This window comes from Pungitius pungitius, chromosome 4 (genome assembly GCF_949316345.1).
Source record: "Pungitius pungitius chromosome 4, fPunPun2.1, whole genome shotgun sequence".
Classification (NCBI taxonomy): Eukaryota; Metazoa; Chordata; class Actinopteri; order Perciformes; family Gasterosteidae; genus Pungitius; species Pungitius pungitius.
Genome location: NC_084903.1, coordinates 10,796,338 through 10,940,516, shown reverse-complemented (window position 1 = coordinate 10,940,516; position 144,179 = coordinate 10,796,338). Strand labels below are relative to the sequence as shown.

At 44.3% G+C, this 144,179-nt stretch overlaps 6 protein-coding genes across 7 annotated transcripts; 2 read left to right on the top strand and 4 right to left on the bottom strand.

The window, feature by feature from the left end:
* Nucleotides 1-3,309: 3,309 nt before the first annotated feature.
* sult5a1 (sulfotransferase family 5A, member 1) lies at nt 3,310-6,872 on the bottom strand. Its single transcript, XM_037481290.2, has 6 exons — nt 6,514-6,872; nt 5,896-6,110; nt 5,512-5,638; nt 5,318-5,409; nt 4,834-5,014; nt 3,310-4,338 (listed from the first exon to the last, which is right to left on the bottom strand). Exons 1-6 carry the CDS (start codon nt 6,650-6,652, stop codon nt 4,175-4,177), a joined length of 918 nt encoding a protein of 305 aa, XP_037337187.2. The 5' UTR covers nt 6,653-6,872; the 3' UTR covers nt 3,310-4,174.
* A 1,990-nt stretch (nt 6,873-8,862) lies between these two features.
* dpep1 (dipeptidase 1) lies at nt 8,863-13,179 on the top strand. Its single transcript, XM_037456181.2, has 10 exons — nt 8,863-9,164; nt 9,375-9,501; nt 10,011-10,143; nt 10,241-10,391; nt 10,961-11,030; nt 11,418-11,594; nt 12,145-12,229; nt 12,340-12,415; nt 12,550-12,685; nt 12,895-13,179. Exons 1-10 carry the CDS (start codon nt 9,037-9,039, stop codon nt 13,087-13,089), a joined length of 1,278 nt encoding a protein of 425 aa, XP_037312078.2. The 5' UTR covers nt 8,863-9,036; the 3' UTR covers nt 13,090-13,179.
* Nucleotides 13,180-13,319: 140 nt separating this feature from the next.
* Nucleotides 13,320-21,748, bottom strand: slc22a31 (solute carrier family 22 member 31). The gene is made up of 9 exons (XM_037456170.2): nt 21,212-21,748; nt 18,409-18,512; nt 17,769-17,923; nt 16,842-17,010; nt 16,415-16,560; nt 16,158-16,266; nt 15,809-16,023; nt 15,440-15,551; nt 13,320-15,255 (listed from the first exon to the last, which is right to left on the bottom strand). Exons 1-9 carry the CDS (start codon nt 21,599-21,601, stop codon nt 14,817-14,819), a joined length of 1,839 nt encoding a protein of 612 aa, XP_037312067.1. The 5' UTR covers nt 21,602-21,748; the 3' UTR covers nt 13,320-14,816.
* A 1,661-nt stretch (nt 21,749-23,409) lies between these two features.
* On the bottom strand, nt 23,410-109,337 carry ankrd11 (ankyrin repeat domain 11). Of its 2 annotated transcripts, none has more exons than XM_037486901.2 (14): nt 108,891-109,337; nt 89,532-89,609; nt 45,922-46,067; nt 43,409-43,541; nt 38,060-38,233; nt 36,724-36,924; nt 36,475-36,617; nt 36,116-36,263; nt 31,538-35,984; nt 28,689-31,425; nt 28,373-28,471; nt 27,967-28,110; nt 27,752-27,844; nt 23,410-27,640 (listed from the first exon to the last, which is right to left on the bottom strand). In XM_037486901.2, exons 3-14 carry the CDS (start codon nt 46,006-46,008, stop codon nt 27,455-27,457), a joined length of 8,592 nt encoding a protein of 2,863 aa, XP_037342798.2. In that variant the 5' UTR covers nt 46,009-46,067; nt 89,532-89,609; nt 108,891-109,337; the 3' UTR covers nt 23,410-27,454. The 2 variants fall into 2 exon arrangements, with proteins under 2 accessions (XP_037342798.2, XP_037342805.2); XM_037486908.2 differs by having other exon boundaries at nt 28,689-31,422.
* A 1,646-nt stretch (nt 109,338-110,983) lies between these two features.
* spg7 (SPG7 matrix AAA peptidase subunit, paraplegin) lies at nt 110,984-117,493 on the top strand. Its single transcript, XM_037450429.2, has 17 exons — nt 110,984-111,612; nt 112,228-112,330; nt 112,412-112,501; nt 112,606-112,847; nt 112,956-113,095; nt 113,215-113,317; nt 113,425-113,550; nt 113,674-113,836; nt 114,279-114,452; nt 114,551-114,675; nt 114,972-115,074; nt 115,191-115,301; nt 115,378-115,493; nt 115,583-115,739; nt 116,031-116,194; nt 116,347-116,424; nt 116,527-117,493. Exons 1-17 carry the CDS (start codon nt 111,394-111,396, stop codon nt 116,731-116,733), a joined length of 2,421 nt encoding a protein of 806 aa, XP_037306326.2. The 5' UTR covers nt 110,984-111,393; the 3' UTR covers nt 116,734-117,493.
* A 786-nt stretch (nt 117,494-118,279) lies between these two features.
* On the bottom strand, nt 118,280-129,613 carry cdh15 (cadherin 15, type 1, M-cadherin (myotubule)). Its single transcript, XM_062561730.1, has 14 exons — nt 129,316-129,613; nt 124,766-124,921; nt 123,975-124,130; nt 123,426-123,570; nt 122,991-123,172; nt 122,777-122,905; nt 122,496-122,678; nt 121,445-121,689; nt 121,218-121,354; nt 120,886-121,116; nt 120,543-120,782; nt 119,909-120,057; nt 119,645-119,836; nt 118,280-119,129 (listed from the first exon to the last, which is right to left on the bottom strand). The coding sequence occupies exons 1-14, from the start codon at nt 129,364-129,366 to the stop codon at nt 118,929-118,931; spliced, it is 2,397 nt and encodes a 798-aa protein (XP_062417714.1). The 5' UTR covers nt 129,367-129,613; the 3' UTR covers nt 118,280-118,928.
* Nucleotides 129,614-144,179: the final 14,566 nt, after the last annotated feature.

Below are 144,179 nucleotides of genomic sequence, written 5' to 3'. Positions count from 1 at the left end.
CATATTAACAGTTGAAAGAGATTTTGAGGAAAACTCTCTCTTTCTCTCTTTTGTCGTTTTGAAACAAGAAAAGTGGAGCCGTGTGAGGAAGTACTTAAGGCGGGTCTGCAGTACGGTGCATGAGGTTCTCCTCTATGGCTTCTAAAACATTAATATCCCTGTCAAGGGCCATTACTCTCAACCAGTCTCAGAATGTACCCTCTCTGGCTCCATCACTCCTGCAGACTGAGGTCAGAACAGTCTCTCGCCGCAGTGTCATCCCAGCATCAACACGCAGGTTATTTTATTAGCATGCGTTTCATCTAACACCTCAACTGCTTTTTCCTTTTGCTCAGTTAGCCAAAAAGGGAATATAGGGTTTAAATATAGTACAGTATAGTAGGGCTAACACGGGTCCAACCCCTAAGACGGTAACACAATTAACTTGCAACGTTTTTGGTCAGTGCTCACAAGTGTTTTTTATTGCATTAAATCAATTTCATGTTAAGTGATTAATACCTATAGAATATCGTCAAATCCAAGTCAGTGCAAGCTTTGTAATAACTTTAATAAATGTGCTCTTTAACTCTGAAAAATAAACCATCTCATCTGCATTGTCCATGCAGCATAGTTTCTCCCTAAAATCTTAAGGGAGAGAAAGCAGAAGATAAAAGTCAACCTCATCTGAAAGCGGTGAGCCAGATGGTTCATTTGAGATGCAGTTTAGCACTGTAAGCCAAGTTTTAAATCTGTAATACACACTGTTTTGTTTAGGCATCTATTCATATGTTGAAATTTAAAGTGCTGCACCATAAATTTTATGCAAGATTCTTTTCTGCTCCTGCAAAGCTGCATAATCTGATTTATTATGATGATTGTCGTGTTTTAGTATTATTGCACCCCTTATTAGATACGCAAAGAAAACACGGAGCAGGTTTACAATGTAAAGATTAGCTAAATATGGCACTTTGTGAACACCCATCCCGAGAAATACAACCAATAAACAGAAACTCAGCGTCACAGGCAAATGTTGAATCTGACCATCTGTTATTCAGTCATCAAACATATCAAATGAATGGTACTTAAACCAGTCTGCTGCTGAAGCGTGATGTGTATCCAGCTGCCACATTATGTACTTTGTCCTCATTTGTAACTAGGAAACGGAAGCTGCATGAGCTTCATCACCCACCTTTGTCCTGGCTGTACTATAGACACACAAACTTGAAAAGGCAATAATACAACAGATATGTCGTAATCTTTCACATTTTCCACAGCTTGACTAAGAGGGATTAACTATTTTTTGTTGTAAAAAATAGGCTTTATTCATCCTTATCTGCTTAATTATCAATGATACTTCCCTTCAAATATTAAACTGATGTCGCCAGGAAACAGACCAAAATAAATTCAGTATCGGAGCCACTGTAGAGGTGATGTCTCCCTCCTCCTAGTGGTTCTTCACAATAATCTCCCCTTTTTTTATTGGGATCCTTAAAGGAAGTTGAAATAACAGTTTGGATGTTTTTTCATCATCACAAGATTGTTCTGTTCAGGGCTCAGATCTTACACCTCTGTCACCACTTCAGCCTGATAGAAAACAATTAATTAGACAAATAATTCACAAGTTTAAAGTAGAAGGACCTTCCGTTCATTGTGGATGAAGCTTTTTTATGGGCAACAAAATAGATGTGCTGCAACAAACAAAAAGGGTGTGTGTTTCACTGTAATATATATATATATATATATATATATATATTCAGGGTCAAAACATTTTTTAATTGGTTTTGCTTTTTGCACTGCCTTGATTGGTTAAAACTCTACCAGCTATCACCGATCAGTTAATGTTCTCATGTCATTGTCCTATGGCTGATTATTGCACTTGCATAACGTTGTGTGACCTGCGAGAGACTTATCTAGAGGTCAAAGTTGATCCAAGTTGTAAACGTGTTGTAAAGATCATTTGGAGCCAATCAAACCTATAATTCAGGAGGACATGTTGTAAATGTGTTATGAAGTCAAAGTCACTGTTCTTCAGTGAAGATGGTTCAAACAATTGGAATAATAATAGAATTTCTGTAAGATATATGCATCGTATTAGTGAATCTTTGGCAATCTGTTGGGCGAGGAGCACTTATTTATATTTCAATCATTCTTATTGGTTCATGGTTTACGGAGCCCAATTTAAAGCCCAATTTAAACTGAGCAGAGGTTCAATTATGTGGAAAAGAAACACCCGTGTAAAACGTAAAAAACATTTTACTAATGAATATGACATCCTTCCTGTTGGGTCGCAGTCAGAGACTACGATACCTGCTGATTTCACCAGAGAGCAAAGCACAGCACGAGAAACAAAGACACTCATTCGACTTCAAGTTTGACTTTCTGCAAGGGGAGCAGAGGAGTACAAGACGCTTCACCTGATCACAGCCAACCCCCCACCGGACTCTTCCTTCAGCCTCCAATTATTTAGCAAGCAGGTTTCATGAGCATGACACTTCAGTATTAGTCACATGTGTGTGTGTGTGTGTGTGTGTGTGTGTGAATGTGGCGAGAAATGTTTTGTACATTTCTCCCAGATATGGAGTTATTTTGCAATTCTAGTGTAATTGGAAAAGTGCAGCAGCAGCCGTTGCAAGGACGTTTCATTCTTCAACCTGGTTATCCAAGGTCCCAATCAAAACAGTTACACAATAATGACAATGTAAAACATGATAAACCTTAACATTTCCTCTCAATGATAAATAATCATTTGTTCTGTAAACAAGTAATAACAAAAGTCTTTAAGCTGCAACATCAATAAAGGCTAGCAACAATTACTGTTTTATTTTTTAAAGGTTTTTAAAGGAAAAATGTGTGTGACGTAACTTCTCAATTGAAATGAGTAAGTGTGTGTGCACAGCAATGTCCGAAGGTGAAGGAAAGGGCAGACTCATCACTTTTATCAAAAGAAAGAAATGTGGCACTCGCAACACGTTTTGAAAAGACGAGGTTACAAAAGTTTGAGTTTAAATTTTGTAATTTGCCATTTACGCCAGCTGACATCAAAAAGACATACGTATGTGTGTGTGTGTGTGTGTGTGTGTGTGTACATATACAATTCACACCCTCATTAAACAAATGCACTAGGCTGTCACACAGGTCCTTGCACACAAACTCACAAACCTACCAGAATCGTCTGGGTGTGTATAAGCAGCACAATAATGGGGTATTAAAAGCAATGATGCTGTTTGAACTAAATGTTAGAACAATTCTACCCGACACCAAGTGGACGTCGATATTTGGTAGATTTCTTCTTGCGAGAAGGAACAGAGTTGACTCAGCGACAGGTTGTGCTTCAAGTGAATGGGTTAGAAGAACCGTTTATTTATTTTTCCAAAACAAGATCAATCAAATCATCTGCAGACAGCCGAATGAACGCATTTATTATATTTTTACAACAACTTTTAAAACTATACCCAAAAAAGTCTGAGGTTTGAGTCCACTTTTATCATCTTTAACGCTACCTTTCTCGTCATTGGTGCTAAAAGTAAATCCATCCACAACCAACCCTCATCTCAAACACAACTCAGGTCTTTTTTCTTCTTTTATTGTTTAGCTGAGTTAAGATATGAATGGTCAACTGAATAAATAGTAATTAAATAGGTAATTAACTGTAATTTGGGGGTAATTTCCCATAATAAACTGTCACTTTCATCCAGACAGAGAGATATTCATTCAGCCGGTCCTCCCCACATCAAATGTATTTACAAAGCAGAATTCAGCAACAGACAGAAACGTGTGTGGTGCAAGGACCATGTTTCTTGAGAAAAGGAAATTCCAGTAGATGTTGCACAACAGAAAGGTGCTGTTAGAATAACATGTGTTAATATTGTTTTTTGCTGTCATTTTAGTAAGAAGGGGTTATAACTATTGTTCTCTTCACATAACATAAATAAGTACATTTTCAGTCCAGCTATCTGCCTTTGATGCAGAACATAAGTTATATGATCATTATATGTTCTAGCTAGGAGGATTCAGTCGATGTGAGATTTATTCATGCATAATCTTAATCAAAAGATTGAATACATCATCAAATGTTACATCTATCACTAGTGCATCAATTAAAACAAGCGTACAACATACATAAAAGGCATTAAAGGCTACTGAGCACAATGTGTCCCAAGTGACCCTTCATCCATTTAATCAACGATACCGTGATTTACTGTTTGTCACAGGATGCAACATCAGTGGGATTGGTCTCGTCTGATTGTGGCTCGTCCCACACAAACTCCAGAGGGCAGTCCTCCATCTTGGACTCAAAGACACTTTCGAAATATGTATTCAGCTCCGTTGTGAACATGTTTTTCCAGTCTCCAATCCTACCTGAATGTTATGGAGTCATTAGAGGGGGATAAGGTTGAATTAGAGGCCAATCATGTAATTTAATAACCTTACACACTATAGGTATTCAAACCTTTTAAAGACATGGAAAATGGGATAATTCATATTTTTTTCCATCTAACTTAAAACAAGGGGTTGTTAGTCCTGAGAAACCAGCAGGAGTAAACTCATGTGATACTGAGGACAGGTTTAATACAGGCCTGCGACAGCTTCAGATACTCCATTTTGTCATTTTTATTTTGTCAGAGCCGTTGATTGTTGTCCAAATATAATGACAATATTAATCTCTTTAATTACTGCATGACCCTTCAGGTTGCTCCTGGGCCTCCTTTGTATTAACTGACCCTCAAGTTGGAAAACACAGTTTGACGGCAGCTTTCAAACGATTGATTTGAATTTTTCTCACTTTGGTCACACATATCAACCTAATGAATCAACCAAGTTTGATTGATCAACATTTAACAGAAAAAACCCCACCTTTTCTCATGAAGGAGCCCTTGTTGTGGTCCATTATCTCCTCAGTGACCAGAGTGTAGTTGGCCATCTTGTTGTCTTTCATGCTGCCGAAGCTGCAGTGTTTCACACAGTTGTTGAGCTCGTCCTCCAGCAAGGGGCTCTGCAGATGAGCGCTCAACCTCTCAATGGCCCCTTTAATGTCCTGACAGACGAAACAAAAGACTAATCATAGTTAAAACGTTCAAATGAGAAATAACCATCGGGGGGATATTTTGATTGTGTTTCGCAATATCCGCCTTCAAATACATAATAAATAATGACAACAACTGCGGTAAGATTTGGGAGGGTAAGATTGTGTATTGAAGGCAGTGTTTGTGAATGTGTGAACTTCCACCTAAAGATCACACCCAGTTATTTTGATTAGAGAACAAAGTACAGATGTGTCTTACAACAAAAATGTATTAGAAAATCTGTATGGACAAATGATAAATTGATTGTCCTTTACCATCGACATCTCTTCGTAGGTGATGTGAAGCACATTGTTCTTAGTCTGACTGCTCCAGCCTTTAATGTGGTCAAACCAGGGGCCATAGTGCACTGGGACCAGGAGAAGCACAAAATATTGCATTTTTGGGTGCAGACAGCATAACTCAATAAAAAAAAATATCACACTGTCTTTAAAACTTGATATCAACTCACATGTGCCATCCAGGAACCGGTTTAAAAACTCTGGAAATGAGCCTGCCTCGGGAAGGAAGTTGGCCATGTTGTGGAAGTGGTAAAAGGAAACTACCACATCTTTAGGGTTTCTGCTCACATAGATGACCTGTGAAATGACACAGCGCAACGTACTGTCTGGTACATCTTGAGCAATTTCCAATTTTTGTGTCAAAAGTACTGACAATATTCCTACATTACCTCAAACCTTTGGCATTCCTTTGCTACAACATCTTCATATTTATGGGCCGGCATATAAACCAACACCGATTTGTGTTTTCAATAAATACATGTTGTCCAGGACAATTCATTGGTTTATCTCTATACTCTTTGGTCCAAACAGGAAAATTAGCTTGTAAATCTGACCTTTGCTTTTGAGTCCTTGAGGGTGGGGCCCAGCAGGTGATGGGGCAGGTGTGTGGTGATGACTCGGTTCTTCACGCAGGGTGAAGCCTCCAGTAACGCAGCAAAATAATGTTGCTCCAGCCAAGGAGCCCGGGCCCAGTTTGGGAGAGTTTGGGACATTTGTGGTTCCCCTTTGTTGGATATGAGCGTGACGATTTCCTGCATCCATGTGGTGCCTATTTTAGGAAGCAAGAAAGGCCTATTGTGTGGTGATGCGTCATGTAAATTCAAGTCATTCTATGTAATACGTGCATTTCAACATTGTCTGAGCTCTCTGATGACATCAGTTGTGTAATGTAATCTATGCAATAATTATATGATAATAATAATGTTAAAAATACAGACATACATATACACTACTAATCAAAAGTTTGGACACACATTTTCTCATTCAATTCAATGAGAAAGTGTGTCCTATATATGTATGTATTTGTTATTTACTATTTCTATACATATATTATTTCATTTCATATTCTTTTTATTTTATTTCTGCTATTTATAACTGTTTTGCTTGTTTAGATTTTACGCTTTTGCTTATCTTATCTCATGCATGCTTTTCAGTTGGTCGTCTCTTCTTACCTGATTTTGGATAAGAAACAATGAGGATATCCGAGTCCTTAAATGAAAATTTGAGAGCCTGTTGTAAGGAATCCTCGGTGTGCAGATGTCCAGGAAAAGATAAGCCGTGAAAGGTCTCTACGACGTCCAACCTGGCCATATTTAACCTCGAAGCGGGTCGGTTTGCTAGTCGGTTTCTTTCTTTTCAGCTGCCTCTAGATGTACTTTAGTGTTGAAATTTCTGTAGCTCGGTGGCGGTCTCTCTCTCTCTACTCTTTCTTTGTGCTTCCGCTGTGTCAAAGCAACTGAGTGAGAACACAGACCTTACACAAACCAAAAAGAGGAAACACAAAGACTCCTCAAATGGTTGTCATGGTGAATCTGGCTCTACTTGACCAAGAAAAAAAAATCACATGAGTGTGAGTCTCTCCTGAGAACGCTATGACCTAAACTAGTCCACGGGTGAATAGTGTTTTAACAGCTCTAACCTCTGTTTACTTTGTTACTTGACTACTTGACTGAGTATTATTGACTCATTACCTCTGTCTCTGCAAAATACGGAACTGAAATACTTAAGCAAGATCATTTATCTCATACTACACAAAGGTGTAATGTTTAGAAGATTGAATGTAATTCTGTTTTTCTGTATGCAGCACCATACCATGATGATGCAAATATGCATGAACAACATTGCATTAATTCAAGAATAGTTTTGAAGATATTTAATGACAGTAATCTGTTTGATGGGTAAAGACCGTTGACTACACCACCTCTTATGTCTTCATGTCTGATGCTTGGGCATGTAAAGTAAGAGAGACAACCCATAAATGCTCTTCTCTGCTGCATTTTGCTGACATTTGATGTTTATATCTCCATGTAGAAGATTTTCAGTTCAATAAGTGCACTTTTACTGTGAATCATTTGACTAAACTACTGTGTAGCCAGTTGAAATAAATGTGTTTATTGTTGATGCTGCCCAAAAAGAAAATATATAGTTACTTTCTTTGTCAAATACTAGTAGGATTTAAGTGTAAATTAATAAAGGTGACACACTGATTTTAAAGCAATTTATTTTCTAAATTTAAAAAGAAACATTTCATACAAATGGAACCAGTTACTTTTTTTTAATTCCTCTCAAAAATTCGACTATGTAGACAGTGTAACTATAGCTACAAGATACCTACTGATGCACCTCGTGTGACACGCCAATGATCATCCATCAATAATATTCCATCATTTCACTGATTAGGTGGGAAGTTTGAAACAAAAATTCTTTAGATAAAATATTGCAGTAAAATGAATAAAATAATCATTATTTCACTCTTTGATCCCCTCAAGTGAGCATAATTTACCGGAGATCCTTATCTTTATTGACTTGAGTGGAGTCGATATAAGCAATAAAACCATGAATCTGATGTTACATATGTAGATGTAGAAGCTTTTAGTGCTCATTTTAATCATTACACAAGGCTGTTAGTTATTATCCAATAAGCTCGCCGGGAAATGTCCTGTGTTGTGGAGATTGATTGAGTCAGATTCCCAGATGCAATTTGTCATATCAGGGGCGCATCAGGAATGAGAAAACATAAAAAACACTGTTCAGTACGCTACTCGATTATTTCCAGTTCTAATGTCAGAGCTGCAACACGTCACTCCAAGATCTTTATGAAATTTATTGTATATTTTGTCATTTTTGGGAAGCTGCAACCCTCCAAAATACAATTTTGTAAAAATAAGGTTTAATATTTAATGAATGATCATCATTCATATGATCATGCTAAGAGTCACAACTACAGGAGCAACAGTAATTGTAACAGAAATAAAAGTAGTAGTACGGCATGCGGTAAACGTTATAGAGGCCCGCTTTGGATTAGCAGTGCCTGACAAAACAGTAACACCATGAACATAAAGTAGTGTGTGTTGTGTGTTTGGGCTGCATACATGTGTGTGATTGTCATTATGTGTGTAATGAAGTCCAAAGTATTCAACACATTGTTGTACTGTGCACAAATATGTGGATTTATAAGTTTGAATCAGAGTTATAGTCTGTGTTGTTTTTTTTGTTTTGAATTGTCATGCTGCGACTTGTTAAACTTGTTAAAGGCAGATGTCCTGGATAAAAACAGCTGTGATATACATGTGATTCCAGAGAGGTAAAGACAATGATTCATATACACAGTAGTGTTTGAGCCTATAGCTCACCTCTTATTTGTTGCCAAATAGTTCATATCACAGGGGGAAATGTTGGAGCGGGCGATAGGGAAATTATGTCTTCCAGAGTGCTGAGCTGGTGTTGAGAAAGAACTCTTACTCTACTGGGCTTTTGTTTACGACTGCAGGCCGTGTAATGAGCAACAGGCTCAGGACGTTGAGCACAGTGGAACGTCATATCGCACAGACTATAAACGTGCAGAGAGGAACCGGCAAGAGCTGTTGGTAGCAAGAGGATTACTCAAAGGTTAAAGAAAGGTCAAGGACTTGCAAAAAGGCTGACCGTAGAAGAACGTTTAGAAGAACAGTGCACAGCCCGCCAAAGCTTCAGGAATGCTTTCCACGGTCATCTCCGCTGCATATTTGACTCTATGGATCAGTTCTTCTGTCTTTACCTCAGCGCAGGACCCCTACATGGACAGGGCTCTGAAGCTGATGTCTGAGACCCCTCTCATCGATGGGTAAGTGGAAACATCTCTTCTATAAAGTGAACTGTGCGGCAGTTCTAAAGATGTGCCGCTTGCTTTCTTAAGCAACAACAACAACAGAAGTTAACAATTGTTAATTGTTTTGCAGAAAACAACACCTTCTGTGAGCGTGTAACAGTGCTGGATGATGAACGTTTTAAAAAAGCATCTTTAGGTTTGTGACTAACTTTCTGTTTTTTCCAGCCATAACGACCTGCCGTGGCAGCTCCGACAGCAGTTCAACAACCAGCTGAGCAACGTTGATCTCAACACTTTGAAAACAACACATACCAACATCCCTAAAATCAAGGAGGGACGGCTGGGAGCACAGGTTCGTATGGAACATAATGTTCTGGACAAAGGAACAGGGTTGTTTATCAATTCCTTCATATTTCACTTATTTTCTGGAGTTATTTAATAAATCTGGAGTTATCACTGAGATGTGAAAGGCTTGTTGCTCAAATTATTCTAACATCTAATCCAATTGTATTTTTATCATTCAGGTGAACATTTTTAATGGCACCAGAATGGAATCTGAGACCTTGTCTTATGTGCAAAGCTGGAGCTGAAGAGCTTAATTTTAAAGCACATTTCAAAATGTGTGTAATTGTTTATAAATGCTCTCAGGCATTATTTACAGGATCTCTGTGAAATTGTTGAGAATGAACTGCGTATTTCCATTTGACTTATTTCCATGCAGCCATTGTAACCTATAAAATGTGTCTCACATTACATGTTATGTAATCTAAACATAGCTAATCATTCATCAATCAATGAAAGGGATGAGCTTCTAACGAGTAGCTTCATAAACCTTGGTTACACGTTTTGTTCCTCTTTCAGTTTTGGTCGGCCTACGTTCCCTGTGAGTCTCAGTACAAAGACGCTGTCAGACAAACACTGGAGCAGATAGATGTGGTTCACAGGATGTGTGAAAAATACAATGAAACCTTCATGTTTGCCACGAGTAGTGAAGGTGAGACATGGTGTTTTGGTCATTTTAGAGACATCTGTTGTGTCTCTCAGTACCGTCCCACCCATCTCATCTCTTCTCTCATGTCTACACATCACAGAGATCATGGAGGCTTTCAACACCAATAGGACAGCCAGTCTGATCGGGGTGGAGGGGGGTCACTCCCTGGACAGCAGCCTGGCCACTCTGCGCATCATGTACCAGCTGGGGGTCCGTTACCTCACGCTCACACACTCCTGCAACACACCGTGGTAAGTGCCTCATTAAGCTGCTAGGGACAGGGAGTTAGCCTGAATAACTAAATCTCTCAAATTGACATCATTCTTTTGACATAATAAAAGGAAAGTTACTATTACTGCCGAATAATAAACCTTAAATATAAAACCCATTTGAAAAGTTGTAATGCTTTTATTCAGTTTAATGAGTTGCTGTTTTCACTTGTGTTAGGTGTGTGTGATTTATGAAGTCGTGGTCAGTTCAGATTGTGCTGTGGGGAGTTCAGGGGATTCCTGCAACCCAGTTCAGCTCTCCAAGCAGCGTTATCAGATTTCCTCATTACTTTAGTTGGTTAAAGGTAGTGTAACTGTAGAAGAACATCTTGAAAATGATACACAAAGAACTGGAAATGATCTACTACACTTGTTAAACTGCAACTGTGCATTTTTTTTACCTAACTGCTTACTCATTTGGTCTGCATGTGAATATGTATTTCATATATATTCATAATGGAATAACACATTAAAAAGTGATGTGGCATTCGAATCACCAACTTGACATGGGAATAATAAGGTATTTAAGTATGTTAACTGTTTCTCATCAGGGCTGATAACTGGCTTGTTGACACTGGATCAGAGCCATCGCAACACAGTGGCCTGTCTGCTTTTGGCAAGGTCAGTGTAAAGCAGGGACGGGAAAATGTTCCTTTAAAATCAAAGAAGTACCTCATAAAAAGCCGGACCAGACTTCAAACATACATGTAAAAAAATTGTATTGTCAGCACATATGAATTAATTTATGCCATTTCCAAGCATTACTGGGTTTTGGCAATTAAATATATTATGTAAAAAATACATATTTTTATTTTCTATTTTACACCGTTTTTATCCCACTAGTGTATTAACTTGCCTGTAAATATTAAACTAAATCAGATTTCATTTTTGATGCTTGTCAACAGTTGTGTAAAAAAACCCAGTAAAAACAGATTCCTCACAGAATACTTTTAAATATTTTTGGTTCCATAAACCAAATGTAAGTGAAATGATCACTGCTTACAACAGCAACTGATAGTGGAAATGAACCGCCTGGGGATGCTCATCGACCTGGCCCATGTGACTGAAGCCGTGATGAACCAGGTTCTCAACATGTCTCAAGCTCCGGTCATCTTCAGCCACTCCTCCGCCTACAGCATCTGCCCGCACAAGAGGAACGTCCCCGATGACGTTCTCCTTAAAGTGGTGAGCGGTTCAAGCTAGACACCTTTTTGTCAGGTGCTACGAGCCAAGGGTTTTAGGAACAGTTTTATGCTATATCATAAACTTTTCTTTATGAAAAACTCAAACTGCAAACTGCAGCTGAGAAACAAAGAAACAACATAAAGCATGACGTGACTAATTGTTTCCAGCACTGATATTGAATATTGGCGTATTGTGTCCAGTTCAAGTGTGAGATGATTTTTATTGGTTGAAGACAGTTAGCTATGTACAAGAAGAGGGTTATTGTGAAACAGGGTAATATAACAAAAGCAATAAAAAGCAGCTCAGTTATTTCCAAGAGACATTCACTTTAATGGAGGACATGAGGTCATTACCCTTTTGGCTTTGCATGGAGTTTGATGATCTCTCGGCCCAGGTCCCGTCTCTCACTGTTTGTATTGTACAAGTTTAGTCACTTTAGAGTGTTTCCTGCCTAACAGAGCAGAGCACATTGGCCAGCTCCATCCTGTACATGAGTTTTCTAAGTCAGTAAGCGTGTAACGGTCACGTAACATCCCGTCTATCTCTCCAGAAAGCAAAGGAAGGCATCGTTATGGTGAACTTCTACAATGATTACGTGACCTGCAGCAAAACCGCCAAGATCTCAGACGTTGCCGGTAAATCTGCTGCTGTAAACCCAGTTAAATATTAACATCTATCATTGCTTCGATGAAAAGAATCTGTGTGACCATCCAATTTATCCACATGTTTACTGCTTTCGTTAAAGATCACTTTGACCATATAAAGAAAGTGGCCGGCGCGGGCATCATTGGCTTTGGTGGAGATTACGACGGCGTAACCAGGTGAGTCTAAAACATTCAAACTTTGACATAAACGTCAGAGTCTGTTTGCAACACTGGGAAAGATAAGTTGAAAGAGTAAAAAACAACAAACGCTCAACTGTGAATCTGTATTTCTGTGCATGGCATCCTCTCAGACTGCCAGAGGGTCTGGAGGATGTGTCCAAGGTGCCCAAAGTGGTGGCCGAGCTGCTGAGGAGAGGATGGACTGACGAGGAGGTGAATGCTGCTCTGGGAAAAAACCTGCTCAGAGTCTTAAGCCAAGCGGAGAAGGTAAGACACACATTTGGGACCGAAATTACATTCAAATAAAATGTTTGGATTCATGTTCATAAGCCTGCAGTTTAAATACAGACAGAAACTATTGAAGTATATATCAATGTGTTTCTTTCCATCATGAAGGACGCTGGTGGCAGGTCGACCCCGTGAGTCAGAGTAGAAACAGTCATACTGCCTGACCGTCTTTTCTTTGCATGTCTCAGGTCAGGGACGCTCTCACTTGGAAGAGTCCAGATGACGTCCCTATTCGATATGATGAGGTGAAGAATTCGTGTAGGACGAGCTATGGTTACATCCCTGAAGAGGACCACAGCGCTGCAGCAGACCACTCCCTCAGCGCACTGTCCCTTCTGCTCACACTCGCTACCCAAGCCGTGATCACATTAAGTGTTTCATAGGCTGTTTATCACTGCAGCTAATGGTACGTCGATCCTTTACATGTGCCTACTAATAAAGTCTGATTTTAAGGTCTGGATGCTTTTCTCATGGTCTCACTTTAACTATCAGCTTGGTTTTATTCAGACTTTGAAACTTTTTTTGCAGGTTAGATTTACTGCCAAAAAGAGTTTATCAGTTATCAGGAAAACAAATCAAAGGTGCACAGTGATTATTGTGTTGGACCAAGTTAACTTTATTGATCTCATCGGTCTGTTTTATCTCATCATAAGACTGTCAGATAGATAGTGTGCGATTACAATGACATACAGGTGAAGTTGCACACGCACGCACCTCAACATCTGTACAGTGACACTTTCATATGAGGTAGTACCATAGCTCGATCTAGCGGTCTGAGAGGGTAACAACATCTTAAACATTTACACATTATGTTAAGTATGAACATTTTACTTGATTGTGTTTGGCAGCTTTGAGGTTTAAGGTACAAACAAGGGACGATTTCTTTGTCACTAAAGGTTTTTAATTGGTAAGGACATTGATAGGAGTCTATGAAATTAATTTGAACATAAAAAAAAGGTACTTGACCAACTGTGCAAATTTTAGTCAACACTAATTCATTTATTAGCAGATTTATTCAGCCTTTACACAATTTAGCTTTACTACAGGCCAAAGCACTGATGTGTTTCTCTTTTATTTACGGCAACCTTGACATTTTCATCACCCTCTCAATGACCAACTACTCTAGCAAGAACCAGCCTCTCTTCACAAAATGGTGGGGCATCCTCAGGCAGAATATCACTGTTAAATACAATAAATTAAATACAGAACATGTTTTAAAAAGAACTCAGGTTGTATTGGGCAGTTATTTTGAAAATATCTACCATCTTTTAGTACTAGGTTTTAGTGCTGAATTCTGAGGCATTTTAAACACAGCTGTCATCACCCAACTATATCATTAGACTTTTTGTCTGACAGTTAAAGCGGTCAGTACATTATAAAATGTATTGGCTACCTTGAGTGTTTCATGAGAACCATAATGTGAAAATAGCACCTTTAAATCAAAAAAGTGGTCAGTCAGAGACAGAATTTACTGGCTTAAATCTGGTGTTACTTTCCCACATATCCCATCCAAATTCTTTTAAGTAAAATTTAATTAATGAGGTCTGGTAGTGGCACGAGGACGCATTGAAAATGCCAGAGATAAAGCCCATCATCATATTCTACTGAACAGTGCATCATTCAGCGCCCTCTTGTGTGTGTCACAGGTACAACAACAGGACTCCACAGGGACAGTGTGAGCCCTCGGGATCCTCTCCACACACTAACGCTGCTGGTGAATCAGACGGACAGACCTAATGGAAAGTGCATGAGTAGCAAATAAATGGACAAAGGACTGCAGCTCACATGATCGACAGCAGCCGCACGACAGAGCGAGCTTCTCTGGTTATGCCAGTTACCGCCCTACACAGACGAGCAGTGTCCCCACTAAGCCAAAAAGGAACAGTTCAAAGGGGGACTTCTCCTGAGGTTTAGACAACAACTCATAGCCGCAGAAGGTTGAAATTGACAGACTTAATTGAGAGGCACTCCATCCAAGCCTGGGTCAGTTCTTCACTTGAGTCATGACCATGCCGTAGAAAACTATGAACTATGAAGTGCTAACTGTCTGTGCCGGTATGTCTAGAAGGAGGAGGATGACTAATCCAAGTCTGTGAGGTCGGGTGAGGAGTTAAGATGCGACCTCTCTCACAGAGCCGTTCTCCAGTGTTTCACTGTCTGACAGCAGGGGGGAATCAGTTGGTACAGCGATCCTATAAGGAGATTTGTCTTTAGTCAACATCCTCCTGGTAGCTGAGACCAAACAGGAGTAGTTGTCAGGGTCGTACTCTGAGCGAGCTGGCCGGGCACAGAGTAAGGGCAGGTCGTCTCGGTCAGGCCGGGACAGGAAGAGAGCTGGCCGCCGTTGCTTCTCGCCGTCCTTCAGGGAGTCCGGGAGCGGCTTGCGCTTGCTTTCAGGCAGGAGCATGATGCAGAGAACAGAGAGGACGGCGAAGGAGGCGAAGACGACGTGGTGGAGAAAGTAGCCGCTGTTGTTCTGGAGCTCCATCAAGGAGGAGGCGGCCATGCCAACACAACCGGCGGCCAGCACCAGGCCAATGCAACCACCTCTGGCAGAGAGAGGGGAGAGGAGGACTCTAGTAAGTGTCTATTCAAACGGAACAATTTTAGAAGTTGACTAATACACAAAACAAACCATCAGGCTTCAGAGACACAAGCCAAAGGATACTTACTAGTTAGTTGGATTAATTCATTGTTCATTTTGGTTTTCTCTCTAAACTTTTAGACACTTACCGAACCACGGTCGGCATCACCTCAGAGGCAAAGAACGCACTGAGCATGGCCAGAGCTTGAGAGAACAGCAGACCCACAACAGAGAGCACCAACACGAGGCCTCCACGCAAATCTGACACGTGAAAAGGAAAACACATGAATGGTGTTGAGTCTCGTGATATGCTGCATTAATGTCAAGCAGCATAATGACTTCAGGGATTCCTCTCTAACTGTAAAGTATTCACCCGTCAATCATACAATACATGAATTGGTCAAGCTTGATCAAATAATGTATAAAGTATATGGAACCATAATTCCTTTATTTTAACCTTAGCCTAAATTCATTATGAGGAAAATGTCAAATACAGTTGATGGAAACAAGTAATTTACACTGCGTGAGGGCCAGCAGCAGCAGCGACGACAGCCCAGTGATGATGGCAGAGAGCAGAAGCATACCGCGCCGACCAAAGTGATTGACAGACAAGCAGATGAAGATGCACGCCAGGGCGCCGGTTATCACGCGGAGGAAGTAGCCAAAGTAGAAGTTAGAGGAATAACTGTGAAGGTTTCTGGTGAAACAGTACTGGATCCCTGTCCCGATGAACCTGAAGGAGAGAGAAGAGAAATGCATACATTCACCATGAAGCCCTACACTCAACACACACGTTGCGGTCATCGTTGAGTAGAAGGGCGGCGTCTCATGGACACTCTGGTTACTTCCTTCACACTAAAAACTCACAGCGTGAAGCTCAGGATGAGGCAGTTCTTCCAGATAACACGAGTCCTCCGAAGCTCCAGAACCGAATAGAAAGCTGCCTGGCAGTCTTCTCCGTAAGCCGAGTCTATCTCTAAAAGAGGAAACAACTATTTAACATATCCACACAGGGCCTGGGTGTTAATGTGGACGATTTAAGGGGAAAGACATCTAATTCATCCTTGAGTGATATTTTGTTTAATCTTTAAACATTGTGTATGTGCGTGCGTGTGTGTATCCACCTGACAGCAGGGTTTCACCAGGGTACATATCATCATGCAGACAAACACCATTCCTGGAGGAGAATTCCTGGAGGCTCCTCTTCAGCCGGAGGATCTGAGCTGTGGCGAGCAGCCAGCGCGGAGACTCGGGAAACAACGACGCACAACTGGGGAAAACCTCCCTCTGTTATCACACATATTCTCCGAAACGTCACAACACAAATAGATGAAAACATCATTATTTTGTGTGAACTTGTGGCAACAAAGAAATAATTGTAATAACTGAGTGGTCAAGAGAATGTTCTCAGTAGGATTATATTATATTGTATGTTTATTGTACAAACTGCATTGTGAGGATGATACACGGAGCACCACAGTGGAATAAAACAGCCTCCCTTGATAAACACATGAGTCTCCTATGCATTTTTAAGAGTGAAATCCGACTCACCACCAATAGGAAAGCAGCAGGATCAGAGGCAAAGTGGCCACGGCCTGCAGAACGGGCCAGTAGCGGCACATTGCAGCAAGACCCGGCAACAGCAGCTCTGCAAACATGGCAAAGAAGCCGCCGATCATGGCGACCATGAGACGATGGGGGGGGTCACAAAGCTCCAACCCTGAGAGAGCGATAGGAACGGAGAGGAAGGAGGGATATCAAAACACATCTGAGACTAAATAAATCTGATCAAAACTAATGTGTTTCCTATCAGGACACAAACCCCTTCTCACGTGAAGCTGCTTGGTTGATCGCACTTCAATCTGGTTCTGGTTGGTAAGGAAGCTTTGACTTCTACTGAAGACCCTAAAAAGCTATCAGTTCTTTTTAATTAGAGGGGTTTTCCCAATTGATTTATTTAGATCTCCAAAGGTTTATGAAAATATCTGAAATGATGTAAAGCCATCTTCTGTACTGCAACGCTAGAACAAGCAGCTAGATAACACTCCAATGAGACTGGGACTTCACATCCCCCACAATTTTCTTTCTAGATTCCCTCCCTGTGAGGGGGAGAGAGTGAAAATCCGGAGTGTGCTTCCTGCTCACTTCCTCGCCATTTGTTCTGACTATTGTTTTCTCCTCTGTGGGGAGGAGCAGCACTGGTCGGACATGGCGCAGGAGCGTTTCTCTCAGGCCCTCACCCCGCCCATCCCAACGTCATAATATGGACTCAATCTGGCCCTGACCTCACAGGAATGTGTGTCAAACACAGAAACGTGTGTGTGTGTGTGTACTTGAGATGAGGCCACTAACTAGTTCGACCAAGTCCTACGCAGGAATGTCCTCGGTTTCTAAAAACGACCAATGTTATTACATTTATATGCACCTTAGCTGCCAGATAAGTTGGACAACAACTAAATGCGCCCACGGGATACTCACTGGTAATGTAGGAGGACACGAACACCCCAGCGAGCATGGCGCCCTGACAGAGACGCAGCAGCAGAAATGCCACCACGCTGCTGGATAAACAAACGGCCGCTCCTAACAGACAGGACAGACTGATGGAGAAGAGGAAACACCGCCGACGACCCAGCCTGAAAACACACGTTAGCGTCACATTCATTTATTTCTCAGGCCCAAAACAAGGAGAAAAAAAAGGGAAATCAGGCTCAATTTCACATACTTGAATATGAGGGATTGGATAAAAATGTATCCATAGGTTTTATATTATTGATATTTATGTCATCTGAAAAATTCTAACTTAGAAATGTTAATGTTGATGCTAATCAGCTGGTTAGCTTCTGTAATCAACAACAGTAGAAGTGTTGATGAAAGATCCATTTTATAAAAGTCATGCAGACATCGACAGTCTGAAAAAGTAAACAATTTAAACAGAAAGTGTGTCAATAAATACTGATAAAAGAATACAATAGTGCACAAAAACCGTTCAGTAAAAGTAAAAAAAGTAAAATCTACATCACGTAAATGGTTATACTGTTCAATGTCTACAGTCAAAAAACTCCTTAAGCCATACAATATTGTAAATTTGAGTTTCCATATGAACATAATTATCACTTACCAGTCGCACAATGTACCAAGAAGGATATATCCCCAAATCCATCCAGTCATGAAGCAGATATGCTGCAAAGGGATTTTCCAGTAGTCACTGCAAACCAGGTTCCACTGCAAAGGATTACAATCATTGAAATTGCCACTTTGCATAACGCAGAGCAAAACTTGAACGATGAATTCATTGTTGTTTTTGCATTTTTTGGTAACGACAAATATGGAAAAAGTCATCCTTTAACTATTATTATGCAAACTTCCAAATACAATAATATTATAATGCCTTCAGTAACATTTTAGACATGCCTCAACTCCTCTCCAAAATCTAATTTGTGTATTACGACTGAAAAAGTTACATGAATAAAACAGAGATTTCTGTGAGGAGGCAGAGATGTAGATCATGTTGTTCCTAATTGAGTTAAGAAGTCTGCTGACAGTGTTATTACATTACAACCGAGCAGTCCTCAAAGTAGAGCCTGAGAGCAGCTCCAACCCTTCTTGGTACCAGGCGCGGCTTTGAGGGAGTTCTCCTCCTCCCCCGTGTCTCTGCTCCACTACGCACTCAACTCTGTGTGCAGCCAGGCTCAGCAAGATGGATACAGAGCAGTGATCAGCGGGTCAAAACTAATCAAAACAAACTCCGAATAATCAGAGATCTCCGAGGAGAATATTACTTTGGCAGTTGTCTTGAAAATATTTGGAACGCTAATCTTTTTAACTCCCTTTTAATATGATGCAAAAATAAAAAGTAAGTGTGTGCACATCTACACATCTTTGGTGTGGACACCGCAAAGTATCAAGAACCTTCCAAAGTACCAAAGGACAGTATTAGATAATTTTTTCAAAAAATATTCTGTGGACAGTTTGTTATGTAAATCTCATCAATTTTGGTGTTCTTGAATAATTGTACAGTAGATGCGCATATAATGGTAATCATAATAAGAAGTTGGATTGGTTCAGCTAAATAAAAATATTTGTTCTTGAAGAATACAATAACACAAGAATGTAATAGAAAAGGAACCCTGATTCAGAATGAGATCTAATTTCATTCAGTGATGTAAGTTCTGTCATATAATACAGTTACTTTACAGCGTGAGCAACACCAGAAAAACAAAGTACTGACATCAGAAACTGGAAAATAAAAACCGGGCGGCCGCCTGATCCTGGAAACCATCGGCCCTTCTTCAGTCCTCCCGAACCGCCCCATGGCCACAAGTTCAGGTACAGTACATATAAAGCTACAGCAACACAGGTGAGTCATTGCATAGGACACCCATTAACAATCAATCGCAACGTTAGAAAAGGTGTAATGTAAATGTAAATACAGACATAGCTGGACCAATCACGCAGCGGTCCTGCCACGACATGGCCCACTTCAAGCTGCTGGGGGAAGAGAAACAAGTTTGAAAAAGTGAGGGATTCCCAATGTGAAAAATGTGAATCCACAACACTCTCTGACACCTCAGCGCATACAGTGTTCCCTATGCTGCAATATCACACGCCACCATGTTTGCTGGGGTGCTATTTGAATGAAAGCAGATAACTAAGGACTATATACACAATATGAGCCTTATGCGTATGGGTGTTATTCTACACCTCGTGCGGGGCAGCCTGCTGGTGTACCCATCCAAGAGGTCAGGCCAATTGAGGAATGGTTGGAGTAGAGTCTGTCAAACACGCCACGCTTTGGCATTCTTGCCACAGGCAGACCCGAACATTAAGCCAATAAACAATCCCCTCTCAGAACTAGTTCAGAACCAGTTGGATCATGCAAGATTACTCTATATTAAAAGGTGCTTCAGTTGGCCCTGTATTTGAAGTTGATGAGCATGTCGTACTGCATTATGTTTTTTCCTCTGATAAATTTTTCCTTTGTCCTTTGAGGAAGCTGCTGTTGCAGCCCGTTCAGGGTCTCAGGAAGGAAAGCAGGGGCTTCAGACTTCCCAGCGCCAGAGTACGTCACGGGAGAAAACGAGGAAAAGTCTCCTCACTGCCAGGATCCACTTCCTTGGGACCCTGTCACATCAAGAGAATTACCCACAATGCCTCGGTCCTGCATGTCAGCCCCCACTCAAAACTAAGTCAAATACTCAACTGTTGTGTTATTGTGTTACAGAATACTGCACGAGGCACATGTGTGGTGTTTGTACAGGGTCACATCGGCAAATAGCTTTGCATGAGCTCGTTATCAATACTTGCAGACAGGATGGATCCTTCAATAGCTGAAGTCCAGGAAAAAAGAGTGACGTGAACCAGCAAGACACAACCGCATTGAACCTCATTATCTGTGTTCAGACACTGGTTATATCTAAAGTATGCAGGAGGCAATCCCAGAGGATCCATATCCCGCTGGGATGTCTCAAACTAAAAGGAGATGTTGAAACCAAACACCAACAATTTGCCATTTTTCTTTTCAAAACGCCCTTCTTCAGAGTCAACACTTTTTGTTTAGTTTAAAATCCTAAATCCCGGATATGTGTTTACACTGTGTAAGAAGTAAATGTGAAGTGAAAACCAGCCTGGGCCACGCCGATCAACCCGAGCAAATATCGAGTGAACAACGTTCTTCGTGACCACACGCGAGACAACTCGAAGCGGCCCAGTTGAGCGCCAACACGCAACAATCAGTCGGGAAATGTGACTTTCGGCAATATGGTGCCATTTGTAAGCAACAAACACAACTGTCGTGGTGGGGTAAATCCACGTGGATGAAAACAGTCCAATTGCATCAAGAAAGCGGTTTTTATTAAGCAATGCTCAGGGTAACCATGTTGATAAACTTCATCCTACATTTTCACACCAGAGTGGTCTCTTACCTCAGTCACAAAGTTGCTCTGGAGCCCCGCGACGTGCGCGTACTCCCACCCCACGGTGCAGGACACCCGCTCCCGGGAGAACTTTGCGGAGAAGTCGGAGGCATTGTGCGGGTACTTGAATAACTCACAGTGGCTGAGCCCGGAGCCGTTCACCCAGGGGATGGTGAGGTTCAGGTACCCCTGCCTGGACAGGTTACTGGGGAGGAAGGCGGGCGGCAGCAGCTGAGCGTCGGGCTTGCAGTGATAGAACTCCGGGATTGAGGTGTAAAAAACGTCGCTGAATAGATTCAGCATGACCGCGAAGTCGGGGAACCAGCTGAAAACCACCACGACTCGGTTGTAGCGGCCGTAGCCGCCGGTCCGAGGGAAGATCTTCGTCTCATAATCCATCTGAAGGCGGCTGTTTGACGGGTGGTTCTCTGTGGCGCAGTGGCTGCGCGCGCTGGAGAGCCACGCGACTCAGCAGCAGCAGCAGGTGAGCGGGGCGCGAGGAGGAGGGCGGAGCCTTCGGGGGGATCGACCAATCAGATACCTGCTCGGCTGCCTCAGGGCGAGATTTTGAATTGAGTCGTAGAAAAACCATATTGCTCATCCAAAGCGCTGTTATTATTAACCCAAACACGTCCTGTAAAATCACCAAGGCCAATGAAAATATCAAACAACCGATCTTTATTAACTTAATGTGTGGACTGAAAACCGTATTTTAAATTAATTCCCCTTTCTTTTTCACTCATTTTTATTTCCGATGCTTGACTTAAAATATTTTTGACACCACGAAAAGACACATTTAAATAAGCAAATGCACTTTAAGTTTTTTTTTTCCTATAGAAGTCCCACTAAAAAGACCTTTATCACTGTATGTTTGTGCATTAGTATGCTTAGGACAGTAGCCTCAGGCAGTGTTGCCACAGTTACTTTGAGAAACTAATCTGATTACTGACTACTGATTACTCCTTTAAAAAGTAGCTTAGTTACTTTACAGAATACTCGATTTTAAAAGTAACTAAGTTAGATTACAAGTGTTTCAATGGTAGGGGAAACACTGGCTTGATAGCACTTTGTTGCCACCAGCACAGAGTGTACAATGAACCTTGATATTTCCATCTTTAGCTGACAAATACTCAAAATAGTGATTGTATTTCCAACTCGAAAATGCACATCTCTCTCTCTCTCCTTTGTTGTTTGTGTTGCTGTGTGGTAGGTCTATGTATGTACAGGTGACGTGACCCTCATGCTGAAAACGTGACTTAATTGTCGCATAGGCTACGTGGCTTCACTCCCAGATATATTTTACTATTAATGACAAAATAGTAATGCACAGTGACCTGGACAAGTAACTTTAATCTGATTACTGGTTTGGACATTCTAACGCGTTAGATTACTCGTTACTGAAAAAGGTGGTCAGATTAGAGTACGCTCTACTCAGGCATCACTGGCCTCAGGGAGGTCATAGTCATGCAGGTTTTAGCCCACCTGGAGTTAAACTTAGCTTTGGTCAGGGAATACTGTAAAGTGTTGCTTACTTTGCAGTAATGTGTTTGTTGACATCTGACAGAAAATGACTTGTAGTCTCCTCTGCTTTGTTTAAAACATTAGAATTCCTATTTAATTAATGTCTGGGAACAAATCACAAGCGTTACAGCGTATTCAGGTGATGACTCACAACACAATGTTCGTCCTCCTTGTGACAGGAAATACCATGAAATGGTTTGTTAATAGATTTTGAAGTTTAGGTGAAAGGTTTCCAATGAGCATGTGCTATGTAATGGCAAAGATAAAGGAAACAAATTGAGATGTTTTAATAAATCTTCTCTATCATAGGCCACGAAACAGGGCTTTATACAGAAACCTGATGTTGGGGAGACATGTCCTGCTTGTTTGTTACTCCGACAAGCCGCAGGAAGGCATTTCACACCTTCAGATTGTGAAGCCCTGAGGGAAAAATGACCTGATGCTGCCATAAATAGAAACCACCAGAAACTGCTTATCATATTGATGTAAATCTTATTTTTCTTTGCACACGTATATATTTCAAATACAACATATGAATAAATATATATTCCAAAAGGTATTTTCAGATGATGATGAGGTATTTTCAGATATGTTTTTGTGAGTGAATGTATTTTGGCTAGAGACTTTATGACGTAGTATCAGAAAATACACCATCAACACCAAATCAATGACCAGAGGACAGCTGGTAATATTTCAAAGTTTTATTAACGAACATAATCTCTGAGGAACAACAGCAGTTCTCGCGCTCTCTGTACATGCAACTGTAGAAAATAACAATTTAGAATTTTTACTTTTCCGTTTTAGTCTTTTTTTTCCCCCATCCATCCTCATTTTCGGTTTGTCATGTTTTTATTTTTTTATGTCTTTTTTTCTCTTTATTTTTTTTGCAGGAAATCAACAACAGCTAGAGGTGAAAGTACTGGATTTCGGTTACAGCACTGACAATAGCATCAACAACCCCCCCCCCCCCCCCCCTCTTAGCTGCTCCAACAATATGTACACAAGTAAACTACATTGTACAAATAAAAAAACGTTACATTGTTACATCATAATCACCTGCAGCAAGCGCACGTAGCTCGCTGCTGTTAGAACCCCACATTCTACGCAATTCTTCAGACTAGTACAAAGAGGAGGGTGCAAAACGTCCTGGGAGATTTTATTTACAGAGCTATGTACAGTATGTCTCTTTCACCCATTACAGGGAGGAAAATTTACACAGCGGAGACCAACTTCAACTCTAAACATACCACAGGTGTCAGAAAAAAACAAAAAACAAATAATAAATAGGTTGTTTCTCACCATTTAAAGAGTAGTTCTCCATGCTTTTTATTAGTCATTTTCCACAACGAAAGAAATAGCTACAGTCTGGGTTTTAATTTAAAAAAAGAAAAACAAACTAGGAGGGAAAAAAAGGCTTGAAATCGTGATTCTATAGAATGAAAAAAAACTATTATGTATATTTATGTCCAGTAAGAAAAAACCCACAAACAACGAATTAAAGATAAACATTATGAGTGAATGTGAGGAGAGTAGAGGTAATATGTTGCTGACTGAGGTGGTGTCAGTATGCATCTGTATCACTACGGCCAAGTGCTCTACATGCTTCCCAGGAAATATTTATTTTGTGTCTGTATTTAATTAATCCAGAAATCACGCTTTTTGTGATTTGAATATTCTCAGTGGAGGATCACAATGGGTGGATGCGATGAGTATCGCTCGGGGGAAGAATTGCCTGTCAGTTTTGTCAACCGTCACCATTTCAAGCCTTTATGGTTCAAATAAAAGACTTGATTACATAATGAAATCCAAAGCAGGGCTTAAACCGTTAAAGCAGGGCTTAAACCGTTAAAAAAGGGTGACACGTGAAACGGAAAACACTCAATGTCTTGTAAACAATAGTGAGAGGGCGTGGTCGGCCAGGGCATAATAACGGTGTACATTCTGCTCGATAAGCAACGCGATTGACATGCCACTGGTGTTTATGTTTTATACAGGAACCAAAACCCCAAAGATAATCACAACAACATTCAAACCTACATACACTGAGCTAAAAAAAAAAAAAAACGATTCTGTGGACTAAAGACACCTTTAAACTTCTTCCCATAAAAGTGTGTAGACAAACAAGTGTTTAAAAAACAAATTTCTGGCTATTTGTATCCAAATATGCAAGTTTATACCAACCAGGATGTGTGTATCTGTCAAATATCCAGGACTATACATCTAGCCACCTTGTCTGCACAGCCTCCACAACCATTGCACTTGACTAGACATACCATACACAGCTATGCTGACTGACAGTGTGTAAATAACTTTAACAGTTTCAGATAATATTGCCATCAGGATACGGGAGCAGCTCTCACACACAGACAGGAAGCCTATGTGCTGGGTTGGGAAAGCTTATCAAAGCCTAGACCCACTAAAAAAATAGAGCATCAATACAGGTCATCACAAATCTACATTTAAAATAGGATTTTTTTTAAATCGAAGACCAAAAGAAATCCGATCTATTATCGATTTCCTTAAACTTTTTGTGTTACTCAAAGTCCAACTTTTGGTTCATTTAGAAGATTTAAGTATCGCAACTGTTTTTAAGGAGTAATATGATGAGGAAACCTAAAATGGCAAATCCATGACCGCACTAATCAAACCACTTGCAAATTAGACATTGCTAAAAAGTGTGACATGACTGGAGCTGAAAGCTTGGGCCTGCAGCTCGTGTTGTATAAGAAACTTATAAGGGGATGTTTAAAAACACTCATTCGAGTAAAAAGTTACAGGTCTAATGCAAAGCCAAATAGGAGCTTGGGCTTTCAGACACACTAGTGCCATCCAGTGAGTAAAGCTGGAACTGCAATTTGAAAAGGGAAAACTGAGCTGTCTTGGAAGACAGACTACTAAAGATATTTTAAGTCGGTAAATTCTTGTTGGTTTTGGAGATATTGTTGTTTTGTGATCATCAGAAATGATTTCAGTCCAATTTTTGTTAATGAAAAAGATGGGAAATGAATTTGAAACCATTCTACATTAACACGGTTATCCTCATGAATGACTCTCACTTTCATCCCACCCATATACATCTATGTGACTTTGCCCAACAATGAGTACATTTTTTTTCACTGAACAAGGCATTTTCTTGGTTCGAATTTTCTCAGATAGAATTGTGTAGTAAAGCAATGAATAATAATCCTCTATTCTTTAAATAAATCCTCAACAACTATTCTGCTACATCTGAGGGACTATATGGTGGTTGGCCAGTTTTAATCCAGAGGAGTTCTCTATCAGCTAGTAGCTAGTAGTAATCTAAGATATGGGATCATACCACTGTGCACTGAAGTCTTACAAATTCTGACAGATTCGTGTACACATTTTGGCCCGTGGATATGAGACGCGAGGGAGGGGAGGGGGAAGTGCTGCCCAAAAGTGAACTGTACATAAAAAGATAACTTTTATTTCTTTTGTGTTTTTTTCTTTACACTTAACTGAGTGATATTACAGTACATAGGTTATTTACAACTGTGCAGTAATGTGTGGCAAAATAAATTATCTAGAAGGCAGCAAGAATACATTGGTTAACGAATATAAAAACTGTACATAATTTACGGAATACAACTTTTTTTTGATTTTCTTTTGCTTTTTTTCTCCATTAAACTAATATTGGCTCTGTAGTGTTTCAAGTCACTTCCTCAGAAACAATGAAATGCCCAAGTAAAGAAATAGACAAAAACAATATTTCTCTCCTCCTGCCAAAATCAAAATTTCTCAATAGTCTCTTTGTATCTCAACATTCGTTATGTTTGTTTCTTCAGGTTGTCCTGTGGTGTTTTTGCAGTCCATGGCGGTCTGATGTGTTTGTGTTTGGAGCAAGCATGGTGGCTGAGGAACACTCCGGTCTGTCCTCAGAGAGCCATGCCCGGCCCAGAGGCTGCGGGGGTCAGTCTTCCGCTCGGACACCGGCACCTGACGTGCGCACGCACGCACACGCACACACGCACACACACACACACACGCGCAAATTGGTGTTCTGTGTCTTCTGTGTTCCAACCTTCTGAAGGCTCTGTTGCGCCGTTGTTAAGCTAGGCCAGCCTGCTGCGGCGAGAACAGAGAGGGCGTCCTCCGGGTTCATGGTCTTATAGCCCCAAAACCATCAGCGACCGGTTCCAGCTTCCTGGTCCGCCCATCCCGGATGAATCCCATCAACCGTGAAGATCCACATAATGCACCAGCGCTCGCGTTGACTTCCAGCCAGACACGGTCTAGTTCTCCTGGCCCACCAGGAGCCCTGGGGTCAACGAGGGAGGGTCCTCCTCCGTGCCGCTCGGAGAGCTCTACCTCCTCCCGTCGTTGCCGGTGGTTCTATTGAAGCAGGGACCAAAAAACAAATGCAGAAAATATATCTCTGTCCCCGTTTCACCGAAACGGAGGAGCTTTGTCCCGACGTCAGAGCCCCGAAGCAAAAACGGTTTCTGCTTCTCACACTCTGATCAAACGTAAGCGTAAAAACTTTTGAGGATGAAAGTGCAAGTTGTGTGTTTTCTTTTCCCCAGTAAAAACAGGGTTCCCTCTTCACAGAAGGGAATCCAGAGCAAGTTTTTCATCTTTCTATAGAATATAATTTTTTCCTTTGTAAAGTCTTGTTTCAAACTTGCTAGCCCTTTCGTTCAGTTCAACAAAGTCTCTCTGAGAAGAAGTGATTCTGACAAAGTTTGCTGTTAATTCGTGAGCACCAAAGTGTCATGCAGGCAGCAGGACAAAGTCGTCGTTGACGTCGACCATTGGCACGTAGAAGGACGGCACTTCGTTGACACAGAGGGACTTGTGCCCTGCTGGGTCCAGCTCCTGGACCTTCAGCTGCCATTCCATCCTTTGCACTGCGTTCAGGGCTGCTGCCTCGTGCTGCTGCCGCATCAACAGACATGTCTGTGGGGGGGGGGTGAAAAGCAAAGCTTAAGTCTCCTTGGTCTGTACACAAGAGCTGTGTAACGCCACCTTTAGCTGAAGTGGAATCAGTGCAGATGGCCCGATTCTTACCTTCATGCGGTCGTATTTATCATCCACATCCTGGATCCAGGAAATGAACTGACGAGCGTTGAAGCGATCTCTCACAGATTTGTTCTCATCTCCCTGAGAACAAACACCAAGTTGAGATGTAGATTAAGTAATGGGTTATGTAATAATTCTACGCCTCTAGTAAAATCTGCTTTTATTAAGCCGACATTTGAGTGTACACTGGAATGTTTTCCTACCTGGCTCTCTGATGGCATATTGTACACTTCAGAGTCCAACAGCATGGTGCAGGCACTGAATGGCACAGCCTGGTTGGCTATTGTTCTGGCCGCCCTGCAGTGGACCCTTAAAACCTCCTGCTCACATGATACAATCAGCTTCTCCTGTGAACATAAGCAGAGAAGAAAATTAACATTCCAATTAGTGTTGGATATTAGGCTAACCAACGGGCTGGTTAGTGAGGTTAATAGGAATGGGTCTCGTGTCAGCAAGATTTCACTCAGATTGTCGTCACACAACTAGAGAAATGTAATTGAATTCTTTTTGCGTTTCTCTATAGTAAGAGGGATTTCCCATGTGTCTGCATATATATATTTATTACAAAAGGTGAACTAAGGATAGAGATGGTACAGATGTATTCCTTACCCGTTCTATGCTGTGCTGCAACCGAAGCTTCCCTCTTACTGCCTCCTGTTGTCTGAAAAGCTCCTTCAGAGGTTCAGAAAGCGATGGAGGTGGGGCAATCTGATGAGCCGACACAACATAGAGCATTATATACTTTCTTCATACTACATTAGACGGTATCATAACCTAGCTCAAGTTTGTCAACATTTCTGCATTCGAGCCTAGAAAGAGAAGCTGTTTCCACGTATATTTTTAATGGCAGAATCAGACCGTGAGTCCATACCTACTGACTGCTTTGGCAACAAGGACAGACAGAAAGCATTCAAGCATAACTCACCACAGGGATGTGAAGCTTGCTGAGAGGTTTGCCGTCCAGCAGGTACGAGCCGGTGTACGTCACGTATTCAGCGTAACACTGGGGGGCCTGTGGGGTGATGAAGCAAAGGATCTTTCTCTTTTCTTCAATCTTCTTCCTGATCTGCAGGTACTCAAAGTATGGGTTGGATCGGTCACTGTGGTAGGGCTCAATATCGTCCAGCTTGATGGCGTTGACGATTACGGCCAAAGTCTGTTGGATCATTTCCCTAGTCTGCTGCATGGCTGTGTTTACCAGCTGAACCTGGACCTGCTGCCCGGCAGAACGTGGGAATCTTCTCTTCCGCGGGTGCTGGTTCTGAGACTCCTCCTCCTCCAGAGGGACCGGGCGACCTTTCGTCGTCTTACTCATAACCAGTGGGGTAGGAGTTGTCACGGAAGTAGAGACCGACACCGCCGGGGTTAGGTTAGATGCAGCCGAGGACACCGTAATCACAGACTCGTTCTTCAGAGCTGGAAAGGAAGCCGCCGAGGTGGGTGTCGGCGTTCTCGTGGGAATTGGATTAAGGGTCACTGTCGGACTGGTCGTTACAAGGGTGGCAGTGGAGGACAAGGTTATTATGCTGGAGGTGGATGGGACGGCTAGCACAGAGGGATTGTTCTTGGCGCGGTTGCGAGTGATCCGCTGAGGGATTTCGTCTACCTTCTTGGGGACGTCTACCGTGGTAGAGACAGCGGCCGGCGCTACTGCAGTTACCTTGGACGGCGTCTCCGGAGTGTCCGGTAGCTCCACTGCGCTGGAGAGTGCCACCGCCACTGGGAGCTGAGGAACAGGACTGCATGTGACGGACTCTGTTACAGGCTCAGACATCTCCTTCGGTTTCACCTCTGATTTGACAGCCGACTCCGTTGGTAACGCCAAAGACTCGCTATGGGAGTGGATCTCAAAGGGATGTTGCTTACTGGGATCTGGTTTGACGGATGAAAACAATATGCTGGGTTCCAACTCATCAGGTTCCCCGTAAGCTCCTTTTCGTTCCAACATGCCGCCCTGTTGCTGTATTACACAGCGAGAGCCGTTAATTGGCTCGAGATCCATCGCTGGCTGGAAGTTGTCATGCGGTGACAGTACGACCAAGTCTTGTCCAGTGAGTTCTCCTAAACCCTGCTGTGCAGCGGGGCTTGGCGTCTTAGCCAGGCTCGGTAGGTCCACCTCCATTATGGCCAGGTCACCTCTGTCTTTAATGCTAGGTCCAATGTGGGTGAGCACAGTCCTGATGCGTTCAACTGGCTCTGGCTCTCGAGACTCCGCCTCTTCGGACTTGTCCGGTAGTGGTAGTTCAGGCAAAGAGAACGGCCCCAGGTCATCCAGTTCATCTGGCTCGGCAGAGAATGGGTCGGCCCAGGGCACCACGGGCTCAGAGGCCACAGCTGGAGCCATGTGGCTCTCCGTGGTAGCACCGAAGCTGTGCGTGGGCTGTCTGCTGTCTGGTTCTTCACACGTCAATTCGGTTACCATCTGAGGACTTTCTTCTATGCTAGGCCTGTTGCAGTCGTGGAAGAAAGACTCCAGTCTATTGGAGGATGATGAGGTGTGTAAAAAGTTGGGTTCCTCCTCAATTGCTGTGTCAGGCCTCTCTGGAGAGGGGATGTCAGCCACCGCCTCCTTCTGTTCGTCAAAGTCGTCTGTGTCCTCTTTGTGCCACCTATTCCAGGCAGCATAAGGGGCTGCGACAGAAGGGTGACCCGACAAGTGCTGCATCTCACTGTCTGAATGGTAAGGACTAGTTATTTTGGAGACAGCAGCCTCTATCTCTCCATACGTCCTGTGGGGAGACTTGAGATCCAAGTCAGGGTCCCAACCTATGCTCTGATCAAAACAGTTATCTCCCTGGTTGGGTGCAGAGTGTGTTGGAGTGAGCTCTTGGATCTCCGGTTCCGGTCGGCCTGGAGATTCTGCAGGCCAGCTCTTCCTAAGAGGGTCCTCTACTGGAGGGGAGAAACAACACCGGTCCCTTGTTGGCTCCGGTTCCTCCACTGTACAGTGGTCTCCATCAGCCCTCTCATCCAAATCCACGTCATCCTCAAAGCACTCTTCTGCTTCTTCCGCCTCCTCCTCCTCCTCTTCCTCTTCCTCCTCCTCCTCCTCCTCATCGTCTTCCTCCTCCTCATCTTCATCTTCATCTTCCTCTTCCTGCTCCTCAGTGAGAGAGGGAAGATCTGACAGGACCCGGTTAGGTTCACTGTGGTGAGGCTCAGAGATGTCATCGATGTCCAGGGGGGGCAGAGCAGCAGGAGCCGGGGTAGGTGGGGCAGCGATGTCAAAGCAAGGCTCCTGGGGATCCGGCCTGTGAACCGGAGTAGAAGGTTTGGGCAAGAAATTGTGGTACACACTGTCAGGAAAGTGTTCATTTCCCTCAATGACAGCAAGGGTTGGTGCTAGCACATCTGGCGCTGGAAGGCCTGGCTCCCGCCGAGGGGAGAGCAGCCTTAGTGGGGAGAAATAAGGAGATGGGAGGCACTCCAGGCCATCCACAGTCGCTAATTTGTCCTCTAAAGTTTGGGAGGGTGATGGCGGATCAAATTCAGCAGCAGAATCACTCTGCTGTCGAAGGAACTTGTCAGCCTCAGCCTTGAACTCATCCTCTAGTGGCCTGCGGACGTCAGAAGATGCAGATCGACTGACAAGTGGCAGCTGGAGGTTCTTCGCGGGTGTGGGACATGTACCCTCCTGGAAACTCTGGGAGTTAGAGTACCTGCTGGGTGGATAACAGAGGGACAAAACATTAGACGATATACCCCATTCAATCAAAGTCAAAAGCTAACATTATCCGAACATGAAGCGTGCGGTACGTTTGCTGGTGTAAATACCTCTCAAAGAAGGACGGCGAGCAGGCGTTCATCGACATGGTCATAGCCGACGAGTTCTGGCAGTCCAGCCCGTCCAACATGATGTCGGGGTAATCCTCTGCACTGCAGGACGGGGTACGCGGGGTCTGCATCACTTCCTCAAAGCTGGGGCAGGAGATGACCGATGTCGGCGTGGGTACACCCGTTGGCCTGTTTTTATCCGGCCTGGGAGAAGCAGGAAGGTTCTCCTTCATTTGATGGCTAGCCAGCCAGTCCTTTGAGTTTTGACTGTCTGCAGGCTGGAACTTCCTGCTTGGCGACATCATTTGGGCCGGGAGACCCACATCCTTGAGCTTCTTCTCTTTAAGACCCGACTCCAGACTGTTGGACTTCTTCGATGATAGCTCACTGCGGCTTTTCCGTACCTCCTCCGTGGACTTGGTCTTGAGCTTAGTGTCCCCCGACTTGGGCCTCAGCTTCTCCATTTGCTTCATCCTCTCTTTGTGTTTCTTGTGGCGCTCTTCAATCTCCTGGTCTTTGAGACTCAGCATCTGACCGAAGCTGGTCATTTGATAATCACCATCCACCAGCAGTTTTTCACGTGGACGATTATCCTTCCTTACAGAGTCCTTGGACTGAGGGAGTTTTTCATTGTCCTCCTTGGCTTTAGATTTACTGTGATCCACTCGGTTGTCTTTGTCCAACGTATCCCGACTTCTGTCCTTTTTCACATCAAATTTAGGACTGTCTTCTTTTGACCTTTCCTTCAGAACCGTGACCTGTGGGCTGTCTTTCAACCCTGACTTCACATCCTCTTTGGAGTGTTTAAATGATGCAAAGCCATCAATGTACTTGTTCTTGTCCTCCTTTATTTTTTCCTTATGCTTTTCCTTTTTCTTTTTGTCCTTTGTCCTGTCACTGATGACTCCAGCTGCTTTGTCTTTGTCCTTTTTGGACATTTCTTTTTCAAACTCCAATGTTTTATCAAAGTCGTCTTCGCCGTCTCCCTTACTCCCGTACGGGAATGTGTAAGGGTCCGCCTCAAGAGGCATGGCCTCCTTCTCAAAAGGTAGACTCTCTCTGCGGCTGTAGGACTCTCTGATCTCCTCCGTCTTGTCCCGTTTGTCCCCTTTGTCCTTCTTGACCTTTTCCTTTTCCTTGTCGTGGCTTTTCTTGGACGAGGAAGAGGAGGAATGCCGGTGCCTCTCTTTCTCTCGGAACTTGTCTTGGGGTGTGGATATGGACAGGGAGTCCCTCCTGTCCTCGGTCACATCGGGCAGGTTGAGGGAGTCGTAGTAAGCAGTCAGGACGGGGTCGTGACCTCGGTCGGTGAAACTATCTGAAGAGATTTCGCTGTTCTTGTCATTGGAGTCATCCTTGTAGTCATTCATGGCTTCTTCCTCCAATTTTTCTAACAGGGACTTTTCATTCTCACCACTGCCTTTGGAGGGTTTCCTTTCCTTAGAATGCTCGAGCTTGTCTTTATATTTGCTCTTGGTCTTTTCCTCACTGGTGTCCCTTTTGTCCAACAGCTTCTGCTTATTCTTCTTCTCCTGATTTGATTCCACTGATATTCTGTCTTTTCTTTCTTTGTGTTTTGCCTCTACAGAGTCTTTCTTGTCTTTGTTGTGTTTCTCTAGAGAGCCCTTTCTCTCTTTGCCCATGTCAAATGTGGCCTTTTCTTTCTTCTTCTCTTTGTGTTCTTTGTCCTTTACCTTTTCTGTGTTATATTTGGCCTCTGCAGACGATTTCCTTATTTTTTCTGACGGGAAATGATCCAGCTCATCCGGATCAGGTGATACGTCTTTTCTGATGGTGTCGGGCACAAGTGCAACATTGCCATTGTAGCTGTCCTCATCGTCATCACTTTCATCAGTAAAGATGTCCGCGATCTTGTACCACGTTTTCTCACGGATTTTCTCAGGTTTTCTTTCCTCCTTTTTTACCTCCAGAAAATCCTTCTCCCTATCAGCATGTTTGTCTTGAGAAGCCTTTTCTTTTTTTTCCTTGGTCTGCTCTGAAGACATCTTTCGATCTTTGTCTTTGCCATGACACTCTTTGTGTTTGTCTTTGACTCCCTCCTTCTTGTCTTTGGTGGCCCTGTCCGCGTCCTTTTCCTTGACAGTCTTCTCCGCTGAGATTTTCTCGCTCTTATCTTTCTCTGGATCAGCTCCTCTGTCTTTTGTTTTCTCTTTGTGCTTGTCACCTTTGATCTTTTCTCGTTTTTCAATTCCCTCGCCCTTCTTTTCTTTCTCCTTTCCAGAGTGATTTCTCTCTCTGATATCACATGATTTAGCGACAGCATCAATGTCTTTGAAGAAAGTGTCATTCCCATATTCATCTCTTGATGTTTCCTGCTTGATTTTGACGTCTTTTCGTTCCTTGATGAAGTCATACGAGTCTTTACGGTCTCGACTGTTCTCTAAAGAGTCCTTGTCTTTTTTGTCTTTGACTGTGTCCATGGACTCCTTCCGTTTCTTTTCTTTTTCGACTGAGTGACTGGAGTTTAATTTCTGCTTTTCTGACCAGTCTTTTTTCTTTTCATTTGTCTTTTCAGAGGAGTCTTTTTCCTTTTTCTTAGAAGGAGCATCTTTCTCTGATCTTTTCTCGATGTGATCAGATTTCTTGTCCTTGACTTTGTTATCTTTCCTCCTGGTCTCTTCCTTAACGGTCTCAACAATTAGTTTAACAGCGTTGTTGGCTTTGTATTCCTTGTACTCCTTGACAGGAGCGTCCCAACTGTCGTCATAAAGGGAGGAGTCAGAAGACATCTCCGAGCCCCATCTGTCATGGTGGTCATCTGAGGCACTGAGCTTTGTGTCATCCAAGTTGAGGAAGCGGTTATTTACGTCGAAGCCTTCGTACTCGGCCTCTTCCTTCTGTGCTTTGTCTTTTTTACATTTGTCCTTCTCCTCCTTGGTGTTTTTCTCCTTGTCCACCTTCAGATGTTTCTCCTCTTTCTGCTCACTTTTCCGGTCTGTCTTGGAGGAGGACTTGTCCTTGGACTTTTTCTTTTTCTCCTCCTTGTGAGCTTTTTGTTTATCCTCCTTGGGCTTCTCCTTCTCCTTGACATTTCTCTCCTTGTCAGATTTTAAAGGCTTCTCCCTCTCCTCCTTGGTCGTCTTATCCTTGGTGGAGTCTTTTGTCTTCTTATTTTTCTCTTCTTTTGCTGTTCTGTGCGGCTCTTTTCCAGATGACCAATCCTTATCCTCGGACTTGCTTTTCGAAAGCCTATCCTCTTTTTTTGAATGGTCTTTTTCGTGTTTGGATAACTTGACCTTGCTCTCAGCTGGCGATTCTCCCTCGACGATTAGAGACTTCTGCCTTGAATCATCGAAATCAAAAGAATAGCTCTTGACAAATTTCTCATTCATGTCTTGATTGAGAACTAGACTAGGAGCTTTGTCCTTTTCTTTATTTTTGTGCTTATGCTTGACTTTATGCTTTTTCAGCACTTTGCCATCCACGTCGGTTTTGGAGATCGCACAATCTGCATTGGAGTTTTTGTGGAGGTCAGAATTCTTCTTCTCTACTGTGCTACTGTGCACGTTGTTAATCTTCTTTTTGTTCTCCTGTGCTTTCCTCTTGACTTGTTTTATTGACTCGACACTGGAATCGGCCGAGGAGTAGTCGGACTCACTGGACAGTCGTGTTCTGACCGAATCTGAGAGGGAACTGACGTCGGACCACGTCGGAGACGACACGGTCTTCCAGCCATCGGTCCTCCACTGCTTTGGATGCTGTTCTGCTAATGATGGTACTTGTTTCTGAGAGTTGGAGTTTCCATGGGAGGATGAGGAGGATGCGTTAAAGCCGGGGGAGTCTTTTAAACTTGTCGCAGAAGAGTCCTTTATACTGTTTGAGCCCTTATCATCCTCACTCTCCAAATCTCCACAATCAGAGTCCGATGTACAGAACTTGTCATTGACTTTTCCGAACCTCACTTCTTTACTAACATTGTTTTTACTCTCCTTCTTCCGTTTCTTTTTGACTTTATTCTTGTCTTTTTGTTGTTTAGAGCTCATGCTGCCAGAGTCTCTCGTCTTGGTATTCGTTTGCTGGGCTTGTTGCCTTGGCGTAGGCACCGGCGTGAAACACGTCCTATCATCCTCGTCTGAACTGTTGCTGTCCGAGATGATCCGCCTGACAGTTTTCTTTGGTGTGAGCGAGTTGCTTTTGGAATAGGTTTTGACCTCCATCTTGGGTATTGCGACGAGGCTGTTGGTCTTGGGGACTGGTTCCTTACGGAAGTCTTTTTTCAAGAGGTGTTTATCATCCACAGGAGGAACACGTTCCTCCTCATCATCCTCATCGAATTCATATTCGTCTTTTACAGGTGTGACAGCAGATTTAGGAGGGTCCATGGATTTCCCTTTCAACTTCAACTTCTCAAACTCAGAGTCTGTGTTATTGCCATCGACAGAACTGGAAGGAGCAAATGAAGGTGCATCTTCTTCCTCTGAAGATTCTGAGAGAAAAAAACGGCTGGATTAACACACAGTTTAATTTAAAAAATAACAGCACCATAAACCTTTCTAAGCATTTACTCAACGTATAAAAGTCATATTATTTAGGTGACTAAGATTTCATAATAAATACCTGATGAACTTTCTTCACTTGAGGTGTAAGTGCCTTTCCCCAGCAAAAGATTCAGCATAGTTGGAGAGTTGGCAACCTTCAATGCAGTCTCACCTCTCCTGTTGCTTTGACGTGGGTCCCCTCCATACCGTAAAAGTAGTTTAACCACCTGAAACCAATAATTGTTAGTATAAACCGTAATTGAAGAGGTGATATGGCCTGGTTCAGACTTTAAAGAGGTCACAGAGATTACAAGGTGAATGTACCGATAGCTTCATGAATAAATTCTACAATCAGAGTAATGATCCCTTATGAAGTCTCACAAACACAGGATCTATTGTTTTGCATTGAGGATTTCCTCATTTGGTTCTTCTGGTTACCTTGAAATGTCCGTTGTTGGATGCATCGTGTAGAGGGGTATCATCATCCAGACCCTTGGTGTTGACCTCTGCTCCGGCTGCCAGCAGCTGCTTGGCCACGTCATAATAGCCTCTGTTGCACGCCTCATGCAATGCAGTCCAGCCTAAACAGCGGGGAAATTACTGCGTGAGAGGTGTGTTGAACATATGAATGAATACGCATCGCTACATGCACGCGGTACAGGGCAGTCCAAATAAAAAGCCTCTCACCTGCAAAGTCTTTTACATTCACATCAGCTCCCTCGCTGATGAGCTCCTTGATGCGGCGTACCTCTCCACGGATTGCTGCTCTGTGCAGCCGAGTCTCTCCTCTCTCATTCCGTTTATTCACTTTGTCTTTGGTTTTAGATGCAGAGTTTGGCGTTCCCTTCTGACCCATACTGGACTGTGACTGATGCTTTGGTGTTGTGTCTGTAAGTAGGAGAAGGACACACATTTCAACACTCGAAAGGAGACAGGTGCACATTTTTTAAATAATCATTATTTGTATTTTGTCTACCCTTATAACCACCATGTTATGATAACGTGTGCATTTGAAGTGCTTACGGCCAGAAGGGGGCAATCTTACACTAGCAATTGGCAGCAGATTACTTTCACTTACTTCACTTGAACTCATTTAATCACATTTACAAGATTAAATTCAAGGTGTAATTACATTTGCATTATTGAGTTTGCCCAGCTATTCTCCCAAATGATATTTAAAATGCACTTACTTAATCTATGCCCATGCCTTTGGGCATGCAATAAAGAGATACACAAATAAAAGGGTCCTTGCAGTGGTCCTCACCAATCTAAATGGTGTTTTATAGTCAAGTCAACAAATGATGCAAGGCATCAAGTAAATTACTTTGTAAACCATATAATAAATACACCACTAGACAGGACATTAGAAGGAAGTCAATATCATGAACAATCATCTCACAGCAAAATCAACAAAACCCGATGCTTGCAGGCCTTTTTCATTTGGAAGTCTGTTAAGTTTTGGGTCAGATGCTGAGATTTTAAAATTAGTTCCAGATTACTGCAATACCAACAGGAGAGTTGGTTTCACTTCCTCGACAGCCCTATGCTGTATTTCTATATCTAATTAAACTACTGTAGATGAACTAATACGTGACTGCCTCAAAAACAGAACAACCACTTTCTGACTGACACGGCACTGTTATAATAAATAACGAGGCTTTGCATGTACGACTAGAATCAAATTAAGCACCTGGTCCTTTCCAGGGGCAGAGCACAGCCGAGCTGTGGCAACAACTTCGCAGGCAGCGTGCTCAGCCTCCCAAAATAATAAACAGAAACAATCCATCCATCACCCAACTCAGCCGCTTTCTCTTTACACACACACACACACACACACACACACACACACACACACACACACACACACACACACACACACACACACACACACACACACACACACACACACACACACACACACACACACACACACACACACACACACACACACACACACTCCGATCCCTCTTTTCTTGTCTGCTGGCCGTCCACAGACGACATGGCCTCCATGATAAGCGCGCACCTGGACTGTTGACGGACTCCTCAGCTGTCATTTGCATGAGCAAGGCCACCTGCTGCCGCTCAGAGAGGGGGTAACCGGCCCGGATTCCTGGCATCCCCATTCCAAACGGCAAACCCGCCTTCCGGGTGTTGGTGGGCTCCTTCTTGATGCGCTTCCGCTCTGGACCTGGTTTCTCTGTGACAACAGCAAGAGGAGAGAAGCACCGTTAATTCCATCGGGCGGCACATGTCTGGAGTGTCTGTCCCAGAGACCCGCCTGGGATCCAAAGGGGAACGAGCATTTGGCAGTTAAGACCCCGAGGCTCTGGAACGATCTGCCCGAGGAAATCAGGTTGGCGGAATCAGTGATCTCCTTTAAGTCCTTTCTTAAAACACTTTCTTTAGGCTTTTCTTATTTTACCGGAGTTAAAATCTCCTTTGAAAAAAAAAAAAAAAAGGTTTTCATACTCCTTTAATCCTTTAAGGATTAAAGCTTTTCATCATCAATCACAAAGCAGACACAAACAAATACAATTGACTGAATCTTGTGAAAGATGATTGGTATTATTAGTATGCCAGTAAAGATAATCAGTATTTTTGTGAAATCAGCTCAATTTATTATTGATCTCTTCATATGATTGCTAAATAAAACGGCACATTCCCCAAAATATTACGTTGTTTATTTCTTCAATTTGTCATAGACATCTAGCAATCTTTCACTTTTGTGAACGTTTCAAAAGCACAATGAACAAATGATAATGATAGGACACCCTGCAAAAAGTGTGTTTCCATGTTCAAATATACTCTGTTTTAAAAAAAAATAAAAAAATAAAAAATACTTGTACACGTGTATATATATACCCTGGCATGTGAAACGTTTAGTGGTAGCGGGGCCCGACTTATGTGTCGTTACCCAGCTGCTCCTGAGGAAGGGAGGGACCAACAAGCTGTGTGTTTATGTCTCATAGCCACTCAGTCCAAATCCAGAAGGGAGGAAAAGGGGCGGGACTTGGCAGACCTGTGGTTATTACGAAATAGTTGGTTTACATTTCAATTCAATGTGGCCTTGCCAAGGTCACCGCATGCCCATGTCTGCCTGGCTTACTGGAGATACTGTGCTACTGGACAAAAGCAGCTGCTCCACAAAGACACACCCAGCAATTATTTTCAGTGGCAACATACCTTCGGATGACCCTTATGGAGGGTGAAGCTACACATGACTGTAACACTTCTGCACTGAAGAGGGACAACTCCCAGAGCAAGAACCCGCAACTAACAATAATGACTCTGGCCCAAAAGACAAGCAGGAACAGCGAATGTCAAATGTACAGAGACACCCGTGGATTTGTGGACGTGTCCGAGTCGGATTCCCTGGAGACCTTTCTAGCTCCAAGGCCGGCTGCGTTTCTCAAGGCCACAAACACACAAGTAAACAAGGCAAGCAGGAGGCATGGCAGCTGACACTTCCGATGGTTAAAGGCTTTCCAGGAAAATATATATTTTTTTTTCTCGGTCACAAGTACAGAGCTGAGGAACTTTCACTAACATCTGTGAATACTTACAGCTAATGTGCCCCCACCCCTCTTTGATACGCTCTCACGTTTTCAAAGCATTTGCCATTAAGACACATTCCTTCAGCTAGAACTTTAACAGCTGCGACCACAGAAGCAGTCCAAACATGTTTTTTTGAGCAACGGAACAGAGAAAGTGCTCGGCTAGCGTTTCCAGGCTGTGTTTATAAGGTTGGGAACCCGGAAGGCAGTTATTACCCCGATGCACACATGTAAGAGGACTGCGAACAAACTACCCGAGAGTCAGCATCACCGGCCTGATCATCTCCGACACGGAGCACTTGGAGCAGGCATAATCTACGTTTCAAGTTCACATCTTGTAATGCACACCAGCTAGGTTTTAAAATGACAAATTGTCCAAGCAACAAATGTTGAGAAATGCCTGCACAAATGTGTGTGCTCGCAGCTGCTGTGGAAAATGGGTCACGGCTAGGAACATTTGCTCCACGTTTCATATGGATTGTGGTGGGTTTATCGTGTTGACAATTTAAGGAAAGATGCAAACCAAAATGGGGGGAAAAAACTTGTTAATCAAACACAACTGTGTCAAACTGCACTTGTGTTTGTCATCAAGTGATTCAAAAATACCCGCCCCATGTGAATTACTGTCTTACACAAGTGAATTAACAGTTACACAACACACTGCGCCTGCTCCCAAAGTGTGTATTTCCATCGGATGTCTATTTAGGGAACAATGCCGGCACATTTCTGTGTACTCATAACTTCAGCTTACCGTGAAACCGTACTCTCATACGGCTTGAAACAAGATGACAAAGAAAAACAGGTTAGCCTGATCGGTTGCTGCCTACCTGCCTACCTGAGCCAGGGGGAGGGGTTCACTTCAGACACAATTGCTTCTAAATATGGCAGGAAGACAGACAAGGCCCCAATGTTCGCTAAAAGGCCTGAACAAAGAGATAGTGAGCAAATACAACTCCACGACCAGAAGAACCACCCTAACCAGCCAGACCAGGTATGTTTAACCGTAGCGTGTCAGAGTCAAACGATTTTCTGTCTTGGGACTAGCAAAAACTGCGTGAACAGGAAGTGGAGGGAGAAGAGGTAGGAAGTGGTAGGAACAGGATGTTTGTCAATGCTTTGTATTGAACGTCAAGACTGGCTGATGCTCTGGTGGAGGCATAACATAACTAACTAAACTCATTAGCAACAATTACTGTGTGTTGCAGAGACACCAGAATATTAGCGCTGCATCAACTCTTTATTGTTGATGGGTTGATTAGTGAATTAGTTGTGTGAAACCTCATCAAATTGCTTGTCCAGTCCAATCATTTGGTGTCAACTGGCCAATAGATTCATCTCCTTATTTTCAGATATAAGATTTGTAAACAAAATCACCTGAAGACTGACAGCGTGAAGGGGCAGAACAAAGTGGCAGTGTTTATCTCACTCCTTTCAACACGGTAGCTGGTCATTCTTTAGTTATTTCCCAACTAAATCAGACATACAGAACAGGAAGAAAAGACTTGGTTGTTTGTCCTTTTGCTACTTCAGTGAGGCTAAAGCTCTTTACAAAACACTAGTTGCTTTCCCAAGTGACCCACCTCTTGAGACCTCTCAGCGCCGGTGCAGTCTTAATCTAACAACACTCTACTATTTTTGTTGAGGGGAGGAGGAAGATCACAACGAGGATGACCTCGAGAAAGAGGAATGCTTATGTCTAGCCTCTTCATGAGGAGGTCATGACAGGCTTGGTAATTCTGTGTTTCTTAGAGCCTTAGTCAACATCCACTTAAAAGGATGTACATATTCCTGTCCGTCCCCCAGGAATCAGGAAACATTTATTACCAAAATATGTCAGACATAAAAGGAATTTGACTTGGCGGTTGGTGCATGACAGCAGACAGTTTGACAATGGACAAGACAACGTAGTGCAAGGAATAAGATAAAATATCTCTGAAAACGCTTTCTAACACTACATCTTGACACACTTTCAAACAGCTACGACACGTTTCATAAGAAAAGCAAAGAAACCCAGATACGCAGGAAATTGATTGGACACTATAGCGAATCCTTAAAATATTGTATGTCAGCTTTCAACTTGAGTACGTATTCAAGATTGTTATTTTGAGCAGTCCACAGTAGAATATATTAGCATATAAAAGACAATACTAGCACACATACATCAACATGCACTTTTTAGCAAACTTAAGGATTTTACAGGGACTTTCATAGTACTACTTTTTGGTTGCACTACTTCAGTGATGTTTATGTCTTGTAGAGTTAAATTGTACATTGAACATGGCTTTGTTGTTTAGTTATTTGTCATTTGTCTTGTTGAACATATTTTGGCAATTAATGTTCCTTATTGTGTGCACGCCATCCTTTCTGAAACAGCGCCGAAACGCTCGTCTAGATGAACATTGTTGAGTATTTAAATGCTGCTTCTAAATAAAACTTGTGGTTGAAGCCTTAGTTTTAGCCAAGAACAGAGCTGCAAAATATTTGGGTATTTGAAGCTATTACCCAAGGTCCATCAGCGCCATCAGCTCCAGCCATAGAGGAATGGGGAGTTGTTAATGGGGTGTGGTTGAATGCAGGTGAAGAGCTGTTAAGTGTTTAAGGCGTTACATTTTGCAAAGGGTCTAGACACTGACCCAGCAGGGTGAGAGCTTAAATGTGGCAGACTGTAAAACATAGACATGCAGAGACAACTCAATGTATAGAGGAGAAAACAATGCTGACACACATTACTATCCAAACAATAGAAAGAGATAGTACTGCTCTCAAAACCCTGAATTATTAGCTTAGCCACCGCTAGACAAAACAATATTGTCGATGTGATGAAATACATCCTTGATGCAAGAAGATAAAACTTCTACAGTTTGTAAACATAAAGAGAGTCAAGGGCTGAATGACCAATTTGCGCAACCCAGTTAGATCTCAGGCTATCAACATACCAATAGACAGTCCACCTTTTGTTCCCCAGGCAAGAGTTTAATGGGGGGAGGGGTGTGTAAAAACAGTTCATACAGTCTAAAACAGCAAACAGGTGATAAATATTAAACCAGCAAGTGAATAGTAATATCATTCACAACAAGCTTATATTAAATCCCAAAGGAACGGGACATAATGTTGTAGCGTTAGAGTAATCAAACTAGTGATCTAGTGTAGTAATGACAAAAACAAAAAGGTCAAGCTTCTCAATCAAACATTCCACTTAGTCATAGTTCCCTTTAGCTACACGGCAATTACACACAATCCCATGTGTCTCCATAACACATGTCCGATCTTACTAAAACCCAAACCACAATAGTCATCTGTTGCAACAGGCATGCTTTTAGCCCTGCCGTCCTTCTTCAAGAATAATCAAAGAACATAAACCCATACTGCAACTCAGCCCCTGGGATGATGAAGGCGGTTTCCAAATCCTCTGTGATGGACCACTATCAACAAACTAAATCCTAAACCCATAAAGCCCAGAGCCAAACAAGCATGAGCAGTAGTCTTCCTCTCCCTAATTAAAGAAAACACAAAGCCGGAGCCTTACCAGAAGCCAGACCTGGTCAGTCCACTGCGTTAAACAAATTCCCACTTAATTGGATCAGGATTTTGTGTGGTCTTCCCTTCCTTCCAGAATGCAACTGTAGTAAAAATCTACTTGGTTCATGCACAGCTGACTGGAGGTAAGAGCCCACTCACCTGACAAAGCTCAGCCCCTCTTTCCCCACAGCACGCCCAACTACTTCCTGCAAGCTTGAGTGGAAGTGATGTAACAACTCACTAATTATCACTTCAAAGTGCCATGTGGCAGAAGCAAACAAATCCCAACTTGCTCTTACCTGAGTCAGAATATTTCTGGTCTCCATTAGCTCCAGCAGTAAACGGCAGCTTCCTTTTAGGGGCCTTTTCTTTCATCTCTTTGACCCCATCACTGCGATCCAATTTGGGAGTCTTATTTGACAAAACTTTATCCTGCGAAAGAGACACAACAGAACACAAAGGGAAATTATGTCACATGCTTTGGACTTGACAAGACTTTCATCAGAATGAAGGAATAAACATGTCCATTTTTTATGAGCACAGTGAAAGAGCGGTTGAAAGGAGACGTAGGCCGATACAGACAGCCATATATGAGCTAGCTGTGGATCCTGCAGCTGTAATCCAATAGCCATTATGGACTTCACAAAGCAAAACTCTTACATTTAGATTCCTCCTAGATTCCAGAGCAAAGAGCTTGGAGCCCAGGGAGAGGAGGTTGAGCTGCTGTGGTCTACAGCGGCCCGAGACAATCAGAAACCCAAGCGTATCTGCCCATCAACAGGAATGAATACTAGTGGGTTTGTTTCACGGGTTTCTTGTATCGGGATCTGATACTGATAGCGACCTGCTTATCCTTACTAGAGAAGTTAGAGCAGTCAATAGCTGAAAAGATGCAGCAAACATTCTAGAAATATCATTACTCAAGTTTTTTTTTTTTCAAACTTATTGGACTTCCTCCGCAATCAGAAGGCATCACAGGCAATCGTTCATTATTTTTAACTGAATCATTGTTCATGTGGGGAGAAGTGATTGAAGGGTTTCAGTGATTTACACTGTATCCCAGCAGCAGAGCCACAGAAAACACACAAGAACAACATATACCCATACATAAAGCACACAACATCCAGAGCTACACTGTAATACAGACTACATTCTCTCAAATCAAGGCCACCAAGAAACAGCTTTCAAAAGGAGTCACTCATTTCATGTAAATGTTTATCCAAATCAAGTAGCAATCCAATTTATTCTAGTATTCCTATTATAAGGCATCGTAAATGGACCCCCCTCGTCCTGAAGTGTTAAATGCTTTGCTGCTAGAATAGAGTTGACACCATTTTTGGAAATTACAGGATTAAGCCCTAAGTGCCTGTTGTGAATTCCTGATATATTCTGTTCCAAAGTACATTTTGATGATATGAATGTCAAGTATGCTTCATGTAAGAAGGGTGTAAGGTCTCATAACGGAGATGCAGCAGGTAGGTCAGATGTGATGTTCAGTACAAACGCTCATTTATTGTCCTTCTTTCGGTCCCCTGCGCGTCCCTCTCTACCCTCAGGGCAGGTTTTCCATTATGTGTCGAGTCTTTGAACTCCTCCCCCTGCCCTAGTCATAAGACTATGATGTCATGGTACAGTAAAGACAAACAGTGTCAGCCCCAGTTAGCTGATCACGCCGACTCTCTCTCTCTCTCTCTCTCTGCGTGCATCCGCTCGGCGACACAAAGGCTTTCAACAAGAGAACACACAATTCATGGCGAAGCATGATGTTTACATCAGCTAAAGCAACTGTGCTTTTATAAGTGAGGAAAATCGCATGCAACGGAGTGATTTCTGTAGGAGAATTAAAAAAATACAACAGCAAACTAAATTGACAAAATCAACAACGTCCATCTCTTCCTCGACCTAAATTCACACAACATTCCGTTTGAGGGTCTCTTAGCAATGCCTACTCTTCTTTGCCCCACTGATTTCCACCCACCAGTTTGCTCCCTCCCTCCCTCCCCCCCTCCCTCCCTCCATGCCAGAGTCTGATGCAATCCTTTGCAGAGGGTTGTAAATCCATGCCTGCATAAGCTGCGGCTCTTTCCCCTCCGCCTCTTGTCGCTGCTCGTCCTAGCTGAACAGTTGGCACACACCATGACATCATCAAGCTGCGTCCGACATTCAAGTCCTCTGCAAACAACACGGCTGTACTCGTGTCTATTCCTGTGCCTTCATAGCCTGCATTTCAACAATGCACATTTCTTAAGAGGCCGAGAATTCCAGAAGTACCCTGTGAATCTGGCCCAAGAGATTCAGATTTCAGCCTTACATTGCCTGTTTGTGTTTCAAAGACACAAACAGGGCACACTTTACAGCAGTCTCCACAGATATATTTTACGCAAGACTCAATCGTTTTTCCAGCATCACTGTAATTCTGGTTAAATTATGAAATAGTAACTGTAGTTACCACACTTAATTACCAACGCGGAGGCATGTTTGTTGATGCCTCGACCATTGCACCAAGGGGAAAATCCAAGCCATCCCCTCATTGACATGAACAACACTACAGAAACTAGGAGACTTTGTTAAAGTGGAACGGGGCCATATTGGGCCCTTTTGCGGTGTTGCATGTGCAGATTAATAAAGTTTTCCACCACAAAGAGGTTAGAAGAGTGGAATCAACCACAGAACTGCACCATTGAAATGGGTATATATTCACAAATCTGACGAAATTTAGGAGGGACAGCAGGTTCCCAGGCCTTGTTCAAAAAGCTATGTTTACAGCTTGTATACAAACATTTGGCTGTTGTGGATAGTGTTTTTTTCTTACCTTCTTCCCACCCTGCTTTTCCACCATGTCGGTGTTGAGTGGGAAGTGGTCCAGCTGGGGGGTTTTAGATCCCCCACCTTTGGGCATCGTTCAGCTCTCCCCACGCCAAGCTTCATTCACGCTGCCATTGCATCGTCATCAACGGTCTGGAACAAAGGGAAAGAGAACAAAAAGAAAAGGGTTGGTGGGGGAGGTTAGCAACTGACCACTACGTTTCTTTGAAAACACATTTTCACACGGCCAGACGACGCAGCCATTAGCGGCACATCAAGCACTCTAATTTCAACTTTTAGGCCGTGGTCCGAGGAAGCAGTTGAGAGGGAGGACAGCCGGCCGGGTTGCAGCTGTGGGAGGCAAAAAGCTGAACCCGGAAGAGCGAGCCAGGTCTGCCCAAACATCAGGAAATGTGCTCAATGGTATCTGCCTATTTCCAAGTAGGAGAAACTATGATCCTTTTTAAAACCAGCAAAGGCACACTATTCATATCAACATGCTACAACTAGAGCGGGCGCATCCTGGGGGTTTAACACCAAAACGGACCGGGGACAATATTGCACAACCCCAACGCTGTGGTATTCTGACAGAACTGGGACCAGTTGAGGAATTTCTTCAGGAACGTGACCAGCACGTCTCAACCAAAACCCAAACAGCGCCATGACAAGCCACCCCTTGTAATTGTGGCCGATGCCCTGTTCTAATTCATGGCATCCCTGCAGAACGCTAAGAAGGGGGAATACAAATCTACCAGTTAAGGGTGATTGATTTTATCATGAACAAATTGAATAAAGACTTCTGCTCAGTTCTCTGTGAAAGTATACAAAAACAATCCCCGGTCCTCTGCTCCACAGGACCATGAATTAATCATACATTCCATCCCTCGATTCTCTGCTCAATTATGCACTTTTTTTTTTCTTCTTCAGAGTGCGCCCAAGTGTGATCATCCTTGTGACTGAGTGAGTGACCAGATGAGACGACGGCTGAATAATTTCTCCCCCCACTCTACTTTGTGTACGATGGCAATCCTATCTTCCCTGGCGCCACTTCCATCTCCCCTCCCCCAGCCTCCTTCCCTTCCCTCTGCAGTTATCCTATTCAAAGACTGCTATTTATATCCCTCCAGTCAAGCCAGCCAGCCAGCCAGCCAACCAGAGAGGCACAGAGCTACAGAGGATGCAGTTCTCCCTCTTTAACTGGTGTATGGAAAGAGCCACGAGCAAACACAGCGAACCACAGCCCCTTCCTCTCGCTCTCGCTCTCCTCTCCCTCATTGTTACAGCTAGAAAGTCACTCCAACCCCCCACAGCACACAAAAGACCGCGACAGGAAGGTTGACTAATAAACAAACTAAGCAGTAAAACCCAAACACACGCAAACAGCAAACTGGGTCAGCTGGAATTCTAGGACAATAACCTATGCACTTCTCTCGGGTGGGACGTTGAGCTGTTTCAGTTACAGAACATTCAGCAGACAAGAAAGCCTTCACACAAGAAGCAAAAGAGACGAAACCCTGTTCAGGACCCCACACACTTTGAAATTTTATCCCAACCAAAATATACATAACATCTGCTAACATTGAGACGCAATCACACAGACTTCCATTCAGTCAAGTTTTGTTGACACTTAACAGCTGATTGACTCCATGTGTGTATTCTTATATGTCTATAGAACAATAACAGGCAGTATACCAAAACTAGAAAACCTACTAATAAGATTATCTACATCAGAAATGGACATCTTGTGTTTAACAATATTCTACTAAAAATACTTTTTGTCGTTACAAGGTTATGTGTAACGAGATAAAGGCTGGGAAATCTTTTTTATTTTCATATTGCCTGATCAGTTAGTCCACATCGCTGGTAGGCGATCCAATCACCAGGGACTCATCATCCAACTGATTTTTGCAACCACTACACTGCAAGTTATGTGACTAAGCATTTAAAAGGGTGTGAACGGTCTCTAAAGTATTTAAAAGTTTAATAGGGTTAGGGTCAACAGCTCCCTTTTAAGGTCGGTGGTTTTTTTCACGACTTCTTATCAGAGCATCAGGATCGGTGTGTCACAAGCTTATACCTGGTTGTAGGTAGATGTTCATGCAGCATTCAGCCTTAGCCATCATATAAAACACAAAAACCTCTCAGACTGTTGTGAGGCTTAAGACCTAGGAAGGAATTTAACACACTTGAGTTTTTCCTGAAATTGATACATAGAATAAGTTCCATAAATGTGGTCAAAATAAACTGTCAATACAAATATTAATTTCAGAGAACTTATCTAAGATTATTTTTATTATTAATTATCATTTGAGCAACCTATGGATTATTGTCTGCCAAAATTCCTGCCAACAGTGATCCCTCGGCACCAGAAAACCTGATGCTAAATACACAACGTCATCTCTGACTTGGCCGCGGAGATGATGACTGCAGTGGACTGAAGTGTGGAGAGGTGAGCCAGAGAAGCAAAGTCTTCCACACGAAGGAGAGGACCTGCCGGTACCATCCCCCATATCGTCTCCCTACCTTGCATCCACACACAGCTTTCCTTCCCCTCTCCATCCCTCTGCGGTCAGATAGAGGCCAACACACCGCATATTGCAGCATACTCTACTCTCACTCATCGATAAAATGACACACACCACAAGCACACTTGCATTGGGATGTTTTTGTTGCAGCTTACTCGATTTAGGGAACGTAATAGCAAGGTTAGAGTTCAAAACAGACAATGCGTGGGGATTTAAAAACCTACTGACTGTAAGCGAGACAGTCTCTCGACTGCTCCACAGTTTCACAGCTGCTGAGGGTGTGGTGTGAAATGAGCGCTGCATTGGCAATAAATGGGAATTCTTCAGTCAAAACAATCAATGGTAATAGAAGGAGCTTGTTGCGTATTAGAAGTTAACGAGCAGTTGCCTCCACAGTGATTAAATGATGCCATTGCAGTCTTTGCTTTTTGGTGCAGTGCACATAGTTTACCATTAGAATATTTAAAGATATGGTTATTGTACGGTGTAACAAGCATAACAAACCAATACATTCGAGAAATTGCTAGTATTGCTCCAGACGTCTACTGCATTTAAAATGTAAGAATAAAAACTAGCATCTCGAGCCTGAAGAGCTCACGGACCAATCTTTACCATCCACGATTTCAGCACGGCAAGCACTTTTGCTAGAACATCAAGTCCTGATTAAATACAGGGGAAACGGAATCCGGCAATGGCCGAACACAAAGCGGTGATTGAGGTGAAGGTCCACGTAAAGAGATGAAAATAAGTTGTTTACTCAACTCCAGGCTTGCATTGTCCACAAGGAAACACACCTCCAGCGTTCCATAAGGACAGCTGAGCACCACAGCAGCTGCAGACAGCGATGGACATCATGCTCTGCGCCTGCACCCATGTTTGTGGGTGCATTTATGTTGTGCGCAGCAACCCTAACGTTGGTTTCACAATCTGATATCAACCATCCAGCTCACTACCTGGCTGTCAATCAACTGGTGTTGGTGAACAGATATGGGCGGACAGCCAGCAAAAGGCAATGGGGAGCAGATGTTAGGGGTCAAAGTGTTTGTACAGAGGCGATTTTACCTCATTTGAAAGAAATCACTTAACTATTTAGTTTTGTATACGTGTGGGATTTCCTTAAATCCCTGTTTCACAAGGTCTACAAAAAACATTTGTTGATGCACAATGCACTTTTGTTTTAACTAAACAACATTCAAAAAGGTAAACGGTTGTTGCTTGCTATTTCTTCCACATTCTTTGCATAACAGTATTCTGTTAATACTCTATTAACAGTACCTATCCCCTGGAAGCTACAGAGAAGGACGCATCTTTTTGTTGTTTTGATTCAGCATCACCATTGGTTGTGCACTAGAATAGCTTTTAGGGAAGATGGTAGCAACCACAACTCAGCTTCGTCAGAGAACTCACATTTCCTCTTCAAAGAGACGCATTTGTTGTCTGCCAGCGATTACACATCTAGGTCAACTCTGAAGTCAATGCATTGCAGGTTTCTGAGTGACGTGGGTAAAAGTTGGATTTAAATGGATTTACTACTATGATGAATTTAGTTATGGTGGCTGAACAGGGCTACTTCCAATTTCTTCCCTCCAGCGTTATTTCAAAACAATCGTACGAGTGCACAAAGGACTGACCGCTCTCCCTGCAAACACAGATTTCACGCCATCACACAGACAACCAAGTTATCCACATCTAACCTGCAAGCCTGCACGTTTGTGATGAAATGTATATCATTTAGAAAATCAAAACCTTTGAACACTGGTCATTACTGGTCATAAGACTAAAGGGGTACCATGTCCTCCAGCTTGTGCATGTGTTTACTCTGCAGCGCCTGTAGCAGCAGCAGGGAAAATAAGCTTTAGGACAGCTGCTGCTAGCTAGCTAGCATGTTTGGTGTGCAAATAAAGCCGGCCGGGCTCAACTGCTGTATCCTGGCAACCAGAGCCCAGCCTAGCTGCTCAGTCCCTGACCTGTGCATTCATTTCATTATAAACCCTGTAGGGAAAGAAGAGGCTGACACACACACACACACACACACACACACACACACACACACACAACAGAATTGTGAGCTTTTAAAATAATGAGTGTAGAGAGAGCATTGTATCAAAGAACGGTGGTTGTCTGCACTTCTTGAGGTTGGAGATCAAGCTTTTAGATTAGCTTTTTTGAAATGTAAAAACACATGCATTCAGTACGCCTGCCTACATACACACTTTAAGCAAACAAGTATAACATCTCAAGCTATCGTTTCCTTACTACTTAAAAAAAGTGATCATGGTTAACTGAATAGAAGCAGCAGGCGAACACACAAGGGCATCTGGAAATGACACACATATATTTGAAATGTGAGCGAGTGGGAGTGGTTCCATTATCCAAAAGGCTCTAGTAGCAGAGAGACGGGAGAGATGTGGGGAGGAATCCAATCACTCGGTGGGATTTTCTATTCTGAGCACGTTCTCTCTCCCATACACCTCTCTGTTCCACCCAATAACAGCTCAGCGCTTGCTGCCTGCCTGCCTGCCAGTCTGGTAAATCATGCTGTCTTTGCCAGTGACCTCGCACAGATAGTGGCAGGCCTGTATATTTATATGCAGCTAGGCTGCAGGAAAGGCCAGAGACAATCTAGTGTGTTTTGGCTCTCTCCTCTCAATCCCTCAGCTTCATCAGTGCTCTGACTCATTCTCATTTCTTCCCCCTCTCCTCTCTGACTACGTCTCTCTCATCTGCCTTTTCCCTCTATTCTCAACATCTCTCTCACAAAAACAGGCAAAGGCCTGACATTGCCACAGCAACGTGTGAGCGCGGGCGCACACTCACACACATGGAAAGCCTGTTGCTTAGCAACTCAGGGATGAGACAGATACAGGCCTATCAGAGAAGCTAGTTAAAAAAAACGGAACAGAGAGAGAGGACCTACTGATAGAAGAGCGCTTAAGCAATGTGGACTCAACCACTTTCTGACCTTTGGATTGCTGTCTGACCACAAAAAGGGGATTCACTCATTCACCGACTTTATGTGCAGACAGCTCTTTGGTCACGTTGCACATGTAAACACTGCAAACAGAAAAACGTTACTATTCCTGAAAATATTAATACCAGTCTGTGGTAATATCACAGCAAGCAATTTGTGCTGTACTTTGATCCAAGTCAACCCAACCTTTGCTCAATAGCTGTTGCGTAATAGTCCATGTTTCGAGCCTCACAATATAATTGACACACACACACACACACGTTAGCAGAACTGCCACCACTACGCCAAACAACAACAAAAAAGACCGTACCCAATGAATCAGCGAAGCCACATTATCTGCTTCAATTCTTTGGTTTGCTCATCCATATTTTCACATATGTGAAAATACACATGAGTGAGTTTTTGAGCAGGACGGATGGAACAGCGTTTGGTGGACCCGTCTTCCCACGCAGGGGATACACACGGGTCATAATCGAATCAGCACCGAACAAAAACAAATGCACTCGAGCATCTACAAAATGCACCAAAATAACAACAATGCATCCTGAAGGTGTCCTACTTGTCAGCATATATTCTAACCCGGCTCATTCAAAGTGATACGCTGCTATTCTAAATACATGATTGGCGTTTCTATTGCTGTAGGTGTTGCAGTTAGAAATTGTTGACCCAGGCTAGGTCTGTGTGGCAGCACCCAGCTTCACCCTGAAGCTACACCCACAATAAGCTGCTGGAGGAATTTAGAGTTCAGGACAGAGACAGTTCTGTGCAGATGACTTTTCATAAGCAACCTTGAGTGCTGAATATTTTGCAGTGATGCAGGCCATGTGTCTAGTATACTCAATAAATACAGAAGAGAGTTCCTCAGCGGAGTGGATGAAGGCTCTGAACACATTAAGTCAGGATGCCGCTGATTCACTGGCCATTTTAAACCCTATAAAACATTATTGCTCCATTTTTGCAAGAATGTTAAATAACAAAGCATTTGTTGTGGTGCACACATCTGGAGTAGCTCCTCTCACTGCTGTGCCAGTATTTCGCCTTTCTGTCGAATGAAAAAGGTACGGAGGTGGAAATGGTGGGTGGTGGTTGGGGGTGGGGGGCATGGTTCCGGGCATTTGGCCGGCTGCATTGCAGTCACAGAGGCGAGGCCCGTGTGTGTGTGTGTGTGTGTGTGTGTGTGTGAAGAGGGACGGTTGAAACAGCAGAACGGGGTGTGATGTATTGGGACTTTCTAACAAAGGAGAAGCAAACTGTAGCAGCTGACCTACAGCAACTTCGAATGGAGAGACAACAGAGAGCTTCGGGCCCTCCGAGGAGAGGACGGGATCAGCCGGCGTCTGACAGGGACGTTTATGCTGTGTTTAACGTCCCGCCTCTTGTGGTCTTGTGATGTCACCACGCCATCTGAAGTAACCCACTTGCTGCTGTTGTTTGCGCTAGTGTGTAAAGGCAAATCTTATTTGTAGAATATAATTGCGACAGATCTGTAGTTGCGAGTGAAAACCTCTTTTTAATGGGAATGGAAGACATTTGCATTCTAGGTTAATGCGTGACTATAAAATAGTGATAATGCAGGGGTACTGGCAGAATATTTCAGAGAGGTTCCTCCCACATTAAACAAATGGCAGTGTAGCACAATAATACAACAAGTTAATGGAAACAAAATCAAAGATAAAAACTGAAAATATCTCTGGCAAAGAATAATGTTTTTCCCCACGTTACATTAAAAACTAAATTTAAATTAATAACTTTGCAAGAAAAATTATTCTTCACGAAAGATGTCTATCTGACAAATATCCGTGACAAATGTTAAGATTGCAGAAATAGATAGTTATAGTTATCTGAGAGCATACTACCAATGCCTTGAATAAAAGTTTCATCCGCTTATTCCTGAACATGAAACGCTGGGTTATGTCCTGTTGTGTTACGAATACGTAACACAACAGGACATGACTCAAAGTTGGCCCATGACTGAATAACAGAGGTAAGGAAATCATACAATCTGGACTGCGAGGAACGAATTCTTCCATGTGAAGCTTTCTTAAAAAATACAATGAAAACCATCTTTAATCAGAATGACTTAACATGGTCTTGGTAGTTCTGATGGTTGATGTACACATTCTGTAAAAAACAGAAATTATCTTTTCTAAATCTGAATTGGCACATTTATTCTCCTTCCCCTTAAAAAAGGGGTCCCGGTCTAGGTTTGAACCCGGGACATGATGGTTATGTGCTATGAGGCAGCCCCATCTGCCTGTTATTGTACAGTGTGCACCGCGCATCAACGTGTACGTGTGTGTGATCTGGATAGTTATGCTTCGGCAAGAAGCCGAGGGAGAAGACAAATGACTGAACGTGTGTGTCCGCCTGCTTGAGAGAACATGAATGAGTGAGTGTGGATGTACGAGTGAGCAGGGTGGTAGAATGTGAGGCGCGGCGACAGGCTCTTCATTAATTAAGGATTACGTGAGGAGGTAAAAATAAATGCAGAGCAGGGGGAGAAAGCCTGGATGGATAATAAACGTAGGGAGAGAGGCGCAGAGGGTGGACGTGACCTTTCCACAGATGAGCACCATAACGTCTCACAAACACACATACCCGTGTAAAAACGGGCGCCATCAAAAGAGCGGCCCACGTTTGAAGCCGACTGAACGGCGTGATGAAATTCTGATTAAAGTTTTGTTGGAAAAAGGAAACAATCCACCAGAAAGCTCAGACGTCGGTCACTTGATCTCCTGCAGCAGACCTCCTTCTCGGTAAGCGTTGGGGTGATCAGGCTCTCAGCAGGTCACAGAAGTTCTGTTTTGCATGCGGCCTCTTATTGTTCACCAAGTCCCTCTTGCACACACCTACTTGAGCCGGCTTCATTCAAACTGTGTTATCCCACATTGTAGCCATTCATGGTTTACTCTGCACTCTCCTCTGCCTACTGCAAATTTCAGCCTGGTGATGTGCAGCTAACCCTGCATTTGAAATGGCTATTTAATTGGTTCCATTATAGCCTGGCGGGAAAAGGAGCCCATTGTTTTTCGGAAACTTGAAGTACTGATGAAGGCCCCGCTGCGATACACCGGCCAACACATGGCAACATTCTGCCGCACTGCTTTTCTGTTTTTATACAGGGATCAAAAAGGTGGGACGGGCAGCTGACTCGGCACATATGGAGAGAGAGAAGAAGAAGAAGAAAAAGAAAAACAAACAAAAAAACGACCAATAGCACAGACAGCCAGACGAGCAACCCGATTCCTACCACAACAGAGGGACACGGGCAGAGCCTCAACAGAAACAACACATACAGCTACAGCGACTGAGCCTCGCTGGCGAGGAATCGTTCTTCAGACGCGCACAAAACACACACACACACACACACAAACACGTGGGTGCAGCGTAGCTGGGGACCAAACAGAATGTTAATGCTGTCCTGGTGCAGAGGGAAGGCAGGATCCCAGATGAATTATAAATCACTGGGCAGGGCCGGATGGAGGGATGGAAGGATGAAAGACCTGCCACTGCAGAGCACAGCCAGCTGAGGGCTGGGGCGGTGCCTGCTTAAGGAGGGGGGCAGGGAAAGCAAGGCAGACTGAGCCCCCCCGTCGAGGGACGGTGCACATTTGCTACAAGCACATGCCAATTCCAGGGGTACATGTGCGTACACACAGACACACAGAGAAAGAGAGAAAGTATCCGGTGTATATATCGGTGCATACCACAAATGTTTACACCGACTTTATTTCAGCTTTGATGTCCCCGTTTTAGCCCTACTTCTATTCCTGTCCATTGAGAGCGGCGGACTACCGGTTAAATTCCTTGCATGTGTTGCCACTTACTCGGCCATCCAAGCGGATTATGGCGATGACCTCGGCAATGATTCTGACAACCATGTCTCCATCAAGCGGAGCAGAGGAATATCCCAACTCAGTGTGGGTTGCAGTTAAGTTACAAACGACAAAAGGGAAAAAAAGGCATTCAATTAAAATGGATCTGAAATGTTGCACACTCAACATTAATATAAAGTCTGACGCAGAGTCTGCACTACATTGCTTCACTAGGGCCAGTAATCCTTGGATAATGCAAAAGTTCCCTAGATTTCACCAATGCCATTCAAACACACACAATAAACAAGTCATCAGAGAAGGGGGAGCAGGCACTTATACCCTCGATCATTATAAATTGTTACACAAGTGCAAAAATAACAAGGCTGTGTTGACAGAAGGAATAAAAGACACTCAACCTGCAAGAGTGGAGAGCAGCACAACAGGACAACGTGCATTCTCCTGGAAACAGGAGAGTATTTGAGTGCATTTGGGATTTAGGATCCTCATCCCTCACTTTGTAAGACCAAAGTATTTTTTTTGTTACCACTTTGTACCCGAATTGCCCAGAGACCAGCTAAAGCAAGTGTAGTGCAGCTCCAAATGGTTTTGGGGTAATAACTGGATCCACAGTGCGTTTCAGTTTAAATAGCCTGTGCCTATCCAGCCTGTGGATAACAAGGGGCGGCTTTCCCCACCACTGGATAGTACGACCATTTGATTCCACTCATATAACTGTAATACAAAAATCATAATAATAAGCATCGGACTTGAACCGTAACAATGCATCCTACGCACATCCGACTACACCGCTGTCAGTACCTTGTCTCGCCTTCGCCAAATACACCGGAGAGAGAGGCAAGACACGGCCACTCATAGTGGAACAACAAATGTACTCATCTGGTCCATTTAGTGGATTGAGCCAGTGCTATTCAGGAAAGTGTCAGGAAGAATAAAGACTTAAGGAACCTCGGAAATCTCCATCGACACATAGTTACCTAAATTGCTCAGTTGAGACTTTGTGCTACTTTCTTTTCTGCTGACACACGCTTAGCCTGAACGAACACATGCATGCTCTGTCCGGTCAGATAAGTTCTCCACCGTACGCCCTTTCCCTGTAAGTTTGCTCATATCACTCAACCTGGAATATAAAAATTCCCAGAGCAGCAACTTGATAAACAGACTATAAAGAGTCCACTACAGCTCGTATAGGTAACCTGGCCCCATGCTGAAGCCAAGCAGTTTGGAGTTAGTAGAAGATTGTGTGCTTGTGTGTTCTCTGGTCCAAAATGGAAACTGCAATGAGGGGGGTCTAGGAAAGAGGCACCACCCCGAGGGACTTGTTCTTCCGTTGTTCCCCGTTCACAAGGCATCATAAAACACACAAACACATTTCTAGACAACAGCTATCAACATATGTATGCAATTTAGCCCATTAAAGCTGTAACCTATAACCCAGGGCCACCCTACCACAGAGGTAAACACACTGTTTTCATGTGATGAGAGAAATGAAGGATTAAAAAAAAGGGTTGATAGTGGAAGGAAAGCAGGAAAGGGGTGAATTGCATATTAATAGAAGACAACAATGTTTTTTCAGGACTTTGGCCACTTCCCTTTTCAATTCCCCACTACATTGATCCTTTAATGTGAATGTCATACACATCTGAGGTTTGCTAGCTAGCAAGCTGTGCTGTCTTCTTAAACAAAACACATGATATTCCATTTGAGAAATAAAATCCAAACAACATAATTGCTGGAACACTATCCTGAAACTGAAGGCTGACCGGTGTGCTCGCTCCACGTTTGTTTTACTACTCTTGTGTGAATTTCTTATGTAGTGCCCTGCAGGGTGGATGACTGTTGCACAGCAAAGTAACACCAAGGAAATCCCAGCTGAGCTGCATTCTGTTGGCTCCTGCAGTTAGCTAGCTGTCCTAAGGTGCATGCTAACGCTGAACTACAAGCTCCGGGTTTCGCACAGCAGACATCACAACAGGCCACGTCGCCGTCCCGCTGCAGCTGTGATACAGACACTAGTTTTTGGGGAGCATCACACAAGCTTCAGACACAGTGTAAAACTAAGTTGAACAACATCCTATCGATCGTCTGGTGGAAAAGGAAAGGTCAGAGTGTATCAGAAGAGGGTAGCCAAGAGATCCGTTTAGCCCATTTTATTGTTCCTCTTGATAACGCTCACTTGCTGCTGGCAGCGCACGGTTCTCTTCATCGGTACAACAATGTTTGGGTTTCAAGCACTACGTCTGCCCTGCATGGGCAATCACTTACAATTCAACAAAGCCAGGAAAAATTGCAAAATTGAATTGAATGAAATATTTTGCATGGCAATTTGATCATGAGTAATTTTGAATGAGAGCGTTATATGAGGTCTATCAGTTCATAGTTCAATCTCAAATAATTATTGTTGTGTATTATGCTCAAAGATCGTACATGCATGTTAGACAATGGACTTGCTGTGAATTGACGGGTCTGCTTAAACCTGCATCTCCAATAACAACATAAACCTGGTTAAAGTCAGTAAACACAATATAGAGGAGTTGGTAAATATTACAAAGCAGCTACATATTTTAAATAAGATGATTGAGCAGTGTAAAGAATGTCAGCATGATCCATGGAAGATAAAGGGAGAAAGGGGTAATAAAGCTACAGAAGAGAGCTGCGGATAAAATGAAACAAAATGCAAAATAAGGTTAAGTAGATAGGTGATGCAATACTAGCAGTGAAGTGGTCAGTTGTTTTTGTCTCTTATTGAGGCCAAACCAGCCGGAGACCTTAGGGTGCTCTTGAATTGTTGCCAAAGGAACTCCTGATCCTCCTCCCTACGCTCTCTCAGCCATCCCCCACCCCCACACTCCATGGCTGGAATTTCCTGTTGATGGCCGAGTACAGACGCCCACTCTCTTACAGAAAACTAGCTTTAAAGATGAGCACGAGAGACAGAAGGTGGAGGACAAACCACTGAACAGAAATGCGTGTCATGACGGGGCCTGCTGGCAAAATCAAAAAAAGGTGTTTACAGCTGGCACACTTTTCCATTTGCGAATGCCAGAGAGAGTTACACAGAAAAACACCAGCAAAAAAAAAAAAGGAGTGTAGTGGAGGGAATCAGAGTTGTTTACTGCGCTACGAAAATGAGTCAAAGACCGAGAGAAGGTTGAACTGGACATGATCACACGGCAGTCCGTCTTAAGGACAGAGGTTTCTGGTCTCACTAGTGCACGATTGGCTGCTGGAGTGCCCAATGTGTCGGGGCAGCTGTGAGGACAAGGGGTGCATTGAGGCGAGGGTAAAAGGGACAGATGATACAGGCGTGTGAATGTACAGACAGCCTGCTCAGGTTACGTCCACATAGCGTTTGTTTTACCCCTGGCGGACTCTTCTCGTGCCCAGATGAACTTCGAGGAGCGCTGTCTTCAATATCCTCTCAGCGGGTCCTTTTATGCTCTGCCCTCAGTTTGCAAGTAACGGTTCACCGCCATTACTCCTGGATGCATTCTTCTAACGGGCGGCCGTGTGCGTGTGTGATGTAATAGCGTAGTGTTTCCAGGAAGCCCTGGAGGAGAAGGGGGGTGGGGAGTTGCAAGGCTTTGTTTTTTTCCTTCACCCCTCCTTCTGTTTTTGTTCGGTTGAATGACTCATCAAAAAAAAAACAAAAAAACTGTGCTCGTCAACCCCCTGCATCCCCAGGCCTGGCCAATATGAAAGCAGGCCCGGAGAGGGGAGGACAAAAGGACACACACAAGACACGCTAGGGCCATTTTGGATCTGGGTCAGGATGTTTAAATCCTGGCTTTCAAAAGGTTGGCGGTTTCGATCCCTGACTGCTACATGGCCTGTGCGTCCTTGAGCAAGATACACAGCAGCACAAGTATAACACGTCCCATGATTGTAGTACTGATTGTAATACAAGTTGAAGCTCATCATCTCAATGCAGAAAGCTGTGTTTTATCACAGCGGCCCCCTAAAGAAATGCTCTTGAAATTGCCAAAATACCTCTACTTTGACAATTCAGGTATGTAAAAAGGCACATGCGAGGACGGGTCTCTACAGTGAGCGGAGAGGCGGAAGCCTGCATTCATATGCAGATACTTGGCAATGTGTGGAAAGAGCACAGATGAAAGGGCTTCTCTCCACGCTAGAACATGCCTTAACTATCGCTCACAACGAGGAGAGACGTGTAATCTCACGCAGAAGCCGAGAGCCAACAGGTAGCGGGGTTCAGGTCCAGCGGAAGCAAGCGCCACCAACAGATGTGAAGTGTGCAATGGCCTGGAATTGACCCTTGTGGATTGTTAACATGGTCACGCAATGGCTCTGGGCTTAAAAACAACGGAGCGTATGTATTATTCATTGAAAAAATGGTACGCCTTGGTGAATAATGATGACTTTGAATCAAATTATTTTGTAAAGGTGAGAACCTCCCTTAAGCAGAAGGAGGAAGTCAAAGAGGTGGCAAACTCCAACCTTAAGAAAAAGCTGGATACAGGCTTTTCATTTCTGACGCAATAATAAATCTGCTTGCCGCAGCTGACGGATTCAGCATCTAGGTCAGAGGGAAGGCGCTGAACAGGGAGGACGAGGCCGAGCTCGACTGGTTGTTACAATGCAAAAACACAGAGTTGGTTCTCCAGAAACCATGTTCTGCACAGCGAAAAAAAACGACAGCACATTGGAATGAACCGTGCAAGCATTGCGGAATGCAAATTCAGCAGAAAAGCAATGTTCACTCGTAAAATGGTTGTCTGTTGCCACCTTGCCTGCAAACTCAAAAACACTTCTTACACAACGCTGAACGTGAGAGGGCTCAAGATAGAGCAACTGAGCAGGGAGCGGGCTTTTGAAGCATAAAGGAGTGAGTCATGATGACCTACATAGGCGGTGGGGGGAGAGAGAGAGAGAGAGGGAGGGAGGGAGCGAGCGAGCTAGGAGGAGGGTGGGAGAGATTCCTTCCGCATATCAAAGTGTTTACTTGGCTCTGCATGCGCGGGAAAAAAAAAAAAGAATTAAGTGGGGGGTCTAGATAATGTTAGCACGGGTAAGAAAATGAGGACAGGAAAGGGGGAGTTCAATAATACAATGGCCGTCAATGTTGCCTCCTCGATCTCTGCACTTCAGCGCGTACTGAAAGCACCATCGGCAACAGACGGAATCCGTCCTTTCAAGCAAAATGCACACCGACTGGGCTCGTGATGGGCTACAACCACGTCATCTTTGTGGTTGAAGCATGGCCGCTGCTAACGCCAGCAATTAGCCAGCCTCCTGTAATGTAAATGCACAATCCACCAGCTGGGATTCAGGAGCATAGTGCCAGAGAACGGCCGCATTCCTGGCTGATCAATAAGCACTGCAGAGATCCAGTTTCCTTTGAAGCCAAGCCGTGGATCTGGTTTCCTAATCACCTCCACCACTGCACCCTGCTCCCCATCCTTTTTTGTTCCTCCCACAGATTTTCCAATACAATGGAGCCGTTTTCACACTACATGTGGGCCCTGTGCTGGGTTGGCCTGTTTGGGAGAAGAGAGGGGGAGTAGTGGCTTCAGAGAGAGGGAGAGAGGCACAGAAAGAAGGCAGAGGAGAACAAGGAAAAGTGGTAACCGAGGGGAAAGCTATCATTTGAGGAAATGGGACAGCATAACGGCACGGCGTTCACACTCTGCGCCACATCATTTGCAGCTGAATTAGTTTCCAGATCAAAGTGTATGGAATGGTAGCAGTGCTGCGTGTCGAGGCCTTTTTACTTCAGATGGGACCTTACATTGGAATGAAAGCAGTTAAGTATCTTTGGCGGCGAAATCTTTGCAGTCAGGATCTAACAGGCTCACACTAAACCAAGGCCAGAGTACTTGGCATTTACAAGTATGTGTGTATAATGTATGTGTGTGTATATATAATATATATATACACACTCACCGGCCACTTTATTAGGTACCCCATGCTAGTAACGGGTTGGACCCCCTTTTGCCTTCAGAACTGCCTCAATTCTTCGTGGCATAGATTCAACAAGGTGCTGGAAGCATTCCTCAGGGAGTTTGGTCCATATTGACATGATGGCATCACACAGTTGCCGCAGATTTCTCGGCTGCACATCCATGATGCGAATCTCCCGTTCCACCACATCCCAAAGATGCTCTATTGGATTGAGATCTGGTGATTGTGGAGGCCATTTGAGTACAGCGAACTCATTGTCATGTTCAAGAAACCAGTCTGAGATGATTCCAGCTTTATGACATGGCGCATTATCCTGCTGAAAGTAGCCATCAGAAGTTGGGTACATTGTGGTCATAAAGGGATGGACATGGTCAGCAACAATACTCAGGTAGGCTGTGGCGTTGCAACGATGCTCAATTGGTACCAAGGGGCCCAAAGAGTGCCAAGAAAATATTCCCCACACCATGACACCACCACCACCAGCCTGAACCGTTGATACAAGGCAGGATGGATCCATGCTTTCATGTTGTAGACGCCAAATTCTGACCCTACCATCCGAATGTCGCAGCAGAAATCGAGACTCATCAGACCAGGCAACGTTTTTCCAATCTTCTATTGTCCAATTTCGATGAGCTTGTGCAAATTGTAGCCTCAGTTTCCTGTTCTTAGCTGAAAGGAGTGGCACCCGGTGTGGTCTTCTGTTGCTGTAGCCCATCTGCCTCAAAGTTCGACGTACTGTGCGTTCAGAGATGCTCTTATGCCCACCTTGGTTGTAACGGGTGGTTATTTGAGTCACTGTTGCCCTTCTATCAGCTCGAACCAGTCTGGCCATTCTCCTCTGACCTCTGGCATCAACAAGGCATTTCCGCCCACAGAACTGCCGCTCACTGGATGTTTTTTCTTTTTCGGACCATTCTCTGTAAACCCTAGAGATGGTTGTGCGTGAAAATCCCAGTAGATTAGCAGTTTCTGAAATACTCAGACCAGCCCTTCTGGCACCAACAATCATGCCACGTTCAAAGTCACTCAAATCACCTTTCTTCCCCATACTGATGCTCGGTTTGAACTGCAGGAGATTGTCTTGACAATGTCTACATGCCTAAATGCACTGAGTTGCCGCCATGTGATTGGCTGCTTAGAAATTAAGTGTTAACGAGCAGTTGGACAGGTGTACCTAATAAAGTGGCCGGTGAGTGTATATATGTGTATATATAATATATATATATATATATATATATATATATATATATATATATATATATATATAAAAGTAGCTCACTATAGTATATGAACACTATTCTGAAATGGCAAAGAAAGTGAACATAGATTGAAAATAATTTATAATATACGTTTGGACGATTACAGTAACAACATCTTTATGCAAAAGACAATTAAAACAAGGACTTCCCGGTCCCTGCAGTTTTCTCTGCTTCGTGCTGCATCATCTTTATATGCAGCATCGGGAGCTCAGCCAAAGAGCTGTAAACTACCCCACACACAAACAAATACAATCCTGAGTTACTTTGAATCCCAGACCATAAACCTCATCATTCAAACCACACAAACCAGGAAGGGACTGCACGCACTGCTGGGAATATGCTCTAAAGTCAAAAGAGACCTACTGTGAGGGGAGGGGGTGGGGGAAGGACTTACACAGTGCTGTACTGACTGTGGTGGTCAATGGGTTAATGAGACTATTGCATGTAATAAAGATTGGTGTCTGGATGGGTGTTGGTTTTCAAGTGGAATTTGGGAAATTGGAAAAGGTGGGGGGGAGGCATCTGGGGGAAGGGATGTAAGGAGGAGGGGAGACTCACTAAAAGGAACGGTGAATTATTGATGAGAGGCAGCAAGCTGGCCCTCAGTGCTAATGCACAGAACACACACACGCAAGCACACACGCACACAAAGCGTGGATATTGTTACACATTACATCATTCGCACCTCCTCCCCAGCCACCTCCCACAACCTCAGCCAGGATTTAGCCCGTCTGCCCTGAGAGATGATTTTCAGCCTTTCAGCCTCCCCAGCAGACGCGCCAATACCACACCCAGCTGTAGGAGAACAACTGGGGCTGTGCGGTATGCCGAGAATTCATATCACGGTATCTTAGATTCTGACAGTACCCCTGTATACCACAGTATTTGTTTTTTTGAGTACTCATTCATTCATTGACCCCGAAAAGTACCACCAACCACCTGAACAGCTGTTGACCGCTTGCAACTTGGACATACATGACATTCAGGCATGCATTAGTTTAAGAAGAATATTTTATTCCTCTGCCAACATTGTGAGGAGTGTGTATCAGTGCCAAGTTCCAGGTACACCTTTTCACACTTTTCTTTCTTCCTTCTCCTTCCTTACTTCTCTCGTACTTCTCCAAGCGCGCAAAAGCCTCTACGCTTGACTCTTAAAACAAGGACCCCTTAGGTCAGTGGTTCTCAACTGGTGGGTCGCGGGCCGCTGCATGGGAAAAAAAATAAAATAATAATTGATTTTATTTTGAAGGGACTTTTTCTAATGCAGCGGAGTGTCTGTTGTTTTGCCGGCTCGTCCGTCCATGTTTTGAGTCGGGCCGCAAAGACAACCGCACCCTGAGGGCTGATGACTAACCGCTAGCATCCCCCCCCCCCCCCCGTCGACGTCGACACCGCTAGCACCCCCCCCCCCCCGTAGACAGATCGATGACTCGTTCTCACTTACCTACACATGTACATAATATATCGTAGCACAAGAACATATGCCAGTTTAATACACAAGTAATTAGAAAATCAAATAAATAGATAATGCAATATAGGGGGTGTCCATTTGCTATAGCATCTAAATCTTGTTGACCCCACAGCGTGTTAACTTCTAGTGCTGCCATCAAAGGCAATACGAGTGGCTTGACCAACTTAGTAATAACTGGTTTTCTTATCTAACATATTGGATTTTTCAAAACCAAAAACCCTCTCTTGGGGACAAGTTGTGTTGTTGCATCTCTGCTCTCTCGTTAAACCTCCTGCATCTCCGTGTTTTCATTGAGTAACAGAGTTTCTTCTTGTTGTGATTGTGGGCCAACAGTACCCAGTGGGGTAATTTTATAAATGTTGATATCGGATTGTACAAATTGTTTTTAGGTCACAAACTGTTGTGTTGTTTTACTCTGTTAAATGGTGTTTGTAAAGGGTTCTTAATTGTTGTATGTTATAACCATGACCTAATTTCTGTACACATAAGTATATCGTAAAAGTGAAGAGTAAAACTCATTCCGTATGGAAAACCTTTACCGGCATACCAGTTGAACCAGAAAACTGCACATCCATATTAACAATCTCCTGGATCTAATAATCATGCCACAAAAAAAGCCATCTTAGAATTTGAAGAACAAAAGAAAAAAAGAAAAGTCTTTACAGTTAAAGTGCACAATTTTGAGCATGACAACTTGGGAGTCCATGCAGAGGCAACAAAGTATCCGTGCGCGACACACGGTGGAGGGCACATCTTTTCCATCAAAAACACAAAGGGGGGACTGAACCAATCGGACTGCCACCCCTATATGGAATGCCGTTTTAGTCAAAATTAAATAAATGAACAAATACACGGTAATGCATAATGACACTGCATTTCATAATAAATAAATGAATAAAAACACGGTAATGCATAATGACACTGCATTTCATAATAAATAAATGAATAAAAACACGGTAATGCATAATGACACTGCATTTCATAATAAATAAATGAATAAAAACACGGTAATGCATAATGGCACCGTAATGCATAATGACCCAGTATTTCATTTCACGTTCTTATATGCAAATCAGGGGGCGTGGCTATCTATCACATTCAGAACAGACGACAGAGCCGTGTGCCGTCGACACCGCTAGCGAACGCGGAAGCACCCCCCCCCCCCCCCCCCCCCCGATCGAATTGGGTCGCCGCTTGTCATTAAGGGGTAAAGGTGGGTCCCGGAGCCAGACAAGTTGAGAACTACTGGGCTAAGGGACGTGAGAGTGTTGACATAATGGAAGACATCGGTGGGCTCCGAGATAGCATGCTAGTATTAGCGGATCAAATCGATCAACATGGGTTATCTGCAGATACTATTTTGACACATATTGAGGGTTTTCTGGAAGTACTAGGGCTTGCGGTTCCGACTTCGGCAGCTCTAGACAAACGGCCCACCAGTTGAGAAACACTGCCTTAGCCAGCCCTTTTTGCACACGTCTCCGTTGTCTGTTCTGAATGTGATAGATAGCCACGCCCCCTGATTTGCATATAAGAACATGAAATGAAATACTGGGTCATTATGCATTACGGTGCCATTATGCATTACCGTGTTTTTATTCATTTATTTATTATGAAATGCAGTGTCATTATGCATTACCGTGTTTTTATTCATTTATTTATTATGAAATGCAGTGTCATTATGCATTACCGTGTATTTGTTCATTTATTTAATTTTGACTAAAACGGCATTCCGTACCCCTACACTATACTCTGTGTTTACGCGTGAGAACCGACAGAGTGAGTGCATGTGTGCGTGTGTGTATGAGGCCTGCAGGATGTTGTGTCTGAGACTGGAGACCAAGAGAATGCACAAAGCTGAAGCCGGATGAAGAGGTAAGGACATATTAGGGGAAACATAAGACGTGGGAAAGAGTTTGGTCGGCTCTGGTTCAGTCCATGTAGAGTTTTTTTTTTTTTTTTTTACAGCATGAGGGTATTGGAATACTGAACTAGATCCCATAAGGGCCTTAGCAATCTCCTCAGTGGTCCTACAGACGTGTCCACACAGCCAGTAAGAAAAAGGACTAACTCATTTATTATTTATCTAGAAGGATGCAATTTCCCGCATATACTACCTTGACCTAGACAGGAATTGTTTTTCTATTACAGCATCTCCTGCCAAGTCAGAATAAGCGATGTGTCGGCGATGGTCACTCGCATTTCCAGATATCGAAAACACAACAGCCAGCTTTTGAAGAACCCAATTTGTAAACACATCCCTACACGCAAATGTAGATATCAAACCCTCGTATTATTCGGAGAAAGGCATGTATCATCACTATTACTGCATTTGGTGGCCAGGATAAGCTTCTCCGTTTTACAGGGCTGTTGACTATCTGAACACATTTGCTGCCACATACTTGGGGGGTTTCCGTCGGTGCGTATTCAAGCAGAGCACCGCATGCTGAACAGAGCAGAGCGAAGCTGACCTGCATTCAGAGTGGCCTCGCTCGGTCTCAACGTTGTTGTTGTTGCCGCCCGTACAGCTCTGGCCCCCTCCCCCGCTCCTGTCTCTGTCTCTGTCCCCGCCCCCTGACTGCGGCAGGCAGGCGGGCATGCAGGGCAGATGGCATCCTAGCGAGCAGAAGGACCCTGGTGCTCCTGCCCCTTGTTTTGATCCTGTGGCCCTGATTGTCCAGACCTAATCCCACACTAGCCAGAACTGCTGGACCGCTGCCAGCCTTCTTATTAAGCACACAAAGGCTTTTCACTACAGCTAGGATGCTAGCTAGCTCGTCAGGACTGCGCGCACACAAGTTTATTTTAGATTTAAAATGAATTTATATGGTATATTGCGACAGACTACAAAAATAGATCACATGACACGTCTTGCTATAGCCAGTCTATTCATTTTATAAAATAAGGGCTAAAATATACAAACAACATGTATGTGAGAGGTACAGCATGAGTTTGTTCTATTCCTCCCTTTTGTCGGTTCATTTTAGAAGCAGTTAGAGCTCAAAGCAAAAAAGTCCTAATAAATATTTTTTTTAAAATAAAGGATTAGGTTTTATCAGCATTCATAAGCAGCTGTTAAACCGGCAAACTATACATAGCTTGACACAACCAGTCTTAACCATAGCACTGATATGACAGGCTGCCAAATAATAAATATAAATGAAATTGGTGAAAAGATCAGCACGGTGAAAGAAAGGAACAAAGCCCTGCAAAGCATTGCGCGTGTTTTTCCAAGGCGCTTAGCCATGCTCTGTGAAATACTCGCTCATTCTGGCTTCCTCCTCCTCCTCCTCCTCTGAGTGAAAATCAAAGATTATAACTGAGAATTCTACAGCATGTTGCCTAGCAACCCGCACACGAAAGCCACACTACATCAGATCACATGAGGGACATGTGAATGCACACACAATTAATAATAACATGGGGGGGGGGGGTTATGCTTCTCCTGAGCCGAATCCAGAATGACTGAATATAAACGCTTCATTGATAACGGGGTAAAAATGATAATATGAAATAATAATTCACGAGACCCAGGTCAAGGGCAAGAGCAGCATATTTATTCGGAACAAGTCACCATTGACTATTTCCAAACTGTAGTCTTCCCATGATGAGCGACCGCTGCGGTTTCCAAGGCGAGGGAGGCGTTACAATCCTTGTACACCTTCAACACCGCCATTACTTGGCTTGGACTGCTGCAATAGATCACGTTGCCTGGTGAGGAGCGATCCACTAAGATAATGCACTGAAACCACCAGAGCAACAGCGGAGGGAGGCTGGAAAAACAATGGCATGGCAGAAGCTCCACAGTCTGAAGACGGCTCGTAAAGAGGGTCGGCGCTCACACTTTTTACGGTCGTCATGTTTACCATCACAAAAGGTTCGGAGCAAAGTCCGGATCAACGCCTCTCATCTCAACCGCGGGTCATTCCCTTTGAGTGCTCGTTTATAAATGAACACTTTAGTTGCCAGGACATTACGTGGCCACATCCTGCTGCCAGACTTGGGGATTCTTAAAGGCCGTCAGCTTATCAGTGTAAGCAGGTTGAGTCGATGCAGATGATGTAAGACAGCTCCAACCAGACTGGCCATCCCTATGTACTTAAGAATCCATCAGGCTTAGCGATCAATGAGAATAGGCCCTGGCTTTGTGCTGCAGCTGCCGCAGTGCAATAAAAGTTTTGCTGGGCCGGACCTGGCAAAAGATAACACTGAGAGGGGGAAAAATATGTTGGATTACCCAGCAAACCCTGCCCGTTGCTACTTCCACTGGAACCCACGCCTTAAAAGTGAATGACTGTTACAGCATCATGCACTTCACTGGAGCAGTCAACATCTGTAGTCTCCTTTGCTACAGTGCTAGAGTGCTACAGTGCTACAGTGTTGATTGCGATTAGTTTACGTGAAAAACAAAATCCGGCTTGCTTTCTTAACTGAATTACGTAGATATGAGAATTACTGAATTGATATTAATTCAAATAATGTTATCAGCAACTCAATCAGCCTACTGTCGCTGTTTGGCTATCCGCTATCAGCATCTGGCATATCTAGTCGAAAGGCAGACTTCCACATTGTTTCAGTGATAGCTAAAGCTTTTTTGAGTACGGATATATGTGAAACCGAGAGGGCTGTGCTGCCACCAACTATTGATCTGCAAAAGTGGCCACTGAGCCATGCAGTTTTTCTTTTTCTATGGTTTGCCTCTCGTCTGCGGCCTGTGACATCATCACCGCTCCAAAGAGGCGCTCTATATTTAGCTGCTCACACCCCTGCTGGGTTTCACTACTCTGTCAATGCCTCGACCGAGCACAACCCCCCTTCACCCCTCTCCCTTCGATGGTTCATCTCTCCCAGGTGGCTGGGGAGGTTGGATGCTTTGTAAAAAAAGAAAGGGGAAAGAGGGGAAAGGGACATAGCTACAGAGACTGTACTTGAAAGGGACCAAGAGGAGATAAAGAGGAAGATGCTCATTGAGGAAGGCGGAGGAGAGGGTTCAAAGGAATGAGCAGGCCTGTGTGAATAGCGGTGCTGTAAATCAGCCCCTCCATATAGTCTTCCTGTAAAAGGGGCTCGCGTGTTGCCTCGTTACGCCACATCGTCACAATGTGGGCTATCGTGCTCAGAACACAAAAAGGAAAAAAGAAACTAGCCCCAGAAAGCTGTGCAATAGTACACTGCACTCTCCCATTGCTATTCAGCGGTGCATTATAAAAGACGCGTGTGTGTGCGTGTGTGTGTGTGTGTGTGTGTGTGTGAAAAGGGTGGGGAGGGGTGCATGGCGTCTGTGACTGGCATTTCAAACATCCTCACTGCACAAAATAACATCCTGGGAAGATAATCTGTGAGCGTGTGACAATTTATTCAGGCTCACGTTTCTGCAGAGCGCGAAAGCCACCGAGCGATGGAGGGGAAGTGCCGGAGACCAAAGAGTGTGTGCCGGTTACTTCTGCCTAGAGACACCCGGCAAACTGCTTGAGCAGCCACACAGAAAGGAACAGGACATGCAGCGCTTCCTTTCATTTGCTGCTATAGTTTCACCACCCGTTGCCTGTGCTTCTTAAAAATGGTTCTTCCTAATGTGTTTCTTTTTAAATCCACGTCACTGCCCACTCTGGAGGCCGTAAACCGATACAGTGGGACGCAAAGAAAGAGGGTTTATCGCAGGGTTTATCGCACGAGTGAAAGAGAATGAACGGGAGACGAGTCAGCGGGGTCGCCATCAACCCAGTGCACCGGATCTCACTAGTTGCTGAGCCATGAGAGCTGGCGTTAGCCAATCGCTGATTGCGTTTCGCAATACCGCTCCCATGCAACACAGACGGCACTGATTTAGAACAGCAAGTTGACGTGTATAGTTTCGGTGTGGGTGAGCTTTGTGCAAAAACAACTTCCAGTCACAGTAGGTTATAATAAGAGACGCTTTGTGACCAGTGGTCCAGGCAGATACGAGGCGTCCTGAACAGAAAACACAGAGAGATAGCAGCTGGTCAGCAACCATGTTCTACACTCAACAGCTGTCGGCCATCCTTGCCGACTACCATGATGATTAATTTATACAACTCAGCTGCTGGATTTTACAACCACGCCACCAAGGATAAGACCTGCATGGAGTGATCGGCGGCTCTCGTATTAAGCTGGTAGCTGCCCTTCCAAAAGGAATTATTTTGACATGCCAAAGTTTCTATTTGGATTGTGAATATTCTCACTGACCCCTTCTCAGTGCTGCTCCTTCACATCAGTGCACACAGCGACCGACTCCAATTGGCCTCGGAAAGTCTTGCGGTTTCACCAGGATCCGTTAGCGTGGCATGACGTGACTGCGCTCCCTTTGCCCGCCGCTACCGCTAACTTGGCATAGTGTTCTTAGTGAGAGTTTGGGGCGGTCCAGGCCCCCCACCAGACCAGCCTTAAAACACAGTCCATTTAGCCTACTTTTTTTTGCCATGTAGCCACCATTCATATTCATGCCACAAATATGTTTATGATCAAATGATTGATTTCAGCATAGTACAAAATACTTTTGAACACACAAAGTTTAACAGGAACATACCACTAATCTGGATCTAGACTATTAAATTTGATACCAAATGAAGAAAATCTATTGCGTTTAACTTTAAAATTTACTTTACACTCAAATAACAAAATCCATGAGGTGTAATCAGCAATGCACACACTGTACACTGTTCCCCTATATACACACGCGACACCCTCAACAGTCAACTGGCTTTACATTCCTAGTGCAACACTTACACACTATTAGCCCCCTCAGTAATGCTGGTGATTAAAGTGGGAACTAGGGGCCGTACTAACAGGTGGGCACACATGCTGCTAGAGAGATTCATCCGATTATCCCACCAGCACTTAGGGCAGGCTAGCTATGATACATTCTGTGTGTGTACCCCTCTCTACGGGACAGGTGAGGAGCAGATCTGCCTCATCGCATTCCTGATCACGTACAGAACCAGCTCCATTAGGACATGCCCCCCATAGCTTAGCAACCCCCCCACACACATCTATGAAAGTGGGCTGGGCACAAGGCAGTTGCTATCCACATGATGCAACAACAAAAGCGCTCAAGTGCAATGTTTTGTCTTTTTTTTTAATTTTATTTTTTTAAGTCCTGTGTTTTAAAAAGTTGTTAATATGGTTAGTAACAAAGTATCAAAAGACAGAATGCATTACGCACCCAATCATTTAATAAGAGTAAAAGTATTGTTACAGATAAAACAATGCACCATTATTATAGAAGGAGCCGTGTGACAGCACAAGAAGTTATGACAGTAAAGCTGGGTTGCTGTTCTTAAATTGCTAGCGGCTATTGATTAGAAAGTACCAGATGAAAAGCTCCAGGGAGATTAACACTGCCATTGGTATATAAATGTTATCCTCGTCTTCTTGTATCAACTCCCACCTTCCAAGTTTCACATCCTCCCTTAAATTGGAGGTGTTACGTCATTGAACAACTACATCTCTGTGCCTGGATTCAATTACAAAACCACACCGTCATTCTTTAAACTTCCCACTGAAAACATTTAAGAGGAGCATTCAAGATCACTTTGCCTGTCAGAGAAGCACAATAAAAAGGAGCTATAAATTCTGGTACTAATGCCTGTAAAAGCAAATGTTGCTATAAGCTGTAGCCAGTTCGTATTAGCGTTTACTTCAGTTTGATAATATGAAAGCAGCAACAGAACCATCAGACATGAATTTACTTATTACTTCAACCAGGAGTCAACCTGAAGTATTTATTTTCTCTTGCTTGTTTCTCTGGTGTCGGCTCAGTAAGAGGTGCTAAAAGCTCGGCAAGCTTCTGGCTTCAGAAATGCCACCTGTCTGGATTGGATTATAAATGTGGATTACAGAATTTCATAACCAGAAACCTCCCACATAGTGCAGTCTTTGTGTGAAGAGGGTATTTATAAACAAGAATAGAGCATTGCTGATATAGCTCTGTCCTGTGTGCAAGGACATAAGGCCTCTGTGACAGGTGCTGGGCCCCTTTCCACCGCCATGCAGGGCCTCAGCTCTCTGCAGTTGGCTACGTGAGGCACAATGCTGGGAAGTTGTAGAATACAATGCCAACTGGGGCACAGGTGAAGTGAGCACGAGGTCACCGTCAACATTTCTCCAAGGAAAGAAAAAAAAAAGTGCTCGAAAGATTTAAACAGTGAGCTGGTGTAAACATTGGATACCTACACTATAGCTGAACTCAATAACCCGTCGGCGTGGGAGGAGGCACACAAACGGGATTTTAAGAAACTGACTCGCGGCTTTGGCCTTCTAATTCCTCATGGGGCGGCAACCATTTGTGGATGCCAGATTGTAGCATTTCTGTCTGCACTGGGCCAAAACCGGGACTGTGTAACTCAGGGGAGCAATTATGGCTTCTTATTGTTTGCATCCTCTTATCCCGGGTCCGGTGAGCGACATCACACCGATACTAGAGGGACAGCCGAGAACAAGCTCATGAGCGACGCAGCAGCAAAACATCAGGGGGAAGAAGGCCACAAGTCCGTACGAGCCAATGTAAGACAGTATTTTCATTTACAAGAACATGGTGCAAATTTTATGCTTTTAAAAAATAAATTCTGCCTTCATTGAGTCTTGGATGGAGCTTAGATCCATCTATTTTCATGTTTGTTACTGCTTTTTTAAATTCGAGAGCAAAAATTCCTTCCCCTGAGGCAGGCATAAGCAGGATTATTTACCGGTCTTTCAACTGCAACACAGTGACACTTTCTGCAGCATCTAAAGCACGGAATAGCAGCGAATGTCATGCAATTTATACTTCAAAATGAAATCTCCACATCAAAGAAAAACAGCATAGAATTAAAGCTGCAAGCAGCGATGAACGGGCCTTCGCCCCCTTGCACGTCGGGGTGGGGCGGCGGTCGGCCGGGCGCGCGGGTCAAAAAAGACTAAAGAGACTAAACAAATCATTCTCGGGGCTGCCATTCAAACCTGAATCTGCGGCCTCGCGAACGGAATCCACCGACGCCGGGCTGTTGCCCCGCTGCAAAAGACCTGCAGAGTAATCGTTACGGGTCTCGGGCACGATGACCACGATAACAAAAAGATGCATTCCTGTAAAATAAAGGTAGAGTCTGAAGCGCAAGAATCACAGCAAACGCTCGTCTCGTTCTCCAGTTTGCGTCCGTATAATTGATTCAACACACGTACAGTTTACATCCAGTGCATTTTTCTTGTCCTGTAAATCTTATAGACGCAGTCTCAATCAAGGTTAATTCACACCTTGGTTTAGTCGAGGTACAAGGACGACAGCTAACCCCACCTCTTTTGCTCCATCAAGATATGTTAACTTTTTAACCAAACCCGCTGGATGACGAAGTGGCTGTCTTCCTGAAGAGAGCTTTGCTGAATGAAATAATTAATAATACATTGACTAAGATACGCTCTTCCTCCAGGGCTTAATATATTGGTAAGTTCAGTTTGAATCAGTTAAGCCATGTAGAAACTTTGCATTGACCCAAGTCATTAAAATTAAAAAAGTTCCAAGCCATCCAGGCCTATATGTCGTCAAGACAATTGAGTAGTTGTCCAACAGAGTTATCCTTTTTTGTTTTAAGATAAAAACCATAGCTGTTATTACTGCCTAATATAGTTCCAATTGACCAACTACATGAAACATTTCCACACCATATTGACTATCATAAAACGTATACAACTCTTATTCACATATGAACATTGCACTTTAGAATGTATATTCATTAACTCAGCATGTACCGAAGCATATTCTCATGTAAAAAAACAAAATATGTACAACATGACTAATGAAAGATACTGCCCCTGCATACTGAACAAATATTACATCCTGTATTCATTAAAGACATGTAAAGTTACATGAGGAGTGTTATTAAAGTCCATAACCTGAATAGAGCTTACTTTGAACAGAAATACATTAAGTTAAAGCTTTAACAGGGGCACACCGGTCCTGCTCAATTGAGAGTTATTCTAACTCATTAACCAGAACACAACAGATAAATCCCCCGTAACAACATCCATGCATTCCAATGTGTGTGACAGTCATTAGCAACATAGAGCCATGGATGCGGCAAACGACAGGCCAAGCTTAACACTGTTGCTCTTAACTGAATGCAGGAAAACATGAACTAACATCATTCAAGACTACCCATAACGAAGAGATCCTTGTATACAATAATGTCCAATGTTGTTCACACTGCGTCCTCAGTATTATGTCCACTCGCAGCTCACGGTTCTGCCCGTTCTGTTAAAAAAAAAAGGAGTCACACTTGCTGGCCCCGTTGCTGTGGGTGGACAAGGTGGCGTCACTTGTGGCACTTGTGGCCAATACTCACAAACGTCTGTTAGTGGCGTGGGAGAGAGAGGGGGGAGAAAGCCGTTGAGCTCCGGGCACATCACTGGCTGTAGAGGCAAGGCGGCTGGCTGCCGTTTGCGTTCGCGGTGAAGCCTTCGGCGTTGGTGACGAGCTAATAACGTTTCTAAAGTTAGCTAAACACTTCACTAGCTAGCGAGGAGACCCCGCCTAGCACTCCACGAGCTATACTTTGCTAAACTAGCACAGTCCGCTGTAATGCTACCCCCGGGGTCTGCCGCGCGCTGCTCTGCGCATGTCCTTCAACACAGACTAGGGGACGCTGGGTGATGGAGTTCTTTTATCCCCGTGAAGCTACCGTAGTTAGCTTAGCTAAAAGACGTATGCTGGTTGTTATTGTTCAGTGCTAAATAAAAACCCTCTTGAATGTAGAACACAACTCACGTCTGGCCTCATACCATGACAGGCACATTAATGTTGACAATTAACCTCGTTAGCCTTGTGTTCACCTTTCCTGCCGGTCCGTCTCTGACCGTAGTCGGAGTTTGCAGGGGGAGGCGTTGCTGTCTGCTCCAGGGCCAAAGTACTGTCGGCTAAGTAAACTTTGGGGTTAATTCCCTTCGTCCCGGGGTTGGTGAATAAAAGTCCGCTTTACTTTCTTTGAGGATTTATTAATCTAACACTGAGTAACACAATTACAGTACAGACAATTCTCCGGCCGCTACATCCACTCCGTCATCACAACAACAACACAACTTCCTCATGCGCTCTCCCTCTCCGTAGCCCGTGCGTGTAGCTCTTAAAGGGGCCGCACCATTTTCTCTAGTAACATCACCATGACGTATGTTGCAGAATACGTCTATTTAAATCCAGATGTAAATATATTGAACTGTCCGTGTTATTTGTCCAGGTTAGATGTGTCGTTACTCGCAACCAGCTGCCCGGTCCGCCAGCTGAGTGCCTCAGTCTGCTGTTTCATTCTGTTCATGTGCCACGGAGCAGCTTCTGTCCTTAAACTGAAACGATTTTCACAAACCTGCTCTTAAGTGTAGTTATTTAAGTCAAACACATCAGCAAGGAGCGTAAACTGAATCATTTTGTTCGTTAGATCAGACGACACGCGTTTAAAAAGAGGAGGAAAATAAAATGATTTCGTCGGGAGTCGATCCCACGACCATGGCATCGGGGGGCCAACACCTTACTCACTGAGCTATTCTTTCAGATGGATTTGAGAATTCGAAAACTCAATGAAATAGGATTGGTCACTCTCCGCCAAAAATACAGGTAATATTCACACTAAAAAAATTATAACTGCCTTCCTGTTTGTTTTAGAGAAAATTCCTCAGAGACTTTTTTAAGTCTCCCTTTGATACATTTGGTAAAAAATCAGCGGACTTGTCGGTCAAACAGGGTGCGGGCGGGGCTTCGTCAAAATCTTCCAGGGGGCGCAATGGAGGCAATTTTTCACTTTTGATCCAAAACTGCACATCAGGTCTGTAAAGGTCATCACGTAGGATACTCACAGAGGTTTTCAAGAGTTTTGGAGTCTGCCGAGGCTCAGAAGATGTGCTTGAACTTTCATGCGAATATGTCGTCGCCACAGCAACAAAGTTGGTCCAAAACTCCCAATTCTCACTGTGAGCCATCGTCACAGTCTAACGTCTTATATTCCCAGATTTGAAGTTGATCAGATTAAAGGGCTAGGAAATGGACATGTAAATGTAGAAACTTTGCATTGACCTAAGCCAATAGGTGGCGCTATACTTTTTCGAAAATCACTGCATGGCATTACTTAAAGGCCTACACAAGCATCATGAATATACATTTATAGCCAGAAATATCAATGTTCCTTGGAGTTATACCATTTTCCGTTCTGGAAAAAAATCGTCCAAAATTGTCCAAACTGCACGCACGCTCACGCCCAGGTAGTTTTATGAAAACTCTTGATTTTAATAACTTTTGACCCCAAGGGTGTCAGGAACCAGTTGCCAAATTTTGAAATGGATCGGATTTAAACTCTCGGAGGAGTTCGTTCGTTTGTAAATGCAAAAATTGAAGGAAATTGCCAAAAATACACAGAATCACCACAGCGCCCCCTAATGTTCAAATATTCTGGGAAAATTTGGGGATGTTCTAGGACTCAATGTGAACATGTCCTCAAAATTTGGTGAAAATGGGGGTTGGAAAAAAAAAAGTTATAGGCCTTTGAACTTTCAGGACACAAACCTACAAACTTCATTGGTCCATAACTTTATTGAAAAATGAGATATCAACATTCTTTCAATAACTTTTGATCGCATCGAGCCAACGATCATTTTGCCGAAGATTTCGTAAGAATCGGACCAAGCGTCTGGGAGGAGTTCGCAAAAACGTGTTTTTCACAAAATTCAAAATGGCGGCCATAAAACGGTAGGCGCATTTGCATACCATAATTTTTTTTGTGTACAGCACATCCAAGAGAACCTGTGTGAAAAGGTTCCAAGTCGATCGGTAAAAGTAAAAAAAAAAATTAACATTGCGGCCACTTTGGGGGGCGCTAGAGAGTTCTTTTTTCTCTCCTCTAATTGCGGGACCCGAATCATACGTCAATTTTGCGCACTTCTGATGCGCGTGCAAAAATTCAAGAGTTTTTGAACATGATGAAGTCCCCAAAAGTGCGTTCGAAGTGGCGAAATAATAAGAAAAAGAAAAAGAAAAATTCTTGCAATTTCAATAGGGCTTTCGCCCGACTTGCAGTCGGCTCAGGCCCTAATTATATATTGGTCAAAATGCAATAAATAAAGAGAAAAAAAAACATAAGGAATCAGGGGAGGGGGGGTCCTATAGGAGGGGTGGTGACCAATGCCTAAAGTCCGCCAGTTTTACATGTATTCTGACGAAAAGTAATACTACCCCGCTCCCCCTCCTCACTGCTGGGCGCAGATTGGACACTCGCTCAGCCTGTGCACTTGACTTGAATGACGTTGCTCTTCTCTAACAGTGTACATTGAGTTTATTGCTGACCGAGGGAGGAAAAGAAGCAACCCCACCTAATGTATCCAGTCGGTGAGCTGGACGCTATGCGGTGTGTCTGGGAGAAGCAGCCAGTAAAGATGCAGGACAGAAAATAGACAGTCGCCACACCTTGGACGTCTTCTCTGAACACATAGCGGTCACACAAACAAGCCGCTCGCTTCTCTCACTTACACGGGCACACACGAGCACTCTGAATGTGAAGGCGGATGAGAGTGAGTCACTCAGCCTTCTGGCCAGGAAAAAAAAAAACCCTGCAATCTCTGGCAGAGAGACTGGGCCTTGACCATTTTGATTAAAAAAAACTTGAATGTTATCAAATAATTGTGCACCCATTGGTTGATGAGGACTGTTTGTAATGTATTAATATAAATATTTGTCTGGTTACCCATTTGAAGTAGTTCAATAGTAGCGAGTAGGTGGGAACTGCTATTAATAACAGCCAATGCTCACAAATCAGAGTAGACCGGAAACCACCAACTATGGCCACAGGGACGTAAAAAAACAAACAAAAAAACGATGTCGGCATGATGAGGCCTATGACTGCCATTTGAGGCCATTTCAAAGCCAAGCTTGCTCAATTTAAAATATTGTACCTGGTCTTCAACCTGCCTAAAGCTTTCACACCTATCGGAAGGCTTTTCAACAACACTTTCCAGTGGACAAATACGATCATACACTCGACGGGTCGCTCTGTATCAATAATATGAAGAAACTCCACAATCTCCCCCTTTGCACTCTGAAAAAGCCAATCAAATAACCCATATTCTTAATCTACATTTAAGTTTTTGGGAAAATGAAATATTGTGATTCCATCCATACTGGAAGCGCAGGGTGCATTTTTTAAAAGATAAGTGAAAAACCAACAGGAAGAATGATATACCACTGTGACCAAGTGTGGTCTAACTCGGCCTAACGAGGCCTCTGCCTGAAGCCACCCAAGTGCACCTTAACAGAAGCAGAGATAGGAAGGAACAATGATAATACACCGGATTTAAGCAATCACAGTGGTACTATACCAAGACGGCAATAAGGGAAACATGTGACATTTCAAACACCGTAGATGACATTTCAAGGGAGTGGATTATAAATTGGTCGTTTTAATGGACATGTAGGTAGATGTGGCAAAGAGAGGGAAAAAAATAGATGCTGGATGAGATGGAGGAAGTGACGCGAACGACTGAGATTTATGGACGATAACTTTTGAACTGCAATAATAAAAGCAGGGGAATAACCCGCTGAAAGTCTCCAGCATACATTGCGTGATGGTTTCCCCAACAACACTTCTAAATATAACCCTCCACAACTGGAGCAAATGTTGAATAATGAAGTGTGGGAGGTTCAAGAGAAGGAAGGCATTTAGATGAAAATTTAGCCAACACATTTTAAAAATGAGTCACATTTTCTCCAGTAAACCTTGGATCCAAATTTGTTATATATATTCAATCTGACCAAGCTTGCATTGGCTTTATTATCCCCGCCGCCATTTTGCCCACAAACCCAGAGGTTCATTATCAGCTAGTGATTTGTTTGTCCTCTCAAAGAGAGCTGGGTTATGGAATGGAACCTTTTGATACCAATGCAAATGTTAGTTACAGCTTAACGACCTTTTTTGATATTATACAATGCTGAATTTGGAAACGGGTTAAACCAAAAATTCTTAATTATCTGACTAAGGAACTGTCTTAACCCAAATATTGTCAGTAAATCACAGTTGAATATTGGCATGATTTCTATTTAAAACACTAGCTTCCTATAGTCGGGAAACAAGACAATTCGGTCAGTACTTCAATGGGACTGGTTCTTCTTTTCCAAACCAAGATAATTCAAAGAATGTGAGGCTGTTTATGCAGTGCCATTAAGTTCTGCCCAATGATTACATAATAGGCGAACTCTGTCCCGACAGCAAAGATTACAGCACATGAAGTGTGAGCAGGACACCCTTCTGATGATAATTCTGTATCTACATTACAATTACGCTGACTCCCAACTCTCCCTGACTGCCAGCATCACAGCACAACACGATCCTGTAGATACACGCTCTACAACATCAGGAGAATACGACCCCTCTCACTCAGAAGGCGGCGCAGGTACTGATTCAGGCTCTTGTCATCTCCCGCCTTGACTATTGTAACTCTCTCCTGGCAGGTCTCCCTGCTACCGCCATACGACCACTGCAGCTTATCCAGAATGCAGCAGCTCCACTGGTCTTCAACCTTCCGAAATACTCCCACACCACACCACTTCTCCGTTCTCTTCACTGGTTACCAGTGGCTGCCCGCATCCAGTTCAAAACATTGGTTCTCACGTACCATGCTGTGAATGGATCAGGTCCAGTCTACATCCAGGACATGGTGAAACCCTACATCCCAACCCGCACACTCCGCTCTGCATCTGCCAATCGGCTTGTTCCTCCCTCACTGAGAGAAAAGCACTCGGCGAGATCACAACTCTTTGCTGTCCTGACTCCCAGATGGTGGAATGAGCTCTCTGATGACATCAGGACTGCAGAGAGCCTCTACACCTTCCGCCGAAAACTAAAGGCACACCTCTTCAGACTCTACCTTGACTAAAACACTAGCAAACCGTAGCACTAACAAATCGTAGCACTTGTACTTATGATGGCACTTTCCTATAACATGTTTTGAAACTGCTTATTTGATGAAAATTGTACTTTCTTGTTACTTGTTCTTCTGACTTTGTATCTCTATGTGGAAATGCACTTATTGTAAGTCGCTTTGGATAAAAGCGTCAGCTAAATGACATGTAATGTAATGTAATGTAACAGATGCTGTTGTTCAACAACACGATCCAAAGCCAAACTAGAGGACGGTAAACCAAGCTAGATGATGAAAAATCTTGAATATGTCTCTCAGATCTCAAGTCAGCACCACAAAAACCTTTTCTTCACATCCCCCCACAAACTACTCTCATAAAACACACGCACTAAAGACCTGACACTTTTTTTTCTTCGAACAAAGGCTGCCCTCGAGGCTCCTCCCCTCTGGGCCTTTCTTTACTTGACTGTGGCTCTCCTGCCTTCCTTCTGTTATGGTTATCCACATCTGTGGGAACAATAAGGCCGAGGCAGCAGAGCCCAGAGAGGGCCACAGATGTCAGTCTCTGTCAGCCCCACCCACCACCAAACTCGGCTCTCATTTTGGTTGGGAGACAGCCTCCCTGGGGTGGTGGTGGTCATGGGTAGAGTGGTAGGAACGGGAACTAAACCCATTGTTACCATGAAGAAATAGATGACATCATGTTACTGACCCCCAGCTGCTCTTTTTTCCCCCAAAGTGGAGAGGAGGAGAGCAGCTAGTATGTTATGCAGAGTCAGTATATTCTTCTCCAAGCCTAGAGGGATAACACAGAAGACCAAAAATACAAAAGCAGAACACAGAGGAGGTTTTTGGGTGCCACGTGAGGAACTCTAAACTAGGAAGCAAGTTGATCATTGCTACTACATTTATTCACAGTGTGCTTCCCTTGTCATCCACAGGAATTTCTTTTCAGTCTGCTGGTTAGCACAGAGGTTGTCTTCCAGAAACTTTACTCAGCAGCCATTGATTTTAAATTAAAACCAAGACCCTGCCGTCCCCCACTGACCCTGACTTGCAAGTACTGCAAAACAGAATGTGCATACACATTAAATTTTGCCCTAAAAAGCACTGAGACAGGGAGCCAAACCAAATGGGGCGGCCATTGTTAGGGAGAGCTACGACACTAAAACGCCTCATGAAGACATTTGGTTTTCCTTGTAGCTAGTTGAATGCCTCAGTACAACCTGTCCACACAAGATCTGGCAACATTTAGGTTCCACAAACTACCGATTGACATGTAGAGACATTTATGAACACTGAACTAACCAAATATGTGTCTGGTCTTAAAAATGCTTGTTTAGTCATCACTTAACAGCTCTTAGAAAGCTTTACTGTGGTGGTTCATGGAAAATACTTTTTACAATTAGACCAGTTTGTGTGCTGTCGTTTTTTGTTTAAAAGCAGGACTTAAATGCTACTGTGGCCAATTCTGCGTATGATAACACCACTTGCAAATCAAATATTGAGCCTATACGTTTAGACAAAATTGACCAGGTCATGCAATTGGCTAAGCAACATGTTCACACTCACAACACCCCCCAGATACTAATGTGGTTGTTTTTTTTAAATGCACTCTCTATATTGATGGGATTCTGGCTGTGGCTAAACTGATTCACAACGGAACCAACAGCGATCACGTGTCAGCAGGTAATATCTCTTCCACTGAAAGACAGCCAAAGTGAGAAAGTAGGAGGATAAGTGGCTCCAGCAGTCGGCACACAGCCAGTGGAGCTCAACATCCTAATAATGTCAAAGCAGGCAAGACATTCCCGGGACCAACAAGCAAAGGGCTGGTTGGAGTGAGAGAGCAGACAGAGGGCGAAAGACTGAGCAGAAACGGCAGAGGAACTGGGCTGAAGGGAACCATATGTGAGCACGGCTACATGCACGATGAGCCTTCAACGAAAGCCTCTCTCACGCTCCCTGCTTGGTACAGGTAGCGTTCCATTTACCACCCATCCCGTCCAAAACACACACTCGGCTCCCTTCCTGGGACGCTGCAGAGAGAAGTGCAGGTTGGAGAAGGAGGGCCAGCAGGATGAAATGGCGTGGGAAGGGTTAAGTCCAAACAGATCCATCTGCTTCCTCGTCTGTCCTCCTGGCTGGCTGCTGGCCCCGGGCCAGATTTTACTCAGCCTGCAGCAACATACACACAACTGGACTGCACATGCATATGAAAATAGAAAAACAATGCTAACAGCTCGCAGTGTTTTTTTGCGGTCCTTATTTTTCTCCACGTATAAAAGAGGGAAAGGATTCCCAGATGGCGAGATGCTCATGCGGTGGGGCCAAAGACCTGGCTTCAAACACCAATGTGATCATTAGTATTTCACTGCAACGATACTAAAAGAAACTATGAACATAAAGCCCCAATTGTGCTAGTATTTCAAGAGGGAGGGAATCACAACAAGAATTATTTTTTCAATATTTTATGCAAACTGGCTGAACCAGCAGTATGGCGCAAATTAGAAAAAGAAGAGCCGACATCAGCATCCATTGCCGACTGTGTCAAAATGCTAAATCCAGCGTGTATTGCACTAGGATAACCAAAAGAACTACGCAATTTGTATACAGGGCCCATAATATCGAACAGAAAGGATGGCAAAAAGAAGTAGACTTAATATATTACCTTTGCAGCAACCTAAACTTAGAGTAACGCTCAATGGAAAGACATTTATGTTGTCTTGTTGTCCATTGTCAAACTATCTGCTGTCATGCACCAATCGCAAAGTCAAATTCCTTGTATGTCTGACGTTTTGTTTTTCACTGATAAAGGATAAGAATATCACAATTAAGTTATCTGTTAGGGTTACAAAAAATTTGAAATCACTGTGGGAAAAATTGTTAAATTGTCTCCTATTATAATCACAACGAGGTTGGATGTCAACACAGCTTTTCCCAGTGAAAGCTAGAAGTCAAAACCCATCTACTGCCTTATTGTAGCACGTGTGATACCAGAACAAACCAAAAAAGTACAAAAAAAGGAGGATACAATATGAGATACAAGCTTAGTAGCGCTGTCAATGAAATAGATAAGACGTGCCTTGACAGATCCATGCGCTGTGCTTAACTGGACAGCTGCAGAGAATCAGACGCCACAGAATAAAAAGCAAGGGGACAACTGTGTGTCCTGCTGCACACACACCCCTATTAAAAGAGCATGCTGTCCCTGAGTGATGAGGTTGTCTGATGAAAGAACACCTGGGGAAGGGAGAAGCCCAAACCTGCCAAATCCTCAAGGTTATTCTGCCTTTTGTACTTAACAAAACAAAATACTATACTGGGTTTACAGTGGTGAAGCCAACACAGAGGGATTTGTTTTGTCTGCTGATTTCGAAGTGTGTGTGAGTGAAAGAGAGGTACAGAAAGGGTTCTACCGATTTACAGTTTGTCAGACAAGGTCAGCCGATCCCAGGAGAGGTGTTGGCTTTCTAACAGAGTACAGCTACTTGAAACCAAGGTCATTGCTCCGTGGCCATGAGAACATGAGAGGGACGCCACATGGCCTACGTAGAAGTTCGACGTGCTGTGCAAGCTGAAGGGTGCATAACTGGTGGTGCGTGCCTACAAATAGATGCGATTCAGATCACCAGCAGAAAATAAACAAACAATGAATGAATGACACATCCATGCCCATTCAGGAATTTTCTGAAACCAGATAACTTTCTGACAGGAACAAATCAGTCCATTATTGTTGCTGGTCGGGCTAGAAACCGTAGTGCAGCAATGGCCTCCCACGTCATTGGGTCTTTAATAGCGCGTTTCATGGTGCCAACTGCCTTGCTACAAAAAAAAGGGGGAAAAAAAAAGAAAAAAGGAGGCCTGTTGAGTTGTATTCAAGTTTCTTGCAGCTTATGCTTAGAGCAGAGTTTCCTGTAGAAAGATCGACATGGGCAAACATATGGTTTGGTTTAGCAATTCAGACTAGTCCTGCTAATCCAGGCTCTCTAACTCTTACACATAAGACATAAGACGATATAGGGCAGTGTGTGTATTTTCCCACTTTTGTTTTGATAATGGGTGGATAGGGGCATTAGCAGGACAAAGACTTCTACATTGGATTCTATTCTATGCATTATATACCAAAAACCAACGTCTATTCTGGTAAACGATGTTCTCAGATCTGTAAGCACGTGTCCTTACTTGCTTGGGTCACTCTCACAGACTGAGAGGTCGCGGGATTTGTGTTTGCACACCGCACCAAAAACAGCCAACATTGGAATGAGCCCAATGCAATGCATCCCAAAAGAGGTGGGTAAGGGTTACTGAGCGAACACACAAAACACAAAACTGAGTAAAGGAGGGAGTTGCTTCTTCAATGTTATCTTATCCTCCCCCCACCACGGACAAGGGCCTAGCAGCTCTAAAATTAGCAGTCACATTTAAAACAATCTTTGGTGTAGCAGCTCCTCTTTGATTGGAACTTGGCTCACGCAAATGCACTGAAAGCAATTTTCTTCAAATCAATAGGATGTGAATGGTTACAAATAAATGTAGTAAAAGTAACTAGATGAGGCACATAGGATTATCTAGTATAGGCCTCCCACCACTAACCTGACAGTGATCTATTATTACAATTCATGTCTATGAATACAATCCACACACTTTACTGAGTGATTTGCATGCTATTTTAAGTTACTGTATCTGAAAAAAAATCTGAAAACAACAGTACTGTTGAGATAGAGCAACCATAAGTGAGCCAAAGCAAAGTTGAGCTTCTGTACATGTATAGAGATGTTTCAGATGAGTTCAAATGATTTCACATCTGACCCAACTGCAAGCAAATTTAATAATACAGGGTTACAGATGACTGAGTAAGTAGAATACATAGCAATCCATAGACCACCAACATCACAAAGCGCCAGCCAGTCTAAATGAGTAACCATCAGGTGCAGATCCAGTTGGAACGTGCGTGTACCAACGTGTACTTAAACTTGAGGATCATGGGGCCTTGGAAGCAACCATGACCTCCCAAGAAGAGCAGGGAGACAAATACAAATTCTGTGCTCCTGGCTGTGCAGAGATATTACATTATTCATCAATATTTGTTCAGTATTCCGCAGACACTAGTTCTGTAGAGATATAGCCACGCCCCCTTTCAAAACACATGTTTGCAGCTGACTTTTAAGGGATGAATCATTGCACTGGACACCCCGCTAACTGTGTCCTGCTGGCACCCAAGACATGACATGGGGTGCAACGGCGTGGCCATTGCTGCATTTATATTCAGATAGCAGCTTTTATGACCCATATACATAGAAAAGTTCCATGCCATAAATAACAAATACCATAAACAAGATATTTATATTTACAGTATACTTTAAACAGTGAATATTTCGTAGTATTATTTAGTATCGGTTCAGGCCCCGGTTTCGGAAAAAAAAACAACGATACCCGTCCCTACCCTGGACTAGAAGCCAGTCAATTGCAGGGCTGACAGAGACAAACAACCATTCACTCTCACATTCTAAAAAATGGAAACATTTATATTGCTTAAATGCTGCTACTGTGCATAGTTGCTCACAGGGAAAATGCAGAATAAAAGAGCAAACCATGGACTCAATGCTGCAATATGTCGTACATAAAGCTGCCATTTAGCTTTTTCCCCTCTCACAAATTACTTCTACTCACTGAAGAGTGCTAACTGGTCTCAACCTCCATTACAGGGAGCACACTGGCCTCCCACTCCAACCCCACTAACAGTGGCATGCTACTAGGGTGGGAAGTGTGTGTGTGTGTGTGTGCGTGTGTGTGTGTGTGGTCGCTCTGCACTGGACGATGGCCCCAAAACACCAAACTAGGTAATACTCACAAACCCTCTCAAAGGAAATGTGACACAGACCTCCAATACTTCCCACATGAACTCAAACAACATTGGAAAAAACAGACTCGTAATATACATGGCAAAATAAAGAAAAATCCAAGAATAATCATCGCAAATTCTAGAACAAATTGAATGACAATAATGGTAAAAATGGATTTGAGCATTTAAGTACTTTACTTTAAGCACTAGTCATTCACTCATACACAGACATCATGCAAGGTGCCAAGAACGGGATCAAAAAGCCAATCTAGCGATTGAAGGATGACCCACACTCCCGCTTAGCCTCAGTCTCGCCATAATAGGCTATATAAACAATGTTGTGGTCCAGTACGCAATTTAAACTCAATAATTGAAGTTGAAACACTGTCAAAAGAACCTCAGAGATGGTCTCGGAAGGGTCCAACAAGTAGCGCTCAGAGCCCCGCTCCTCCTCTTAGCCAGAGGGCATCGAGTGCACAGACCGGGAAGCGGCGAGGTCTCTGCCAGGGGACCCGGTGACGCTCACAGCCGGAGCCCCGGGCCCCTTACCAGCCAGCAAACGAGGGCCCCGATTCATATATCATTTCTCCTTCAAAAGTAGTATTTAAGATTATAAATCTCCTGAATACAGGATAAATAATGGATTTAGGTGCTATTCTTGTTTTGATGCAATTGATGTGGTAGCACTGTTTTCCAATGTTGTCCAGCCTCAGTTAGAGTTTATTTAAGGAGAACTTAAGGAGTAAAAAGGTATGAGTCATATTTCTCCCAAAGTTAACTCTTTGGGAGACGTTTGTGAGTATTGACGATTTTGTCCTTTGGCTTGTGCAGAACCTGGGGCTGATCCCTTGTTGCGTCCAAGAATACACATGGTTCAGTAGTAATTGTGGCAAGTCCACCTACACTGCAGGTCATTGATGGGAAACACTGGATTAGTCAGAGAATCAGAGCCGTGACCGTTGTCTTTTCGAATGAGCTGCAACGTTCTGTTTATCTGCATGTCGTGTTATAGTCCATTCGCACTCCGCAATGTTGGTGCTCAAACGGCCAAATGCCAGCCCTCTGTGTCACCTCTGGACATGGCCATGTGGAGCCCCTGGGCCGGCAGGAATTCGCCGTTGTGCTTCCCGTCTCCCTGAGAGCGCACGACCTGTGGCAGACCTCACATTCCTGTGCCGGAGATGTGAGCCTCCGACCATTCAGCGTCGCTCCCTGCACTCCGGGCCACAGTGCCTCGCCTGTTCCCCGCAAACAGACTCCTTCTATACGGCATCAGTGTGAAGCTAGCCTGAGGGGGAGGAGGAGGAGCATCAGAGGGGAGGAAGAAGGGAAGGCCGGGAAAACAAAGCCTCTATAGTCGTCTCTCCAGCCGGGCCAGGCCGAGCCGAGCCGCACTAGCGGGGGCGAGTTATGTAACGTAACTGGCAGGGCCCACTTCCCTCTTCAGAGCCGCTGCACACACTAATCCCCACTGAGGAACAAGCCCCGCTTTGGAGGATGAGGAGGAGATACAAGGGGAGCTGTGAGGGGAACCAGCAGAGAGAGGGTGTGATTACAAGAATTTCCGCCTTTCATCCTCACCAAATTGAAGACACAGACGACCCCGTCCCTCAACGAGATATATATTAAACTATCTTTTAAAACTCTTTACAATAATTTATTTATATATGGTCGGCACATTCGAGTGCACGCTCTTGCTTCTATATTAAGTCATAAAGCATCAAGTAACTGCTATACAATCGTGTACAAACATATCAGACATTGTATGAGTCAAAAGGGCCTCTAATCACCAATTGCGTATGTGTTCAACATCAGCACGTTGTAGAAGCTCTGCACTCACCCCAGAGCAGGGCATTGTCGAACCCATATGACCCCCAGATAGGGAGCAGGTCGACCGCTACGAGGCACAGGCTTAATGACGCCAAGAGGAAGTCACCAAAAGACTATTCTCATCCCCTTAAGACAAACGCGAAAAAAAAGGTAGAGTGATTACCAACCGCGGTGGCCAGGTGGGGGATTTAAAGGGGTTGAAAATAAAAGCTTGATTCTGATTTACTTAGCTGCTTGCCTAGAAACCATGTGACTGGCATCACATGAGGTGAGGGAGGGGGGGAGCGGTAGTGTGTGTGTGTGTGTGTACAAAGCCCCCATAGGAACACGCACACACAACATGTTCTCCACTCCTGGCACCATAATAAGCCTGGTGATCGGTTTCCTTGGTTTCCACTGACAGTAAGCAGATATAGGCAGCTCGGAGAGGTAAACAGTAGCGGCTCTTTCTGGTGCACAGCCACAGGCACACAGACTAGGTAGGTGGGAGGAGGTGAGAGAGACAGAGGGAGAGAGGAGCCAGTGCCACCACTGCGTAATTTGTGAATTTTATTCTTACTACAGCATTAGATTCATCTGAGATTCATGTGTTGGCAATAGTGTAAGTGGTTGAGTTAGGGCTACATGATATATAAACGCATCTTGATTTATAAAGAACTCTTTCCCGGTTTGTGTTATTCAGATGATAGCTGGCCACATCAGCCAATTAGAATCACGATAGTCCTCATGCTCTGCAACGTTAAGATTTACCATCTCGGTCGGTTTATATCGAGACGCAACATGCCCATATACGTGCATAATGACGCCCTCACACCTAGTGCAGACTTTGGGCAACAGAAATACAGACGTGGTGTGTTTTAGTCCTTAAAAAAAATTATAATCCATGGCCTCAATTTTATAACTGTGAAATGGTTTTACAAGTTGTCATTTTATGCATGTATTACACAATGTCACACTGAAGGAAACAACAGTCGTACTAAATCGTTGAAGGTGGAAGACATTAAAGCTGTATCCCCACATTAGGATAGCCACATATCCTGTCTGGTGTAGAGGCAGTCCAGACACTGATCTTTTCTTTTGTGTATCAAAATATGCTCCACTTAATGTTCCGAAATGATGCCTAAACTCGTAGGACTTTGCAGTGGCACCAATGGAATGCATGATTACACCCTGCTAGTAAAAGTTAGGCAGCGTGTCGACAGAAATCGGAACAACCATGTCCTTCATCAAGGTGTGCTTTGTGTACAATGGCAGGAGTGTGATTGCTGTACATTTCTTCTTGTGTGTAAACATTTTTTTGACATTAAGATGTCCATTAAAAGTATCCACAGGCTGTACAGGCAAAAGCTATTCATGCATTTCTGAAGGGATTCCTTTTCTTTTTTTTTTTTTAAACATCACCTTTTTTAGATTCATGTTTAGAACATGACTAAATACTTGGCCAAGGAAACAGGAAATGATTTACATATTTATTCCTGGGATTAAATCCTGCACTACAGAAGCGGTGACCTACTTTTTACTGTCTCTGACACACACACACACACACACACACACGGGAAAGCAGAGGTTAGGCATGCACTAAGACCCATTCTTAATACGTGCATTCCAGTGCATAGAGTTCATTGCTGCAGTGCTTTCTCCCTGCCTGTTGGTACAAGCATCTCCAGCAAACACAACCTCCTGCATGACTGGCTGCGTATAATATGTAAAAAAGTACACAAATGTACACTTAAAAGCAGACCGTCTAAGCATAACCATTATCCAACACGAAATATGTATTGTAAAAAACTAACTTTTCCACAAAAGGACTTAAAGCCACCAATATATAAAATCAAGTAAAATCATATATGAATAAAAATGTAAAGAATTGAAGGAGAATAAAAAGATTCAAGTTCTCCAGTTGCTTTGTTTAAAACAATATCCACAGACAAACAAACACCAAAATGTACTGTTGAGCATAGAAGTACATGTGCGCCAGCACAAACTGTAAAGCCCAGAGCTACCTTTCAAGAAACAAGTGCTATTTAATAGTCATTTGAGTTTATCATTTAAAAAATATAGCGTTTTTTAACATACCGATTCCATGGCTGTGGAAGAATGTCAGTGGGCTAAAATCCAACGAGAAAAACACCTGTCGTCCGAGTCCACACAATCCTGAAAAACAAGATGAAAACAAACTTGCATTAAAGAATGAATTACTAGAAGAGAACAAAACAGTTACACATTCCGTACGATGGCCGGGTATCCGAGTGGATGCTAGGGGTCATGTTTCTCCACCAAGGATCGCTTCATGGATGCTTCCTGGCAAGCAGAGGAAGGCCTCAGGACAAACCAAATCCAGGGACATTGACATGAACTTGGTCCTTTTTGTTTTTCGTTGACCCAACATGGAACACACCGACCCTGGTCTTTATCCAAAATAAGTAGAGCAGTGAATCTCCAGTGGCCTGAGGATTCCATTACCATTCACCTGCCAATTGTCGATGCCTCTCGATGTGCGCATGAACAATTTTCTTTACTATACACTTATTCAAAGAGTAATACAAGCAGTCAGAAAAATCGCCACTGCCTTTTTATCTAAAAAAGTGCTTTACAAAAATCGGATTAGTCAATGTAAAAAAACAGTACATTTACATTACAATTCTTGTGTGACCCACGTCAATACATAAATATAAAGTCCTTCTATAATCCAAGTATGCAAAGTAGACAAATATGAGTTTCACATAGCAGCTCTAAGGCATAAATAGCCTAGAAGCTAGCAGAGTTTAGGTAGTTAGCTACATTTCCTTTTTTATTACAGACTTTGTTGTAGTCCCAACAACACCATGGTAGAAATCCAGCCAAGATGCAACATTGTTGACAACAGCACAGCAAATATCGACAGTGTGAACAGCAAGCTAGCAGAGACGCTCTGCCCTCGGTGAAACAGATCAGACAGAGAGAAAGGAAACCGGAACAAGGGTGAGAGAGTGTCAAGGACAGAAAAATGCAATTGAGACTTACACAGAACTGAAATTAATCAAACTCCAGTAAAATGTTGTCACTGCATCGATGCATTCATTAACGTTTCGACCCTAGACATAACTCGGCTCCTGAGCTCTAATAAGATTATGATGGATGAAAAACCCAAAGCATGGACATCAGTGTTTCCCCCACCATTATATTCGGTTTGTCAGAAGCGGACAGAGATCGCACGTCCCCAACAATTCACCCCCAAGAAAAACTGAAGACAACCACCAAATACAACATCGTCACCAATTCACCATCCTGTCATGTCACAAGATCATAGAAACAAAAACCATAAAGAAATATTTGAGATGTCGCTGCATGGCCATGATGGCAACAAGCAAGAACTTCCTACGATTGAGTTTCCCACAGCTTTGATGCAAGTAACGGTTTGCTACTGAATAATTGTTTAAATGTAGGGATGACCCAATCAGTCCGTCCTCAATGCAAATAAAGCCTGAACTTTGGGCTTTGACTGACACAGTGAAAATCAGACTTGGATACAGCTACACTCTGACATGTCCACCATATTACAATAGTCAGACACCATTTGACTGAAAGGTAATCTTACAGGTAATCCGTGTGTATGGACGCAGAGACAAAGAGGTTTGTAACTGGTTTGGTCTCTCCGCCTCCGTCCCTCCCTACGCCCAAACAAAGAATCCATGTCTGGGCCTCTCCCTGATATATATAAAGACTGCAATAAAATGTGGCTGGGTTAATTTGAAGAGAGAACGTCAAGTTGGTGAATAGGTCAAATTTGAAAGATGTATTGTCGTGGGGTATTTAACAGTTGCTTTGAGTATTATCTGGAATTAATCACGTACACGCACATATTTTTTCACCAAAGGAGTAGAGTGTCTCTCTGTAAAACGGGGATATATCTTCCAGCTTGACGGCCGCCACCTGAGCCCAGTTGAGCCAATGAGAATATTTTGAAAGGTGCCGATTCATTTGTAAAACCCAATTTATGGGACAAGTACTTCCACACAAGCGTCAACCCTGTCGGTTGTTGGCAATCGTCTGCGCATCTAGTGTGTCCAGTGGATTAAGAGGGCTGATTGTGCTCCTTTCAAACATGCTCGTCCAGAGGTCTTGCTGCAGAACGTACAAAGAACTTGAGCAATACACCGTACAAAGTTGAGTCCCACACCAAAGTCCCAGCTACTCAAAGTCAGACACACCAGTGAGATACACTTCAACAAGAAAGCAGAAGAAAAAAAAAAACACACACGGGGGGGTGGTGGGGGGGACTTAACCGTTTAGCAGATTCATTACTTGTTAATGTAACTTTTAGCCACTCTTGTCCATAGTTTCACCAAGTTGCCTCCCAACTATGATGTGAGGATAAGAGTTTAGCAGGCAGAACATCAGGGGATATCAACAACAAGGAGGGATCAGGTTCTACCTTTTAAAGGCTGGCAAGAGTCATTTAAAAAGACAGTACTTTAGTAAAGTGCCTGGGATATGCATTTTACCCCAGAAAACGTGCTTGTTTATTATTTGCTAATGTTCATTAATAGCTCTGCTACAGGATAATGTCAAATAGGACGTCAATGGAGGGTTTTACAGGATAAAGAAGGACGTCGGAGAGCACAGACAGGGTGGCAGGTGGGCATTGAGAGGATTAAGGCCAGCACTCAATGGGATGGCCTAAGTGGTAAGGAGGATGGCATGTTAGATGTGTATTTGTCTTTGCACTGGAGTGGAACCTTTGGGGCTTTCCCAGCGGGAAGCACAGGATTGACGGATTGTAATAATCCAGACAGGAAGTAGAACATTAACCTCCCAGTAGAGTTGTGGATACAGAATACATACAATCACCCTCGATGATCACCTCCCACCTGCAGAGTAATACACTTTTAAACAACCACTAACTACAGAAAGCGTGTCCACACAGACACACACTAAACTTAAAGCACATCCAGAAAGTTCAACCGAGGTTAGTCTCTAAACACGCACACACAGACACGCACACTAGTTGGCAAGCAAACCACAGGAGTTGAAGGAAGAAAAATAACGTAGAGCGTCCGTAGAGCAATAGAATGGAAACTTTAGCATTGACAACAAATGTCTGGGAGTGGAATAAAACTAGCTGTTGTTCTTGTTCTGTTGTTAATTTCAGTCATAATTCTAAAGCTTTAACAAGCTTTCAATAGTTAACTTCACTTGATGTCTTGCTTTTTTCCACTCAACAAACTTACAGGCATCTTTAACTGGGCAAAGCGCTGACATGTCTGTGCCTGACCATTCCTGCAACCATGTGAATCAGACAACAACATCTAACCCACCGTGACTGTCCGGCATGGTGCACTGTAAAGAACTTATATATATTATGTACACTCACCGGCCACTTTATTAGGTACACCTGTCCAACTGCTCGTTAACACTTAATTTCTAAGCAGCCAATCACATGGCGGCAACTCAGTGCATTCAGGCATGTAGACATTGTCAAGACAATCTCCTGCAGTTCAAACCGAGCATCAGTATGGGGAAGAAAGGTGATTTGAGTGACTTTGAACGTGGCATGATTGTTGGTGCCAGAAGGGCTGGTCTGAGTATTTCAGAAACTGCTAATCTACTGGGATTTTCACGCACAACCATCTCTAGAGTTTACAGAGAATGGTCCGAAAAAGAAAAAACATCCAGTGAGCGGCAGTTCTGTGGGCGGAAATGCCTTGTTGATGCCAGAGGTCAGAGGAGAATGGCCAGACTGGTTCGAGCTGATAGAATGGCAACAGTGACTCAAATAACCACCCGTTACAACCAAGGTGGGCATAAGAGCATCTCTGAACGCACAGTACGTCAAACTTTGAGGCAGATGGGCTACAGCAGCAGAAGACCACACCGGGTGCCACTCCTTTCAGCTAAGAACAGGAAACTGAGGCTACAATTTGCACAAGCTCATCGAAATTGGACAATAGAAGATTGGAAAAACGTTGCCTGGTCTGATGAGTCTCGATTTGTGCTGCGACATTCGGATGGTAGGGTCAGAATTTGGCGTCTACAACATGAAAGCATGGATCCATCCTGCCTTGTATCAACGGTTCAGGCTGGTGGTGGTGGTGTCATGGTGTGGGGAATATTTTCTTGGCACTCTTTGGTACCAATTGAGCATCGTTGCAACGCCACAGCCTACCTGAGTATTGTTGCTGACCATGTCCATCCCTTTATGACCACAATGTACCCAACTTCTGATGGCTACTTTCAGCAGGATAAAGCGCCATGTCATAAAGCTGGAATCATCTCAGACTGGTTTCTTGAACATGACAATGAGTTCGCTGTACTCAAATGGCCTCCACAATCACCAGATCTCAATCCAATAGAGCATCTTTGGGATGTGGTGGAACGGGAGATTCGCATCATGGATGTGCAGCCGACAAATCTGCGGCAACTGTGTGATGCCATCATGTCAATATGGACCAAACTCCCTGAGGAATGCTTCCAGCACCTTGTTGAATCTATGCCACGAAGAATTGAGGCAGTTCTGAAGGCAAAAGGGGGTCCAACCCGTTACTAGCATGGGGTACCTAATAAAGTGGCCGGTGAGTGTATATTATAATTTATTAGAAAAATCCACCAGGAACTACAGTGATTACAATTCAGCAGAAACGGAAGGAATTCCACTATTGTCTAACCCCAAATCTAGATACCAATGGTCCGTAGAGCATGTCAACAACAAGCGGTGAATACAACCGGTTGGCTCAAAGCTGTCCCTTAAACCCTGTCCTACAATCTCGCTATGAAAAAAGGGTATTAGCCATATGCTAAATTGCTTCCTAGCATATTGTAGTTGACTGAGCTACACCAGAAGAGAATGGGAAGGAGTCACATGTTTGTAGCATACAAGCAGTGTTGAGTAGAGTTGGGCAGCATCATGTTTCAGCTCCATCACCGGTGTCACATCTGCCACAACATGGGTCCTGCGATCCGCACCTCACCAGGATAAACACACACACGCTGTTCTGGTTTGGACCAGGTAGATAGCTGAGGAATTACGTTACTCAATTTTGTCATGGAACCGTTTGCTTTCTTTTTGCTGGTCATTTTAGAAATTGAAACCAGCAGTGGCGATGGACGACTGCCTCTTGTGCGCAAGTTATTTTAAGTGTGATACGATTCACATTTCGGCTATGGTAAAAGGAATTATTATTAAAACAGAAAATATTATATTGCTGCGATTTTTGTTTCTCTGCAATACAGTTCACTCCCAGCTCAGCACAGCCACAGCATGGCTTTAAATAGGCCACTGACAAAAAAGGAAAATAGCAAAGCAATTACATTTTGGGGCTGGCTACAACTTCCAAAAATTACATAGCTATATTTCTTATTTGGAGCCACATGCAACTCTAATATTTTACTCATTCTGAGTTGATCTTTTGATTGAGTAACACTGCGAATGAATACCACCACAACCCCCCCCCCTAAATACTGTGGCATAAAATCAGGAAGTAAAAAAAAAAAAAAAAAAACACCAATTAGCTCTCATCCTGAATCCAACCAAGTCACTAAAAAATACAAACAGAACGCATGCACTTATACTTACAATGACGTATACGTATGTGCTCAGGACTAGTGAAGACTTCGATTAACCAAGCAGAGTCAAAAGAGTGCCCCTATCTGGAGCTGAGGCCAGACATTCAACATTATCCTGCAGCAAATTTATAGTTCAGCATCACCATGACAACATGCCTACATATTCATTTCATCTGCATCTTTACCGAAGAAGCTCCTGTTATCTAACAGAGCAATTTACAGCGCTTAGATGAGCTTAAAACAATGGAACGGAGAGACCGTCGGCCCAATTTGCATGACTAGTGGGGACACAAGACATTTATATTAGTGCGTGCCTGCAAAATAAAGACAAATTCCCTGGACACTGTGGGATTAAGGAGGAGACAGACTTCAGGACAATGGCTTCTTTTGTCCTGCTTTTTGTCATTTGGCCCGTGTTTACTCCTGCTTCCATTTCTACAAACTGCCAACCCTGCTACTAGTACACGGGAGATCTGGAACACAACAACACTCACGTCCCCCAGGGCAATAACGGCACCTCTGCAGTCAGTCCTGTGTCTGGCTGTCCTATCAGACACCAGATCAGACTCGGCTGAAAGGAGACCTGGAACAACCGCGCTGACCTCTGTCTGATTTAATAAAGCGTGCCACGAGCCGCCTACATTTAATGCGGGGAGAATCATCCACGCTGCCACTGCACTCTTCGCGGCACGGTAGATCATTTCTAGCAGAATATTGTTCATCTGCAGGACACCGTGAGCATAGGATTAGGAAAGTTGGCACGCAATCTCAGCAAGATAAAACCAACATGCCGTGCTGCTCCTACGGTTACAATTGTAGGGGCAACGCTGCAATGTGGTAAAAGCCAGTAAGGTCACATTGATCAAAATTAGACCAGCGTTTGGACCAACTCCTTATTGATTTAAATGAGGCATCTCTTTCCACATAGAAGTGGGGTCAGACATTTCCAACAGCAAAATGTAGGGTCACCCTGCATCATGATGTAAGATTCAAATTAACAAGAGTGAAATATTTGAAAGGAAGGAGGGGGGGGGCGGCGGCTGTCACTGGAGGGCTCTGCTATCAATGACGCACCTTCCTTTATATTTAGAAGAAATGACAATACGAAGCAACAGCAGCTCAATACAACCGTCTGGGCCCGGCCGGCAGAATGTCAGAGCATCAGGTATCAGGGCTTATTGTAATATCTTCACTAATTAGATTCAGTCATCTACCCTTCCATGCTCATACACTGGAGAGGATATCTGACACTGTAGGGTGTGGGGACTAAGCTGGGGGAAGGAGACATGGGACTAGGAGGGGGAGGGAGAGAGAAAACGCCACACTACACCTCCCCTCTTCAAGTAAAGACATGTCCATTACTGATAAAGCGCAGCCTCTATAGCGGCACAGTGATCCCAGCGCGACAGTCCATACGCGCTGATCTGCGGACCGTACACACTGGGGCCAGATTAAGCGCCGCCATAGAAGACGGCGATGACACATCATATGATGGCGAATGCCGAGAGCAGGATGATCAGGTGTGAGAGAGAGGGAGTTTGGGAAACAAGATGAAAAGGTGAGTCTGTGGGATTGGGTGGATACGAGCTGAACAAGAAAGCAGCGACATAAAAGCCCGACATCAAATGGAGGCGGAGGAGGGGACGGGATGAGGGCTGAGATGAGAAGGCAGCAGTGCTCGTGACACAGTTAGCGACAGTGCTTGTTTGTTTGGCACAGCCACGCCGCGGCATGCTGCGCTCACTCGCTCAGCTCCTCTAGCTAGGAATCTTCTACTGTTGTCAAGGTAACAAGCTCTCGGGACCTGGGAGATGGAAAAAATCAAATAAATAAAAAAAAATCTCATCACATTCAAAATAAATGCCAGCCTCAACTTGAGACTTGTAAGGCCTGTGTCCCCAATAACAGCACAGTGTGTGTGTGTGGGGTGGATAAACAAAAAAGGCAAAGAAAATATCTGACAAAGTACAATTTACTGATTACACACAAATACATTTCCACTCTTAGGATAATGTAACATTATTAGGGCTTAACCATCATACAGTTGTGTTAACATGCGTGCAAGTTTTCCAAACTTCAGAGCTATTCTATAAAACCTTTGAGATCATGTTTATTGAGCTTCTTTTACACCTTATTTTAACCTAATATTAAAATGATTACATGGGTACATTATATCTATCAAGACAATCCAGACGGCGCAGATATGTCCCAAACAAGTCCGCATGCGAGATGTCAGAACAGCCCCTCGTATACAACTGTACAAAGAGCCTCTGCAGCAGAATATTCCACTGCCCTGTTTCACAGCACGGACACTTGTTGATGCGTCAGAAAAGCAGCAGATCTTTTCAGACTCGCTCGCCCTCTTCCATCGGCACAACCCAGCTGCTCTTTGAGGTTCCTTCTGGGTGGGTGTTATGAATGACATACCATGAAAGAGGAGCATTATTATGTTCCAACACAGGCAGTGTGTTTTTGAGTAAATAAGCACTGCAGAAGACCATGAAGTAAAAACAAAATGGTTTTCTCGGATTCAGTTGTTAAAATGATTGAACACAAGTTTGCCTGGATCCTTGAGGTTACCTGCACTTTTAAGAAAGTGAATCAGAATTAAGACATCTGAATCAGCGGGTCTGATTTTTAAAAATATTTAAAGGGAGCGGCCCAAACCGTCTGTGATTTTAACAATGTCTTCATACAGTATTTGAAGGCCTGTCAGCCTATTCACTCACACGGATTTCATTTTCTATCAAGAACGCTAGTCATTTACACACGCACACCATTTGTCATTTTCTGTTGCCATGGTAGCAGTGAAGGATGGAGCCTTTAGAATATTGGAAATGGAGGAGTAGCACCACATGGTACATTATCGACATAAACACCTGCTCATGCTGAACACTGAACACGTCGACTGTGTTGCTTCTGAATGCCCGTGGCCGTCCGTTCACCCACGCCATCCTCGGCCCGTTTCAAAAGAAGCCGTATAATAAACATCTGGAGTCGACACACGTCCTCTTCGCACATACTAAATCCTTTATGCAGCTAAACAGCCGGCGATCAAGCACATGAGGATGTGGAACTCAAATTTTAAATCAATGCAAATGTTCCTCAAAATGTTCCTAAAACTCATTTTCCAGTGCCTCCCCTCCCAGTGGAACATGGGGGCTGTTAAAATGGGAGGGGAAACACTGTCTTTTTATTCTGTATAGCCCAAAATGACAAATAAGCCTCTGGCTTTACAAGCAAAGCATCCTATGTCCCAGGACCCAGCTCCCAAAAAAGAAGGGAAAGACCCTTGGAGAGCAACATAGGAACAATTCCTCTGTCAGGATGAAACATGACATGCCTTAAATGTACAGAATGAACAATGCATTCGACGACCACAAAATATTAACGGGTGGTGTGGATCAACGGCAGAGTTGGGATAGTTTGCTGCATGAGCAAGTGTCCTCACTTCACACTCTTCCTGTGTGCTGCTGGGCTTCACCATCAGTGTTTTGACAGGCTAGAGCCCCCCCCACACCCACACACACACTTTCTAGCTCCTCTGAGATGTATCATTACAACATCATTGGAAATCATGACAATCAGTGCAAAACACAAAGAGTGGGGAAAAGCCATCAACAGTCTGTGGTTGTGCATGTGTAATAACAATACAAATAATAATAAAAAACACTACTGTTAACACCGCCTACCAATGAGGGCTGTGTACCATAAACATGCCCACGCAGTAGGAGTAGTTTTTCTTCGCTCTCCAAGGCCTACTGCAGAGAGATCACGTCTCTCCACCTTTTTCGACGGAGGCATGACTGAGTCTGCCATGTGCACAAAAGGGCAGAATGATATACGACTCTGCAGGGGGCCATTCAAAACAAATGCCTAGATATTTTAAATACAATGTACACAAGCAGATCCGAACAGCAGTGCCAGCATTATGGGACAACATGAGGTTGTGAGTACACATTAAGAAATCATGCATGTTTTGTCCGGCACAATTCTAGTTTCTGCACTCCCATGACAAAACACGTAGACATCTACCTTTTTGCTTCAGAGTTCAATGGGAAAGCTTTTTTTACGGTTTACAGCATTACACATGTGGGCCTGTACGGCACAATTTGAAGGTCAGTACGGTAGGGCTGCACGGTATACTGGTTCAAACGCTACAAAACCTCCTCACAGTATGAAATTCTCACATACCATTCATACCGAGCTAGTTGTCTTACGCGTGTTGAGATTGAGTCATGGTTATAACAACAATGAATAACCCACAACAAACTATTTAACAGGGTAAACCAACACAACAGCTTGTGACACATACACATTTCGTAATACTAATAATTGTACATTTATAAAAAATAAAAAAAACTCCCGCCGAACTGCATGCAGCTCACAACAAATAACTCTGGACAACAAGAGACCAGAAATGCACCAACACCATTTGTGCCCAAGAGAGGAGCTGTATCTGTTTGGAGGGTTTTTGGTTTTGGTAAATCCGCCGCAAGTTACGTTAGATCAGAAAACGATTTATTGCAAAGTCTGTCGAGCCTCTGGTGGCCACACTAGCAGCCAAAACAAGCTAACACGCTAACGAGCTAACACACTGGTCGGTTGCGAGCAAGTTGGCCAGCAGCAGCGAGCAGCTGTTCAGGCAGTCGTTTTCGGGGTCACAAATGAATGTGTTTACTTGGAAAAGCAATACCGTGATACATTCAGAATGTTTCTCAATACCGTAATATGGATTTTTGGCCATAAGGTGCAGCCCTACTGTACGGCACCATTTGAGGAATGATCTAATATGGACAGTTGGAGATACATGGGACCTAACTGCACCATCCTTTGATTTTTGTCAAAAGGAGGAAACGAGGGAACCGGTTACGTATACGCCCTTAGCTTCCTGCAAGCAGTGCTTCCTGAGGAACCGGGGCTACTGCATAGGTTGAGATGGGGGAGGAGACTTGTCAGAGAGGGGAGACAAGCCTGCCAGGATGCAATTTGCAAGTGTACTGCTGGGCTGTACGATGGGTGTGATGGGAGGGCAAATGTAGCAGAGAGAAAGTGGAAGCAGGAGTGGAGAGAAAGCAGAGGTGTTGGGGGGGAGGAAAGAAGCAACGAGGGGAGAGAGAAGCCAAGTGTGTGAGAGAGGAGCATAACTGTGCACCGCAGGGCTCTCTGCGGACTGTCTAAGAATATCAAGGGGTGATATGAAAAAATGGAATGGAAATATTGCAATTCAGTAAAGTGTGTGTGTGTGTGTGTGTGGAAAACAGATGTGTATATCGCATCAAGCACATCTGTCTAATCGCAACACAGCTGAGCAGAGGAAAAGTGCCAGAACAGTTGCCCTTACTCATATTTAAGACCAAAGACCCTTTGCGCTATCAATCAACCACTCCAAGTATAGCCGCTTATTATTAAATAATTAAATGAGGAAAACATTCATAATAGAACAGCTGTAGCTTTAAATAGATTTCAATTTTGGACCCTTCAGCAAGAGAACATTTCCTCTTTAAAAACAGACATTATCGGCAGATTTAAACCTTCGAGTACTTCGACCAAAGAACAAAATATAGTTTGGAACAAATATGTTGCAACGTGAAATGCTTAGAGACATTTAAAGTAGAGAAACACGCATTAAAGAAACCGATATTGGTGCGACACGGACTCAAAAGCTGGATCGGGGAATGGGGACAATGGGCCAATCTGGTATTAAATACGGCGAATAACGTTTTAATAAATAGTTAGTCGGTACATTTATATTTAAATTGTCAGACTGTTTTACAGTTAGGCAAACAATGTTTATGTCAAGCATAACGTTGCCCTGCAAATTAAGAACCCCAGTCACTAAGAATGTGAGAAGTGCAGCTTACTCAGTAAACAACGGTATCAGGCGTTAGCCAAAGCCCCGCCGTCGCTAAAAGACCGAGCATGACGGGACTAATTTAAAGCTCCTAGGGTCTCCGGCTTTCCCAGACAATTTAATGGGGGGACGAGAGAGATCCTGATCCTCATGTTTTGTGACTGCATCTAGCACAGATACAATACACAACAAACACCTGGCAAAACTATTCAAACCACCTCTGTGCTGGCTCCTGCTTCTGTGATGAAAGTACATGGTATATAAAAAAACAAAAATAAACTGTGCTAACAGGTAAACACAATGTATATCACATGTGGTCATTAAAACATGCAAAAGCGGTGCTGGGAACCTTTAACTGCCATCCCTTTTCAAAGAAAACAGTACATTCAAACAGGCTACGCAGCGATTGTGGGTGAGAATTGGCTTTGCATAAGTAATGAGGAGGAATAAAAGACTGTCCTACATCCATGCCAGAGATTACACTGCTGGCATCTGTTTCTATAAAAAGGTTCACTGCAGGGAGTATGAGTGGCACAGTACACGGACACGCATACACGGGCAAAAAAAACAAGCCAGTGTATTTATAGGAAAGAAGGTTCTGGTATCAAAAGAACTTCTAAACATCAGCGTCTGGTTCTCCAGTCAACCAATCAAAGATCTGCAACTATTCTGAGCATTTGGCAGACAAACACAGCAAAACACTGGACAGATTATCAGCAGCTTGTGGCCAACTTAATGGCCTCTGTGTCGTCTATGCTTCCTGTTCTCCTAGTTTCCACTTCTCATTTAGACGGCTTCCGTTCTGGGCAAAACAAATAACTCTGTGAAGTGTTTTCACGACATGAATCCAGAGGCTCTCGATATCGGGGCCAAACACATCGGGCCTGTAGCTTTAAGAAGCACTGCCACATATTCAGGAGGGAAAGTCCCCGAGCAGGCCGACTGAAGATGATGTGATTTTCCACTCTCTGCTGACTGCTTTGGTTAAACACGCTCGCTAATTCCTCACCCTGCACCAAGAGCTACGACCTCTTTTTTTACCGTCTCTGTGACAGTCTAGACAACATTAGATCAGAAGATAGTCGGGGCAGCATTCAGCAACTATTCTATCGTTTGATTAACGGTTTGTCCGAAAAGTTGAAACAAAGTTGCACAAGTGAATCCTATTAGTTGGAAAAAATACAGCAAAACAAGAAGAATTGGTTATCTATAATTGTCAGGCACATATGTATTGACCTTTTGACTAATATAATTCCTTTTGATTATCTACAAGCTTCAAGTGCAGGGATGATCCCAAAGTACAGAGCCTTTTTGGTGAGAAACCAACAAACTTTTATGCTGTCAAGTTACCATAGTAATTAAATATGTTTCAATGCAACCGCCCAGAAAGAAATTGCAGCCTTGGTTGAAGGATAGCATAGCTGCAGTCAAAACACGTCTTATATCAATGCTGGCACGCATATAAAACAAAAGATATTGCCATTCTTTAAGTGGGTGTTTAAGAGGAAAGAGTCCAAGAACTATCCAGCATTTCTGCACCCCTCAATTTAATGTCAATAAGAGATTTTGAATGGATTTTTGGTTCAATACTTGAAATTAAGATTTTGCCGTTCTACGATAGTAAATATTCCTCTTTGAACCAGTGAGAATCAGGTCCTGTTGGCCTATAATAATACTAGCAGTGGGGGTTTACATTTTTTTTGTTATTTTCCCCGTGCGCGGCAGTTCCACACTTCCGTGCGGCGCTTGCAGCAGCGGGCTGACTCCTCGCCTGCTCGGCCGAACCGTTTGCCCGACTACTGCCCCCCCCCACTCCACTCTCACATTTGTGACTCTACGCGTGGTACTAGGACGTTACTAACTTTACAATCATCACCATCATCATGCAATGTCTCTCCATGGGACAACAACTAACGTCGAGAGGCTCACAACACACAGCGGATATCCTCGCAGCAAAGCGTCTTCCCGTGTCCTAGTCAATGTATTTAACATGTTGGCTGGCAACTCTCTCGGGCGGTCAGCCGGGGGACGTGTTGCATGTACATTGCAGCTGGCAATAAATGATTTAACCCGTTTGTTAAGACATTCAAACAACACCGTCAAACAAATGGTCGGTCTGAAGGCAATCACCCTGCAAACTATGACGGTGGTTGCGTACAAAAAGAAGCATGAACAATCAGTCTAACAGCAGAGCGCCGTTAAAACAGACAGTGGGGTGAATCACAACCTCTTTAGAGCCACCAGCCGAGCTGTAAAGACAGAAAAGAGCTGAGTGGGGGGAAACGCATGTACCGGTCATAAAGGGTGCTTAGATCCTTTGTGTCGAGTACACTGCCCCACAGCATGCTGGGAGTAAAACAAAGTATGGCTGCATGTGTTGGTGAGCAGGGGCATGGCCCCCGATGGATCTCGTCTCTTTGGTATTTAGGTATGCCTCTGCTTTTTCATTCACATCCCACCCGCACAGGCGCAAAGGCCCATCTCCCCACCCTCCCCTTCCTGTTGCATTTCAATGTAAATGGGGGTGGGGGGGTGGGGGAGGATGAATGGCTGCAGCTGGCCCATCAAAAGACTACCTCTGCTGAAGGGCCTTGAGGATATTGAGATTCAGGCAGGACACACCACCTCTACCCTCCCCCACCCAACAACACTTTGTCCTCACACCCTTACCAACCCCACCCCTTGGTCTCAGTTTATAGTTTGCTCCCAACATGAAGGAGGGCGCCTGAGCCCAACCTGGGCCTAGAGAGAGCGCCGCCAAGCAAAAGCAGTCAATGTGTCAAAGAAGCAATCATCAGAGAGAAAAGGGTATGGTGAGCAAACAGGTTGTCGTTTCATCTCTACAGCGAAAGGGAACCAAAAGTTATTTTGCTTATATTGCATTTACCATGGCTGAGATGCGCAGAAGGGAGAAGGGGGGAGAAACTGCAGCGCGACAGAAGAATCAGCTCTGTGAGTGACAGCATTTAACAATAATGCTGTGTGCAATGCTGACAGACTAACACGTCGGATTTTCAGTCAAACCACTTTAACGGCCACTTCAAAAAGAAAGGGACGATTCTGGTTATAGCTATAAAAACAGGTTCACAAAGTGATGAGCCTCTACAAAGATCTAACCATCTCATTTGCTCCCAGAGAAATCAATGTGATGTGAGCACTAGGTTCTGTTTTAGAACGGCCTTCTTATCTGTGGATTGGCATGGAAACCCCTGTAAAAGTATAAGAGCCTGAAGGGGAAAACAAAAACGGTAAGTGAATCGAAGCAAGCAAGCCTACTTGGTCCTTTACCCTGTGCAACAGGCTGAACAGAGCAGAAGAGACGAGCCCAGAAGGACCGATCACATGGAGCGTCTCTGCTATCGGCTCCTAGACCTGGCCGACTAACCTCACCAAATTTCCAATGCCACGTATGGGTAATACATCATCCCATGCAGCCTCCTGCGCAGCAGCACATTCTATCAAAACACCAACTGTTGTTTTCAGATATGCAGCCGCCCTGTTTCACACACATCCACACAGACAAAGGCACAATGCAATGGGGCTTTTTAAAGCAAAGACTTTCAGCTATTCTTATTCACACGTATCATCATTTGTTATGATAATCCCTGCATTCCTCATCTGGAATTGCATTTCTAGCAGGTCTATGACCAATATGTGAACTAATAAATCCGCTTAGATTGTTTTCAGTCAGTAAGTAGTATGATGGTTGAGTTCACAGTGTGTGACAACAAATGACTTTTGATGAGTAATCATCGGTAATGTGGCAAATAATGGAACTCTTAGGAGACAGAAAAGTACAGAAAATTACATAACTTCGCTAATGCAATCTTTAACAGCAGATAAGATGCATGCCATATTATGATATCATTATAATATCAACATATCACACGGCCCACTTTGGCATAATTCAGAGTATGAAAGGTTTATTATAAAATGCTACGTTGTAGACCAACAAAATATTTCAGTAAAATTCTAAAGTCAGACCAAGCTAAACCAACAAACTACCAAGCTAGCAGTCATGTTTTTTTGCATATACTCTTCAAATAAACAAAAGAATCTAAAATCGGATTTTGGAATAAGAGAAACCAGATTAGCTCATATTGCGATGCATGCTCTTTTATTCCATAATGGGGAAACAAATCAAAATCTAGGAGCGTCCTTCTGTGGGATATTGTTAAACGTCCTCCAAAGCACATCAGTGAGATTCCCGTAAAAACAAGACAACAAACTATCCCTTTCCCAAGCTTCGATCACAAAGATTAACGCCAAGGCTGTGAATAGCACATTTCTGAAGAGGCAACATGCCGGAATAGACATGCTTTCCCTTTGACGTGCAAGGGACTCCGATAGGAGAAAATATTATCAAGAGCAGTGCAGCGAACGGCTCAGAAATAAGTACAACCAAACCAGAGTTACAGACGCCATCAACTGCCAGGACCTCCGAAACTCCAAAATGAGGCTCCCCAGTCCCCCAGGGAAACAGCAGGGTAGGGCCCCGCCATTTTGTTCCATTTTGCTATGAGGATGGAGGAGGGGGGCAAAAGACTAGGCTGAATTTCAAAGGGCTTCAGACGCCATGCGAGTATTCGAGGGGATTGTGCTGGTAGAACAGGAGCTATAAAAGATTTACTCAAATCAAACTGGGAGGAAGAGAGACGGAAAGAGAAAGGGAGACAAAGAGAGGCAGGAATCAGGGGTAGCCATGCGTGTTTACCTAAAAAGGACCACACTCAGCACAATAGGGGGGAGGGGAGAGCCTTCATGGAAAGAGTGGGTGCTGGAGTTACAGTTGAAAGGGTTCTTCTCCCACTGACACAGAGCGGTTTCTACATTAGACCTCCAGAAGAAGGGTTCGCAGTTAATACTCCTGGGATGACATTTCTAACTATACTGGAAACTGTGTCAGCCACCGACGCATCCGACAATGTGGGCTGAGAATCTGTTCTGCTCACTAAAAACAGGACCAAAAGCAAACCACATACTATGCCAGGCAATGGAACAAATGTATATGGACATCGGAGGGAGGGGGGGGGGGGGGCATGGTGGTAATACTGGACAAATGGCATATACTAGAGCATTTGAGCCATTTGTATACAGCCGTTTCGTTTTACATGGAGGTAACCCACCAGTCATGCTCTTGGTTTATCTCCGTTTCTTTCCGAAGAAAAATAATAACTAGATACCACCAATTTGGAAAATGAACAGGTAAATTTGAAGAACATCCTCTAAGGGTTCCGTTCGAGGGCAGAGTTTGGTGTGCTGGCAGAATGATGCACTGATCGATGAATGGATTGCAGAAATGTTAACAAGAACTACTTAATAACATGGACACGAATATGAATTTGTTTTTACATGAATGCCTTTTCAATTAACTGATTAACCAAGGATCAGAAACTCCTGGCTAATAAAGGCCTGTGACACATCACTGTCACTGACAGTTTCAGGTTCACAAAGGTAAACTATTTACAATGAATCCTGATAGCGACAGAATTATTTTATTTACCCTGAAACTAAACTGAACAACTAAAAATCTCAAATTCCTATTCAAAACCGTTATTTGAAAAATGATGTCAGGTAATAATCAATAGAGGAAAAAAAGGTGCAATCACACAGTGGGACCAACTCGAACGACCACCTTCATCGGGCATCGGTATAAAGCAGTATCCGCATAAATGAATACCCAGCCTGGCCTGCCAAGAATTAAAAATGTATATACCCAAAAAGGTCATTTTCCATGTTATTTTGTAAATATCTAAAGACAAGAAAAAACAAAACCGTAAGTAAATTTGTAGTTTGCCAGTAAACGAATGAGGATGTGAAACGCCGTTCAGCTGAAAAGGTAAAATGCACAGTCATATTGGAAGAACACTATCTGCTGTGCAGCTACTGCAGTGCTCCTTGCATCAGATTGTTATTCATCTGCCCTCCCATCCCATATGACACGTTTTTTATGTTTCGATGCCATTTGTACCTCAATATGGGTCTAAGGACGAGTGCACAACGTTATTAAAAGGTTGTGACATGCTACCATTGGACATAACGATCCTGCGGTTATCCTGTGCAAATGGTACTATCGAGCCCAACTAGCCAAAGATTCGAGAATAACTAAGAATGAGACTTTCAAAAGAGGGACCGCAGAGGACAAGCAGAACAATCGGACGGGATCTACCAGAACTCTGTCTGAGCACATTTCCTACACCGGGACAAAACGGCCATTAACGGAGTCTCTTGTGAACCACAAAAGCCAGCGTAAAGCAGGCAAGGAGCAGGAACGCTTCCTACCTATTGAGAAAGAAAAAATGTGCAACCCAGAATGACAATCACAGCTCATGATCCGCTGACCTCAGCTCAACTCCATTTCCTGTTGCAAGCAGGGGGCATGGTTCAATTATCTGGCACTACTTATAGGAATGGGGGCAAAATCCAGCCATCACTAATGTGAACCTGCTGGGACGCACAGATCAGGAGGTCCAAGCAGCTTACCAATTATCAACAGGTTTAGCCATTTTGCTATTGTTGCTTTTTATTAGTGAGTGGAATACATATGCTGCCATAACGGTTAACATCCACATGACAATCATTTCAGAATTAGACAAAACACACCACTGTGGGCCCTATTGTCTTATATTGTTATTAAATGTGCTTTTCCCATGTGTTTTTCAGTGAAGCACTTTGAAGTGACCTGTTGGAATGTGCTATACAAATAAACTTGGCATGCCTTAGAAGGAAACCCACAAAATTGCAATCCAACATTAACAATGTGAACACACCAGCAACATCTGTCATGTATTTGTGACCAAGTTTGCAACGAATTCTGAAAAAACGTCTTTCCTTGCATTTAAATCCTGCACGTCCTTATCTGCCTGTGTGCAGATTAAGGCCCCTCTTACCATGTGAGGCGTTAACTATAGCGCTAATAAATAAGACCTACGCAAGCTCATGGGAGACAGAGATATGCATCACTGCCTCTGCAGTGTAGTCAACACGAACGCCCCAACAAGCTGAAACACTGTCAGTATCTTGGTGGAAAACACCACCAGCGGCACTGCAGTGTTTTCCTCAGCATTGGTACTGCACCAAAGTAGAGAGCTTCTCCTCCATATTCATTTCTGTCTACATGTCGTGCCCCTCCTTCACATAGCATTTGGCAAAGAAAACAAAAAGGCACTCCACGCAGAGGACGTAGGTATTTGTGGCAGTTATCCACCCAAACAACCCAGTGTTGGTCCAATAACCATCGACGACGCTTCCTGATCAACCAAACCGGTCCGTGGGATTTGCCACACACTGCTCTTTAAAAATAGTCCCACGGTGTCTTCATGGGTTGGAGTTCGGAGACCCTTAATTCACCGCTTTTCCTCATAGATGTGCTGGAACAGGTCCTGGGCTTTTGTGCTTCATGACTAGAATGTGTGAGGCTGTGGGCTGCACACCTCACTGGGAAAAGCAGCTAGACGAGGATTTCTGCAGCTCAACTGCCAAATAACTACACTGGTTATGACACAAGCAACAACAGGTAAACATGTGGGTGTCAAATGTAGCACAGGCCAGAGAGCTGTAAGGAGAATCCAGTGTGCCCTTTTGTCTTAACACTGAGAGAATGCCACACATTTAAGACGAGCCTTTACACGACGGATGAAGAGTTTAAGTAACGTCAACGTGAAATGCTCTTCTGCCTCTCCAAGGCTTGTTTGGAGGCAAAGGTGTGCATACGTGGTATTAATGTATGCAGCACTAGCAGTTTTCTTAAAACATGAAATGCAATTATAAGGTATCGCACACATCTGACATAATATATAAATTATAAAAGTGCAGCTGAATTAAACGTATATACGTTTAAAAACTGAAGAGCATAAAAGCGATACATTCAAGAAGTGGAGTAGGGCACAACAAAAAAATGGTTTTATATTTCAAGTAAATAAATGAAAAATCGATTTTACAGGAGTATTGTCGCAACACGAGTTAACCACGGGGCCAGCCAGTCGGGTGTGTTGTTGTTATCGCGTTAGCCATGCAGGAGCAGTACAAATGCGACTTACCTGGGTCTGAATTTTCCACAAATTCAAGCAGATATGTTTATCTGTAACGTTTAGTCAACGCCGCGATGTTTCCGGCCGATGCTTGATGATCCCATTTGTTGCCGTAGGTTTAGTACAGACTGGACGGGAGACATCCGCATAAAGTAGCGACGACCATCGCAGCCCGAAAGCAGCTCCGTGGAATCGAGGCTAGCGCTAGCTTGTTGAAACCATGTAGACCAAACAACACAAGTCCAAAGGAGAAAAAGACTAAAATATCCTCGAAAAGTCGTTAACAGCGTTGCTACTGCATCGTCACCACAAACTGCGAACCTTCAACACTCTTTCCGTGCAACGGTGTGCTCGCTTAGGTAAAAGTAAACCATCAAAAGATCATATTTTGTCACGGTTTAATCCTCTCCGCCGACCCATTCGAGCGGTTTTCGAGCGGCCTTTGACTTCAGTGTTTGGACGCTAGGGACGGAAACGGTTAGGTCATGAAACGAGCATCCTGATTGGCCGGGGAACGGTAGGCGGGTACCATATGCCATGAAACAGACGCCATTTTGGATCTGCTTGCCACCCTTCTTTCGCATCCCATCGTATGCAAGCGGGTCTCCATTGAAGCTGACCAAGGTTCACAGTTTCAAACACAATAGACAACACTCCATTATATCGTTGGAGAACGAGAAAAGGAAATGGAGTACAGGCATTGGATGCGCTCGTTTTCTACACTTCTGGAAACCGGACGGTGTTTTTTTCCAACTCACCATATGGATATTAAACGTTTGTTTCGTCTCGGTTTTTTTAATGCAACGGCTGATGTGTACTGCGACAGCAACACTTAGCATTTCAGAGTATAGTACAAATGATGACTCAGACAGTCAGACATGCCAGTCGTGGTTAAGTCACTTCTCATCAACACATTTTCACGGATATTAATATCTACACATTTTTATCAACGATGTTGATAGAATGCACGTTTATTTTTCGATGTTTTGACCAGCGCTATACACACGATATGGTTTGAACCAAAATGCAGGTTTTGACCTGAAAGAAAACAGTTGGCATTAAAACGGTGTGCACTGGTGAACAAACTTGACGTACCTACTGTGGAATTGTAACGCAAATGGATGAAACGATGGTTCCCATTGGCTCAGAAAAAGATCCAAACTCTTATTGGTTGATTTAATATGTCACTCATTTGACTGGGCCGTATACGTCGCTCTAAAAGACGGCTGTGGTACTTTACTAAAGCGATAAGGACGAGGGAAAAGGCTCACTCCGACTACTAAATAGTCCAACAGCCTTCCATTGACCAGAGGAAATATAAAGTCAACATTAAGGTTACTGCCGTGATTCTTTTTAAAAGAATACCAACACCATTGGTCGTGTACGGCACATCGTCCTACGGTCTCAAAACACAAGATATAGGTTTACATAAGTTGTATCTTATCGCTGTCAAGAAAAGTGTTCAAATTAATGCATTTATTACTAAACTTAACTGGACCAAAGTCTACTAACCCTAGACCGATACTCAATGGACCTCTTGCGCCCTCTGCTGGATATTGTGGGGCCAATATACTTTAGGGAAAATACTTCAGAAATACGCTGAGATCAGTCACTTGAGGAGTTGAATCACTATGCTTTTCATACTTTCGAGCGATGGTTTTGAAAAAATAAATAAAACGTCCTATAATTGATCATCTATCTGCTAAACACACATACACACATGTATAGTTATAAAATACATGTATTATTTTGTGTTCATATTGTTACTTGTTGTTCAATTTGGGAACTGTTTCAAACATTAATAATGGCCTCCAAAAAACTAATTCAGCACAATAATGGTGCAGTATAAAGCGCAACTATTAACGGAAGTTATATTTATATCGTGAGTGTGCATCACCTAATGTGGAATTCTCCGGGCTGCATTGTACGCAATCAATATTAGGTTAAAACATAAACAATGCAGTATTTTGCAGCTAAATTTATATTAATATATATATTTAAAAAAAATGATATACCATTAAGTGAGACTAGATAGTGCATCTCTGACATTGCTTGTATAATCCTTGCGCAAATCCCGGCGCAGCGTGTAGGCCCTTGAAGACAAACAGGAAAGGGTTGAAGTTCAAAGTTCGAAGCAAAGATGTTTGCAAAACCAATGAGATGTGTAAAGCAGCACTGTTCAATACTCAGCACCGATGAAACATAACTTCTACAGTGTTGAGTATTAGAGACATACAGACTAATTTTAATTCACCGTAAAAAAAGTGTAGTTTTTGTCCGTTTCTTCCCCGTGTGCAGGCAGCTCGGGAGTGGACAGTTTGCGGCGTTGATCTCGCGCTGACATCTCTGCGCAGCTGCAAAGTTGAATAACGCAGCTAGCAAACATTAGCCCTGAACGGATTTGAGGGGGTAAACAAACGTGTCAAAAACACGGTTTTAGCGCAATAGAAAGCTATGGGATTACAATTGCTCAGTTAACGTAACGTTACAGCGTTTGACGACAACAGGGGCCATGTCGGCGTTGCTGCGGCAGCATCGCACGGGACTCTGTAGAAAATACAGCGGTGGTTTGTTGTGGACGCGGTCGAGGCAGAGCTCTCGTGTAACACCAAACAACTCAAAACCCAACGACGGTGTTAAAAATGCGCCGCTCACAGGGGGATATTTCAGAAAGATGCTCCTTTCGGAATCCGAGCGGGCACTTCACAGTCAGCCGCAGAGAGTCATCCAGGTGAGTCCGAGTACACCGTGAACGTGGTGCCGTGTGGTCGTGGCTGATAGTGGGAGCAGTCATCTGATCGGGGGATGTTTCAGTAAAATGTTACCGTAGAGGCACGTGACGAACAGTCTGTAAAGAGCCACCCGTTTACCGGTGGCCTCTCCTAGAGACCCTTCACCCTGGAATACACACGATGAAGGATAATCAATGGCATTGTGCTTTCTCTAGCGGGATTTGAAACATAAATCTCAATGAGTTACATTCGTATTATCTGTTTACACATCAATTCAGCGGTCTCCATGGGCTTGAAATGACATAATCAGCCTAAATACTCAGTGTCATCAAGTGACAGTTTAAAAAAATAAATAAACTGACGGTGACAATAATTGGAACCCAATACAAGACTTTAACAGCATCCCCCTGCGTTTAGATATGTCTCAGCCTTTGGAGCGGATGATTTTAGTGTGATTAAACCATTATTCTTTGTTAGGGATGTCCTTTAATTTGAAATTGCATCATGCTTACTGCTTCTACTTGGTGTGGCTTCACTAAAATTGTTTTTACCTCCACTCTGACAAGGTTTCTCTGATATTTTATCCCACCAAAAACACCATGTTCCCATTTTAGAGTCTCCTCCACAGACCGTTGGGTCCTGGCATGCTGGGAATTAGCAAAGACTTAATCAGGAACAACCTGCTGCGGAACCCCGTTGGTTTAATAAATCTATTGGGTAAGCACAGCTTTTTCATCCCTAGTACTTTAACTTATAATCCTTTTATTTTACTTACACATGGCTACTTCTGATTTTTAGGATCAACAAACTTCTTCAGTACATCTCGATCCAAACAAGAGGAAAATAAAAGTGATGGAGCAAAGGGAAAACCTCCAGAGGAAGACGAAGGTAAGCGATGACTTCTGATTAATAACGCCACCGTGATGACTGACCTTTATTCATTTCTTTGACCGTTTTTATTGTCCTCCTCTACAATCTGCCGCCCCTTCCAGAGGAGAAGAAACGACGCGAGCAGCAGGACCAGATGTATCGGGAGCGCCTGCGGACCCTGTTCATCATAGCGCTCGTCATGAGCCTGCTGAACTCCATCAACACCAGCGGAGGAAACATCTCGTGGAATGACTTTGTCAATGAGATGCTGGCCAAGGGAGAGGTGTCGCGTGTGCAGGTTGTTCCTGAGAGTGACATTGTCGAAATCTACCTTCATCCTGGAGCAGTGATATTCGGAAGGCCTGTATGTGGAGCAGTACATGATGGATACACTCAGTCAGCATCAGAACGGGTCTGAACAGCAGACCTGCATCCTAACCTCTCATTTCCTGCCGTGTTTCCTCCTCTGCAGAGGCTGGCGCTCACGTACAGAATGCAGGTCGCCAACATTGACAAATTTGAGGAGAAGCTGAGAGCCGCCGAAGAGGAGCTGAATATCGACGCTAAAGACAGGATACCGGTGTCCTACAAGCGCACTGGATTTTTTGGGAAGTAAGAACACGAGCTTTGTCAGTGCACACGTTTTGAAAGAAAGCAATTGGAAGGAACCTTGTCTTCATTCTCAGTAAAAGGTTTCTTTAACCACCATTTTTCATCTGTTCACCTTGCAGTGCAGTCTATGCCCTGGGGATGGCTGCTATTGGCGTGGCTATACTCTGGTACATCTTCCGACTGGCAGGCATGGGTGGGAGAGAAGGCGGCTTTAGTGCTTTTGTGAGTGAAACCACATCAGAAATGTGGCCTGTGCCCATTTAGGGTTTCTTTATTTATTTCTATGGTTTATTTATTGCGGTAATCCCATGTCACAATGGACCTTACAGAACCAGCTGAAGATGGCCAAGTTCACCATTGTGGACGGCAAGTCTGGTAAAGGTGTGAGTTTCAAAGATGTGGCAGGCATGCATGAGGCCAAGATGGAAATAAAGGAATTTGTGGACTACCTCAAGGTAAGAAACCGGACTCTCAATAACTACCAAATGCGCTCAAGTTCTTAGTTTTTTTCTGACACGGGTACAACGTTATATTCCCCGTTGTCCATCACTTACTTTGCCTGTGCTTTGTAATGTCAGAATCCAGAACGGTACCTGCAGCTGGGAGCCAAGGTTCCCAAGGGCTCACTGCTGCTAGGACCTCCAGGCTGTGGGAAGACGCTGCTGGCGAAGGCTGTGGCCACTGAGGCCCAAGTGCCCTTTCTGGCTATGGCCGGCTCTGAGTTTGTGGAGGTCATTGGAGGTATGTAAAGACAGCACCGCCAATTAATATGGCTTTAAAACAGCTGTACTATGTTTAGAATTATGGTTTAGATATGGTTATTTATGCTAATATTGTGATATACATTGAAAGTGCAGGAATATCCTGTAGTTTACTAATGAAATCAGACTTTCGTCAATTCTTAGCCAATCCAATCTATTCATTAGCTAGGCGTATGGGTAAAAAGCATGCCCCAGGTCTGATTTAGATCTGTGCTTCCTTTCTGTATTTTACTGATTATTGTTCTTTCCTAAACCCGTTTTAAAAAAAGTGTTCTTCTCAATTATTGACTCTTGTATGGTGACATTGTGTTATCCACTCACAATACACTAGTCCATCAGACTAAAAATGTCTATACTTATCTTGATTCCAGGCGTCATGGCTCATCTGCTTATACTTTCCTCCTGGTTGTGTTTGTGCGCAGGCCTGGGTGCTGCCAGGGTAAGGAGTCTGTTCAAGGAGGCTCGAAGCAGAGCCCCCTGCATCGTGTACATCGATGAGATCGACGCCGTGGGAAAGAAGCGCTCCACCAACACGTCGGGTTTCTCCAACACGGAAGAGGAGCAGACACTCAACCAGCTGCTGGTGGAGATGGACGGTGAGTGAACCCGTGGGGCGCATGAAGCGGTTTGCTGTCATCACTTTTCGTCGGACTATTTTCGACCAAATAACCAAACATTCCTCCGTCTTTTGCAGGAATGGGAACAACGGACCACGTCATCGTCCTCGCCTCCACTAACCGAGCCGACATCTTAGACAATGCTCTCATGAGACCTGGCCGACTGGACAGGCACATCTTCATCGATCTGCCCACGCTGCAGGTAGTCCGGAGAGCATTCGACTGCTGCTTCGTTAGAATTTACTTAACCTAGTTGGGTAATAAACATTCACCTCGCAACAAAAACGTCGAGGGACGATTTCTCAAACAGTTTCTCATATTGACTGTTTTGAAAATATATAGACATTTTTTGCAGCAGCATGCTTGCCACAAATTGGTCCTATTAAGCTGTTTTATAAAGTATTAGACAAAAAAAAGACATGTGACCTCTGTGGGAGGTCTAGACTGACTTGGTCAGTAGAAATATATATATTTTTTACTTGAATCACTGTCCCTCAGGAGAGAAAAGAGATCTACGAGCAGCATCTGAAGATCTTGAAACTCACCCAACCAGCAAATTTCTACTCTCTGCGTCTGGCTGAGCTCACCCCGGGCTTCAGTGGTATGGACATATTTATTGATTGACATACGCTCTCAATCCACGGACATAAAGTCCCGACACAGCACTCTTTGTGTTTATTAAGAGGCCGTGTCCATACATCCCTTTTGTCTCTTTAGGTGCAGACATAGCTAACATCTGTAACGAAGCCGCCCTGCACGCTGCCAGAGAAGGGCACAAGTCCATCGATACCTTCAACTTTGAGTATGCAGTTGAGAGAATAATAGCAGGTACGATGCAAATACTCTATTGTGAGAAAATATGCCACTCTGGGAACATTTGACATGTGTGTCTCTCTTTCTTCAGGGAGTGTAAAGAAGAGTAAGATCCTGTCCAAAGAGGAGCAGAGGGTAGTGGCCTTTCATGAGTCCGGGCATGCCTTAGTGGGATGGCTCCTCGAGCACACTGATGCAGTCTTGAAGGTAAAATCTGAGTTGAGTGGCTCTGGTCATTTGTATGGACGCAGCAGGACCTTTTGTTAGAATCATTCATTGTGTGGCGTGTCTTTCAGGTGTCCATCGCCCCACGGACTAACGCTGCCCTGGGATTTGCCCAGATTTTACCTCGTAACCAGTTTCTGTTCAACAAGGAGCAGCTGTTTGAGCGGATGTGTATGGCCCTGGGAGGGAGAGCTGCTGAGGCGATCACCTTTAACAAGGTCACAACAGGTACAGTCTATTGTATACACGCTGTGTTCACAGCTCATTTCTATTCTTGCATAACTTCTGTTGTTTACTTCAGTGCATTTCCCCGATCATTATTATCTTCATGAATACATTTTGAAATGATTTTTCCACTGATCATAATGACGTCGGATTTACTGTGACTAGGAATTTCTGCCACGTAACAAAGAAGTGAACTACACAGCATCCATGTATAAATAGTCTTGTATCCTGTGCTCCATATCTTGGCACCCAGTCAAAAACAGCAATTGAAGTGTGCCCACTCTGTGTTCCCAGGAGCGCAGGATGACTTGCGTAAGGTGACACGCGTGGCCTACTCTATGGTGAAGCAGTACGGCATGTGTGACAGCGTCGGCCAAGTCTCCTTCCCGGACACGGAGCAGCAAAGTGGCGCCGGGCGCCGCCCTTTCAGCCAGGGTCTGCAGCAGCAGATGGACCACGTGCGTTCTCCCCGATCCAGAGTGTTGACAAAAGCTTTGCTCTTCACATTGAAGTCTCCCCTTTTTAACCGTACAACAAACACAACCCAATGTGGTTTTGTGTCACAATTAATTATAGATTTGATGGCACGTGTTCTTTTTTCTCCTTTTAGGAGGCGAAGATGTTGATAGCGCGGGCTTACCGGCACACAGAGAAGCTGCTGCTGGACAACAGAGACAAACTGATACTGGTGAGCTGCTCTTCTCTTCGATCACACAATCAAAGTCGTGTTGCGACTTTGCCCGCACACAGCACCTCTGGCTCACCTTTCTGGCTCACCCATCCTCCCCAGATGGCCAATGCGCTGTTGGAACGAGAGGTGGTCAACTACGATGACATTGAAGCCCTGCTGGGGCCCCCCCCCCACGGGCCCAAGAAGTTGATTCACCCACAGAGCTGGTTGGAGGCCGAGAGGGACAAACAAGACACAGGAGAAGAAGAACCTCGACCACCTCCCAGTAAACAGGGAGAAGAGGACGTGAATCCACAGCTGGGCTGATTGTTAAAGCAATTCTCCTCTGACCTCTGCATCTCGTGGAGGGTGTCAGTCGCTGGATGCCGTTCATTGAACCAGGCTTTTATTGCTCACTTTGAAGCTTTTTTATGGCTGAGAGTGGAATCTGCAATGTTTCCATGAAGGTATTTGCCAGTTCGCTAAATAACCCAGTGCAACTTTTGAAAATGATTATTGTGGGAGCATCGCATCATTTCTCTTGTGCGTTTGCTGCACTGCTAAATCCTCGGTTCAAACGGGAAGTCTCCAACTATTTAACGAACGTTTCCATGCTCAGTCTGCAAATTACCCAAAGTGCACTAATACCTTAAAAGGACATGAGATCGTTTTAATGCAAACTGCAGCATATGTAGGTTTTAATAGGTTTGCTTATATAGAATTGATCTGACATCTATGAATGACTGTCATTTATAAGTTATGTTGTTTGATATCGAAAAGTTGACTTAAGCTTTTTTCTTTTTCTTCTTTGTCAGAGATGGCAAGCACCAAATATATTAGCAATAATTGAGGGTAAATAGAGACAATGAGGTCTGCATTATTGTCATGTTGAATCGAAGCTGCAGATATTACCCCACACACGGTGGTCATCCTTTGACCACCACACATACAAATTGAAGTTGATAGGTCAAAGTACTGTTTTCTTAGTCTTTTGGGCTAGGTATTGTTTGATTGCCACGAGTGATTATTAAGTTCCAATGGATTGTATTGCTTAATATTAAAAGCTGAATAAAAATTTGGAATTCTATGTGTTGCTCTTAATGTCTCGTTTACTGTAACTCTGTAAGAATCAACTACAACAGCGTCATGCTGCTTTGTTTTCTTTCAAAAGCAAGACACACAAAAAAAAAAAAAAAAAGAGTAGCAGGCCTTTTGCGGAGCTTGTGTGGCCCCTCTGATATGAAACCCAGATCAGCAGATTGTTGCAGCGATGGCTGTCCTCCTGAAAGAAATCTCTGAGCCAGAGGGACCTTAGGTGACTTTTGGTCACTTCTCTTATCATAGTTTGGAGAGAGTTTGCAAGAGTCGTGGTTGTTAAACCTATTCTAGAGATCGTGGAGGCCACTGTGCTCCTGGGAACCTTCATTGCTGGAGAAAGTGTGTTTCCACAAAACAAGCTGTTCCTTCAACCTGCGGACTTGTTTTCTGCTCCGATGCCGTCTCTGCTGTGAGACCTCGGAGAGACAGGTGTGTGCTTCTTTCAAATCCGGTCCAATCAGGTAAATCCCCCACAGGTGGACTTTAATCGAGCTGTGGAAACGTCTCAAAGATGATCAGGCACCTGACTACACCGACGGGATATTTCCCCACTTTCTCTTTCCCAACATGTCCTGCTTTTGCTTTATTGCTATGCATTATTTATTTACCTTTATTTTGAAGGTTGTTGACCAATGAAGGTTAAATGTTTTTTGTAAAACTGCAACATGACCAAATGTGGAAGATTTTGAAGACTTTCTGATTGCACTGAATCTATTTCTAGGAATGAATTATGTTTTAAACCCGGTGCAGGGTCACAACACACACACACACAAAATAAAAGATTTACATTTATTCTTTGGACATACTTAAACTTTAAACTAAAAAACATCATTCAAAGTCTACACCTCAAATCAATTTGATAAAGAATATTGTTTGGTACAATTTGTTTGGTTGAGAAATACTTTTCTTTCCACAAAAGATTAACAGATGCAGGAATGGAGGAAAATAAAAATCAAACAAAAAAATATCAAATTAAATTTATCATATAAAATAAGCAGTAAAGTAAAAAAGAAATGCATTATTTTGATATCCTAGGCTTGTGCATCATTACTTTGCGTGAGTAAGTGTGAGGATAAAAACAACCACACACCGTTTCAACACACTTTGTGCCTCCCATCGTGCACAGCTTCCTTCCTCATGACGGGTCATCTCATCTCACAACATCACTGTCTCATTTGCTTTTCTCGAGCTACAAAACTTTCCCACGCGCCTTTTGTCAGTTTTGTCCAAAGGATCCTCATTTTAACCTATGGCGCATTAAACCGAAGGCCCATGGCTTCACATCGCAATTTACCGTTCTTTGGCACACTTCAAATCTCACCCGGGTCTTTTTCAAAATGTGTGCAGAAAAACCAGCTGAGGCATGACCTGTGTCCCTCTCTGCTGGTGAGGGACACAGGTCTCTCTGTGGGCTGCTGTCCACCTTATCGTGGGTCGAACATGTTGGCCAGTTTCTGGAAGCGGGGTCCCCAGTCGTTGAGGTAGTTGTAGTCCTGGTCTTCATCAGAGCTGCCTGAGGCGATGGAGCTGAAGCTGCCTGCCAGGGAGCCCTCTCCTTCATAGTCGTAGATCAGGGCCGTGTCGTACGGAGGCACGTTAGGATCGTGGTCTGCAGCCTCCAGGCCCTGAAGGAAGAAGGAGGACAAGCTTTCTAAGTTGATACAATCAAACAGCTCCCTCTAGAGTGAAAACGGTGTATTACAACTTCATATTTACAGTTTTCTCTCCCCCAACACCTGAAAACACATTTTGTTGTGTAAAATCAGATGTGGAGAGTTTGACCTGTAGATGGAAAAATCACTTTGCTTTGCTGTTACCCAAAGCTGCTATTAAACCTAAATCCTGGAAAGTTGCACTCCCCTAAAGATGCTCCAAGATGATACAAATAAAATAAAATGGTATATACCTCCTGTCTCCTAATTTGGAAACCGCAACCACATTTAATTTCGAGTTTGATGGAGCGTTTGCAAACGTAGACGTCACAACACTGTTTCTGTCCGTCAAGCCTCTGAATTGCTTTTAGGGATTTTGATAGTGAATTCATGATTTTCACTTTGCCTTTAGGGATACCCTAATTTAACATCAGTGCATTTGTGTCCTAAAATGAGGGTACAACAGGTTGACGGTAGAAGCGGCTCACGTCATTGATGTAGTCCTCGATGTCAGTGGGATCCGCTGGAGGCCTGCGCGGGTAGATGGGGGAGGGCAGGTTATGCGGAGCATCCCTCCTGAGCGGCTGCTTGCCTCCAGGGACGCCACGCCCAGTGTAGTAGGACCCCGGGGTCGAAGGAGCATCATGGGGATTCCACAGAAGGTCGATGCTGAAGGCATTCTGCAGGGTGAGAGGGAGGAGCTACAGGCCGTGTACTTATAACGCGCATGAGCTCGACTAGCGGCGCCTTACCTCGTCCTCCTCGCCCCCGCCTTGCTCATCATAGTTGAAGACATTGTCACGAATGTCGTCTTCCGATTCCCCAACCAGCAGACCTGTTCCTTTCTTGATATGCTGGCGTTTCCCACAGTGAGTCACCGCCACAGCCAGGAGGAGCAGTACTGCGATCCAACAGAGGGGAACCATTAGGTGCTGTTAGTCATTGTGGAAATGATTAAGGAGCTTCAACTAAGCGTTGCATTCATCAGGAATTAATCTGTCATTTTATCATTTAGTCTTTAAAATCCCCCCAAAAATGGGGGAAATGTCAATCCGGAGTCCAGAGTCACATCAAAATGTTCTTTTTTTCGAGAAAAGAGTAAGTAAATAACCTCGAAAAGCTATTGTCATATTTGACGGGGATCTTTGTGATTTCTACTTTCACAACGGAAATTTGTTTCTGATGCTTTTTCCGACAAATAACATTATTTTTCATTCCATAATATAATCTAGAAATCAAAACGAGCGTCCAAAGGGTATTTTGTCGTTCAAATTGCAGACAACATAACAACTACTGTTTGTGTGATTATTTGTAAAATTTTCAACTGAAAGTATCCGAGGTCACGTTTCTGTTCTTTTAGACGAGACGATTCAAAGCGAGACTTACACAGCAGGAGCGCAATGCTGGCCATGATGATGATCAGAGCGATGAAGTTGATTCCCACACTGGAGCCCAGGACGGCCCCCACCTCGGACTTACAATCTCCAAAGTAGTTACAGGCGCACAAGGTGACGTTGACCTGAGCGTAGGCGCTCAGAGCCGGGCTGCCAGAGTCCGACACAGACACGGTGACCACGTACTCCCCTGCCTGCAGCTCCACCAGCGGCTGAAGCACCGCATGAGTATCTGAAGAGGGAGAGCTCTAGTGAGTCACGCAGGCCCTTCACCCCCCTGCCCCCCCCCCCCCCCCTCCACTCCACTCCATCCCCACGCCTTGTTCTTTCCTCACCGTTGACTTGATTGAGGGTCCAGTTGATCGACAGGTCATCAGGAATCCCGAAGGTGAAGGGTGCGGCGTGGGGGGGGAGGTCTTCGTCCACAGCCGTCACAAGCATACCAGGACTGGTGCGGCCCGCGGCCCGACACACAGTGCCGCTCAGAGGGAGGAGCTGAGGGGGGAAGTCGTTGGTCTCCTTCAGTGTGATGGCCACTGTCGCAGTGCTCGACACACCGCCGGCATCTACACAGGAGGAGGGAAATGCCACGTCTTATTTAATACGATTTAACCTCACAACACTTGACTTTGTTATTTTTTTTTAAACTTTATCATAGTAAACTGACCTGTAACCTTGACAACAGCATTGTAGATATTGTTTCTAACATTTGGAGATCGCATGTTAAAGCTCCTCCTGGCAGAAATGTCTCCTGTGACCCTGTTGATCTCCAGCCACCTCTCGGGATCTCTGCTAAACTCATACCTGCCGCAGAGAGACGAGTTACAGTTACGGACACATTCAAATGTCCTTCTAGTTTAGTCTCAAATTCATTGAAGCACAAAAATCGTATACCTCAGGTCCAAATGATCAGGGTCGAAGGCGATATTGCTTTTCAGTAACGTCCCAGGAAGCACGGACTCAGGGACCACGATCTTTATGGGGTCCTCCCTGAAAATTGGAGCTTCATTCTCGTTCAACACAGTCACAGCCACTGTAGCAATGCTCGGTGGGAGGTTGGGAGACTTGTCGCTCAGGCGATTTACGTTTTCCACTGATAGAGTCAAGACGTGCTCAACCTGGGCTTCATAATCCAAAGGCTGCAGGAAAAAACAGAGGGCAGAAGGCTTTTTGTGTATATTATGGATATGTATGTACAACAAAAAGCTGGAATTTCAGGTTATTTTGTAAATAACTGAAAGAGAAATAAGCAGTGATTTGTAGTTTAAAACTCAACCACCAGAGCGCGCTGTTCAGTTACAGTACATCAGAGGGCCCTCCAAGCGTGTTCTGACCTTTCTATTTGGAATTTTTTTTATTTTTCAGAATAGACAGTAGAAACTCTACGGATGGAAAAAGAGATCTTATTTGGTGTTAATGGCGGACAGCCTTAAAAATTGATTTAACACTTCCTGAATACAACTTGCCCAAAAAACCTGGGTGTCCATTCATTCATGGAAATTCCTTTGCTTACAACTAAATTAACTTTGTGCATAGTACTAATCCAGAAACCTGAAATGATTAGGAAATGATAATGGATCTGTAAAATGTAGCATTTGCACAACCATTACAGAACTCATTAAAAACTTCATTAAACAGTTAAACTCAAGTTAAAGGAAAAGAGTATTGACGTTGCAAAATGTCATTTGTGTTTATTGCTGTATTGTGTGCCAACCTTTAGCCAAACCCTCAGTTTGTCAGACCTGTTTTGCATGTCTGCGGTATAAAACATGGAAAAATGACAAAACAAAGATAAAATAGGGAATCCCGAGGTCAGGGTGAAGAACAAAGCTGATAGAAATGTCATGTTTTCTTATCCACAATACTTTGTTAGTGTGACTTCAGCAAATGTGTGATGTACATTAAACTGAAGATTCCCAACCGCCCCTCAAACGGCAGACTGTACCTTCACCACCGCCAGAACGCCCTCGTTGGTGCCAGGATCCGTACTAATGGCAAAGTGTCCTCCGGGGTCGTTGGAAATGAAGTACTTGGCCTCCCAGTTACCTTCTCCTCGATCATCTCTGTCCATCACGTTCACCCTGCCAATCTCATAGTCCTTCCTGTTCTCCACCGCTCTCATCTCGTACTAGACGGACCGGGCCCCAAAACACACATCAAATGATTCAACACCCAACTCAACACGGGAGTATTTAGAAATCTCCCCGTCACACATCCTGTACCCACCATGGCGCGGCAGAACTGTGGGGCGTGGTTGTTGATGTCAGAAACGTGTATGATTGCCACACCTTCACCCGTCAGTCCCATGCCCCCCATATCAGCAATCTGCAGTTTTAACCTGAAACTTTTCACCACCTGGGCCACAGCACGCCGCATATCAGTTAAATGAACCACACGATAATGATCTGCCAAAGAATCAGAGTGTTAATCTGAGCTTCACCTCTCGGTCCAGGCCCACGTCCCTTGTGTGGATGGCTCCCGTCTCGTTGTTGATACCGAACATGGTCTTGGTAACCGCGTTGGCAGGAATGCTCTCTTGGCCAATGATGGAGTAGCTCAGAAAAGCATTTTCTGTCATTGGGTCATCTGCATCAGTGGCTGACACTGACATCACGGAGGTACCTGTCAAAAATGATGGATGTAAGGCCTTTGGGGAAAGGTTGTTATCTGCTGTTGTAATATAAGTGATGTCATAATCTGCATTCAATAACAGGATTACTTTGCAGCCACTTAAACACATCATCTGGAATTTGAAAATTTGACCTAATCCTGAAATCTACTCTAAAAAAACGTATTTAATGTCAATTAAGTCAATTTGCAAAACAGCTGCTTATTTAAATAACTTTTCATTGCAGTCATTTGTAAAGGAATGTACCTGGGACCGAGAACTCAGGGACAGAGCCGACAAATTGTCTCTGGGTGAAGCTGGGTCTGTTGTCGTTTTGATCCAGCACCACAATCTCTATGATGGTTGGATTCTCTAGTCTCTCTCCACTGGGGGACAGGGCAAACGCTTTCAGCTGCACACACACACACACACACACACATACACACACACACACAGAACAGACAGACAAAAGTCAAAGCTAAAGAATTGCATTGATGAGATTATTGTTTCTTTCTGTTAACATGCATTCCACTTAGGAGTGGCTGTGGGTATTTGTAGGGTCTGTAATGGACATGGGCGGGATATAGCGTAAAGAAATGGGGAGTATATTGGGACAACATAACAGGTTGCATCACAGTCATCTGGTCGGAAACTCTCTGAAGTCTCTCCCAAGATGCCCATAAAGACCCTTAAAAACTGACCCCTGTGTTTATATGCCAGCGCTTTAAAACAGAACACATGGACCTAAGCTCTGACACACGTGGTGTACGGTCCTACTGATTGCACGGTGGCGTGTGCAGGAACGCTCTCTCTCACCGTGAAGCTGTTGTGTCTCTCTCGGTCCAGCGGCCGCTTGCTCCTGATGACTCCGGTTTTATCATCAATCTCAAAGAGATTCTTGGGGTCCTGGTCCACCCCCGGCCCCTCTAACTTGTAGATCACCTCACCTGTAAATATTTTGTCCGATTTGATCTGGACAGAGAAAGGAGATGAGGTGGAGGCGGGGGGAGGATTGTAAAGCGTATGTCGTAACACCAGATGTGTGCTGACAGTTGAGACAAGCACGTTTAAACTTACAGTCTATGTTTCACACATTTAGTTTTCACTATGTTCACATATGGCCTACATAACATTTCCCTCATCAGGCTCTATATTTCTCCTTCTACGGTAGGATGTATATATTAACTGCTCTACTGTGACAGCCTCAAAAAGACATGACATTCCACATGTCTTTTAACCACTGGTCTCTGACTTACGGGATCATCTGTGATTAAGAATTATAAACAGCATCGTATGGCTGTCCAGTGCTGTGTTCATCTGGATCCAGTATTGTGTGTCTCATTATATTTGCGTGATGAGGATTCATTCTTCAGAAGTAAACAGTGTCTAATTTTCATCAGTCTATGTATAACTTTAAATTAAATTATTATGTTTACTGTACAGGATTAATAGAAACATGATGTGTGTTGGGAAAAATATTCTAGACAGTCTTGCCAAACTATGAATGTTTTTAGTAACCATTTATTCCAGAAGAAGACAGTATCCAGAAGTGTTGTATCATATCTGTATAGGGTATCTGTCATACCTCATACTTCTACATGTTTTACCTGGACAAGGTCTTCAGGAACCTGCTTGCTATTCTCCAGCACCCTGATTGGAGGGATGATCCAGTCCCTCTTCACCCTGACCACTCCTGTGCCTTGATGCTTCCATGGGTAAAGGACGCCTTCTTCTTTGTCATGTGATTCTGCAGCAATCCACACCTGAATCATACAAGAACAGCATTAAACTCACAACCGAACAGGAGTTTATTCACAGGAGCAGACATGAAGTTTATGTTTGGAGTCCAGTAAGTCTCCTTCATGGAAGGCAAATTAGGTCATTATAGATATTTACAGCTGTTCCGAACCACGTCGAGTCTCCCTCAGCGCTTTAACGTTCCCAATGGTCGGCTGGAATGGCTGTATGCAAGCTGGAGCGCCGCGGCAGTCTGTGATGTGGAATGAATGTGACTGTGCAGGCAATAAGGGATGCAGGGCCACGGCCTCCCGTTTCATTCACTAATAAACGTCTCTGTCAGCTTCCTTTGAAGCGTGTGCAAAATCAGCTCAGGTCGAGGAAACACAAACACGCACGCTCCTTTTACAAGCCCTCATCCACCGCATTGCTGTCTTGACCACGTTCCCGCAAACACACACACACACACACACACTCACACATAAACAGCTGTCGACTATGGATTTAGATCCTGTGCTTTCCCACCCGCATTCCCACTCCCACTCACAAATTCCCCTTTATGCTCAGCTCTGCACCTGACTGGGAGTTTGGGATCAACTTACGGATCTGCTCCCCTGTAGGAATTCAACAGACACACTCATATGGGCGCTTTCTCACGCACACACACACACACACACACACACACAGGTGCTGATATAGTACATGTGCATCAACAAAACACCCACTCATGCGTGTACATTATTGTAAGTTGCTTCCTCCTTCTCCGTGGGAATTCACCAGATTCAGCACAGCCCCCCATATGTTTAACAGCTCAAAGGCATACTCCATAGAAAAAAAAAAGATGTAGGCTACTAACTTCCCAAAAAGCTTTGCCTGTGAAAAAGCATGTAATACAACCACATCTTGAAGGATGACTTGTTTCAGTAAGTTAAATAAGCCGAATAATGGACAGAGGATAAATATGTTAGTATTTGGTTCTCAGGCCATTTTGAATGTCCTGTGATCCCTGTCTTGTCTCGGGGGCCGGGGATGTGATAAGCTGATCCTTTGGCATGCTGCTGGGCTGTGCAGGGAGGAATGGCAGCCATGGCTGGCATCTGATGGCCAAGTCATGTTGGAGGGCAAGCTAATTTTGGACTGTTTTATATTCCGGACCCCTCCCAGTTGAACTCTTTATAGACATCGTCATCTCCGCTCTCACAGTGATGTTTACACTCACATTCTAGCAGTGCATGTCAGACGCACAAAATCATCCTCATAGCCATCTACCTCCACACTTAATGCATTCTGCATTGTCACTTAACCTCAACATTTATAACAGCTGCATCTCAGTTGTAATTCCAAGTATAGCACTTTCTAAGTTTGCCCGATTTGTCGCCATTTGGCCTACATGAGCTACATGAGCACCTGTTTGTGACTCACTCAGCGAGGTGCAGACTGCACACCCGGGTGAGCTTCAATGCAGGTTCATGAAACTTAAAATCGTCTCCGGGTCACCAAGCTTCAGACGCCAAATAGAACATTTAGGATGAATGTGATTGACTTTAACATTGGGCTAATCCATTCGTTTGAAGGGATGGAAGAGACTTGAGGATACTGTCTAAAAATGCATTTGACAAAGTTTATTTGAGTTCAGAATTTACTACTTTGTATTTCACTCAAAACTACAAACTACTACACAGAGTTTGGGCACCATACGCATCTTTAATTGAATAGCAATCCATCACATTAATTACAGTAAAAGACATAAATGACAACCTATTGATGAAACTCGGGTCAGGGTACGAATAATGGTACCAAATAAAAAAATAACTTCAATAGGAGCTAAAAATGACTCCAACAAGCATCCATCACGGTAATAAGGTTTAAACCAGACCAGGATGTATTAACACCAGGGTATCAAGTTGCCAATTAGACCAATGAGTGGTCTGAACCTTTTTCTGACAGGCTGAGCAATGACACCACACACAAAGGAAGTGTTTTAGAAGCTTTTCCCAGATGCTTTTACAGCTTGGCCTTTCACCCCGAGCCCTCACGGAAGTATGGACAGCTTGTTTGGGGACGCTATGCCCTCTCAGGAGGACCGTTAAGCACCGTTTGAGTGTTTTTGGAACTGGATTCTGGATTCTCTCTCTGATGTCGGCTTTGGAGAACAAAAGCATATTCTGATGTTCCCCAACAGTATTCTGGTTTATTTGAAGTACACAATCTTAAGAGATGTCCACCAAATGGCCTTTTGTACCAGTTTACCTGCCATTTTTATTTATTCTTATAATTACAGAAGCCGATGGGTAATGATGAGCCTGAAATTTAACAACCTATACCAGTTTGTGAGGCGTGAGTGTCTGACTCCCTTTAATGACCTGCAAGTTGTGTCTCTGAAGCTCTTCTACTGTAAATCAGGACCTGTGATTCAGAGTCCAAATCCTGTGACCGATTGTTTCCGACGAGGAAGACCTCACGGCAGCTGGCCGCTGCTTCAGACTCTTGATTTGTTCTCGATTTCATGGTTCAGGAACGGCCCCACTCCTCTTTCCACGGGGGGGGGGGATTACAGAGCGGGACAAATGGCATCGCGTATGCATCTGGGAACAGCTGTGGCTAATGCTCCCTCCTCAAGCCAACATGCACGCAGCAGGCCACTTGGACATAACACCAGCTCGCTGAAAATAAAAAGAGGACAACTGAAAGCTATCAGGTTGCACTCATCAAAGTCTTCGGGTTGGATGGACAGCTGTTTATCGTTAAAATTAATGGGGAAAAAAATTGGCCACCTACAACCTACAAAGAAAATGTGTGCATTCCACCTTTACCTCACTCAGCAGGTAAAGGTGGAATTGATCTGTTTTTGGTTAGTTTCAAACAAATAAGACAACAACATCCTTTTTTTTACTCACAACTCTTTTTGTGGCACGTAGCACGTTGTCCTCTTTCAGCATTAAGAAAAATAGCAAGTCAAGATTCTGGGAAGGGAAACTATCAATAACAGAAGATTCACTCATCAAAGGAAATCTCCACCAACGAGTGGCGAGACGCGAGTGAAAGATCGAATCAAAAAGGGCCCCAGATCCATGTAGGAGAAATGTTTAAGGCACGTGGGGCAGCCTGTATGGCACTGCTTACCCTTTTCTCCATTCAGGGGCAACAATTAGCGCACTTCATCATGCTTTCTCCACTGTAAGGACACTTTGGAGACCACCATCATTTTATATTTACAATAGGGGCCTAACAGGGGAAACTGTTGCTATTTCTTTTGAAACTCAAAAGATAAGTGTGAAGGAGTGCACCAGAGTTAACAAACTGAAAGAGATACTTTGGTTTGTAACTTCTTTGGCATTTGAATTTGCAATTAAAGCCATTGCCCACCTCAGCAGTAAGTAGTTCTCTAATATCTGCATCCTTCCTGTGGACTTCTGGACCTTAAAAGTCATCCTTCAGGGTTTACAGGTATCTGAATTCACTTATGTGTGTATGAAAAGTCATATATTACATTATTAATGAATGGAAAATTTGACCAAAATTTGTTTTGAATTATGCTATGAGGGGCTCAGGCCTCCTGGTGACAAACTGGTTTTCTCTGTGTTCAAAAGATAAAACAGTTTTTGGGGATTTTCCACATTCAATCAGCCATTGAAAATAAACATGAAAGACAAAACCCGAATAAATGAAACACTGACAATTTGCTGTAAACGTTGTCGATCGACAAGTCCAACAACTTCCCTGATAGAGAAGATCTGAATTGTCAACATCTGCAACTGAAAAACATCTGCAAATATACAATGACTTATAGAGCACGTCACAGCGAGACGTTGCTCACAATTCAATGGAGCAAACTCACTCACTCGCCCTCCCAACCTGCGCTCCATTACTTCTCCAAACAGAGAGAGGACCGATGGTGGTTGGAAGTGCTGTGGATAATATGTCAGTTTACACTGTCATCCATTTCAGATCTCACATCGCCGCCCGCTGACAGCGGCTACTAACGATGCCCTGAGTCCTGCGTACACATCTGGAGTCTAGTCCTCATCCAAACACTTCACCACCCTCGTTCCTACCGGGAGGAAATGTTTATGTCATCCGCAGCCTCTGATTGCAGAGCCAGTTTCGTGCCTCTAGCGCTGAGGTGATGTTTTGTTGAAAGCGTCACTCAGCTAAAAACATAAACTGTACATTTGAGGAGAGGAGCAGCTAAAGGTTATAATCCAACCAACGTGACACTCTGAAGGACAAGAGGTCCTGGGGAGGAGGGGGCATGCTACAGCTCAAGTGCAAATGGAATACCTTTTCAGCAGCATGGCCAATGTTCATCACTTGTGGCCATTTTTCCATAGCATTATTGTGAGCGAAACACAGACATCGCACAAAATCAGCACATTTCGTTCATTGTAGTCAACAGCATCTATGAAGAGATGGTTCTTACCTGACAAAGCAGAGGCACCAGCATACACACCATCAACATCCCTTCCGCCATCCTCAGAAGCTCCGTGGAAACACACCTGCGACGGCAGGACGTCCCGAGGCTCCTCTACTGCGCGCTGGGCTCCCGAGTGGCTCTACTGGCCGAAAAAAGGCCAAACTCTCCAAATCCCTGAAACCTGCCCCCCTTCTTTCCTTCTCTCCTCTACCCTCTTGCAGTCTCTCTCGCCCTCTCGTCTCTCACAGCGCCTCCCTGTCCATAGCCGGGGTGTGTATCACAGCCGTGGGGTAAGGGGCTAGAGTTTCAGCATTAGCCCTCCCATGTACCCCAGCACATGTGCTGTCACTCACGGGCCGCCGAGAGAAAGAAAGAGAGAGAGAGAGGGGGGGGGGGCAGATGAAGAGAAAAGCAGGGCAGCTGTTAGTGGTGTAGACAGAAACACTGTCTACACCATTTAAAACACTTTACAAAACGATTGTGCTCTTGTGCAAGAGAGAAAGCAAAGAAAATATATTAAACACAAACACATACAAAGTAGAACTTGTATAAATAATAAATCGTAAACAGGCTCACAATGATGTCAAACCAGAAAAGCCAAAAGGGGAACAAAAGAGTAGCGACTTCAAACAATGAGTGGATTTAAAAGGTAACTGTTTATCGACTCATCGATCGCTGCTGCCACACTGAGAGCAAAATAGAAATTGAAACGTTTTGTTTACAACCCCCACACGACCAATGTCGGTTAAAGACTTAAGCTCAGCGGTTTCTTTCTTTTTGAATCCTTCTTGTGGGGATCAACCTCCATGTCGTGACCTCGCCGTCAGGTCCCCTCACACATCCAGAACATTCAGACACAACGCTTTCATCTCCTGCTATTTTGAACACTTGTGTCAAAGCAGATGATAAAGATCTACCGGGCTCAGCGGGTGATGTCGGAGCAGAGATCGACGTGGATGTTGGGCTTGAAATTGACGAGTCATTGGTTTTAGTGGAACTACAGGTAGGCGTTGACCAGAAACAGAGTGAGACCGTTGGTTTTCTCTTTATGTTCTCAGGTGAAAAAGCAAGCGGCGTTTGGCATTACGAGACGGTCGGATCTCTGAAGCGCTACTTTTGACGCCCCATCCGCATGTCTTGCCCTGAGGTCAAAGGTCGATACCGACCTTTAGAAAGTAAACAATTTCGAACCACACTTGGCGAGCCTCTCACCGCGGCGACAGTGTGCTGAGTGTGCTCAGTGTGCTGAGTGGGTGTCGGCATGTGTCTCCATGAGTGTGTGTGTGTTCTGGTATAAAGGGGTGATTTTACAGCACCTGTCTATGTCATTTGAGGCAGAGCCAGTTGGCAGGAAAGGCCCTGATGTTTCTCTTCCTTCACCACGCATGCACGCACACACACACACACGCACGCACGCACACACGCACGAAAGGGTGTAACATGCCCCATAGGTGAGTCTCTTTCTATAAAATGGATTTATGTATTATGAATAAAACTAGTTAGTTAAAAATGAGTAATACACCTTCCACAAGACTGTGTGTAGAGGCAGAGACGCAGACAGCTCTCTGCTGCCCACTGCTGGCAGAAACAACAGCTCACACCAACTCAGAAAGATCTGCTCATCAGATACAGAGGCAGACGTAGCCTGTTAGGACTAAAGGAGTACCTTTGATGGAAACTAACAGTCCAATCACTTCGTACTTGAATCAAATACAAGTTAACTGCTTTTCATCCACTTGGGAGGAGCAGATCAAGTTGTACATGTAAACAAAACTTCAGTGGTGGAATGTTACTCAAGTACTGTACTTACGTACATTTTGGATCGACTTGTACTTAATCAATACAAAGACATTCTGCATTATTATGCAGTGTCTGAAGCACTCTACAGGTAAACAGGAAAAGAGGAGATTCACATGAAATGTTCTTGTAAAGACAAAACATAGCTTATTCAAATAAAAGACATGAACAATGACTAGTTACAACTTGCTGTTATGCATATACTATGCATGTCAACAATTCAAAGTATTTTACGATTCGGGCAATATGATTGCATATTAATGGGAAATTACACATAAACTTCAGAAAACTCCTTGTTCGTTACACACAAAGGAAGATGACAATCAAAATGTGAACGTATGAACTTCACCATATTGCCAACTACAGAGGACAATCAGAACCTGCCACGGTGAAATGAGTTCACAAGTTTCAAAGGCTTGTTGGCTCCCACTGAGGCGATAAGAGCTGCGGTGCTCCCTAAGCCCTCGTTGGATCACTAGACACAATATCACTGTGACCGTACAGGTGGCTCGAATCCCCACTGGTTGGGAAATAGGGAACCCAAGCTGGCTGTGCGGCTCACAAGGGAGAGAGTAAGAGAATTAATAAAGTTCGAGGGGGGCAGAGGAAACCTGTACTTGGTTTTCACACTAAATCACTGCTACCAATTACAGGTAGAGTTGGGAACCATCTGGAATTTGACCATTTTCAGACATTGTGTCAGAAGCTAATCTGCTTGAATACCTAAATATTATATGATTAATTTAACAGCGCTTAATGTGGAAAACATTGTGTAGTACAAATCTCTTTACGGTTGCTTCACTTTGAAGTGCGTTCTCAAGCACTAATACAATTTCTGCATGTATAATATAGAAACGGCCATCATTAGAGTGACTCATCAATTGGCGGCCAAAACATTTGCCTAAGTTGCAAAACGTTGCAAATTTCTTGAACAGCTTCTACAAGGAGTATCACAAGCTAAAATAAAGTTGTTGTTTAGATTCGGTCAGCTCATTTAAGATAAAGCTTAAAACTTTCCTCTTTGATATTGCTTATAGTTAGGGCCGGCTCAGGTTAGCCCGGACCAGCCCTTAGTTAAGCTGCTCTAGGCACAGACTGCCGGGGGTCTTCTTAGGACACACCGAGCCCCTCTCTCACTCTCACTCCTTCTACAATAATCCACATTTTATTAATGCACATCACTAATTCAGCTTCTTTCCGGGAGTTTTTTCTGTTTTCTCGCCTAGCAGGTCTCCGTAGATCATAGTTCCGTCTGGACCCTGGTCCTGACTCCTGCCATTTCCCTCCTGACACCTGCTGCTCCCATCATCATCATCATCATCATTATTTTAAATATGATTCATATTTGGATGGTGGATCTATCTGATGGTGGTTGTCCCTGCGTTGGTCCTGCTGTACACTTGGCCTGCTACTTGCAATTATTTGTATAATTTCTAATATAGGAATTGAATGTATTGTACATCTTTTACATTGTTCATTCTATACACATTGCAGTCTATCCATCCCGGGAAAGGGATCCCTCCTCTGACGTTCTCCCCAAGGTTTCTTCCCTTTTTTTCCCATTCTCTTCTCCCGAACTAGTTTTATTGAAAAATTCCACAACACAGTCAACTTGCTCTCTGTGGTAGGTTCTCCACTGTGGTGGTGGGGTGTGATTAGCTCAGCTGCAGGGGGGGGGAGAGCTGGGAGGAGGGGTGCAGGGAACGGTGCCGGCAGGTAATGAGCGCAGCTGGGAGGCACTTAACTGATTGTCTCCCTGTGCTTAAAAACAGTGAGCAGGTCTGGAGTGGGACGCTGAACCCGGCACACAGAGCTCGGAACGCAGGAGCGAGCGCGGGTGGAGCGAGAGCGACGGCGTGCAACCCAAAAAGAAATAACGAAATAACGAAATAAAGAAATAAAGGAGTATTGAACTGAGCTGCCTGGTGTCCGCGTGTCACTCCCTCGGGATCATCTGCTACAGTGGCGCCCAACTAAGGAATGGAACCCGGCGATCACCACGCGGAGGGGATGGCGCAGCCGGCGGTCACGCTCGGGCGGATGCTGGGCGAGATCGCCGCAATGCAGCGTGAGCAGGCCGAGTCTAACCGGCACTTTCTGGGGGCGCTCCAGGCCCAGACGGATCGGCAGACCCGGGTGTTGGAGCAGTTGGTGGCCCGGCCAGTCGCGGCAGCACCGCCGACGAGGTGCAGTCGTACTTGGAGATGTTTGAGGCGATGGCGGGGGCGTGCGGGTGGCCGGCGGACGAATGGGCGATCCGCCTGCTGCCACTGCTGACCGGGGAGGCGCAGACGGCAGCCCTGGGTCTGCCACCCGGGGCGAGGCATGACTACGCCGGGGTGAAGAAGGCCATCATGGACCGGCTGGGGCTCTCCCCCGAGGACCACAGGAGGCGTTTCCGGGAGGCGAGGCTGGGGCCGGAGGACCGTCCATTCGCCTTCGCTCAGCGGCTACGAGACGCGGCCAACAGGTGGCTGCAGCCGGGGGGCGCGGGCGGAGCAACGGCGGTGGTGGAGAAAGTTGTGGTGGAGCAGTTTCTGCGGGTCCAGTACCACCGCCCGGCGACGTTGGAGGCCGCGGTCACCCTGGCGGAGGACCACCTGGCGGTTCACCCCGGCGGACGGGGCGACGGCGGACGCCCGCCCGCGTCACCGCAACCAGTCCCCACGCCGCGAAGGAGGACCCAGCAGCCGGCCGCGGCGTGGCCCCTGCCGACGCCGCACCCCCTAATCTTGGGGACGGACTGGGCAGGGTTTCATAAGCTAGCGGGGCAGTGTGCGGGGGTGCGGTCACGATCAGCAGGGACATGCGGGATGTGTGCGGTGCTCAGTGGTGACGCGAGGTTGTCCGACACTGCAGACAGGGACAGGGAACCGTCGGAGCCTCCCACGGAGACTCCGCGGGCTCCCGAATTACGCTCCATGGAAGATTTTCCACTGGAACAGTCTCGTGATGATACTCTACGCTCTGCCTTCGACCAGGTGATACGTATTCATGGTCACATGGTGCGCCCTGACGCCGCATTATCATACCCGCACTTTTCATTGATCAGGGACAGGTTATACAGAGTGAGTCGTGACACTCGTACAGGTCAGGAGAACACGCAGTTAGTAATACCAAAAAGCCGTCGGGAAATAATTTTCCAGGCGGCTCACTATAACCCGATGGCGGGCCACATGGGTAGTGACAAAACTATGGACCGGATAACGGCCCGATTTTACTGGCCAGGCATTTGGGCGGATGTGCGCCGATGGTGCGCGTCCTGCCCGCAGTGTCAGCTAGTGAACCAGCCGGCCATTCCGAGAGCCCCGCTGCGACCGCTCCCGTTAATGGAGGTGCCGTTCGAGCGCTTAGGTATGGACCTTATCGGGCCGTTTCACCGGAGTGCACGGGGATATCGCTTTGTGCTAGTTCTGGTGGATTACGCAACACGATATCCCGAGGCAGTGCCATTGCGCAACATCTCCGCGAGGAGTGTTGCGCAGGCGTTGTTTCAGGTCATCTCCCGCGTTGGAATCCCGAAAGAGATTCTGACGGACCAGGGCACCTCGTTCATGTCACGTACACTGCGGGAACTTTACGAATTACTGGGAGTTAAGTCTATTCGGACCAGCGTCTATCACCCCCAGACCGACGGGCTGGTGGAGCGGCTGAATAAAACCTTAAAATCCATGATTCGTAAGTTCATTCACGACGATGAACGTCATTGGGATAAATGGCTTGGTCCTCTGTTGTTTGCAGTACGGGAGGTGCCCCAGGCCTCTACGGGATTTTCTCCCTTTGAGCTGCTGTTTGGCAGGAAACCACGGGGGGTGCTCGACCTGCTTAAGGAACACTGGGAGGAGGGTCCGAGCCCCGGTAAGAACGAGATTCAATACGTCCTGGACCTGCGAGCCAAACTCCACACACTGGGTGAGTTGTCACGTGAGAATTTGCTCGAGGCCCAGGAGCGTCAACAACGGCTGTACAACAGAGGAGCAAAGCTGAGACAATTTACACCGGGAGAAAAAGTTCTTGTATTGCTTCCTTCCTCCAGCTCAAAACTCCTCGCCAGGTGGCAAGGGCCCTTCGAGGTCACACGGCGGGTGGGGGACGTCGACTATGAGGTGGTGCGATCTGACAGGGGCGGAGCTACGCAGATCTACCACCTCAACCTCCTCAAACAGTGGAGGGAGGCGGAGTCTGTTTCGCTGGTGTCCGCGGTAGCTGAGAGAGAGGAGCTGGGGCCCGAGGTTTCTAAGTCCACCGATCCGACCCGGCTCCACTTCGATGCCCATCTCTCTGCGGCCCAGAAAACGGACTTAGCCCGGTTGCAAAGTCAGTTTAATGATGTGTTCTCTCTCCTGCCAGGTCGCACGGACCTCATAGCGCACCACATTGAGACGTCCCCGGGCGTGACCGTGCGAACACGGCCCTACAGGTTACCTGAACACAAGAGAAAAGTGGTTCAGCGGGAATTAGCGGCGATGCTGGAGATGGGGGTAATAGAGGAGTCCAACAGCGCCTGGTGCAGCCCCATCGTCTTGGTCGCTAAGAAGGATGGGTCTGTGCGGTTCTGTGTGGACTATCGCAGGGTGAATGACGTGTCACGTTTCGATGCCTACCCGATGCCCCGGGTCGACGAACTCCTGGACCGATTGGGCACCGCACGTTTTTTTACGACACTGGATTTAACCAAGGGCTACTGGCAGATTCCCTTGTCACCAGAGTCCAAGGAAAAGACGGCTTTCTCCACTCCGTTTGGGTTATACCAATTCGCCATGCCATGGGTTGTTCGGGGCCCCGGCCACCTTCCAACGCCTCATGGACCGGGTGCTTCGCCCGCATGCTGCATATGCTGCCGCCTACCTGGATGATGTGATCATACACAGCACCACCTGGGCGGAGCATGTGCGGCAGGTGGGCGCGGTGCTGGAATCCCTGAGGCAGGCCGGGCTCACCGCCAACCCAGGGAAGTGTGCAGTTGGGCGGAGGGAGGTACGGTATCTGGGGTACCACTTGGGGGGCGGGCAGGTGCGCCCTCAGGTAGACAAGACCGCGGCTATTGCGGCCTGCCCGCGTCCCAAGACAAAAAAAGAGGTGAGGCAGTTTTTGGGGCTGGCCGGGTACTACAGGAGGTTCATCCCGGGCTTTGCGGAGCTGACCAGCCCCTTGACTGACCTGACCCGGAAAGGTGCCCCAGATCCGGTCCAGTGGACCGAGCGGTGCCAATGGGCGGTTGAGGGGGTAAAACAGGCTCTCTGCGGGGAACCTCTCCTCCATACACCTGACTTTTCTCTCCCTTTTGTCTTGCAGACTGATGCATCGAGCAGAGGGCTAGGGGCCGTTTTGTCCCAGCAGGTGCAGGGGGTGGACCGCCCAGTCCTCTACATCAGCCGGAAGTTATCGGAGAGAGAGGCCAGGTACAGCACCGTGGAAAAGGAGTGCCTGGCCATCCGGTGGGCGGTCGACTCCCTGCGGTACTACCTCCTGGGACGCTCATTCACCCTCTGCTCGGATCACGCCCCGCTGCAGTGGCTCCACCGCATGAAGGATACCAACGCCCGGATCACTCGGTGGTATCTAGCTTTACAGCCTTTTAACTTCAAGGTGATCCATAGGCCCGGGACGCAGATGGTCGTGGCCGACTTCCTCTCCCGCCCTCCGGAGAGGGAGGGAGGAGGGGGGGGGGGGGGGGGGGGGAGAGGGTTCGGCCGGACGGCTCCCCGGCCTAAGTCGGGCGGTGGGGGTATGTGGTGGTGGGGTGTGATTAGCTCAGCTGCAGGGGGGGGAGAGCTGGGAGGAGGGGTGCAGGGAACGGTGCCGGCAGGTAATGAGCGCAGCTGGGAGGCACTTAACTGATTGTCTCCCTGTGCTTAAAAACAGTGAGCAGGTCTGGAGTGGGACGCTGAACCCGGCACACAGAGCTCGGAACGCAGGAGCGAGCGCGGGTGGAGCGAGAGCGACGGCGTGCAACCCAAAAAGAAATAACGAAATAACGAAATAAAGAAATAAAGGAGTATTGAACTGAGCTGCCTGGTGTCCGCGTGTCACTCCCTCGGGATCATCTGCTACATCGACATTGTGGATCATGACTTGAATCTTGGCTACAGCTGGGTAAGCAGAGGCCTGGTCATTGCATCAGCACAAATTATCAAAGCTCTATGTAGTGCAAAACCCTCACCTTTTACGTTACATCCTCATGGCTGAGCCACTTTGTAGTCATGACAAAAAGGAGCAAAGGGAGAGTTTGGGAGTCACTGCTCCGCTTTGCGTGGCCGGGGGAAGAGAGACAGAGAGAGGAGAAGTTGAGGGAAGGAGAACTGAGGAGGAGGAGGAGGAAGGCCTCTGCGTTGGATTTTCAGTTGGCAGTAAATGATGTGACCCTACACACCTGCAGAGGGCAGTGTTACATCAGGTAAGCATTTGGCTGGGGAGGTGAGAAGAGACGGGAAATGTCGGAGGCACAGGGGTTTGTTTAATAACAGATCAGTGAGAAGAACAGAACAAATAACGACCATCAGGATTGAGGGCACAATACCAAGCAGAACAGCAACACTTTCTCACAATTCAACATTGAAGCAGCAAAATATCCCAGACACAAAAAAACCTTTTGCATTACGCAGCACCGTACCACACACAAGTTACGATAATGATCTGCATCAGAGTCAGCTGATCAAACTATTTTCGATAAAGTCTCTAACCGTGTACTTGCATTCGACTGATTTACACATCTGCGATGTCAATACGGCGAACCCACCGCGGGTCAAAGGCATCGCACTGCACAATGCGCGGAGGTGGTGGTGTTACTGCGGCTCTGCCTCCGCCCCAGTCAGCCTCCACCATGGTGGGTTGCCAATTAGAGCCAACACATATGACACACTTGACTCCCCCGCTTGAACCATGGCTGGAGATAATAGGCCTCTTCCTGGAGCTCAATCGATGGCCTGCTGTCCCGAGGTGGATGTCTGCCTCAGTGTACACACACACACACACACACACACACACACACACACACAACCAAATACACACAAACACACAGACAGACAAAGACACATAACTCTTTCTTTCCCTCTTATCTGTCAACATAAATGTGAGCTTTATGTTTCCAAATTGGAAATACACGGCCAAAACACACACACACACACACAAAAGGGCTCTCTTTTTTTCTCTCCTTTTTTCCAACCATAAACAATAACTTCCAACTAGATAATTCAACATGACTATTCACTGTGAGACCAGTAACTAGTGCAATAAACCCCTCAGATGCACAGTGAAGTTGTGCGTTCATAAATAGCTAATCCTTCATACGTGGAGGTAACCCCGCAGGAGGCGCCCGGGCTGTGTGAGGGCACCCGAGTCAAGGGGATTACAGACATTAGGATGTATCTGATGTGAGAGCGGTAATACGCCTTGTGTCCGTTGTAATGCTAAAAGAGTGATCATTGTCTGCATTGAAGTAATGTGCGAGAAGCAGGGTGATTCAAAGGTTCCCATGTGCAGCTGTGTCTGAAGAAGGGAGGGCGAGTCCACTTGCTCTCACACAAACGCTCAAACAGTCTGTTACCTCATCTCAACCGTGGTTCTTTTCTCAACTTGGTTTGCAATATTTCATACCTGCCACTCAAGATGGCCGTCATGTGTGTGTTTGTAAAAGCTCCGTGTTTTGACCGCTCTGAGATGCCATCTCCACAGAGCACCGTAATACGCGGTTGGGTATTTGACCTCCTGCTTGAAGGAATAAATGGACTTTTACAACTTTGATCATTCATAAAGACCATGTTTTTATTAGAGCAAAGGGAGAGTTTGGGAGTCACTGCTCCTCTTTGCGTGGCCGGGGGAAGAGAGACAGAGAGAGGAGAAGTTGAGGGATGGAGAACTGAGGAGGAGGAGGAAGGCCTCTGCATGGCTTTTCGGATGCAGGGGGGTATAATTGTGGTGAGGGGTGGATGGGGACAGTTGTGGGGGGGGTTGACAGTTGTGTGCGTGCATGAGCCTAATCTGCCTCCATCAGCTGTCAGAGTCGGGGATGTCAGGGCAAAGCGGGCTCCTGGTCCTCCCTCTCTCCCTCTCTCTCCCTCTCTCTCTCTCCCTCTCTCTCTTCACTGGCAATGTCATGTTGTCAGCACACATATGCTTGTCTGCGCTGGAGGAGGAGGGGTGGCTGGGGGGGGGGGGTTAAGGGCCGGGGGTGTAGGGGAGTCGGGTGGAGGAGGAGACATGGGCACATGGGCAGCCTCCGTCTTTTTCTTGTCGCTGCTGACACTTGTCCTCTTGCCTGTGTGCCACTGATGTTGTTCCCTTTTAACCCCTGCAGCTCCGCCCGTCCTCTCGCCCTGCTGCTTTGCGTCTCTGAGAACATCAGAGGCTCGGTTGAGTCGAGAATCACACTCGATTTTGTCTGCTCTCTGTTCACTTAACATCACAATAGATTTTTGGAGCCTCTTTTATTCGTGGTGTAAGCAACATTAAAAAGCGATGACTGAACAGCAGCACGTCTTTCTGTTAACAGCGTGCATGTTATTTCAGAGGCGTCTCTCAGCCTCATCCAGTGCCTGTTGTGTATTACATTTGAGTCAGAGAGTTCGTTTTTATCTTTTCAACATTTGCCTTTGTTCTAAAGGTATTTTGTGAATTCCTTCATCATATTCAAATTTCCTTAAACAAATATTTGGCAATAAACCTTATTCTGATGATAACATTTTTGTCTTTCTTCCACATCCAAATCGTAGCTACAAATGAGGAGGTCTGTGCTGGATTTGTGTAACAACAGCGTTGGTACTTATGCTATTTTCTTTTGAATTGTTCATATTCTGGGATGTTTAGACGAGTCTTGGAGGATTCTGGAAATAGATCAGCAATACGTGTTGTTAAGAAATACTTGCAGGGAATTTGGTTTATGGAAAAAAATGATGTTTGGCTCAATGAAACGTAATGTTTTTCAAATAACATTCAACAAAAATGTTTTATATGATGGAGGCAGAAATCTTGAAACCCAAACAAGTCCATCTGCTTGGCTACATAACATCAAGTATTGTTGTAATTGAGGCAAACAAGCCTTTTTACATTTTTGATATGAATAAGTCATTGTTAATCTTACAGATCATTTTAGTTTTATTTTAATAAAATGTGGTGTTTTTTAAATTATAAAACATCATTTAATAAAATCAAGTAGTATGATACAATTTGTCTACTGGGTTGGGTTCTCTTTGTCATTTGTTCTTGAAGAATAGAACAATTAACTTATAAACCCACATCGTCCATTGGGTCTTGAGCAACTAGAGGCCCACATGCCAAAGACAGCAGCGATTGTATCTGATTGGGTAACCGTGCCCTCGCCCCAGTGACCTGCCCCTGGCACTGGCCACAGGGGGCTTTAAGACTACCTGTCAATCAAAGTCGGAGTCCTTTCTCTGACTCACGATGCAAGTCTCGGCAAACTCATTACATCCCACGCCCCCATCCCCGACTCCCTGTTTCCACACAAAGAGGATGTCTCTATATGTGCCGACCGCAGTGCATCGGCTCCCTGTCTCTGCAGGCATATCACAGGTTAACCATGAATCCCACGTACTGTACATCTAGTCTACATTCATGGATTATAGTTCTGTAGTCCAGCCACAGGCGGCAGCAGTGCTTCCATATCCAAGTTATTACGCTTTCTTATGATATCTAGTCTGCAGATATCAGAGCTGAGTAGCTTTAAGCAGCAGCGGGTCAAGCCTCACATTTGAGCCTCTGCAGACTACTACTTGGACAATGTCTGGATCATATTAAAACTTTAGCCTCTGCAATCCTATATAAGATTCATGAAATGTAGTCAATGGCATGAAGCTTTCATGAGAAAGCCTTGGGTGTCTACATCACATTTTCACACCCACACCTGAACAATACACACACACACACACACACTAACAAACACACAAACCAACACAGACACACACACACCCCTTCTGGCTATGAGTACCCTTGCCCTGAGTGCTCCCGTTCTGTAGTCTCCATAGCAGGCAGGGAGACTGTCTGAGTGCTTTATGTTTGCTGTAACACAGAGTCATCACTGTCAGAGCCATTGATTTGTCAACAAAATAGTGATACACAGGATGGATAATGGCCTATCTGGTGCACAGTGGTTACATTTATCTGGTCAGCCAAGGTGCATCTGTTCTTTGTTTGCTTTTTCTTCCTCCTTCTCTTAAACCTTCCTCAAACCACCCAAACACACCCCTACACACATCTTTGCAGTTTGAAAACAATAAAAGAAAAGCCATGTGTCTTGTTCAGATACTAAAGAGCTGTCTGGCTTGTGTCTCCTGAGGTGGCTGCACATTGGTGGCCAGCCCATCTATCAGGCCAATGCATGGCCCTTTAAAGCTGCAGGTATAAAGATGATAAATGCCCCACCTCTTTAAAAGGGCATGGAAAATGATGGATGGATATGGAAAGAGACAGATACAGAAAGCAAAATGGAGTGACTGGGGTGAAAAAGAAGAAGACAGAGTAGAATGAAACCGTGTCATCAGGGGCTCTTTGTAAGTTCAAACCTGTCTGTGATGTGTCAATTTAAATGTTAAACTACACAAACTAAACTAATTAACTCTCGCATAGCGGCGAGGTGTTAGCCTGCTGATTTACACGTACTAAGTGTAGCTGTAATGCATGTAGCTTGAACCAAATGACAAAGCCAACATTAGCTTGGAAATACCCCATGTGACGAATTCAGAGGAAAAAAGTACTTATGAATGAAATATCGGACCTGACCCGTGGTCAAATTGCTGTTTGGTTTCTATGTGACTGAGAAAAATAAAAAAAAAAAAGCTATAAAAAAGCTATAATAAAAAAATGCTTGCAACCAAATAAGTGTTTTTCCATCACATTTCAAATCTTTTTTTAAACATATTTTGGACAATATTATCCATAACATTTATCCACACAATATTTTAAAATACAATTTTCCATTAAATTTTTTCACCTATTATTTTTTTAAATTTTTACCCAAATGTTTTCTTATTCATGATATTTTTCTCACCTAGTTGGTCACGTGAAGATATATCGAGATGATTTGCTATAATACAGATCCGCTGTCATACAATATGAATATGAATTGTCTTGAAAAACCTACTCACTGTTGCTTTAAGCAGAACTTCACCCACTTGGATTTATGATCAGCGGGGACAACCTGGCCCACGCTCCTTGCCCTCATTCCCTATTCCCTCAACTATTTGATTAAACAGTACTTTCCCCCCATTCCCCCTTATCTGGGCTGTCGCTGCATGAAGGAGATATCTGCAGTGTGACTGGCGCACTACTGTCTGCTGCCTCCGATAGCATTCCACTTTGGTTAGGTAAATAGGAACTGAACTGAACTGAGACTATTTAAACAGTCTAAATGTAAGGAGATTAAAAGCAGCCAAACAGTGACTGAGCACAGGGATGCACCGCTGCTAGGTGTGCACTTCTGCAGGAACCAAAAGCACGCATGCAAGCTCTGTCTGCGGCAAACAAGAATTTCCCAAAGTCAAACGTAAAGACACAAGCCCGAGAGACGTTCAGCAAAAGACGGACGGAGAGGGAACACTAAAGCAGCCTTTGGTTGTTTTTTGATGCCTTACTGCCCCCTGACCTATAAAACCCCGGCCCATGCTTACAAAATCGCAACACAAACACAGACGCACACAGACTCGGATACAAATGGCACGAGGCAGGCCTAAGCAGGATGGACCTGGGGACAAGTTTACGCCTGGACGCCCTCATATGCGAGCCGTTCCTGCCCTGCTTTGCCCACGGGCCTTTTCCAGACTGGCCAGTCGAGGGGGCGACCTACCCTGACAATAACACTGTGTGGCAGCGGGACCTAGAGACAGATGTTCCGTGCCACTGGCGTGGCGCGGAAGAGGATATGGTACCCCATATGCACACACACACACACACACACACAGACAGAATGGTTGAATGGTGATGTTGGGAGGAAGAAGGGGGGGGGGGGAGCTGTGGTGGGTGACTGGGTGGTGGAGGTGGTGAGAGGAGGGGTGTAAAAGGAGAAATAAATCAAGTCAAAGCAATTTGTGGCAATGGCTGTGCTGCAGTGTCATTAGGAATCCCGTCACGCAGCAGCTCCTCTGAGCAGTCAGCAGACGCAGGTTGAAAGCAGGCCAAGGAGGAATTTTAATTTGCCCCTGTCTCACAGCCTCCACCTCACATACGTCTCCTCACAACTGGCCGGCCGTGGCCATGGCAGCCTTCAATCTCATCCTCAACACTACTGGTCCCTCCTGGATTACTGGCGGTTTCCATCCCATAATAATGCACCATCCCTGCGAATCATCACGCAAAACTCTTACTTGCACTTTTGCTAAAGTTTTGCTCAAAAGTGGCGAATCGAACAAGTAGAAAATGAATCTTTCCAACAGCTTCTAAATGTGCATTCGTCCCCATACTATGGTGTACTGGATATTACACATCATGTCGATCAGTGTAATAATAATTAAAGAATCGTTATTTGAAACGAATACAAATCGTCCTTTGCTTTATTTAACAGTGTTTCAGGATAAAAACATTAAGCTACTTTATTTATTGTTATCAATATGAACATTTGTTGCCGAATAAACAGATGTACTTCCTTGTATAAAGTGGTGTAATTCTGTTTTATAGAAAGATGTGGAATTTAGGAGACAGGTTTGAGCCACGGCACAGAGTGTTATCAGATGATGCAAATTAAAGTTTTTCTATTCACACTTTGCCTCGGTCCGTATCGTTCACTTGAGCCTGCTTAATGATTTCCCAACATTTCCAAAAATGATTGACACGACATGACTGAGATGGACTGTTTTGATTACGCTGCAGATGACATTTCATTCTGCATTAGACCTTTAAACAAAAATTGCCTTAAGATAACATCTCTTATAGGAGCAGCACCGTGCAGGCAGAGTGACGGGGAAACAATACGGACGCGTGTCGGACCAACAGATCCAAATCAATGTTATGAGAGAGATGAGCAGCACAAACTGAGAATGTGGTAATAACGCTGCTGGAGCCGAACAGGGCAGAGTAATGCACAACATTTCTCCTCCCAGCTGCCACTTTAATGAGCACACAAA

Coding starts and splice junctions, on each gene's coding strand:
- ankrd11 (XM_037486901.2), bottom strand. CDS start 46,008: ATGCCCAAAGGTGGGGGATCTAAAACCCCCCAGCTGGACCACTTCCCA. Junction 38,234..43,408: donor CCAGAAATATTCTGACTCAG/GTAAGAGCAAGT, acceptor CTGTTGTCACAG/AGAAACCAGGTCCAGAGCGG. Junction 27,845..27,966: donor ATATGCCATCAGAGAGCCAG/GTAGGAAAACAT, acceptor GTTTGTTCTCAG/GGAGATGAGAACAAATCTGT.
- slc22a31 (XM_037456170.2), bottom strand. CDS start 21,601: ATGGATTATGAGACGAAGATCTTCCCTCGGACCGGCGGCTACGGCCGC. Junction 16,267..16,414: donor TGGTGAAACCCTGCTGTCAG/GTGGATACACAC, acceptor TTCCTCTTTTAG/AGATAGACTCGGCTTACGGA. Junction 15,256..15,439: donor GTGATGCCGACCGTGGTTCG/GTAAGTGTCTAA, acceptor TCTCTCTGCCAG/AGGTGGTTGCATTGGCCTGG.
- spg7 (XM_037450429.2), top strand. CDS start 111,394: ATGTCGGCGTTGCTGCGGCAGCATCGCACGGGACTCTGTAGAAAATAC. Junction 112,331..112,411: donor TGGTTTAATAAATCTATTGG/GTAAGCACAGCT, acceptor TCTGATTTTTAG/GATCAACAAACTTCTTCAGT. Junction 115,075..115,190: donor GCTCACCCCGGGCTTCAGTG/GTATGGACATAT, acceptor TTGTCTCTTTAG/GTGCAGACATAGCTAACATC.
- cdh15 (XM_062561730.1), bottom strand. CDS start 129,366: ATGGCGGAAGGGATGTTGATGGTGTGTATGCTGGTGCCTCTGCTTTGT. Junction 122,679..122,776: donor CACAGTTCTGCCGCGCCATG/GTGGGTACAGGA, acceptor CGGTCCGTCTAG/TACGAGATGAGAGCGGTGGA. Junction 119,837..119,908: donor GCGGGGGCGAGGAGGACGAG/GTAAGGCGCCGC, acceptor CTCACCCTGCAG/AATGCCTTCAGCATCGACCT.
- dpep1 (XM_037456181.2), top strand. CDS start 9,037: ATGCTTTCCACGGTCATCTCCGCTGCATATTTGACTCTATGGATCAGT. Junction 11,031..11,417: donor GCCTGTCTGCTTTTGGCAAG/GTCAGTGTAAAG, acceptor TGCTTACAACAG/CAACTGATAGTGGAAATGAA. Junction 12,416..12,549: donor GATTACGACGGCGTAACCAG/GTGAGTCTAAAA, acceptor GCATCCTCTCAG/ACTGCCAGAGGGTCTGGAGG.
- sult5a1 (XM_037481290.2), bottom strand. CDS start 6,652: ATGGCCAGGTTGGACGTCGTAGAGACCTTTCACGGCTTATCTTTTCCT. Junction 6,111..6,513: donor TGTTTCTTATCCAAAATCAG/GTAAGAAGAGAC, acceptor TTCCTAAAATAG/GCACCACATGGATGCAGGAA. Junction 5,639..5,895: donor TCAAGGACTCAAAAGCAAAG/GTCAGATTTACA, acceptor GTCATTTCACAG/GTCATCTATGTGAGCAGAAA.